The following is a 144179-nucleotide window of genomic DNA, read 5'->3' as shown; positions in this document are numbered from 1 at the left end:
TGGTCCTTGAAAGGATTTTCTCAGCCTTGGAGCAACAAAACCAACAGCATCTGAGAACTATCAAAACTACTCAAGCAACACTCTTGGAACGTTCCCCACATTAGCTGTCTAAGATGGGGTGAAGTAAACATGCCCCTGGGTACAGGGGTAGTTTGGCAGCTGAGAGCAGTCCCTTCCCCTCATCACCACCAACCTCCCTTGTCCCCAACTCCAGCCTAGTTATAGGAAAAAAGGAAAGAAAAGGAAAACTGGAAGCATTTATCCCACCCACTTTCCCCCAGGCCTTGACCCTCCCCACCCTAATCACTGGTCCTCATGGGCGTGCATCCTTGTCCACTATGTAAACATCAAAAATAAAATTATTTTTTTTAAAAAAGAGAACATCCTCAGAATTCAGGAAAATGTGAAAAAGATGAAAATGCTAAACGAATCATTAAAGTAATAACCAGAATATATCAAAGAAATTTCAGGAAAAAAAACTAAGATAAACACAGCAAGAAATAACCCAACTAATGATAGAAAAGCCTCCTAAACTAAAAAGATGATAATGGAATGCAATTCAAACATGCACAGCAGCTCCCTGCAGCCTGGAACTCTACATTCATTACCTTGTCAACCACAAAATAATTCTTTTCAGGAGGTTCTATTACATTCGCACTTTTCAAAGAAAGAAACTGCACTAAGTATCCATTTCCTGTTATGAAGCAATTCTTCTTGACTACAACCCAAGTAAATCTAGGCTTCATAACCCTCAATTAATTCCATGCTCTGCTGCTTCTCTGGAATAAACTCAAATGTGCAGACAGCCTAATTGGATGTCACATAACATTCATGAAAAGGCTAGTAGTAATATCTCTGGGCCAGAAGAGCATTTGATCCCAGGAGTAGGAAGTGAAAACTGTGCTAGTAGATTATTAGGAATAATAATTGACTGATGCCATTCCCATATCCCCTTCTTGATTCCTAAATGCCAACTATAACATAAATAGCTGCATCTATTAGATGCTGACTTACAACATACACAGCCTGCTATACAACACTGCCCCAACTCTGCAAGGTATGACTACCTGACACTGTGATTGAGTCTTCAAAAGCCCAGTCATTCTATCGAGTCAGCTGCTCAGGATTATGAGTGATATGAAAATCCCCATAAATGTCATGAGCCTGAGCCCATTGCCACAAACCGTCAGCCAGAGTAACGAGCTCCTTGATGAGAAGCAAATACCGTGGGGAACAACACCTTGATCGACACAAGGCATTCTCTAGGTCCATGTTTGGTATTTTTGTCAAAAGCATTTCTTGCAGGAAAGGGCAAGTTTAGATAGAGGATAATTGTCAATTCTAGTAGCAAGAAAGTACTATTTCTTCCACGACGAGAGTGATCCACGTAATCAATCTGCCATCAGGGAGTTGGTTGATCACGCCCAGGAAAATCAGCACACCAGGTTCTCATTGTTGCTCTCCCCATGGCTGGTGGACTGCATACTCAGTGGTGACTAGGTTAACCTGAGTGGAAAGTCCTGCTTCTTAGTGCATACATTATCTCCAATGTTAGGACCACAAACACACTGTTCATGAGACCCTTAGTGATAACAGCCACAGCCGGGAAAAAAAACATCTGAATGATATCCACAGAATTGGATGTCCAACCAACTTGATATTAAAGTCCTCTTCTGTTTGGATCATCTTTTGCAGAATGCTCATCAAAGAGCTCTTTGAGTTTTGGCCATTCAGCAAGGTCGAACCATAGACATGCTTGTCACTGGTTTCCAAATCAAGCCTCTTCAAGGCACCTGACCGTCCAGCTAAGGCCCTGGCCACAGTTCTTGAATTGGTATGGATTTGTACCTCTGGGAATCTCTTCAAGAAAAATAAGCAGCAAAGTGACCTGATCAACATTGTTTCCAGTGAGAGTATTTCTTTTCATGCTATTCTTCAGAAATGTCTAAAAAAAGCGGGGGATAGTTATCAAAGTATAGTAACTAGCCTTCCCAGTTCTGCTAGTACCTATATATTGTACCTGCATAGCACGTCCAGGTCTTTTCTTCTTCTGCCAACTGATTTTAGGGAGCTCCTCATAAGACAATAAGGTAAAGGCTAGAAAAGAGAAGGTAATATAGGAGGAATGGGGACCACGGCGTTTGGGCAATTTCTTCATTTAAATTTCTTGTGGCTCTAGGGCCTTCAAAAGGGCCTTATACAGATCCATGTGAAGATGTAAGAGCTGCTGTACATATCCAACTTTCTTGCTCAGTGACCCACAGGTAAGCATGTTTTTTTCTTTTAGTTCTCTACTAAGCAGTCTTTGCTAAGGTTCAGTAGCAGCCTAAAACTGTTTCTGAGAAAGAGAGTCCTCATCTGCAGTGGATGGCAGGGTTTGTTTAAAAATCCTGAGCCTGTGCTCATAGGAGCACACAAGTGTCTTCAACAACATTCCTGTCAACCACTGACACCTAAGGCACCATTGAATGCTGGACCATATGACCCAAATGAATAGAGCTTATACAGAAGCCTTGACTTGCTGGAGAGTCTCCTTCTGTTCTCAGCTCCATTCGAAGCTAGCTACTTTCAATTTTCTCAGTAAATGGGCCAAGAATGACATTAAAATTAGCAATGTATTGCTTTCTTGGCATTGTCTCTTTTTCTGGTTATAGGAGGAGCAAAATAATTAATCCTTCAGATTAGCATGGATTATCCCAACATGCCCATACAACCAAAACACTTGGAAAGTTCAGTGAGATAAAGAGCCAATGACTTCTGGTTATACATATTTCCCAGCACATGATGGACAAATCTCTTATGAATAAGTATAGTATTTATTACTTCTTGTTACTGGATCCAATCCAATGGCATAATATTATCATTGTAAAGATGAGTGTGATCACATATGGAGATGATTAAGATCCACGTCAACCAAGTTGTGGTTGAAAGCTGGAAAGCTGATATACCACTGATGTAAGCCAATGAAGATGTGTTTATGACTTTTACAGCTGAATAGTAAACTGCTCCTGGTGGTCTTTACTAATAAATATGAAGAAGAAGGCATTTGTCAAATCAACAGCTATAGGCCAGAAATGAGGAAATGTTGATTTTTCAAAGCAAAAAGCCACATCTGCTATAAGCAACTGCAACTGGAGTCACCCACCTGAATAAGCTTATTATCCAGGAGACAACTGCTTTCTGTGTAAGCAAAATGGGCAAATTGAACTGGGATATAACAGGAGTTCTTGATGATGGCTCCAATAACTGGAATCCCTAAGGGAACACAGTGTTGCTTTTGGTTTTCAATTTCCCTAGACAGAAGCAGTTTTAACAGTCGTCAAGTGAGCTTTCCCATGATAACAGTCCTCCATCTACAGGTCTAAGAATCAATGTAGGTGGTTGACCAGTTGCTAAGTATGTCTATTCCAGTTGTACATTCCAGAGTTAGGGAATTGACCCCAAGATGAGCTCAGAAATCTGCTGGAACCATTGTAAGATGAACTGGAACTAAAATTCCATTTGACACCTGACCTTCATAAAACCCTACTTTGATGGATAGGTGCCATTTTGGGTCTCCTCCAGTTCAGAGCTAGTGTCCAATAGTTTCTGAAAGATCAAATTATTTCCTTTTTCCCAGTGCATAGCCACCCTGGTAAAAAGCTGTAGACCCTGTTGGAGAAGGCTGGAAGAAAGATTAATAGCACAAATTTCAGCCAGGAATCCAGAGTCTCTGTTCACAGTGGAGGTCTGGCCTCCCAGTCATTCAAAGGTTTCTGGGTCTGGTGCTAGTCTGAGAAATGACTGAGGGACTGTAATTCTTTGTTTCTGATTCAAATTAGACTTGATCTTGAACTTTCCTGCTTACACAGATAAATAAGAATGTAGCAGGTCCCCAATCTAGCTCATTTCTAGCAACAGCATATCCCCAGCACCACAGGACTCACAGGTCCCACTGTCCATTGCTATTTTGACTCTGCTTTCCTTGCTTCTGGCCGTTGAATGCCAACCACAGGGTCCCTGTCTCTGGGATCAAATGACTCCTGTATTTAGGCTTCCATTTCAATGGCAGCAATTTTCACTGTAATTTTTTAAAACATATTGGTAGATGTCCTTGTCCACTTAGGTCTTCCAGCTTTTTTTTTTTAATTTTATTTATTTTTATTGGAAAGGCAGATATACAGAGAGGAAGATCTGTTCGATGATTCACTCCCTAAGTAGCCGTAACGGCTAAAGCTGAGCCAATCTGAAACCAGGAGCCAAGAGCCTCTTCCGGGTCTCCCACACAGGTGCAGGGTCCCATAGCTTTGGGCCATCCTCGACTGCTTTCCCAGGCCACAAACAGGGAACTGGGCCGCAAGTTGGGAAGTGGGCCGCCAGGATCAGAACTGGTGCCCATATGGGATCCTGGTACATTCAAGGTGAGGACTTCAGCCATTACACTATTGCGTCAGGCCCCACTGTAATTTCTAACTTAGCTCTCCAAGTATGCTTGGACTCCTCTCACAAATCTGCTTCCTGAAGTCATGCAAAAGGCTGGTGCTCTGCTCTGGGTCTTCCCAGAGTGGATCACCAGATGCTAAATAATACGATCCTTCTAACACTCCAATCTCCTTAAGCTTTGGGACCTCTTCTGTTATAGTATGTGAAGCTAGTTTTGGAATTTTATCTTCACTTCATAGTTAAGTCAACAAACCAAATAATCTCTTTCTCTTGGAAGATATCCAAAGTTTCTTCTTAGTGGATTCACAGAAATAAATTCAACTTGATCCAACATGTTCTTTCTAAGCAGTATTTGCTAAAGTCCAGCAGTAAGCCAAAAGCTGTTTCTCAAAAGGATAATAGTCACCACAGTGATTGGCAAGGTTCATTCCAGAATCCCACGAGCCTGTGCAGTGACTTTACCTGTAGGAGCACACCAATATCTTCAAAGGGCTTTCCTATCATCATCCCCTACTCTTAATATACATTTCCAAAGTAATCTGCAGATTCTCTATGAATACACTCGAATGACAATGTGGCTTTTTAAGTGTAGCATACCTCCTTTGGGGCTGTAATTTGTACCTTACCTTATGGGTCTGCTTGAACTTGAGGGCAGATAACAGATCTAGAAGCAATGAGGAGCATGGCTGTTGAGTCCTGAGAAGAATCAGCATTTCTTTTGAGAGGTAAGAACCTGAGAGGAGGTCACAAAAGTTTCCTCAGGCAAAGAAGGGTTAACCTCTTCAGAGGAGGTGAAGTGGCTACTTCTGCAGAAGAAGACTCCTGGAAGGCCAGGGGTTCAATGCACCCCGATTCATCAGAGTCTTCCCATTTGTCTACATTCTAATGTTTAGGATCCCATTCCTTCTCTGTCACTCCCTCACCTTAACAGCAGACACCCTGCAAGAGTGGGAATACAAGATGTACTATAATTCAGGAAATTTTTAAGATGAGACTCTTGGTTTGGTTTTCAGCAACCTCAGCACCGCAGTTACAGGATGTAAACATTTGCTTCAAGGCAGAAACTTTCATATTTTGCTTGTGAGATTTGAGATGCAAAATTGAATTCTTGAGTTTATTTTCTTTTCCCATTTTGTTTATTGCAATTAGTTGTAACTAACTAATCGCATGATACTCACCGATCTGACCATAGTATCATAGTTACCCAGAACCTTAATTCTTCTAAGCATTTGAACAGGAGTATGAAATGCTAGCATTCAGGTATCTCCATTGCCACATCACACCATGGACGTGGCAATATTGACTCAGAGAACCAATTCATACAACTGATCCTGAAGATTTTGCTCCTTCAACAACTGCAGTTCGATCTCCGAGTTCCTCAGGACTCTCCAGTGGGGGTTGGGGGAAGGTCCAATAGTCCCCTAAGAATTCATCTTACAGAAAGGGATCTGAGGGCTGGAAAGCCCACTATCTGTCAGGCAGGTCAGAAGGCAGAGACTCAGAGGTCACTTGATGCTGCAGACTCGAATCCAAAGGCAGTCTGGGGGCAGAACTGCTTCTTCTGAAGAAGTCAGGCTTTTCTCCTTAAGACCTTTAATCGTTATCAAGCTTATTCACATGATGGAGGCTAAGCTAACCTGCTTTAATCAAAGGCCACTGATCTAAACGTTAATCACAACTAAATACCCTCAACACAACACCAGTCTGGTATTTGATCAAATCTCTTCGTTCTATAGCCTAGTCAAAACGACACAAAAAATTGACAATGACACAAGCTAACTAGTTCCCGAAAGGTAAGTTAAAGAAAGGAAATTTTTTAAAACTGAAGATACAAATAAAAAAGGCACAAGCAAGCTACAAAGAGGCAGAAGCAATAACAACAACAACAAAAATTTAGGGACAAAATGAAAGCCTTAAAATATAGAACCAAAAGATCAACCGTGAGGTCCTAGGGAGGAGTACTGGAAACTTTCACACGGCTACAGGAAGACTGGCTTCAAGGCTCTACGAACCCTGGGTTAAGACACACGGAGATATGACACATACCTAGAAGCAATTCTTGAATTCCAAGAAAAAAACTGAAAATATCAAAGTAAAAAAAAAAGTATTTCTTAAAAATAAAATCAACCCGGGGCCTGGCAGTTTGGCCTAGTGGCTAAAGTCCTCACCTTGAACGCCCCAGGATCCCATATGGGCGCCGGTTCTAATCCCAGCTGCCCCACTTCCCATCCAGCTCCCTGCTTGTGGCCTGGGAAAGCAGTTGAGGACGGCCCAAAGCTTTGGGACCCTGCACCCGTGTGGGAGACCCGGAAGAAGTTCCTGGATCCTGGCTTCAGATCGGCATAGTATCGGCCATTGCGCTCACTTGGGGAGTGATTCATCAGACGAAAGATCTTCCTCTCTGTCTCTCCTACTCTGTATATCTGACTTTCCAATAAATAAATAAATCTTTTTAAAAACATAAAATAAATTAAAAAAATAAAGTCAACCACGTTTCTTATCTAAAATATAGACAACTAGAACAATTCAATTAACACCCAAGAGAAAATTGACAAAAAAAGACTAAAATCCCAGAATTCTATAATTTGTTTATTAATTTATTTATTTATCCACAGAGAAAAGGATTGAACTTGTAAACAGGCACAATTTGAGATCACATTAACTACCTATACCACCTCTAACAACAAAGAATCCTAATGAATAAGAACAGAGGCGTCAAATTAAGGACAGATGAAATACTAGAAGATGCAGTGCAGAGGAAAACCTACAATTGATCTGGAAAAACAATTGGTGTGGAGAAGCACTACACTGTTAAGTCTCATTCTGGATCCCAGAGCTTTGTCCTATTTGCTATGTGACTACAGGAAAATCACTTTTTTTTTTTAATAACTTTTTTCTTTGGTAAAACAAAGATAACAGCAGTGTCAGCATCATCTGATTTGAGCATTACATGCCTTTGAGGGACTTGCGTCCTCAGCGACAGTGGTAAACGCACTGCCATCTCAGTCACTGGGGTAATGGTATTAACAGATACATACAGTGGCCTCACTAGACACAGGCATTTGTTGAACCTCTGCTTTAAAGGGCTTGTGTTTTTCCATATATCTATATCATACTGGAAAACCGTACAAGTTTTTTAAAATGCAGCACACCTTTAGAACACACTCAGAAACCATCTCTTTAACAACTTATTGACATATATTGTCAAGCACGTACTCACATAAAATCTTCACAATAAGGTAAGCACTTCTGGGCCCGCGCCGTGGCCTAGTGGCTGAAGTCCTCACCTTGAATGCGCCAGGATACCTATGGGCACCGGTTCTAATCCCGGCAGCTCCACTTCCCATCTAGCTCCCTGTCTGTGGCCTGGGAAAGCAGTCGAGGACGGCCCAAAGCCTTGGGAACCTACACCTGTGTGGGAGACCCAGAAGAGCTCCTGGCTCTTGGCTTCAGATCGGCTCACCATTGGCCATTGCGGCCACTTGGGGAGTGAATCATCGGAAGCAAGATATTAAAAAACAAACAAACAAAAAAAAAAAACCACTTCTACACTGCAAACATTCTCATGCCTCCTTGGAATCTGTTCTTCTTGCTCTAATTCTACCTGAAGACAACCACTGCAATACTTTATGCTAATACAGGTTAAGTTTGAAGCAGTGTGTTAGTTTTCTGAGGCTACCAGTAGGTAAAACAATAGAACTTTATTTTCACAGTTTTATAATTGCAGTGGCAGCAAGTCTGGTTTCTCCTGAGGCCACTCTCCTTGGCCTGCAATGGGCTACCTGCCGTCCGGTTGCCTTTTCATATGGCTGGTGTCTCTAGTCCCAGTTCCCTCTTTGTATAAAAACACCAGCTAGACTGAGTTGGGACCTCATTTCTTATTAATATAGCAAAGGCCCTCTCTTCACATATGATCACATTCTGAGGTACTGAGGGTTAAAACATTAACAGAACAAATGTTCAAAGAACACGGTTCAGTCCATAACATGCAGACATGCTTTCTGCCTGGTTCTTTCAATCAGCATAATTGTCTTGAGATTCATCTACGTTGTCAAATGTAGCATTCAGTAGGGTTTTTGTTTGGTTTAGTTTGGTTTTTTTACTGCTGAATCATATTCCTTTGTATAGAGGCAATGTGTTTATCCAGTTTCCTGCTGGCAGGCCTTTGATCAGATTCCAGTGCTGGTTTCCTGCTGATACACCTCTGGGCAGATTCCAATTCTGTTTTTGTATAAATGAAGTGTCTACGAATATTTATATACATCTTCATGCAAGGACAGGCTTCCCTCGCTTTTAGGAACTGCTGGATTCTGCTGCATTACAGTGAGTATGATATGTCTCACTGTGATTTTAATTTGTAATTTTCTTCTGATTAGTAATGTTGGTCACATTTTCATCAATGTCTATATAGCCTATTTTCTTTACATGAAAGAATGATGTTCAAATCTTCTGCTCATTCATGGTTGGGTTGGTTTTTCCCTTGCCAAGTTGTAGGAATTATTATATATGCTCAGTACAAGTTCTTTATCAGGGAAATGCTTTACCACGTCTTTCTTCCACTCTTTTTGTTTTTAGAACAATATGCTTTGAAAAATAATTTTGATGAAATTCAATTTATTCCTTTGCTTTTACAGTGTTCAGATTGTATGTTCGATTTGGAAAAAAAAAAACAAATGCCATACCTAAGGATACTCAAATTTGTATTATGTTTTTCTTCAATAGTTTTATGCCTTTAAAATAACTAACAGAATTTATGTTACTGCAGTTTAGGTTATCAGAATAATCAAGCAGATAGTACATAGCATTCCATATACTCAGTTCCTCTTCTCATACTGAGATATATTTATCTGTTGCAGAATCTTGTGTTATGGTGCATTTGTTACAGTAAATCTAACAATATTCATTGTTTTTACATAGTATGAGTTTTATTTGCATATCTAGGTAGATATTCAATATTTTTATTTTTATCTAGCTGATATAACACAATATTTACTAATGGGATACATTATCCTAAATCAATTCATGTATATAATGTATAATGATAAAATAATAATGGCAAGCATTTCCATATCTTCAAGTATTATTATTATTTTTTGAATATGTTGGGAAATTTTAAAATACTCTCTAGTTATTTTGAAATATATTATAGTTAACTAAGGCAGACAGACTACTATTATTTACCCACTGTGCTATAAAATGCTAGAGCTATTCCTCCCAGCCCCAAACTGTGTTTCTGCATCGTTTATCCACCTTTCCACTCTACCTGCCCTTTCTCCCCTCTATTCAACTCTCAACTTCTACGTGATCAGTTCTTGAGCAACTTTGGACCCATGTTGTGGTATGGCGGGTTATGCTGATGCTTGGGACTCTTGTATCCCCTTTCAGAATGCCAGTTTCAATCGTGGCTACTCCACTTCTCATTCAGCTCCATGCAAATACACCTGGGAGGAAGAAGAGGGGCCTTCAAGTCTTTGAGTTCTATCATCCGAGTGGGAGACTTGCGTGGAATTCCTAACTCCTGGCTTCAGCCCGGCCTAATCTGTAAACCAAACCAGCAGATAAAGGATTTTCTGTTCTTGCTGCTTTGCTTTCCATGTGAATAAATAATATCTTTAAAAACATTATGGTGACCTATATATTGTTTATTCAAGCCCTTATTTCACTTAACATTGCTTCATCCACAATAATACAAATGACAAGATTTCTCCTTTTCTAATGACCGAAGATTCTACTGTTTTTATAAACATATACATATATACATATAATTTCTAAAATCCAATCATCCATCAGTGGACATCTTGCTTGACTCCATACCCTGATTATTTTGAATAGTACTGCAATAAACACAAATATGCATTTCTCTCTAATATAATATTATTTCCTCTGGATATAAATCCGATATGAATTTCCTAGATCATCAGTCCATTTTTATTTTTTTTTTTTAAAGATTTATTTTTATTATTTTTTCATTGGAAAGGCGGATATACAGAGAGAGGAGAGACAGAGAGAAAGATCTTCCGTCCGATGATTCACTCCCCAAGTGAGCGCAACGGGCCGATACTATGCCGATCCGAAGCCAGGAGCCTCTTCTGGGTCTCCCACGCGGGTGCAGGTTCCCAAAGCTTTTGGGCCGTCCTCGACTGCTTTCCCAGGCCACAGGCAGGGAGCTGGAAGGGAAGCGGGGCTGCCGGGATTAGAACCGGCGCCCATATGGGATCCCGGGCGTGCTAGGCGAGGACCTTTAACCACTTGCGCCACCGCTCCGGGCCCCATCAGTCCATTTTTAAAGGTCTGTTTTTTCTTTTACCACTTTGCCAAATACTTCACATACTGCTTGTATACGAGTAAAGGAGGAAAATTTCATTTTGTGCCATAGTTTGGGGACAAAATTTCATCTTTTCCCTATTTACCATGAAGTTCATTAAAGGTTTATAACATGCAGTGTCAGTGTTTACTGTTTGGGGCATATTCTTTCTATATTTAATCTATTGAAAAAATTTTAATCATGAAGGGATGTTGAATTTTATCAAATGGTTTCTTATATCTATTGAGATGGCCATACTGTTTATGTCATTCAATCTGTTGATATGCTGAACTGTCTATTGAATTACATAAGTTGAACCATTCTTATACATCCCTAGGGTATTATCCTGTATTATATAGTTGTCTTGTATAATGTTTTTGTACTCTATGATATTTTTATAGCCTATGAGCTTTGGTTTTCTAGTATTTTATTGAGAATTGTTGCAACTATTTTCATCAATATTATTGGTCTATAATTTTTTTATGGTGATCCTTGTTGTGTTTCATTTTTCTTATCTGTCTTAGGCCTTCATTTTCGGAAGGCCTAAGACAGATAAGTTCTATAACTGGGTGGGCAGGAGCTGGAGACACAAGGAATACCATTACCTCTACCCCACACAAGGAAGCAGTGGGTAAAGTGAGTTATTTTGGAGATCATCAAAGAGCAGCTTCCTATTGGAGGACATACTGATAGACAGCTTTGTTGTCCAGGACAAACGCTACCAATCATTCCATTACATTTGTGTGTCCAAACAAAATAACCAAGCAAGCAGATCAGGCATTGGGATACTGAAAGTGTCAGGTGTATCAGATACTGGACTTTGGGGTGGTTCGTTCCTGAGAAATAGCAATTCCTGAAGGAATGACAATTGCTCCAGAAGCACCAGGAATAGGAAATTTAACCTTCACCGTGTCTTGGCATAGATCCTATAGTATGCCAGGATTGCCACTCACCGCTAGCTATCAGAACTCTGCATCATGGTTACATGTAAAAATACCCATGCATGAAGCCATGCAACCCTTTCTTTACCTTTTCCCAAACAGAAATAAGAAAATAATCAAAACCATTTTTAGCTTACATGGAAGAATATCTCGGTATCTGTTCTTTTCTCTGTTAATTAGTTTACTCCCATAGGTGAACTCATTCAGCCGATTTGCAAATTCTAAATCCTTCAAAAGGCGAAAAACATAAATAGATCATATAATCAACAAAGACAGACAAAAAGTCTGCTTCTGTTTAGTATACCAGGTCCTTAAAAATCTATGTCATGCCCCACTATTTACTGTTTCAGAGAGAAGTCAGAACTTCATTTTAACAGCATTATTTAAAACCAAATACACATTCTACTCATCTCAAGTATGAGATACCAAGCCAAGCTGCTTGACAACAAGATAGCAAACTCTTTGAAGATATTTTTCCTCCTAATACTTTTCCTTTATCATAAAAGAAAATATGCAATATTCACTTCTTAGGGCTTATCTAGAAATCCATCATTCATTAAATAAAAATATTTAATAACAACAACTTAGAAAACTATAAGCAACCATATGATTCCTCTTGAAGAAATTATAGCCAGAACATCAATGAAAGAATTCTTCATTTTAAAAATTCCTTACTAAATGATTCAAATATTTGTTGTGCATGTAGCATGTAGTAAATATCGGAATGCTAATATGATTCAGGAAATGGACTCATCCTTAGGACTACGTGGGGAAACTGAAGGGTAAGTAATCAAATGCCACGTGACCGAAGCACAGAGGCACTTGAAAAACAGTGAAGTAGCATGGTGGGCATAGCCACCACTTGCAATCCTGGCATCCCATATGCACACTGGATCGTGTCCCAGCTGCTCTGCTTCAGATCCAGCTCCTTGCTAACAGCCTATGAAAAACAGCAGAAGGCAGCCCATGTGTTTGGACCTCTACCACCCACATGGGAGACCTAAAAGAAGCTCCTTGCTCCTGAATTTAGCCTGGCTTAGCCCCAGTTGCTATGGACATCTGAGCAGTGAACCACATGGAAGACCTGTCTGTCTCTTCCTCTTTCTCTGTAACTCTTCCAAGTAAATAAATACATCTTTAAAAAAAAAATCAACACTACGTTATGCCTGAAGATGCACGGAAGAAGCTCAGGAGAAGGAAGCAGTCCCTGAACTTGGCCTCAGTAAGCCATCAGAAATCAGAGGCAAAGGGGAGAGGTATCATTCTCAGTGGAAGTCAAGGACGTACACACATCCTCTAGGAGAAAAACTGCGGACTTCGCTCCAGGACTCTGTGCTTACCACATCTGTGGATGCTGACATCCCCTGTATAAGATGGCAGTGTTGTGTATCATCTACCCACATGCTCCTGTATTCCTTGATCAGATCTGGATTAGTTCTAACACCTGATCTGATATAAATGCTGAGTACAGAGCCATTGAATGCTAATGATTAGGGAAAATTAAAACAAAAAATCTTTAGACATGTTCAGTACAGATGTAATTTTACTCATTAATATTCTCAGGCTTCAGTTGCGTGCATCTAAAACAGCTGAAGCACAGGTATGGAGGGGCAACTACACCAAAGATACTGGGATGGATCAAAATCACTCTCTTTGAGTATCTGTGGATAACAGTTGAGAACCTGCCCATTGTAAAAGATTTGGTAACGGTTGGGCAGACAATTTAGTATCACCAGTCTTTAATTATTAGAAAACAAAGACTGTGAAGGTTTTAAGGAGTAGGTAAATCAGATCGGGTCTGTATCTTTTAAATCTTCTAAATTTTTCTAAGAAATAATTTTTAAATTACAGAAATGTTTGAAAACTATCATAAAACACGAGTAACAGAGAGTAACCTTAAAATACATCAGAAGTTTATATAAAATGACACTATTCAAAAGAATTTGGCGTTAGGGGGGTCGGCATCTGCTAGGATGCCTGCATCCTCTGCAGAATCACCTAGGTCAGGTCCCAACTGCCCTCCTGACTGCAGCTTCCCCCTGAGAGGTAGCTCATGACTGGCTTCCTGCCACTCACGGGTGAGACCTGGATTGAGTTCCCAGCTCCTGGCCTTGGCCCAGCCCAGTCCCAGCCACTGCAGGGCTTTGGGAATTTGTGGATAGTCACTCCCGCTTTGTTTCCTACTTTGTTTCTACTCCTCTCTTTGCATCTCTGCTTTTGGAGTAAGCAAATAAAATGTTAAATAACGTAAAGATAGATTTGATTAAAAGTACTAAATAAAATTTTAAAAGAAAAGGATTTGGTACCAGAACATGAGTAAGAAAATGAATGAACAAAGTCCTCAAATAAAATATAAATGGGATTTCAGTATGTAACAAAAGTAGTATTTTACAACACCAAAGAGAAGTTGCAGGAGTCTTGGAACAAGGAAATGTATGTAAAATACTGAGTCCCTGTCAAATACCTTAAATTCTAGCTGCATCAAAGTATTAAATATCGAAAAAAAATCATAAAACTATTGTAAGAAAATAAATTAATTATAATCTAGAATTAAAGAATATGCCCTAAGAACAAAACATTCAGAAGCCCTTAAAGAGGACCAGCATATTCGACCACTAACAGCTAGCCATGGTAAATAGGTAAATGTGTGTATGTAACACAAACTGTGGGGAAAATATACAAAACACGCAATACTATTATTTCTTCGCTCTATAAAGATGTATTAATCAAGAAGGAAAATAGCAAAGTGATAAACAAATCAACCTAAGAGCTCACCGAAAATTAACCTGACAGGCCTTCCCTGTACATGTACCTGGGAAGGCACCAGGAGATGGCCCACGTAGAAAGCCCTGGTGGAATTCAACTGCCCCAGCCATTACGGCCTTTTAGGGAACCAGCAGATGAGAAGATATTTCTTTATTCACAAATAACAGAATGCCAGGTAGATCATCTAGAAATTGTGAATTAAGTAATGAACAAAGATCGAAAAAATCTGATAGCAACAAGTACTGATGGCATTCATAGGAATGTATTCTTAAAAATCCTGACATATATACAGTCATATGCAAAGGGTGACTGTCATTTTTTAATAGCAGAAACCATAGCAATCTACATATACAACACAGATAACTATTTAAATATATTAAGCTTTTTATATTTAATTAAGTACCATGCAACACTTAAAAGAATGAGATAAAATGGAATATATATTTGAAAATTATATCTTATGTGGAAGAATTTTTGAAAAATAGTAAAGTAAATCAAGTAGATGGCAAAACGTTTGTAGAAGTTTTCATGGCATATTTATTAGTAGAAAGGAGTCCTGTAAAGTCCAAAGGGAAAGAAGTGGGAGGAGATTTTCCAATCCAACTTAAACCCTTCCATACTATACGACTTTTGGTTACCATGTAACATACTGCTTTAAAATTTATGCAATACTTGATGAAGAACAAAAGTTAAAAAGGGAACTAAAAAATAGAGAAATAGAAATAAAAACCATAAAGACTTTTGTTAAGAATAAAATATTTACCGTAAACTCCTTGATGGTATCATATTCTGCTACTTTTTTCTCAATCATTTTCAAACAATCCTTGATGGTTGTTTGTTCATTAAAATTGAATATTAATGGTTGGACCTTAGCCAGCTGAGCTAGCTCCCCTTCAGAAACAATTCTGTGTATATCTAATAAAAAGAAAAATTCACACGCATAAACGACTTACATGTATGGGAAGGGAGACTTTTACTGTTCTCTCTTTTGTAAAGGTACAGCCATGGACTAGCCAGTGAAAGTTTGCTTTTCTATCGCTGTGAGACACATTACCTTTGTTTCAGAACAATTACGGATCTGCACCTTTGAAATTACACAAAACCCACTATTCTTGGTGAGCATTGTCTAGCATTATAAACATAATAGATGCAGGAGGTTGGGACATATTATGCTTTAAAATGCAAATTTGGTAGATGAATTAATAATTATGTTAGGGCAAGAATGTACAAGATTGAATTAGGAAAATGAAAAAAAAAAAAATCTGCCCGAGACCAAATGTCTCTAGAAAATCCACCACACGTCCTATTTATTCTAACACTGATCACATACACAAACACACACACACATCCACAACTTAGCACAGAGAGGATCTGTAGTGTAATTAATAAAGCTGAATGATAAATATGCATATATGGGTTGTATTATAGTCAAAAGTAACAGAACATACTCTACTTAATAGTAGATACAGAAGTTTTTAAATGATGATCTCTTAGTCTTGCTGACAATCCAAATTCCAAATGTTTGAAATTTTCACATTATGTCCATTGACCAAAATGCACTAACTCTGGAGAGTCAACAGGAAGGGAATATTTTAAAAGTTTCAAAAATGCTACTATATAAAACTTTTTCTCAAAATTTGTTTCCAAAGCTAAATAATATGTACAAAAATAAAGTTAATAGTACTAAATTATACATACAAAAAGCAATCAAACAATTCAGAAAAGAAACCGATGGAATGTTTTACAAATCTACATATTGCTGGGAAACTTGTCTGGGCCACTCACTCTACTCAGAAACGCTGGGGGCAGGAGTGAGTGCCTGCTGATTGGGAGAGTCACAAATTCTGTAATTTCTCACAAATATGTCTAACCTTAGTGTCAGAAAAGGTCTAAACAGCCAGAAAAGGGGAGATGAAATTCTCCTAAGAGTAAAAGCCATTTTGACCATCTCTGATTCCCAGCAGTAAAAAACAAAAAAACAAAACAAAGCAAAACCCAACCCTTAAAGCTTCCCATTGAGCTCCAGCTTTCCTGGGAGGGGAAAAAACCAAAAAGGAAAGACAAGCTAGAGTGACTGTAGTGGACACTGCTGAGGGTTAGTGAAAGTCACTCAAATCATCTCACCGCAGTAATAGCTTCATCAGAGATCATTCAAATGATCAATGGGGGACAAGTTCATCCATAACATATGGGAAAGACAAGTCAGCTCCCTTCTACCTTACTCCTCTCAAGAAATACACAAGGTGTAAGGCCCCAATTATCACAAGCAGTTCTCTCGTGCCAAGAAAATAAATGAGTGGTGTACAGTAAACATTAAAACAAAGAACCTTTTTAAAAGGTCTGAGATTTGCTCCCATTCATAGGGTCACTCCCCAAGCCCAGCAAGGGCAGGAACTGGGCCAGGCTGAAGAAGGTGGCTAACACAACCCACGTATATAGCAGTAGGAATCCAAGCACTTGAGGCTGTCTCTGCCGCTTCCCAGGGACTTCATTAGTAGGCTGCTGGGGCCAGGCACCAGTACTAGCTATTGGATGTAGCTATTCTGAGGTGGAATACGTGTTCTAACTAGTGTTTTAAATATTAGGCTAGAGAAGGAAGAAAGATGGCCAATTGGGGCAGAAAGATGTGGCTGTGAGTAGGGAGCGAGCAGCAGGACCAAAATGAGTGCTGTGCAGGCCTGGAGAAGGAAGGTCTGTGGAGAGAAATGGGAGCTGTGCGGATGAGAAAATCTGTGGAAAACGCCCAAGGATGGAGCCTCAACCCCTGTCCCAACATCCACGACCCTGGGAGAGCAAGGAACCCCCAGTGTGCCAGTACCCTGCCGGAAGCCACAGAAGCACAGCAGGGTATTATGCCACCAGGTAGCAAAAAATAAAGGGAAATCTACTTGGAAATCCAAGGAATCCCTCTGCCTCCCCCCGCCAACCAAGCCCCAAAAAACAAAGGGGGACATTTCCTTGCTTCTTCTTCCAAGAAGTCTCCCAACTCATCTGAAGAAGACTCAAGGTAAACCAGGAATGACTCGTTTGTACCCCAAAGCAACAGTTACCGAATTACCAAGAAAGGCAGAGAAAGAAGAAACTATAGAGAAACAACACAGTTTAAGGTAGTGGCAATAGCCTCCCTGGCCCCATGCACCACTGAAAACACAAGTGAGAGAGAGAGCCTAGGCAGACGAAAGCCTGGATATAATCTAATCTCATAAACAAATGATATAATGGAAATCAGAGTACCAGGAATCAAAGAACTGTAGTATGCATTTCTATTCTTGAATAAAATAGACCCTCAGGTAAAACTGTTAAATATACTCTACAAATACTACAAAATACTACCATTGCGTATATCAACAATGTTATGATATACATAAAGAGCAGGATGTTGGGGCCTGGCGCGATGGCACAATGGCAAAATCATCACCTTGCAAGCAACAGGATCCCATATGGGTCTGGTTTGTGTCCCAGTTGACCCACTTTCCATAAGCTCCTTGCTTGTGGCCTGGGAAAGCAGTAGAGTAGCACACCTAATGCCTTGGGGACTTCTACCCATGTGGGAGACCCAGAAGAAACTCCTGGTTTCTGGCTTCAAACCAGCTCACCTCCGGTCACTGCGGCCACTTGGGAAGTGAACCAGTGGACAGAAGATCTTTCTTTCTGTCTTTCTTTTTGTAAAACTGCCTTTCCAATGAAAATGAATAACTCTTAAAAAAAAGAAAAAGAAAGAAAGAGAGAGAGAGAGAGAAAGAAAGAAAGAAAGAAAGAAAGAAAGAAAGAAAGAAAGAAAGAAAGAAAGAAAGAAAGAAAGAAAGAATCCCTCTGAGAACCGTTGGTTCCAGTAATACAGCACACGTTAGTCATAAAGTGGACCAGGAATGCCATGCTTGCTATGCCATGTACCACCAAAACTGTTGCCTCTCTATGCACTTATACATTGGCTAAGTGAATTTCAATGAATGCCCAAGGGCACAACAGCCTCAGTTTAAGTCTTGGAAAGGTCACTTTTCCTGCCAACACCAACCAAGAAGGTCCCCTAGGAAAAGGCTGTGGTAGATGTTGGGTAAGGGGATCTACATCGTAAGCCACACAGTATCTGAGCTTTATCCTGCTTTCCCCTATGTCTCCAGCACAGTCATCATTTTCCTAAGGTAAAATGTAGCCCTCAAAATGTAATTTATATAGGAAGGTAAGGTTTGATGAGAAATCAAAAAGAACCCTTTCATGTTCAATCCAAATTGAATACAGACAAAAATGTTTATGACAAAGATGAAAATGAAACATAAGATGCAGAAAAAGCAGTAATGCAATACAGAATGTAAAACACTTTTTAAAATATGTTATGAAATGCAAGATAACCTAAAATCACCTTGTATACAGTATCTGTAACACTAAAGAAATAAGAAAGGAATTGCCATAAATAGGAATATAAAATAGAATGTTGCAACAACATGTCATAGTGAACAGTTACTTTGCAGAAGTAAGAAAAATAAAACCAGGACTCCAAAGTACATGATGATGGATGAGCAGCACACAATTAAATCAGGTGTTTTGCAAAAACAAAGCAAGTAGTTGAAGCTGGATTTATTGACATAGGACAAAAGCATGTTTACATTAATCAGTGAAGAGAAGAAATGAAAAACCAACGAGAAGATAATGTATGCTGGCTAAAGAGTGAAGAACTCGAGAAATCCCCCCTCCTGCTATGTGCTCATAAAGAGCAGGCAAAGGGCAGCACGGCTCCTGTCACCCTCAACGCAGAGGTTAAGGTCCATCAACACTGAGCAAAGAGAACAAAGTACCCTGCACCCAGACCGTAAGGTGTCTCCTGCCTGGACCACATAACTGAAAAGGCACTGCCTGAGATCCAGGGACACCACATCTTCCTAAAACTAAGAATGAGCAAGGACATCCAAAAAATATTATCCTGAGCCTCATTACCAAGCAAGAGAAGTCTAATACAGTTATCATCAGGAAACGAACAACCCCCCACCACCAGCCCCACTGTAAAAAGCTGCACAACTGATTTCTGCACCACTGCTACCAGAGATGGTCAGCGTCAGGGCAACTTTTGGAGCAGAGGACAGATCAGCTGCATCCTGCAACTCCAGGACGGTTGCAGTATTACCCTCGGAGTTACCCTCAGTCACTCCACTTGACCCAGGAGGGCTGTCCTTAGCTTCAAGGTGCAGTAGCTCATAAAAATTCTGCTCTCACCTTGGGAGATCAGGATGCTGACTCCTCTGTACCCCACAAGATCATGACTGTAACAATTCTAATTTCTTCAATCCCGGTGGCACCTAGGAAAGAACCTAACTTATATTTAATAATTAAATTTGTTCATTTGAAGAATGCAGTAAACATTCTGAGTTTGGTTGTTGAGGTAAAAACCTGCCTAGCCCACAGCCTAGTCTGCTCTCATCTCTTCGATAGTAGCCACTAACATGATTCAGTATGTGTACGGTATCTGTGAAATCAGAAGTTGGAATTCTCTGGACCCATAACTGCCAAAGTGAAATCTTTTGAAGACTTTCTGTGGTCATCCTTTTAAACTGGAGCAGGATTGAATTCCCATCCCCCACCCTAGGACTAGGGCTGCTGGTGTTGTAAACTGCAGTAACAAATGCACTCTCCCAGAAAGACCTAACAAGAAACAAAGCAAAAGCAACAAATCAAGTGATAACCTGAAGTATAAACTCTTCTATAACAACCTACTCTACGAAGAAGAAAGAACTATTACACCTAATGTGAAGATGCCAACCTTGAGACACAGGGCAAGTGAAGAAACAGACAGCATGACACCTCCAATAGAACACAGAAATCCTCCAGAATTAGATCCTCATCTGAAGGAAATCTATCAGATGCCAGAAATAGAATTCAAAGAATCATTATAAGGAAACTCAATGCAATGAGATTGAAACTACAGCTCAACGGATTAAACAAATAAGGAAAAAATCAATGAGTGACATGAATGAAAATATCACTAAAGAGATAAAAATCATTCGGAAGAACCAAACTGAAATTTTAGAGTTGAAATCTTGAGTGAAATGAAAACTGAGAACTGTAACAGTAGTGCAAACCAAGTAGAGGAAATAATTTTCTGACCCTGACAAGACTTTTGAATTAAAATGTTGAACAAAAACAAAAGAATCTGAATGAATGAGGAGAGTCTACATAAAATTTAGAGTACCATTAAATCACCAAGTATTCATATTATAGGTATTTCTGAAGGAGGAGAGAAGAAAAGGGGGTCATTGAGGACCTGTTAGATGAAGAAACATGGATTCTTTCCATGTCTTTCCATGGATTCCTACCAGATTTAGCAAGCTTTAAGGACCCTGAGCAGAGTCGGCCAAAAAAGGTCTTCTCCAAGGCATACTCCAGTCAAACTGTCCAAAGTGAAGGACAAGAGAATCCTACACACAGAGAAAAGTGTCACATTACATGTAAAGGAAAACCAACGACCAAAAATAGACTTCTGGGCAGAAGCCCTACAGGCTGGGCCTGGAATATTATAGATTTTTTAAATTATGAATTATAGTTTTATAACCATGACTTAATATATTATATATGATATATTATAATATTGCACATTATAATTTTATAATTAAAAACTATATAATTTTGAATACTAAATGTTCAAAAATTTCAACCAAGAATATAATATCCAGTGAAGATATCCTTTCAAAGTGAATAAGGTATTTTCCAGACAAGCAAAACCATAGAATTCACCACCACCAGATCAGCCTTAGAATAAATTCTGCAGTCCCACAGTTAAAAGCATATGATACCCCCAAATTCACAGACAAATCAGGTAAAAACAGTATCCAACTGAAAAAATGACAAGTGTTAGTTCTTCTTTAACATAATAACCTTGAATGTAAATGCATTAAATCAATTACCACACAGACTTAGGTTGGCTGGATTTAAAAACAACAACAACAATAACAAGATTTTGCTATATATGCTTCACAAATGAAGATCCACATAGACTGAACATGAAAGGCTGGAGAAAGATATAGCAAGCAAGTAGAATCCAAAAAAGAACAAGAGTATCAGATGAAAAGAGTTTAAATTTTAAAAAAAAAAAAAACTGTAAAGAGAGACAAAGAAAAATATTATAGTTTGATAAAAAGGTTCAGTTCACCAAGAAGATAACACAAGATCACCTAGGTACCTACATCAAATACTATTAGACCTTAAAGGAGAGATAGACTCAAATAATAATGGGTGACTTCAGCACCTCATGCTCATCAGTGGACAGCCTGTCCGGACAGAAAATGAGTAAGGGTACAGCAGAGTGGAAGTATATTATCCAGCGAAGGGACCTAGCATTTACAAGACATTTCACTCAATATCTATAGAACAAAAATTCTTCTCAACAGTGCACAGAACATTTTCTGGGATAGCACATGCATTAAATCATCAATCAAGCCTCAATTAGAAAGATTGAAATCACACCATGTATCTTCTCAGCCCACAAAAGAATAAAATTAAAAATCACCAAGAATAATAGAACACTCAAAAATGCATGGAAATTAAATAACATAGGAGGACCCAAAGCCTTGAGACCCTACACCTGCGTGGGAGACCTGGAAGAAGCTCCTGGCTCCTGGCTTCAGATTGGCTCAGCTCCAGCCATTACAGCCACTTGGGGAGTGAATCAATGGGTGGAAGATCTTCCTCTCTGTCTCTCCTCCTCTCCAAATATCTGTCTTTCAACAAAAATAAATGTTTCCAAAGTTTTTTTTTTAATTTTTGATTTTTGAAGTAAAACATGATAATAGTTAAGTAAAATATCTGTAACAGATAAAAGGAGCAAAACACTTCTCAATGAGATATAACATTACCCTTACCTCTGATGCCCTCGTGTGCCCTTCCCTGATTTCATTTTTTGTTCTCCTTCTGGAATAATCACTGCTCTGAATTGCGCTATCATTTCTTTTGCCTTTGTTTATCATATATCACCTTATATATCCTTCAGTTTTGTGAGTGCCAATGAAGTCATAGTTATTTTTTAATCTTGACTTTTCCGTTAAGACTGTGCCTTCGTTACTCTTCTTTATTTTATATAAATGCGCCACAAGCACTCTCACGTATTCCAGTGTTGCAGGGTACCTGAGCTGTTCGTGGTTTAGCACAGAAAAGCCCAATACGCACACTCCTGCCTGGATCTTCCGGTACAAAAAGGAAAGAGCTTCTCTAAACGAAACAATGTGGTCAGTGTAAACTGTCATTTCACTGTGATTTAATTGTCACTTCCTGATTTAAAATTAGGTTGAACAGCTTTTTTCATATTTCCTTGTTATGGAGTGCTTATTCATATACTTTGTCCACTTTTCTATTTGGTTATCTTTTATGTATTCATACGTAGTTTTTTTTTTACATTTCTTGTTAATAACACCAGGAAAATCTAATCTTATTTCTAAACCGAAAAAGAAGAGTACTGAGAAAGAAAGAAGTCACCTTCTGTCTGCTTTTCCTTTACAACTGGCCTTATTAGTGCAGGTGAGTCATTCCCTGTAGAAAGCAAACAAATTTCACTGAACACCAACATTAGCTGTCTCTCAGAGGTTATGAAAAGGCAAAATCAAATTATCATCATGTCTTCACACTGGAAGAACTGAAAAGAACAGCCTCAGACATACTGATTGTGGTTCTTGCCATTCCATGACTTGGAACATCACTCTTTTCCCTTGAAAACCACTAAACACCAGACCTGGTTGGTTAGACACAGGTCTGGAATCTGTGGCTTCTGCTGTTACTCCAGCAGCTGTAGTATGAATGAAGCTTCCTTTTTTTTACCAACTCAAACTGGGAGTATTCCCAAAGATGCGGCTCGGTGGATTTTTACCACAGCACCGCAAACTATAAGAATAAGAACTGAACTAAGTGTCCAACACAAGCAATAAACTGTAAAATTATAGTCAAGTCTCACAATGAAATACTATTTTAAAATTGTAATGTGCATATTTGTTTAAAGGTCATGTTTATACAAGAATGTATTCCCTTTTTATCTTTAAAATATATTTATACTCAAAGTTCTGCTTTTGCCCACAATGTAAAACTGCAATGAATATCCCGCATACCCTAACAATATACACGCACAGGGGAAACCCACTGAGAAATATTCTGCTGAACCCAGAACTGGAGCTGTAGAGTAACCAAGTCACAGGAAACAGAAGGCAAAAGGGACTCCTCTAGGGAATGACAAGACATGAACCCTGGCTCAATCGTGGTGCCTCGTGGGATAAGGAAATGCCAAACACTCTATAAGTGGGAAAGAAGTTTCCAACACAACATTATTAAGTGCTGAAGGTGATTGTTGGTGATGGACAATACAGCAGTCACTGGCACCTGCAGATTCCACTTCACTGTCTTCCCACAGGTGCTCCTCAGAAGGGCAAGGAGCGAGGTGGGAGAGGGAAGAATCGTTCCTGTGAGGAAGGCTTGGAAGGAAAGAGCCACTGCAAGTGAGGAAAGAGGAAAAAGTCCCACCTATTCCAACTGCAGCAGGAACTGCAGCAAACCCCGTGGAAAACATGACATCCACTGCAGCTGAGAAGTGGGGGGAAGGAAAAGCCCCGTATTCCCGGGGGAGAGGTCCTGGCAGGTTCCCAGAATTCTGTACCAATGCTACCGCAAATCTCCAGCCATCAAGCAAGAGGTTGCAAACTCTTTCCCATGATAGGCCTGCCAAAGACAAAAGACTGGGACTGACTTTACAAGGAGAAAAATGAGTTATCACCAGCAAAGCCTGACCACTGAGAAACAGGGACGGAGGGCCTGCCCAAAGCAGAAACTGAACTAAAACAGCAATTCAGCCCACACCTCCAATTAGCACCACCTCATTAACCTAATGGTTACAGCAACACAAAAACAAAATCTAAGTTCACACCCTAAAGACACGAAGAACCTGCATCCTCGGCCAGGCAGAGAATAGGCATAACTTTCTAGGCATAAAATCTGCTTTCTTCAATCTCTAGTTCCCTGTTGCCAACAACAACATTCAGCCAGAAATTATAAGACAGGGTTGGTGTTATGGCACAGCACCTTGAGCTGCCACCTGAGACATCAGTATCCAATATGAGCATGTATCGTGTCCCAGCTATTCCACTTCCAAGCCAGCTCCCTGCTAATACACCTGGGAAGGCAGCAAGAGACGGCCCAAGTGCTTGGGTCCACCAAGTGGGAGATCTGGATGGAGCTCTGGCTCCTAGCTTCCGTCGGACCCAGGACTAGTCACCAACCAGCAAATGGAAGATTTTTTCTCTGCCTCACCCTCTCTGTCACTCTGCCTTTCAAATAAATAAGTAAATTTTAAAAGAAAAATTGTAGGATAAAACATAGAATCAACAACAAAACCACTCTCAAAAAACAAAGCAGTATGAAAAAAGTCGGTAATGACCCTTTCACTAGAATTACCAAAGAGGACATTCTAGGTAACCATCATTAAAATGTTTAAGGTCTTGTAGAAAAGGGGCGGGGAATGCCTCAACAACCAAAGACTCTGAACAGAGAGAATCTAAAAGCTTATATCAAGTGAAAATTTTATAAATAAAACACTGTAACAAGGATAAGAATGTCTTCCATGGGTTCATTAATAGGTTCCAAACAGTGGAGAAGAGAATCAGTAAACCTGAAGATGGACTGACAGAAAGGACCTTAACTGAAACACAGAGAAAAAAGAGCAGGAAGAAAAACAGTAAAAAAACAACCAGTAATACTGGCACAGCTCCCTTGGATTAACATTTGTTGGTGAGCCGTTTATGACCCAGCATCCCCACTCCTAGATATTTACCTTATAGGAATGGAAACTTATGTTTACACAAAATCGGTATGTGAATGTTTGTAGTATTTTCATCCATAAATGCCAAAAATCTGGAAACAACCCAATATCCTTCAACTGGTGAATGGATAAACAAACTGGTGTGGCCAAACAATGGTATACTATTCAACGGAAACAGAGGTCAGGTATCAACGAATGCAACCACACAGATGAATATCAAAAGCTTTATGCTGGGTCAAAGAAGCTGGGCTCACAAGGCTTCATATTTGTGACTCCATTTACGTGACACTTTGAAAAAGACAAAAGTAAAGAAAAAAAATAGATTACTAGCTGCCAGGTGCTAGGGATTCTGGGGTTACGATTTGATTACAACAGATACAAGAGACATCTGGGAGGTGATGGAACAGTTCTATACCCAGATTGTGGTGGGTGACCTTGTCAAAACATCATTGAACAACATGCTAAGAGAATGAATCTAACTCAACGCAAACTATATCTCTAATTAAAACTGTATTTTTCTTATAAACTGTTTTTGTATGAGACCTGCATCTTAATACTTTTATTATCTGGGTCTTAATGGAATTACAGGTTTTTCATTCAACAAACATTATGAGAAAAGCTGATTTCTATACTTGATGCTAGGGCTGAAATGGATGAGCTCCAAGATTCTCTGCAACTCCAAGGTTTTGAGATGTGCTTGACTCCCCAACTTCACAGTTTTATCTGTGTATATCTACATACACTTATAAATACACATTCCTAGCCCAAACCATGTTTGTGTTACAGCTGTGATCCCCTGAATGACTGACCACATATAGAATGGTGATTTCCTACAAGTACATCACCAAACAATGCTGTAGTAGTCTTAGTTTGTAAATTTTCATAATCACAAGATTATCTGACAACACATTTCTCAGGAAATATCCCAGTCATTAAAAAATGCTTGAATATATATATTTATAGATAGATATACATATGGATATATAGATGTAAATACACATACAACAAATTTTAGAATATACTTTGTTCTTACAATTTATATTTTGTACATATTTTGTTTTTTCTCACTATATGTCATTTGGAATCCAAAAATGTTTATTAGTTTATTTACAAAGTACATGCAGTACAATAAATTAAGAGAAATGAGAAAGCAGTTCATATTTTCAGGACTACGCAAATATATAATTCCTGATTTAATAAAATACAAGTCAGTCATTTTATTAAATTGACATTAATTGATTACTTGAAGAGAGGGCAGCAATTCATTGTGATGATTGTGAAATGGGAATTAATTTCCTTTAGCTTTAAAAGAAAATCCTAGAAAACCATTTTTCCCATGTTTAGCACTTCTCCTAGCCCTTTCCTTCATTTGTAGTAAAAGTATCTTTGTGCATATCTTTCCAGAAAGTGCTACTACAAATAGGATGATGTCATACCAGGAAGCACAAAGGAGACAGTCTTTGATGGCCCTGCAGGCTCTACATCATCACTGCTCGACCTGCTTGCGTCACTGAAACGCCATGTGTGATAATCATTCTCACTAGAAAAGAAGTGTATAAGTGGTTTTGGAGAAGACATACATTCAACCAAGAATCTCTAATAATCTCTATTCATTATAAAGTTGCCATTCACCGCCATTGCAGTTCAGCCACCACGTACTTGTCTCATTTTCATCAGCTACAACTCTGCCACTTCTGAGATAATTCCACAGTTGGAATATCTCATCACAAATTCTATCTCCTTTCACCTTTACCAGAATTACATTAGCTATCTTGGGTTGGTTCACCTATTCTCCTCCTTTGCCTAACTCATAAGGAGGTCCCAGTGCTTCAGACCGTCCTTCACTGCCCTCCCAGGCCACAAGCAGGAGACTGGATGGAAAGCAGAGCAGCCAGAGAACACACACCAGCACCCATACGGGATGCCAGTGCTTGCAGGCGGAGGATTAGCCAATCGGACCACTGCACCGGCCCATATCTTCTTTAAATTATATCACTTCCCTTATAGACTTCATTTCATAACATTACTCAATTATCTCAACTTGAAAAGAGAAACACGGTAAGCTCTGTCTTTATCCAGCTAATACATGCCTACGGATGCTATACAAATACTAGCCCACGCTCACTGTTTGCTTTCTGATGTTTCACCACTCAGTACTCAGTTACACTATATGCTTGGCCCTTGATGCACTTCCATTAACAACCCATCCAGCAAACACCTCCTAACTTGACTTCCAGATCTAATTTTCAATATCTAGGAAAAAAATCTTCCAAAATACAAATCTCATTAGATCTGCTACAGAGTAATTCAAGATCAACTTCCAGATAATCTGAGGTCCTACACCCTAGTCATATGACTCCAGTCAACTTTTTCAGCATCATCCCAGTAACTTCTTAATATATTTTATGCTTCACGTTAACAAATGCCTTTTTCTTTTGCTTCTGTGGGGAATTTCAGATTACTTGTTTCCTCATCTTTAATGAGATCACTGCACACATTTCATTCGTTTCCATTTCCTTCTACAGCAGCCTAGTCTTTTAGTTACCAGCAGTCTTCAAGCTAAATACAAATGCATCAAGTGTAGAAAAGCATGGAATGAAGGAAGGAAGAAACCTTGTGCTTCATTTTCAGCTTCTCACACACTGCCTTCCTTCACACTCGAACCCACACTGTATTATCAGCTCTGCCTCTCACCTTTTCCAGCTTCCTGCCATTCTAACTCAACGCACTTCTAACACCAATGAGATATTTTCACCAGTTCTTATCTTTGCTCAGACTTCTTCCCCAAGTATAAAATTTTCTTCCTTTTCTTCCTTCCATTGTCATTTGCTGGCATTCTACTTAACTGAACTTTAAATTCAATCCAAGTACCTCTTCTTCATAGAAGCTTGTGAGAATATCTTTTGTGTGCTCATGTAGCTATATTTGGATTTTGACTCTATAATATTTATTACAGGACCCGGTGTGAGAGTCTAGTGGGTAAATCCTTTCCTTGCATGTGCAGGGATCCCATATGGGTGCCGGTTTGTGTCCCAGCTGCTCCACTTCCCATCCAGTTCCCTGTTTGTGTCCTGGGAAAGCAGTAGAGGATAGCTCAAGGGCTTGGGATCCTGCAGGCATGTGGGAAACCTGGAGGGAGTTCCTGGCTCCAGACTCCTGGCTCTGGATAAACTTAGCTCAGGCCATTGCGGCCAGTTGGAGAATGAACTAATGGATGACAATCTTTCTCTCTGTCTCTCCTTCTCTTTGTAAATCTGCCTTTCCAATAAAAGTAAATAAAATCATTTAAAATATATATTTATTACATTGTACTTAAATTTGTCTTTCACATATCTGCTTCCCTAAATAAACTGTGGATCAAAGAGGCCAAGCTATGTAATATTTTATATTTGCATAAAGTATATTTTACAAAATATATTTTATATTTGTATAAACAATTAAAAATGACTTTTTCATTAGTGTTAGTTTAGTATTCATTCATTTACTGCACTTTTGAAAATTATGCATATAAGTTTTTGCACAAATACATAAACAGACAAGCACATAATTTAAAGAATAGGAACATTATTCTATGGTGTTATGCCGGTGACTGTAGTTAACATGAGTCTCCAAAAAAAATACAGCTCAATACACTATTTCCTTATCTGCTATGTTTGCTCATGTGACACCTAAATTTAAAGATTTTATAAAATACAAAAACTGATGCTTATCTTCTTAATCAAAATTCACTTTTCTTCAGATTCTTTAAATTTTTTGCACATATTACCAAGAACTCACAACACTAATAGTCCTATTATTCTTAGCACATTATTTTCTTTCTGAAAATACTTAATTTCTAGTAAACCAACGCAGCAGTCTTGAGCTACTTCAAGTACACTGCCCTTCCAATTTACAAGGAGACTTTGAGACTGTGTAACTCTGAACATGATAAAGAAATTCAATCCTTCAAAGATATATATATTTGTGTGTGTGTGTGTGTGTGTGTGTGTGTGTGTGTGTGTGTGTTGATGCTGTTTATGGGATCATAAACACAGCCTGTTTCTATGAAAGCTGAATGAGGTTATAAAGAGCTGTGCCATGACAACTATCCAACACTTGAGAACTGCTGCTCACTGTCTCCATTCAGAAGGTTAGCTATGAATATAAATAAGCAGAAAACTTGTTACACAACAATTCTAACTATACCTTTTTGAAGTTTCTTGAAAAAGAGATTCACAATTCTGATGACAGGTGTTTGCCTTTCCTGAAGTAACTTTCTTTTCAAAAGCCTAAAGGCATATGAAAAAAAAATTCAGCCCTGATTTTAGGAACATACAATGCAAACGTATAGTATGGCTGCATCTTCCTTGAGAAGAGCTATAAAAGGTTTCCAAAGAAAGCACTAAAACCCAAACCACAGGCTCCAAGTTCTACCCCTGGGAAATCACCTGAATCCTCTATCTCTCTAGTAACCACTGATCATCTCTATCAAAACAGAATGCACAGGACTATGTATGCTCAAAGTCCAGTTCCCACTGAATATATATTACTTCTGCAACATCTTAAGATGAAAAACCAGTGTGTCAAGTCTCATTACATCAGGGATTATTTGTACACGGCTGTATGAAATTCATGGCCTCAGGCATCCACTGGGTTTATAGGGCTGTGTCCCACGGAATACTGGACTATTGCACTGGTTCATAAACTCTGAAGCTATTATTTGCTGTTCACAAATACAACGTGTTTTACTTTCCCTGTGAACTAAAAGCTTAGCATTATATAGGAGCCTCTTAATGCCTAATTCATTCTGTATTTAGGTCTCTGACATTGCCACAACTAAACAGCTCTTTTCTTAAGAAAAAAAAATATATTTTATTTTGATTAGAAAGTCAGATATACAGAGAGGGGAAGAGACAGAGAGGAAGATCTTTCGTTTGTTGATTCATTCCCCAAGTGGCCACAGTGTCGGAGCTGTGCTGATCCAAAGCCATGAGTCACGACCTCTTCTGGGTCTCACATGCAGGTGCAGGGTCCCAAGGCTTTGGGCCAGCTCCCACTGCTTCCCAAGGCCACAAGCAGGGAGCTGGATGGAAAGCAGAGCCGCTGGGAATAGAACCGACACCCATATGGGATCCCAGCACGTGCAAGTTGAGAACTTCGGCAGCTAAGCTGCCGCGCCAAGCCGAACAGCTCTCTTTTGTTAGTGTGTACTTTATGCACACCTATTTAGTTGTTTTACTTTAAAATATCACTCTATAGCAAGTCTTTCCTAAGATTCCATATCATTACATTACATAGCTGACTAATAAAATTAGATGAAACAAGCTCTGGAGTTGGCCCTAGTTCTGAAAAAAACAATTTACCAACATTAACCAAAAATAAAATTCCCTAAAAATAAATTTCAGAATAATTAGAATTGGAATGGTAAACCTGTTAAAAAACTTGAGATGGAGGAAAAGTGGGGCAGTGTTATCACACCAATATGTCTCCTACATACTTTTTAAAAAGTCATTTGGACCCAGCACGAAAGCCTAGCAGCAAAAGTCCTTGCCTTACAAGCACCAGCATCCGATATGGATGCTGTCTTGTGTACCAGTGGCTCTGCTTCCCATCCAGCTCCCTGCTTGCGGCCTGAGAAAGCAGTCAAGACCTTGGCACCCTGCACCTGTGTGGGAGACCTGGAAGAGGCTCCTGGCTTTGGATTGGCTCAGCTCCAGCCATTGTGATCACTTGGGGAGTGAATTATTGGACAGAAGATCTTCCTCTCTGTCTCTCCTCCTCTCTGTATATCTGACTTTCCAATTTAGAAAAAGTCATTTGATTAAAACTCATTATTTTAAAAAGTGGTATCACCTAAGAAGTTCTAATACAATTTAAACCTAAGACATCTTTCAAGTCATGCTTCAAATCAGCATGATTATAGTTTTCAAAGAAGCAGACTGTTCAAGATGACTGCAATTCAAATGCAAGGCTTGCCTGGGACTCTAACACATCTCTGATTTAATGATATGTGATCTGGCTAACACGAGTCAAGAACTAACAAGCAGAAATATAATAAATCGTCAACATGCCAGGTCTTTCAGAGATGGCTCACTGAATCAAATTAATGTCAAATTTTAAAGTCTTTGGTTATTTTTTTCTGAGAAGCCTACATTGTCTACATCACATCCACCAAGGATTTCAGATGATAAAGTAAAAACAGTAATAAAAAGGTCTCTGGTCTGCTCTGTGACTACAGCGTTGTATGAGCATGAGCAAGCCATTAAGCTTTCTGGTCCTCACTTTCTACACTCTCCTTAAAGAGAGTGCTGAAGTTAAAAAAAAAAAAACATATATTTAACTATCTAATCACCTATAAGCCTGAGTTCAGCAAACACCTACAGGACAGCAATATCTGAAAGGGCATGAAGAATCCACAATATCAAATTGTTCCATGAGAAACAAAAAAGTAAATCTGATAAAAGAAAAAACAGCTAACTTTCACAGCATCCAAAAACCATCCTGGAATATTCTAAGATATGAGGACACTGCGTTTTTTTTTTTTTTTAAATGACAAGCTGCATTCTCAGTTCTAGAATGGAGGTGAATTATGATTAATTAAGGGACATTCTGTGAGGCTGCTTACTTTCAAATCTTTTGTATTCAGGTAGAAAATCATTATGATCACAGAAATATATCAAAAAATGATCAGAGAACCCAACCCAGTACCAACAGCCAGAGCATCCCAGCCAAATACGTGATGCTGACCTTGATGTGTCCTCCTTATGCTTAAGAGAGGAGTAGACAGAACTCAACAGAAGAAAATCACCAAACCACAATACCGTTTTAAAAGCAGCGCCCTTGGGGGTTCGTATTGGGATGCAGCAGGTTAAATAACCACTCGTGACATTCCCATTTCACAACAGAAAGTCACTTCTAGTCCCAGCTATGTGCCTTCAAATCCAGCTCCCTGCTAATGTCGCTAGGGAAAGTGGAAGATGACTCAGGTGCTTGTGTTCTTGACACCCAGGTGGGAAACCCAGGTAGTTTTCCAGGCTCCTAGGTGTTGCAGTCGTTTGGGTAATGAATCAGCGGATGAAAGATCTCTTTCTTGGGCCTGGTGCAGTGGTCCAAATCCTCAAGTTCCAAGTGCCTGGATCCCATATGGGTGCTGGTTTCTGTCTCAGCTGCTCCACTTCCCTTCCTGCTCCCTGTTTGTGGCCTGGGATAGCAGAAGAGGATGGCCCAAAATGCCTTGGGACCCTGCATCTATGTGGGAGACCCAGAAGACGCTTCTGGCTCCCGGATAATGATGGGCTCAACTCTGACCATAGCAACTACTTGGAGAGTGAACCAACAGATGGAAGATCTTTCTCCCTGTCTCTCCTTTCTGTAAATTTTCCTTTCCAATAGAAATTAATTCAAAAAAAGAAAGATCTCTTTCTCTATCATTCCCTTTCTCTTTTATTATAAATAAGATGAAATTAAAATGTTAAAATGAAAATTTAAATAAAATGTGATGTCATAAAAACAGCACTCTTAACCTGCCTTCAGTGAAGGTGACAGTTAAACTGGAAAAATGGAGGCACTTTATTTTTTAATCTCCATTGTTGCCGTAACTCACAGGAGCTATGTGTATTGTCAGCACCACTGGGAAAATCTCAGAGCTCTAGTTCACCAAATGAGAGAAAACACACTTCCTTGTTTTAAACCCTATTTATTTTTATTGGAAAGGGAGATTTACACAGAGAAAGAAATACAAAGAGGAAGATCTCCCATCCACTGGGTCACTCCCCAAATGGCCTCAATGGCCAGAGCTGTGTCTGATGGAAGCAGGAGCTTCCCTGGAGTCTCTCACATGGTACGCTCTTCCCTGTTCTGTGCTGTAACTCGGGCAGCACCTCCACAGAGAGGTCAACGTTAGCAGGTTTTTCGACAGGCTTTTCGGTTCTCTGCTTTTCCAAGGTTTGGAAACACTGCATTATGATTGTCTCTACCAATGAAAACACTTATCATCAACAGATTTAACAGTGCTTTATAGTTTCTGTGAAATCCATTCCCTCTATTAGTAACTCAAGATAAGACAAATGCCAAAGGAGAAAAAAAAAGGAACAGTAAAATTTCTGGAGTTGCAAAGCTCCGCTCTTCCCAATTCTCTGCGTTGGTCATCTCCAACATTCAAGGGATAGAGAAACCATTGTGCTGAGGGAAAATTCAAGATCCTACTCCCTTGAAGGGAGTTCAGGCAGTGCCTAGGAGTTTCCACCTCCATTAACAGGGAATGCTGTTCTTCAAGTTTACCTTTGATTTAGGAGTCTTTTTCTGACTTGATGAAGGTAAATTCAGTTTCTTTGCATCAGCATCATCTTCTTCATTCTCTTTTCAAATAGAAGGGAAAAAACTAATCAAATGAAAAACTTCACACTGGTTGGAGTTATTGGGGATCACCACAACTAGCCCATGGCACCCACTGGTGTGTGTGAGGACCAGACATGTGGTGGGCTGAGCTAGGCTGCTAGGGTGCAGCACACACAAATTTACATGAGATGGGGCTGGGGTAGAACTGATCAGGCAGTTGTATTCACAGATATGTGCATTGGCTGGTGAAGGTGATGGAGCAATCCTGACCCTGCAATGGCTAATGCACACACAGAGAATCAAGGCTGAGGTCACCCCAGGCAAGGTTTCTTGAAGGACTCACCAACTAGATGAACTCAACTGAACTCAAACCCCAGCCACAGGGAAAATCACGACATATGTGGCATGACCGTAGAATGCATGTGTCAGGACTGGGCCTCCTCAATTGTTTATGCCTGTGCAATGGACAGCATGCCCAGATTCATGTCAGCCAGCTCATCTAGGCCAATAGATAACCAGAGTGCCTCGTCAGGGGATGCAAGGCAGAAGTGGTTAGTCAACCTTTGCAACATATTCCTGGATCTGTGGATCATATTCCTTATCTGTGGATAAGGTGGACCTGGTGAGCCAACAGACCTTGGAAAGATTCTCTCAACCCTGCTGCAATGAAGCTAATGATATTGTAGAACTATTAAAGCCACTCAAGAAACATCCTCAGAACACTCAGCCCCGCATCAGGGTCTCTAAGGCATCCCCAAAGGACCGTCCACTATCTCTGGGTGCTGATGTAGTTTGACAGCAAAGAATAGTCCCCTCCTCTTCCCCAATCCTATAGATACAGGAGGAATAAAAATTGAAACATTTGTCCCATCCACCTTCCTCCATACATTGACCCTCTCCACCCTAATTGGAGACCCCCACGGGAGTGTATCCCTCAACTAGGAAAACAATATTAGAAACAAAATGATTTAAAGACACTTGTCACTTCCATGCCTCAATAAAGAAGAGGAAAGAAGCTGTAGAGAAGGGAGAGGGCATTAAGGACAGGACAGATGGGAAGGGGCAAGAGGAGCCGAAGAAAGGAAGACTGAAGCCAAAGATGCTTGTGATGGAGACCAGACAATGCGACTGACAGGGCATCTGGGAGGAGCTGGCGTCTGTGCACGGCATTCGCACTTTCACAGAAGCCTTACAGAGACACACACCCTGAGTTCATATCTAACAAAACTACGGGACTATGTGGCAGATTATAAGGTCATTTTTATAGCATTATTGTCTTCTTTATGCTCTTGTGATTTTTTTTTTCCTTCCCAAACTCTTCACAGTAAACCTGTTATAATTGGGGCAGGGTGCAGAAGAAGAGTTTATTTCAAAGAACTAAAGTCAAACACTACAGTCTGATTCTGATTCTGGGCACTCTAAATGCAGCGGCTTGTTAGAAACTCAGAGTGGACGGCTCCGTGCTCTGGAGCCTGCGCATCAGACTCTGCAGCATAACAAACCCACTGGTGGGTGGTCCCTGTGCGCAGCAAGAGCCGAGAGCACTGCTCCGCCTCCTCCCACTCCCACACCCCAAACTGTGGACTTCAGGAGAACCTACCAGATTCTCTTCTAGCCTCCCCGGGTGAAGACATGCTGTCCCCATATCCCGAATCAGATGAGAAATGGCTTCTGCAGATCCTGGGCCTCAGTGACCTGCTGTCGACAGGCTGGAGGTTTGATCAGTATCCCAGGAGCCAGCGCACAATGCTTCACCTGTCCAAGCACACAGAGATACTCTGTTAGACGTACTATCATGATTACCCACGAACCCAGCCACCACAGGTGTCATTCAGCACCACACCAACGCTGAGCGAGGTGCTACCGATTCAACACTAAATACATAAAAATCAATTACAGAGTCTTTCTTCAAGGAAACGACACGTAATTGTTCATGTTCACTCAATTTACAAAAGGTTATTACATAGGAAAGCATTTTCTCTTTTCTGGCTTCCACAGTCACATTGCATTGCTCCCAGCTTAACCCGAAATATTTTTTTTCTCTGGAGAGCTACCTACAATTCAAACTGAGTTGGCTGTGATTTTAATGTATTGGCATAAAATAGATATTTTAAAACATTTATTTTATGATACAATTCCATAGCCTCGGGTATTTCCCCGCCTCCCCCTTCTGAATTCCTTCTCCGCCACTGATTTCTGCTATATTATTAAATAGTATAGTCTTCAAAAACAGCATCAAGCACATAGTTCTGCTATTTAATCCTGACATTGTAGGTGTGGACAAATGCAGTCTAGCATTATATCGTGAAGCCATCTTTAACAGGGTCGTTGGGAGTCCATCTTTGATTTGGCAGTAGAGTTGCATACTGTAGTGTATCTTCACTTCTCAATATGATAGTCTTTATTATACAGTTCCTCCAGATGACTATATGTACACATATGTTTACCTGTATGTTATTGATGTATTTTGCATGAAAGTTGCCTTCTATCAGAGAAGACACATGATATTTGTCCTTTCAGGATTGGTCTATTTCCCTAAGCACAATGTTCTCTAGTTAGGACCATTTTGTTGTAAATGGTAGAATTTTATTCTTTTTAATGGTTAAGTAGTATTCCACGGAGTAGAAGTACCACGGTTTCTTTTCTTTTTTCAATAATTTATTTCAATTTTATTTTAGATGATGTTTACATAGTTGATCAGGGTGGCAAGAATCCAAGGTTAGGGAAAAGTGGGTGTGATCATTGTTTCCAAATTTTCTTTCTTCTTCCTAATTTTTGGGGGAGGTAGGAGATAAGGAGAGGAGCCATACCCAGCCTTCCAACCACCCCAGTATCTGGGGATGGGGAACAGCCACCCGATATCAACCCAGGGTCTTGATGTGGTACATGCTCTGAGGGTTTTACCCAAGTGGTTATAATAGTTCTGAAATGTCGATCTCGCTGATCCATGGATGAGGAAACCGTTCCAATGTCAATTGGCTGACACCATAGACCCTAGAGTCTCCATTTGCCCAGATGTTTGCTATCATTGTTGGCTGGGATAGTTGTCCAATTTGTTCTGTTCTTCTCCTTCCTCTGCCATGGTGCCAGATGTCCTCTGCAAGCCTCAATGGGCTGCCATATCCTCCATGTGCATCTGGACCAGCCATCCACTTCTCCATCTTTTCCACTGAGGAGGACCAATTCTCACAGGCAGGACCAAGGACCAGGGTCAGGTGACCCAGGCCTCACTGGACCCCCGCCCCCAGGGTTCATGGACCCAGCACCCACTGCCCTAGACTGGCATGGCTCTCCTCACCTTGGTATCCACCAGCTGGTGCTTCAGTTTGGCTCAGTCCAACCTGCTTTTAGTTCTAGCTCATGCTGATACAGCTTAGCCCAGCCCAGCCAGTCCCCAGTCCCAGCCCAAGTGTGAACTGGCTGGTGCTGTGGCCCAACTCGGCCGCTCCTGCACCCCGTCCTGGATTTCAGATTTGTCAGTAGCTGCTATGAGCTGGTCAACATGGCCTGCCCCCAGACCTGACCCACATGTATGCCAGTAGATATTGTAACCTAGCCTGGTTTGGGCTGCTCCTTGCCTTGCTGCTTGCGCTCACATGCAGGGACTACATCCTGACCAAAGAGTTCCACAAGCTCCTTTACCAGGTCTCCTCATAACACCAGATCTTACACACACCAGTGGGTTCTTGGTCCAGTTGACTTTACCTCTTGTTCTGGTTCTTACTGCTGGGTGTTGCAGCCCAGCCATACCTGGTCCAGACATAGCTCTCACATAGACAGCCTAAGTGGAGTCTGAGCCCAGCCTGTACTACACCCACCCTTGCTCTCACTAGTACCAGTGGGTGCTAGAGTACAACCCAGTGAGGTGCTCTCCAGACCCAGTTCACACCCATGCTAAGGGAGACTGCAGCCACGTCCAGCCCAGTCTGCTGCCCCCACTCCAGCTCGCACACTCACCAATGGGAACCCCATCCCAGCCGCAGTGTCCTCTCAGCTCCCCAACCAGGCCTGTTCCCAGCCACAGACATTGCACGTGAAAATGGAGATTGCTGTTCCTGATTCACTCACATGCTGGTTAATGCCACGGAGCAGCCTCATGGTACCTATTCCCTATTCAGACTCTCACTGGCAGGCTCCGTGATCTAGCCTCAAAGTACATGATCTTGTATATGGAAGTCCCTCAGGAGTCACTTCTCATCTAGACATGAACCTTCAGATGCCTCTTCGCCCTCACCTATACCATCCCTCCATAACCCCCTCTAAGCTCACATCCAAAAGTGCCCAGAGCACACCACCGGGTGACATTAGTAGGGCTTCGCTTGGACACCAATCCAGCACCCACCTGCTGCCACCTCAGAGATGGTGAGAGGCCCCCCAGGTGCATGCCTGCCCACCTGCCACCGCACAAGCGTTTCAGAAGTGCCCGAGCCTATGCATCCACACCACAGTTTCTTTATCTACTCCTCTTTCAATGGCCATCTAGGTTGTTTCCGTGACTTCACTATTGTAGATTGTGCTGCAGTAAATACAGGGTTACAAATCCCTTTCTCACAAGCAGATTTCAGTTCCTTTGGATATAGCCCCAGAAGTATAACAGCTGGGTCATGCAGCAGATCAACGTTCAGTTCTCTTAACACTCTCCAAACTGACTTCCATAGGGGTAGTACTAGCCTACACTCCCACCAACAGTGAAGGAGGCCAATGCCATGGCCCAACAAATTAATTATCCCATCTTATGTGCCAATATCCCGTATTGATGCTAGTTCGTGTCCTGGCTCTCCATTTCCCATCCAGCTCCCTGCTTATAGCCTGGGAAAACAGTGAAGTACAGCACAAAGCCTTGGTTCTCTGTACCCACATGAGAGACCCATGAAAAGCTCTTGGCTCCTGGCCTTGGCTCAGCTCAGCTCCAGACACTGCAGCTATTTGGGAAGCAAACCAGTGGACTGAAGATCTCTGCCTCTCCTTCTCTTTGTAAATCTCCCTTTCACATAAAAAAAAAAAATCTTAAAAAAAAAAAAGAAGTTAAAACTTTCAGACATAGGGTCTGGCATGGTAGCCTGGTGGCTAAAGTCCTCACCTTGCATGCACTGGGATCCCATACAGGCACCGGTTCTAAGCATAGCTACCTCCGATCCAGCCCCATGTTTGTGACCTGGAAAAGCAATAGAGGATGGCCCAAAGCCTTGGGACCCTGTGCCAGCATGGAAGACTAAGAAGAAGCTCCTGGCTCCTGGTTTTGGATTAGCTCAACTCTGGCTGTTCCAGCCACTTGGAAAGTAAACCAACAGATGGAAGATCTTTCTCTCTGTCTCTCCTTTTCGCTGTAAAATCTGACTTTCCAATAAAAAATAAATATATCTTTTTTAAAAAAACCTTCAGATGTAGGAGTATAAGAAAAATCATTAAAGAAGTACAATTAAGCTAGAGAAAGAACAGGTGGTCTGTGCCTTCCATGTCATATAATAAAGGCAAACCTCGAAGAGTATGTAGGGAGACTGTACTCAATTCAGCTCATGGTTTACTATTGACCAGAATTCCTTTTAAAAAGTGTAAATACAGGGTCTGTCTAGTGATCACACAAGTAATCCATGTCTGAGAGGAAAGATAATATCGAAGACAGTATTATTCACAACCTTGTCAGGCATTAACTGGATTTTTAAATTGAGTATTAATTCAAAATACCAATAAAAGCCTGGATATTTGAAATGGCCTTTGAATTACCTCTGTTATCTTCCTGGTTCTTTCATTAATAACCTGAATAAAACCTTTAATGTATTTTCATTTCAAATTTGTATGAGGAGCATTTTTCATTTTATGACAGTTCTACTTTAACAAGGAAAATGAAATATTTTTGTTTAAAAACATGTGCCTGCAGGAAGCAGAGCTGGGGCATGCCCTTCAGGGGTTCTAGGGGGTTACTCTGACTGAGCTGCAGCTCCTGCAGGTATATGTGAGGGCTGAGCATGTCGTGGGCAGAATCAGGCTGAGTAAGAGGCAGGGTGGGAGATAGATCTGACCCAGCAATTGCAACTACTGGTGTGTATTTAGGCTGATGTGGGTGACAGAATGAGCCAGACTCCATATTGGCTAGCAAACACAGGAGTCAGGTCAGCGATCACCTCAGAAGAGGTTTCTTTGGGCATCCCACCCCCAACTAAACCTCTGGACTCAGAACTCCATCCATGGGGAAAGTAGCAGGACCTGTGGTCTGATCATGGAGTGCATGTGGCAGAACTGGGCCTCCTCAGTGGCTTACACGGAGCAGTAGATGGCATACCCAGATGCACATGGAAGATCTGGCAGTCCACTGCAGCCTGCAAAAGACATCAGGTACCAAGCAGAGGAAGAAGGGTAGAACAAATTGGTCAACTACCTCAGCAAAGCTTGACAGCAATTTCTGGGCAAATGGAGAATCTAAGGTGGACTAAGTCAGCCAATGGACCTTGGAAGGATTTCCTCAGCCTTGGATCGGTGAGATCAATAGCATGTCAGAATTATCAAAACCACTTGAGTAGAACCCTCGGAACATGTTCCACATCAGGGACCCTGGGATGACACTGGGTGGCCGTTCCCCGTCCCCAGGTACTGAGGTGGTTGGGAGGATATGGGTGCAACTTCTTCCCTTATCTCACCCCTTCCCCTAGATAGATGAAGAAGAAACAATCTGTGGAAACAATAGTCTCACCCACTTTCCCCCGATCCTGGACCCTGCCCACCCTAATCAACTATGGAATCATCAAAAATGAAATCAAAATACAAAAAAAAAAAAACACACATGTGACTGATCGTGAGGGAAAAGACTTCAGAGGTAAACCTTCCCTAGAAGCAGTCTTGCAAAGTCAGAAATCTCAAGGGCCACCGAGAACTTCTACGATCCCCACGCTTCTCCTCCTGACTGCATGACTAGACCACTGTAATTAGAGACTATTGCAATGATTCTGTCAAATCATTTTAAGATCATTTAAAAATACTTCTGCAGAAGAAAAAAAATACAAAATAAATTAAAAAAAAAAAACTTCTTGGTAACTAGATAACTCTCCTACCTCTTTCAATACATACTCTGCTTTCACCAAATGATTATGGCTGGGCCCTTTTCCCTGATGACTTATTCTCTTTATGTAAACACACACACACACACATCTCTGGCACACTGATGAGTAGAGCAAAATTGATTGTCAATCCATACCAACAGTGTCCAGCTTCGAGTCTTCCACAGAATTCAGCAGCGCTTCCAGAGCAGACAGCTTTGATCAGAAACACACACTCCCTGTTGGGCATTTCAACCACCATCAGTGCCAACAGCCACGGATAATCCTACAGAAACACAAGAATCAAGCAGTACCAGTTTCTCTTCCTGTGCGTGGTGTGCAGTATGTCTCAGAACAAACCAACCAACCAGCATGGATTGCTAATTAAGATGATTTACACTTAACTGAGTTTTTGAGCTAGAGTTACTGTAGTAACTGTGTAACTGTATAAGATCATAAAATTTGCCATCGACAGATATGTAATCAACATCTGAAGAGCCAATATAAGATCCACAAAGGTAAATTCCAATAAAAGTGGGAAGGGGAAGGAGACATGGGGGGAGGGGAAAGAGAGGGGACATGGGGGGAGAAGGAATGCATGGAGGGGAGGCAAAGGCAAAGAAAGAAATGAAAAGATTAATCCTGGGCAGAAATAAATAAAACACCTTAATTTGTGCAGCTAAGATTTTGTAAATAATTATGTGTCACCAAGGTGGATTTTCATAGAAGATAATCTACTTTAAAAAAAAAAAACTGAAAGAAACACATAGAAACTACTATATAAAACTTCATGAGTGAAGTGAAAAGTCTATAAACATCCATGACCAACCACAGAATGACGGCACACGGCCCCTTGCTGTGTTGGCAGCAGGCTCACTGAGGATTATGGGAGTCCGTCGGATGAGTGCAATATCAAGGTCGCAGAAGCACTGCAACGCTACGTCAACAACGCTCACTCGCCTGCCACCCAAGCCTGACTCCAAGCAGACACTTTTGCAGTTCATAGAGTTCCATTATTTAAAATGATCATTTCAGACATGTTTTCAGTGTGACCCTGAATCTGTCTGCTGCTTAGGTGCCAAGGCAACAATCTGTGACTGGTTGCCTCATTCATGACAGAAATTTCCTTGGTGTCTCCTCTCCAACTCCCTGGACCTCAGGTCTATCCGGCCAGCTATCTGTCCTTCCCTTCTTCCTTCTCTCACTCTCTTGCTGTCTCTATCTCTCCACAGTTTAAATAAATAAATATTGAGAGAAAAAAAAAAGCACACTCAGCAGGCCCAATGCTACTCTACTCAGAAAACCCTGCTGGCACAGTTGGCCCTTGATTGACGTCTGAGAACTTGACAGGTCAGACAGCGGCATGGGCTGATGCAAAACTTAGTTTCTATGTGAAAAGGGGTGGCTCAGTAACCTAGACTGCACAGTGCATGACCACCCAGTGTCATCCCAGGGTCCCTGATATGGAACATGTTCCGAGGGTTCTGCTCAAGTGGTTTTGATAGTTCTAACATGCTGTTGATCCCCCCGATCCAAGACTCAGGAAACCCTTCCAAAGTCCATCGGCTGACTTAGTCCACCTTAGATTCTCCATTTGCCCAGAAATTGCTGTCAAGCTTTGCTGAGGTAGTTGACCAATTTGCTCCACCCTCCTTCCTTCCTTGCTTTCCTACAGGTGTCCAGCATCTCAGAGACTGCCATCAGTCACACCGACACTGTGGGCCCATGTGCCTGACTCCTCCGGTGAGGACCCAGAAGTCACAATCTGCTACGGTAGGTAGCCGTGGCAGGAATCAAGTGCATTCCGTGTGTGACTGCACGAGAAGATGATTTGGGGAAGCCATTGTGATTGGCCTTTCTTTAGCTGGCTTGTACCCTTTCCCTGTGATAAATCTTAACCATGAAAGCACCAAACACTTACTTAAGTTTCCTAGTCAACACTGAGTCTATGAGCAGCCATAAAAAGCCTTGAAAGATCATGTTTTCACCTCACCTAGAAAGCACTTCGCCGTTCTCAGGGACAGCCTCTGCTTCGTTATAACTCACCTTAAGTTGCTGTCTCACACTTTTCCAGGAGAGAAGAAATCTACACAGCATTCCCTGCTCATCCTCCCTGGACAATCACAGAACAGTGAATTCTGTAAAAGAAGAAAGGAATAAATGCATCATCATTCTTGCTGCAAACAACCCTGCATCAAAGGCCTGCCTGCATCTGACCATTCTTGTTAAAAGGTTTTAAAAAGTAACAATTGGGCCCCGCAGCGTGGCGCAAGTGGTTAAGGTCCTCACCTTGCACGCCCGGGATCCCATATGGGCGCCGGTTCTAATCCCCGCAGCCCCGCTTCCCTTCCAGCTCCCTGCTTGTGGCCTGGGAAAGCAGTCGAGGATGGCCCAAAGCCTTGGGACCCTGGACCCACGTGGGAGACCCGGAAGAGGCTCCTGGCTTCGGATCGGCATAGCATCGGCCGTTGCGCTCACTTGGGGAGTGAATCATCAGACGAAAGATCTTCCTCTCTGTCTCTCCTCTCTATATATCTGCCTTTCCAATGAAAAAATAATAAAAATAAATCTTTAAAAAAGAAAAAGTAACAATTTAGTATTTTCTTAGTGTACAAGTACATTTCTCCAACAAAATTTAACTTGTTCTGCTGTTGCGAAGAGAGGAAGAGCTATAGAAAATTCTGCCCCGTAATGTGCATATATTTTTTGTCTAAAATAACAGACCAAAAAGATCATTTAACCAGGGACGATGTCAACCCAAACTGAAACATCTTTATTTCTTTTAGGTCAATTCATGTTATCCTAACAAGCCTGTCCTGCCTACTCCCTCAGGAGTGAGTCTAATCTAATTCTCTTTATGATATAACCATCTTCATAACAACCTCCTGAAAAAAAAAAAAAAAACGCTAAGTCACCTAAAGGCAACAATGGTATCTGCATTAAGAAAAAACAAGAGGGGGCCCGGCGGCATGGCCTAGCGGCTAAAAGCCCTCGCCTTGAACACGCCGGGATCCCATATGGGCGCCAGTTCTAATCCTGGCAGCTCCACTTCCCTTCCAGCTCCCTGCCTGTGGCCTGGGAAAGCAGTCAAGGATGGCCCAAAGCTTTGGGACCCTGCACCCGTGTGGGATACCCAGAAGAGGTTCCTGGATCGGGGCTTCAGATCGGCATAGCATCGGCCATTGTGCTCACTTGGGGAGTGAATCATCGGACGGAAGATCTTCCTCTCTGTATATCTGACTTTCCAATAAATAAAAAAATTTTTAAAAACAGTGGACAAATGGTCCCAGTGCAGTAACCTAAAGCCCTTGCCTTGCAAGAGCCAGAATCCCATATGGATGCTGGTTCTAATCCTGGCTCTCCATTTCCCATCCAGCTCCCTGCTTGTGTCCTGGAAAAGCAGTCGAGGTGGCCCAAAGCTTTGGGATCTTGCAGATGCATGGGAGACCCAGAAGAAGCTCCTGGCTCTTGGCTTTGGATTAGCTCCAGCCATTTCTGTGACTTGGGGAGTGAGCCAGCAAATGAATGATCTTTCTGTTTTCCCTTCTTGCTGTAAATCTGACTTCCAATAATTAATTAATTAATTAATTAATTAAAAAGAAGAAAGAGAAAGGAGAAACCAGTTACATCCACAAGCCCATATATCCCTAAGGTTAACACTATCCTTAACCTTGAGCTATTCAAAATGTAAAACAGGGACCTGCATTGTGGCACTGTGGCTTGAAGGAGAGAAATACAATTATCTTCTGTACCTATGAAATGTGTTCTTCATATAAATAAAAAAGCTTCAATTTTGCAAATATATCAGCACAAAATTAGAAAAAAAATGTTTCAAAAGACTCAGAATGAGAGTTTAAAAAGTTAACTGCCTAATGCAAAGGTAATAATTACACTGTGGGACTTAATATATGTCAAAGTGAAGTGGCATGACCGCACGATTGGTGAGAGGTGCTGGAAGCACACTGGTAGGTTATTATTGTGTATGTAAAATGGATTGCTGTTATTTGAAGACGGGCCATGCTGAACTACTGTGATGTCCACAGCAGACACTAAGAAAACGAATGCAAAAAAAGCAATGGGAAGGACGAAGGACAGTAGCAACACAAGTCAACAACGAAATACAATGAAATCACATACACACAAAAAAACTTTAAGCCACAAGAAAAGGAATAACAGAGGAAAGAAGATTGAAGAACAGATGAGATGAAGAAGAAACTTCTAAACTTGAAACTCAAAAACTGAGGCCGAGAATTATATTCTCTCAACAGACTTGAAAAATTGTAGATGCAGCTAAAACAGCGCTCAGAGAAAAAGTTACAGTATTATTTACCCTGGAAGGAAAAATACAGGTTTCAAACCAACTTAAGTTCTCACCTGAGGAAGTTAAATCCAAGGCAAGCAAAAAGAGGGAAAAAAAAAACAAAAAACAAAAGAGGCACTCACAAAGTTGGAAAACAGAAAAGCAATGAAGAATCATCAAGGAAGCCAAAAACAAGTCCTTGGAAAAAAAATCAAGAGAAATGATCAGCCTCTAGACTGGCATCGTCCAACAGAAGTTAGCACGAGGACGAATCCAGTGTATCATTGCACTGTCCAATGCGGGAGCACACGCAATAGCCAAGCACTCAAAACGTGGCCCGTGTGACTGCTCAAATATTAGCTTTATTTTATTCAAATTCTTAACATTTAAATAGTCACAGTTGGTTGCGCAGTGGAACCACAGGCAAGAAGTTTGAAGGGAAGAAGCGGGAGAGACAGGGACAGGAAAGTGCGGGGGAAGGTGGGGAGAGGACAGGGAACGAAGGAAGACTCAACCAGAATTAGAAATGACATCAAAAAGACAGCTTCACAACAGATTACTATGCTGGAGGCATGGCAAAGACGAAAGCATTATAAACAAAAATACATTCAAGTTGGGCCCGGCGGTGTGGCCTAGCGGCTAAAGTCCTCGCCTTGAACGCACCAGGGTCCCCTATGGGCGCCGGTTCTAATCCTGGCGGCCCCGCTTCCCATCCAGCTCCCTGCTTGTGGCCTGGGAAAGCAGTTGAGGACGGCCCAAAGCTTTGGGACTCTGCACCCGCGTGGGAGACCCAGAAGAGGTTCCTGGTTCCTGGCTTTGGATGGGTGCAGCACCGGCCATTGCGCTCACTTGGGGAGTGAATCATCGGATGGAAGATCTTCCTCTCTGGCTCTCCTCCTCTCTATATATCTGACTTTGTAATAAAAATGAATAAATCTTTAAAAAAAATACATGCAAGTTGGTAAAGATGAATAAATCTTTAAAAAAAAAAAAAACATGCAAGTTGGTAAAATCCCTTGAAAGATACCATGGGCAGGGAGCCAGATCAGAAGTGGAGCAGCAGGAACTAGAAACAGTGCTCATACAGCATATCTGTAGCCCAAGGGGAAGCTTAGCCTACTATGCCACACTACCAACACCTACATATTTCTTGTAAACCTATGTATCTTTAGATAATTTCTCCCTTTATTTCATCAGCTAGGACCTCCTTTTAATGAACAGAAATGCTAAAATGGAACATCCAGACAATATGGTATTAGAGAACAGACATTTACTTCAGAAAAGAGAGAGAGAGATCAGAAATAATTTACTCAATAGCACAACTAATGGGAAAGATGCCAAGACAATACACTGGAGATTTGGTACTGGGAAAATCCACGGAAAAATTATAAACATGAATCCACTCTCCTAGTATGTACAAAAGCAAAGGGAGGAGGTTTAGACATATAAAAGGGAGGAGACGGCGCACGGAGTGAAACACAAGGAACCCAGACACAACAGTCTATCCCTGGGCACTCTGTGTAAAAGAAAAAGGAAGTAGGCCACCAGGAAGCTATAGAAATCTTTAAAAAAAAAAATTCCAATTCCAGACAAACCAGAAAACCAGAATCTCCTGAAAATGGGACACCAGGCACTCTTTCAATTTCCCGGATGATCCCTAAGTGAGGCCAAATATGAAAACTGCTGGAGAAATGGAACCCGGCCTTTGGAATTTTACACACTTGCTTGTAAAATTTCATGCAAGTTACCTAGCTTCTTCTGGTCTCAGAATTCTCAGACTCCAACATGGGAGCAGTATGCTTTAAGACTGAGGTTATAAATAAATAATCCTTTCATTAAATGTTCTCTTTCCCAGGACAAACTTGTTCAAACCTGTACTGCTTGGTGTGAGGAATGTTAATTCAGCTATCTTTTCACATCTTTCATTGTCATCTACTTAGGAGACTGAACATTTGCACTGGAGGAAGTTCAGAAATGCTAATTTCTTTTCATTTGCCTTATGATATGACAGTGTTTGAAACCGTGTCTATTTTTAATTGAGCAGTAACTAAACTAAGGAGGGAAATCTAGCTGATTACGCATGCCAGGGATTCTCTAGCTACACATTGGAATCATCTGACAAACTTTTCAAACAATGTCCAGGCCTCAGCTAGGTCAATTGTATCAGAGCCCACAGGGTGACTACAGAGTACTAGCGTTATGAAAAGCTGACTCAAAAAAGATTCTAAAACACAAAGCTGAAAAGCACTGATCTGCATTAAGGACAACCCACCTTAAATGCAAATCAGACTCACTGGGGAAGCTCTTTTTTTATTATTATTATTTTTTATTAGAAAGGCGGATATACAGATAGGAGAGACACAGAGGAAGATCTTCCATCCGATGATTCACTCCCCAAGTGAGCGCAACAGCCGATACTATGCCGGTCCAAAGCCAGGAGCCTCGTCCGGGTCTCCCACGCGGGTGCAGGGTCCCAAAGCTTTGGGCTGTCCTCGACTGCTTTCCCGGGCCACAGGCAGGGAGCTGGAAGGGAAGCAGGGCTGCTGGGATTAGAACCGGTGCCCATATGGGATCCCGGGCGTGCAAGATGAGGACCTTAACCACTTGCGCCACCGCGCCGGGCCCTGGGGAAGCTCTTAAAAGGCAGATTGAGGGGCCAGTGTTGTGACATAGCCAGGAACATGGCTGCCTGAAACATGGGCCTTCCACAGGAGTGAAAGGTCACACCCTGGCTGCTCCACTTCCGATCTAGCTCCCTGCTAATGGCCTGAGAACAGCAGAGGAAGATGGTCCAGGTGTATGCTGGCTCTGGCCTGGGCTACTGTGGACATTTGGCAAGTAAACTGTCAGTTCAGAGATCTCTCTACACTAGCAGATGGAAGATATTTCTGCCTCTCTGTTTCTCTCTCTGCCTTTCAAACAAGTAGAAGAGATTTCAGAACTTTACCAAGACTTACTGATCAAGCATCTTGTAGAAATGGGGTCATCCTGCAAACCTCCATAAAATTCCCCTCTGGTGATGATGACGCAAATTCACTAGGAACCACTAACTTTTCAGTATGCATTTAACTCCCAGTGTGTATAGTCACAGATTACTTAGTTTATGTTGTCTCAAATGCAAGCCTGCCAGTTGACTCAATGAGCAACTGACACAACACATCCCAGTAACTTCAAAGATTTCACAGCTCCTTTCAAAACGCTTGTATGTGAAGCCCAGTGGCCCCACATCAGCTATCATGTACTGTGCCCGGCACTGGCTATGCTGTCCATCGGCCTTAGCATTGGTCTTTCTAGCCAATCCCTCTAATGAGCAGGCAACTGGAAAAAAGCAAAATGGTACGTGTTACTTCCAAGCCTCAATTCCCATTGTTAAGTGACAGGCAATGCCAGAGTTCATTAACTGAAATTCATCAGTCACATGACTCCAAATGAAATTTGAATTATTTTTCTGCAACTTGAAGCGAGCTATTACCTATTTTCTTTCCTCAGAAAGATAATAAGGTCAGCAGACATAAGGTGAGCCCTGAGGAAGCAGGGAGAATACAGTGCCTTACGATTTTCTAACGGTACCTAAACACAAAGTAGGAGCCTTAAAAGAATGGTTTTGATGAAACCACTCAATCAACTCAGGAACCGCCAGGAAGGCACGGCCAGCCAGATGACAGCTGCATGAAGCAATCAGATATTCTTTTAGGCATACGTAATACACCGACTCATGTGATCCTCACAATAACTCTATCTGGCAGGTACCACCACTCCCACCATACAAATAAAGACACAAAGGCACATAAAAGTTAAGTGATTTTTCCAAATTCATATAGCTAGTCAGCGTCTGAATCGAGGTACTATGGCCACAAAGTCTAATACTTCAAGTACTTCACTAAGACTAAATAGTTAAAAAACAGAAGTCTGTAACAAAAACAGGAAGCAAGATCAAACGATGTGTATCTTGAGCATTTATTCAAACCCTCGCAGAAAACAGAGGTCATGGTGCCTGCCTCACACAGTTGAGGTGAGGACTAAACAGGATTATACATGTACCCTACTTAGAAAAGTGCCTCGTACTTTTAAGAACTTAACCAATGTCAGCCATTATTATGATTTGTATCATAATACAGCCCACCTAGTCATGAGAAAGTAACAACATTTTCACCTGAAATTTTTCTCAGATTATACTACATCCTTAGATTACCCATATATAGGGTTGAAATTCACAAAAATTTAAGAACTATCACTGTGACAAACTCTAAACCCATCCAGTTCAGAACAATGAAATTACCCAGGGGAAAAGTTAACCAAACAGATAAAAGATTTCTACAGTTAAAATTATATAAGATTGATGAAAGAAATTAAAGAGCATACAAAGAAGTAAAAATAAACCCTGCATTCACTAGAAGGACCCTATTATTAAAATGTGAAACTATCCAAAGCAATTTATAGATTCAATGCAATATCGAATACATGATATTTATATGTGTATGCGTGTGGTACACACACACACACATATGTATATTACACATATGTGTATATGAACCCTTCCCACACCCAACCAAGCTGACACAGCAAAGAAGATGGAAACATCTCCGCCACCCACCTTCCCCACCCCAACCACTCCCTCCCAATCAGTGGCCCACATGGAATCCCCTCACCCTTGTGGTGAACATTCAAAAATTTAAATACAATAAAAAGGGCAGAGCTAAACAGACGCTACTCTGAGGAAGACATACAATGGCCACCAGGAACATGAGAAAAAGCTCAGCACCACCGTCATCACATAACCAGAGGGAGGAACAAGATGGACTACTGTCGAAAACAAAAAAAGATAACAAAATACAAATACGAAGAAGGCAACGGAACCCCTGTACAGTGCTGATAAAAATGGAAATTAGCACAACCATGTGCAAAACAGTCTGCAGGTTCCTCAAGAAACTAAAAACAGAACGACCCTAGGATCCAGCCATCACATTCCTAGATATGAAGCCAAGGAAAATGAAATCCATCTGTGGAAGAAACACAAGCACTTCCGGGCTTGTTGTAGCACTACTCACAAAAGACAGGGAATGCAAACAACTGGCAACTAGATCGACAATGTGGTTCCTAGACACAGCAGAACATGACTCGGCTTAACCAAGGATGAAATCTTAGCATTTGCAATGACATGAGTGGAACTGGATGTTTTACATTTCAGTGAAGTAAACCACGCACAGAGAAACAAATACCACATTATTTCACTCAGATGTGGAAGCTAAAAAAAAATAGCCAATTTCACAGAAGTTAAAAATATACTGGTGGTTACCAGTGCTGCAGAAAGAAGTGGAGCAATATGGGAGAGACTGACGGATGGACACCAGGTGATTGCTAGACAGGAGGAAAAAGTCCTGGGGTTCTATTGCATTGTAGGGGAACTCTAAATAATGCTTATTTATTTTAATAATGTTATTTATAATAATATCCCAATTATCACCAAGAGCCACTTTGGGAGCTACAAACTGGAGAACACACCACCAAGGGAAGGTCCTGTCAGATGGTCAACGTCGGCCCGGCCCGTCACACTTGTATACACAGAGGAGACTGAACGAAGACCCAAGTCAGAAGAGCCCCCACTCAGCACGTGCCTGGCCCTTTAACAAGTGCTTTCCCAACACTGCCTAGTCTAACCCACACAACACCCTTGCCAAGATTCTACATTCCCACAGAAGATTACACCTCTGTGGGGCAGTAGATTAAGGCTCCACTCGGGTGGCCCACGCCCGCTTTCAGCGCCTCTGGGATGGAGGCCCATCTGTCCTTCCAATTCGGCTTCCTGATCCCGCATTCCCTGCAAGGCAGCAGAGGATGGTTCAGATGCTGAGACCCAGACAGAGTTCTTGGATCCCGTCTGGTCCAACGCTGGCTGTTTGGGAGTGAGTCAATGAGTGAGACATCTCCCTCTTCCTGTCCCTTCTCAGCTGGGGACAGCCATCCCCCTGCCATCTCTGTGCATTTCCACCTGTAGGCTCAACGTCCTCTGGTTCCAACAGAATAAGTACCCTTACTCACCTGTTCAGGGTCTTCTCCCTCCTCAGGTATTCAAGGATACTCCCTGGCTGCTCCCCTCTTCCCTATGTATCATCCCTCCTTTTTTAGGTGCTAGATCACTCTGCTATATAAACATATTCTAGTTTGCTCTATCATTAAGAAAAAAAAAATACCTACGCAGCTTTGATGCTGCTAAAACAGTTAAAATCCTGATCGCCCAAACAATCCCACACAGCAGCGTTAAACCTGACTGGTCACCACCGACGTCCTCACCGTTGCGGCTCCCACTCCTCTTTCTTGTGCACATTCTCGAAGCAGTTCCCTCCAGACGCCGAGTCTCGGCACCATGTGTAAGGGGATGATGCCAAAGGGGACCACTCACCCTGACTTCCCCCAGGACTCCAGGTTCAAGGGACTAAGGGCCTATTGGACATCTCGGTTGTAAAAGCGACTAGAGTGTGCACTGTGCATATTTTACCACCACAAGACAAACAGATCACGTGCCTGATAGAGAGAAGGCGGATAAACAGTATGTAAAAGCAAGTGTAGCTTCACGTTTAGGGTAGGTTTGGGGAGGTGGACATACAGACTTCATTATCAAATTCTTTCCAACTATACTGGCTCACTGTTATATATCGGGCGGGGGGGGGGGAATTCACCAGCTAGCTCAAACCTAAGAGACCCCCAAAACAGATACTGACGGGGCCCGGCACGGTAGCCTAGCGGCTAAACTCCTCACCCTGTACGCACTGGGATCCTATATGGGCACCGGTTCTAATTCCGGCGGCCCCGCTTCCCATCCAGCTCCCTGCCTGTGGCCCGGGAAAGCAGTAAAGGACGGCCCAAAGCCTTGGGACCCTGCACCCGCGTGGGAGACCCAAAAGAGGTTCCAGGTTCCTGTCTTCAGATCGACTCAGCTCCAGCCATTGCGGTCACTTGGGGAATGAATCATCGGACAGAAGATCTTCCTCTCTGCCTCCCCTCCTCTATATATATTTGACTTTGCAATAAAAATTAATAAATCTTTAAAAAAAAAAAAGATACTGACACCGCAAGTTAAACTGGAATCAAGGCCCCCTCCTCCTCAGCTGTCCCCCTGCTAAGGAGTCAGACTTGACTGGCCAAACTTCATCTGGAATCCCAGGGCACTTCAATAGGCTTGTGGGAAATTGCATTTTTAAGTAAGTTTATTTCAGTGCAAAAAAAAAAATTATTTAAAAGCCATATGTATGAAAGAGCGTCAAGAGGTTCACAGAGGGAAAAAAACGCATAGGATGAACAAACTATACATGGATTTCAAAAAGGCTTTGCATCAAAATACACTGATCTTGGAATTCATTCCCACCCCCGCCCCTACTCTTCAAGTCCCTCCTAGTAACTGCACGAAGGCGAGGGACTTGGCCCCTTAGCCCCTTCCCAGATGGCGCCAGCTCCTAGAACCATGCCTGGCATATGGCGGGTGTTCCAACTCAGCTGCCACTGAATTCATGAGCTCACACCGCTGCTTCCCCGCCAGAGGCCCTGCAGTCCGTCTGGGGAGCCAGCGCCTGCCCAAGGCTTGGCACCTGGGCAGCTTCTCACAGACCCCGTGGGATCCATGCTCCCCTACGAGGCCCGATCCCACAGGCCTCCTCCACACAGCCTCCACCACACAGCCTCCACCGCACAGCCTCCGCCACACAGCCTCCTCCACACAGCCTCCGCCACACAGCCTCCGCCACACAGCCTCCTCCACACAAGCCTCCACCGCACAGCCTCCGCCACACAGCCTCTGCCACACAGCCTCCATCACACAGCCTCCACCACACAGCCTCTCCGCCACACAGCCTCCATCACACACAGCCTCCACCACACAGCCTCCGCCGCACAGCCTCTGCCACACAGCCTCCATCACACAGCCTCTGCCACACAGCCTCTCCGCCACACAGCCTCTCCGCCACACAGCCTCCATCACACAGGCCTCCACCACACAGCCTCTCCGCCTCACAGTCTCCATCACACAGGCCTCCACCACACAGGCCTGCACCACACAGCCTCCACTACACAGCCTCCACCACACAGCCTCCGCCACACAGGCCTCCACCACACAGCCTCCACCACACAGCCTCCATCACACAGGCCTCCACCACACAGCCTCCGCCACACAGCCTCCACCACGCAGCTCAGGCGCCCGCCGCCCTCCCTGGTCCACAGGTGCCTCGGGGCTGGGCCCTCGGCAGCCCCACGCCTCCCTCTGCTCACCTCCGACTGCCTGAGGAGAAGGCGGCCCCGTGGTCCCCGGCCACCTCACCCGCCTGAGGCGCCGGCCGGCCTCCTGTCCTCACTCCCCTCTCACCTGGGCCTGTGGCGCCCGGCGGCCCCAACCGCCTCTCCTCCTTGGGGTTCGCGCACCACCCGCCGCCATCCAATCCCAAAGGCCGCCGCGCGCCTGCGCACTGCGGCCTCGCCCAGCGCCTCCGCCTGAGGCATGGCGCTGCAGATGGCGCAGCCGGCCCTGGCGCACCAGCAACTGGCCCTTCTCCCAGGCCAACAGCGCCCCAAGACTGCCCTATAATCTGAAGCACTGAGGACTCTGCCTTCCAAGGGGACCCCGAAGCCACCTACTGAGTCCCCCAAGAGGCTGATTTGCCTTTCCAGAACAAGAGAGAGAGGCCCGTGGCAGAACAGAACTCAGTTGGCTACTGGGTCCGATAAAATTCAGCCACCATGGTCAGGGCAGAGGAAATACGATGTGTAAGCTCTGCCTGAAAATTGGAAACCGTGTGATCTAACCCAAATTGTGCACTTGTCTACAGAGACTCCAGCAAGTCAGGAGGACAAGGATTAGGGCCGAGAATGGGGTGTGGATTCTGGCTGAGGGGGTGGCTGGCTAATGCCTTCTCATTCACTCTCCTCCTGTGGAGAAAAGGTGATCAAAGATTAAACAAGAAAATACAGAGTTGGCTGTGGTAAGGATGCACAAGGGTACAACGTCTTCCGGTGAGTCCAGCAGCTGTTGGACTCCTGCTTCTCTCATAGTCGTGTTACTCTGGTGGTGGCTGTTGACCCTCAGCGGTGTCAGAAACCAGTGGAGTTGTTCATCGTGGAAAGGGCAGGCTTGGGCTGTGCTACAGCCAAATCCTTCTGTCCTGGCAAGCATATCCCCTAGAAGATACCATGCTGCTCTTCACCCAGCCGTGCCATGCAGGTCCCTGGAGAGAACAGTGAGGACTCAGCAGCTATGACGAGCCTCCATCCACACACAGGGCCAGCCCCCTGCTGCTGGACCCACTGACAGAGCACGGCTTCCACCCAGCTGACCTCATGTCTGCCTGCAGCAGCCAGGGTGGTGTCTACGTGAGCTATACGGTTGTCAGAGACCCTGTGCACTGCACACGACACAACAGTCCTTCAGAACGGATGTCAGAGCCCTGCTTGGTTAGGCTTCGTCCCCCAGAAGCTCGGCCTTACAACGTCTCCCACTGCCGCCCCGGCTCCTGGTTCCCCAGGGCAAGCACGTCCTCACTCCCCAGCCAGCCACCCAGCCCTGCTCCGAACCCTGCCTCTCCTTGTCCACCCCTCCAGGTCTCCCTTCTAGCCTGGCTGAAGAGTCTCTGACTGGCCCGTGCCTGCTGCCCTCCAAGATACAGCCTCCTTATGTTCCGCTTCATTTTGTGCTGTTATAGCAGAATACGTTAGCTTGGGTCATTTATAAAGAACAGGCATTTGTTTCTTATACTTCTGGAGATTGGAAGTGTCCAGTGAAGATGCCAACATCTTTTCATTGTGTCCTCCAGAAGTGGAGGACATCAGGTCTTCATCTGGCAAAAAAGCCAAAGGGGGTCAAGCCACTCTTCCATGATGGCACTAATCCCAACCAAGGAGGCAGAGACCTCCTAACACTGTCACCATGGCAACCACATCTCCACAGAGAAGAGACACCCCAGCCATCACACTGGAGAAGCTCAGCTAGCAGAGGACCAGCAAGGGGGAGGTAGTTCTGAGGCTGGAGTCCCTGCCCCTGGTCTAGGCATGTCAGGTGCCTCTGTAAAAGACTGAGAGGCAGACAAAGTCTACTGAGGTCCTCTCCAACTAGATTAACTAACTGCCAAGGCAACCCTTCATCTCAGGCTAGGGATTTTAAGAAAAGATCCCAGGGAAATGTGGTCCCAGAATTTCATGACTTGAAAGTCATGTCTTCACAGTCCAGAGGCCAAGTTCAAAATCAGGGTTTGGGGCCTGAGAAAAGCAGGCAACTAAAAACAAAAGATACTGTCAGAAAAACAATAATTGTTTCAGGACTAGGCATCTGGCACAGCAGTTCAAGTGGCCCTTTGGGATGCTGGTGTCACAGACAGCAGTGCCTGGGTTTCAGTTCCACTATCTCTGCTTCCATTCTAGCTTCCTACTAATGAGTGCACATGATGGTCTGAGAACTTGGTCTCTGCCGCCCATATTGGAGACACAGATTGGGTATTGGGCTTCTGATTGTTGTGGGCTTTTGGAAAAGCATCTCTCTTGACAAAAAAACTTTCATAATCATTATTCCAGTGCCATGAGTCCCCTGTAGGACCCTGTTCCAGCCCTGTGCTTTGCAGCCTGGCATACTTGGGAGTGGCTTCTTCATGTCTAGCACTAAGTATGAGTCAGTGAGGACCACGAGCTTGGAAGGGGTTATGCGCTTCTTTCTTTTCCCAAACTCGAGACTTCCCATAAAAGACTATAAAAATAAATCATAGAAAGTCCAATGCCAACAAAAATCTCCATGAAGGGAGAAAACTTTTATTTCAAGAACAAGAAGGGCTTCCACTTACCTTACTGTGAGTTCCTGGCTGTGAGTTCCAGGCTGCCTACTCCCCAAGCTGCCATATGGCAGGTGCCCAATAAATACTAGCAGACTGCCCCACGAGTTGGCTGCCCACTGGTTTGTGTCTCACTCAGCCTGTGGCTCTGTGCACACACACACAGAAGAGAGAGCAGAGAGAGCTGCGGGGTTGGCAGAAGAGCCTGCCCCAAACTCTTCAGCATGAATGTCCTGGCTTTCCGCTCCAGCTCTACTGATTAACTGTAAAGTAATGATGAGGCAGGAAGCAAAGTGCCAACGACCTTGAGATCTGACAAGGGAAGCTGGACTCATGCCTCTTAATCCTTCTGCTCCACTCCTCGGTCCATGGCGAATGTTCTGTTCCACCTGGCCAGAACACAGATGCCTCTATGTGATCGCAAAGACAACCCAGTTCGTTCCAATGTCATTCAAGCTCAGTTCCTTCCCCCGCCTCTCACCTCAACCCGCACCCATACATATAAAATCTCGGGCTGCTCCATAACTTTGCTCCCAGCATAGTTCCATTTCAGTAGAAGATGGTCATCTTCCTCCCCTGTCCAACCAGATCTTCCAAGCGTCTCCTTCCTTAGCTGATCATTAGACTCCCTCTGCTTCCAGGCTCGTGAAAGAAGTGTCACCTGTCTCCTTTTTCACCGGGTTTTCACATCGCACATTCCTGCCGACTCAACATTCTGACACCCCTGCTGAATTCTCCAGCAATGCGCACCCTGGACTCAGCAGATCTTCTGAGCATCCAAGTGCAACTCCACAGCCTGAGAGATGCTACCTCTGGCCAGCCACTTACAGGTCAGTCCTTCAAGGGACCAGACGAATGGGTAAGTGGAGGCCAGATTGAGGGCGTAATTTGGGGCCCAATAAGGAGCTACTGGGAGACAAAAGGGCTACCTTTATGTAATTCATCAACCACCAGAGGGTTTCTTTGTGGTGCTTGTGAATGCATCCTGTGTCTGAGCTGGGGCTCAGCTCCTTCTCTGCTTGCTTTGCAGGTGGTTGCAGGCATAGGTCTACTTAGCTACCGCCCGCCACCCCGCCCAGCATGCTACACCCTTACCCTCACACAGGGACTGCCAGAGCTCTCCCAGGGCAGTCCTCTCACTCCACTCTCCCAGCACGCATGCTGTTCAGCCTCTAACCCTCACCTGGGCATGTGCTCATGACACATGTCAAACCTTAAAAATTGTTCTTCCAAAGTCTTCGACATGGCTGGAGGAGAAAGAAGAGCACCTCAATCTGCCACCCTGCCCCAAAGGGGGAAAACAGACGTGGAAGGGGAAATGCCAGATCATCCCAACCATTCTTTTCATAGTATTGTTTGGCTCCTGGCCTTGCACCTGCTATATGCTTTGGGGCTCTGAGTGTATAACTGTTGTGATTTAGATTTTAACCTAATATTTATCTGCTAGGTTCTTGCCTATTTCTTTTTAAATATTTATTATTTTTTTTTTCAAAGTTAGATATACAGAGAGGAGGAAAGACAGAGGAAGATCTTCTGCCCGACGATACACTCCCCAAGTGGCCGCAACAGCTGGAGCTGAGCCGATCTGAAGCCAGGAGCCCAGAGCTTCTTCCAGGTTTCCCACATGGGTTCAGGGTCCCAAGGCTTTGGGCTGTCCTCAACTGCTTTCCCAGGCCACAAGCAAGAAACAGTACGGCAAGTGGGGCTGCCAGGATTAGAACTGGCATCCACATGGGATTCTGGCTCTTGCAAGGCAAGAACTTTAGCCTCTAGGCTGCCAGGCTCCTTGCTTCTTTCTTAAAAAGCATTTTAAGCACAGACAATGACACAAGCTAAAAATAGTGATAACGTTTATTCAGACGGTGAGGAATACAGACTTAGGTGGGCCATGTTTTGGACGGGAAGAGGTAAAGGAGAGAGACTGATAACTTCTGTCAGTGGGAAGAAAGCAAGGGAGCATGCAAGAGACCAAGGGTGTACCAGGAAGAGAGATGAAGAGAGCAAGCCAAATTGCTCCTCAGCGTGGTCTTTAAGGGACTTTAAAGGAAAGTGGCTGTGCAATACTGCCCCCCTCAGGTGATGATTGGTAAGGTCTCTTGACTCACAGGTGGGCAGAAAGGAGCACACACAGAAGCGGCTGGGCAGGTGTTGCTTTCAGACTCAAGACCCGGAAAAGTCTGCCCAAGACCATATCATAATCAGCTGTGCTGTTGGCTTCCATGGAAGGTGACTCCTACAGCATGAGTACATTATCATTGAATGAAGAAGGGAGGCTGTGCCATGGGGGTGTGTTGTCACAGAGCAGCATGGGAGAGAGTGTGGAACGGTCACAGGAATCCCTAGGCGTTTCCAGCGACTATAATCTAGAGTTTGGATTGAGTTTGGAGAGCTTAGTTGGAGTCCACAGCTGGAGAGTTTCAAATGCCATGATCAGAAATGTGAACACTATCCGGTGTGATTGGCTATCCAATGTTGTGAAGCTGGGAGTTAGATGTGCCTATTAGCTACACATTTGGAGACCCGTGGTGAAAGTGGAGACTTTTTAGCGTGACGTCAGAATGTCAATAAGCAAGGTGTACAGTATCTTCCAATCAGAGGTCGGGAGGACATAGCCACTGTGGTGGAAGCGAATTTGTTAGCATCATGGTGGGTTGTTCTACAAACAAGTATCTTACTTTTCTCTTGTTTCTACCCTTTGTCTTGCACGCCTGCTGGCCCTTCTGTCTTCCACCATGTGTTAACACACAGGCTGTTGGCAGGTGTCAGTGTCACACCCTTGGCTGCTGTCTCAACTTCCAGAGGCAGAAGGAGATATCTGTTCTTTATACAAGGCCCAGCCTCAGGAGTCAAAATAGGCTAAGAGAGAGGAGGGCTTCATTTTTAATCTGTAGAAACACATTTTTTTTTTTTTTTGCCAAGGAAACAAGCAACCAAGAGCCAGCAGAATGGCTGTGGCTCACACACGATTAATTCTGTTATTTGTTCCCTTCGGGGTATCTGTGATTCATTCCCTAACATGAAGCTCACCGCAGGCTAATGCAGCAAGACAGCCAAGTGCTGCCACGAGAGACTCTGAAGCAAGTCTATCCTGACCCTAGAAACTTCCTTTTCATTAATGGTCATATAAACCATGGATCCTATAAAAGATTTGTTTCATAAACAGAACAGGATTTGTTTCATAAAGAGGCAGGGGGAGGGGTGGCATAGCAAGTCAAGCAATGCTGACATCCCATATGAGCCCTAGGGTTTGGTACCTGGATGCTCCACTTCCAATTCAGCTCCCTGCTAATACACCCAGGAAAGCAGTAGAGAATGGCTCAATTCCTTGGGCCCCTAAACTCACATGAGAGGGTCTGGTAGAAGTTTTGAGCTCCTGACTTCATTCTGACATAGATGTGGCTCTTGGGAACATTTGGAGGGGGGGTGAATCAGAAGATATAAGATTCTCTCTCCATTACTCTACCATTTGACAAGAAAATAAATCTTAAGAAACACAGAAAAATCAGAAACAAAAATGCCCAGAGAGAGTTCATCAATGAGTTAGAGTGTAGGATGCAGGCTTGCTTTCTGGAATGTGTGTTGGATTATTGGTGACTCCTTTCTCTGTTTCCTTTTGCTGTTTCAGTCTTTGCTTTCAATAGCAAATTTATCATACAATTCCGAGTCCATGAAAAGAACCCATCAACAATACACAGTACATTCTCCTGATATCCCAGGCTCAGGAGAGCTGCCATCCCGTTGCCCAGCAGCCTTTCCAGGCACCATGCTCCTCTGGGTGCACAAGCCCTCCTCTGCAGTCAGAGCGAGCACACGCTCCTGACCAAGCCGTGACTGCTTGCTTGTTATTCCATTGCTTTTTTAGCTACACCAAACTTCACACGCTATTGCATCATAATAGTCTTTCCTATTGCCAACATTCAAAGCATTTAATCATTTCTAGTTTGTTTGTAGGGAGAGTGCTGCAAACAACATTTTTAAATAATTGAAAATGTTTTTAAATTTTGAGTAATTTCTTTGGGATGAATTCTCAGAATTCTAGCGGCTAAAGTCCTCTCATGAACACGCCGGGATCCCATATGGGCGCCGGTTCTAATCCCGGCAGCTCCACTTCCCATTCAGCTCCCTGTTTGTGGCCTGGGAAAGCAGTCGAGGACAGCCCAAAGCCTTGGGACCCTGCACCCGTGTGGGAGACCCAGAAGAAGTTCCTGGATCCCAGCTTTGGATCGGCATAGCATTGGCCGTTGCGCTCACTTGGGGAGTGAATCATCGAACGGAAGATCTGCCTCTCCTCCTCTCTGTATATCTGACTTTGTAATAAAAATAAATCTTTTAAAAAAATTAAAAAAAAAAAGAAGTGGCATTGTTGGATCACCTGTGTGAATTTTGATAACTCTAAATGCCAGGGGAAAAAGTTAGTATTGAGTAGATTCTAAAGATGTGAATCTAGTGAATGCAGGTCAGCGTGTTTTCCTGTATTTCTATTGAAATCCTTTGTGAACCTACTGTAGGCCTGCCAAGTACCATAGACGTTAATCTAGAGCCACAATCACATCAGTAACATCACATGACGTCTATTTCCTCCTACTGTTGTCCAAAAGTTTATTTTTTTTTTTACATGTGATCAGTGTTGCTCTTTTTGCGATGCTTTCTGCCTGGTGCCCTGGGCCAAAGGAAGTTATCATTCTTCTGTTGATAAAAGTACCGCACAGGCCCAGTGTGGTAGCCTAGTGGCTAAAGTCCTCACCTTGCATGCACTGGGATCCCATGTGGGCGCGGGTTTTCATCTCAGCAGTCCTGCTTCCCATCCAGCTTCCTGTTTATGGCCTGGGAAAGCACTCAAGGACAGCCCAAAGCCTTGGGAACCTGCACCTCTCTGTCTATCCTCCTCTATATATATTTGACTATGCAATAAAAATAAATAAATCTTTAAAAAAAAAAAAAAAAGCACAGCCTGTTTCCACCAGTCCTTTCCTGACAGTTTTTAGCCCAATCAACCTGCATGTAGTTTATGAGTACTGGGTCTGAACCATCTTTATAGCTCTCTCAGTTGTAGCGAACTTTTCCTCCCTCCTGCTCACGTAAGCCTCCCACCCGCTCCAATAGCATCTATGCTCCTCGGCCTGCGCCATCGTCCATCAGCTCCATTCCCCCTGCGCTTCGGCTCATTCCACGTGGTCTTCCCTTACTGTGATGGCATAGACTATGTGTCCTCCCATCTCATACTTTCTTCTACTCTTGTTTAAATAAATACTCCATCTTATTTTTCCTCATATAATTCTTCTTTAAGTAATTCTAATTTGTTTGGTAGGGGAAAAAAAAAAAAGAGACCGGCAGAGATCTTCTACCTGCTGGTTTACTGCACAAATGTTTCCAGCAGCGAGGGCTGGGGCAAGCTGAAGCAAGGAGCTGGGAACTCAATCCGGGTGTCCCATGTGGAGGGACCCAACCACTGCAGCAGGGCCCATAGTCAAACTCGGGCACTCTGATCTCAGCCACTGTGCCATACGCACTTCCCCCTTTCCAGCTTTTAGAAACAGGTGGTAAACACCAAAGGGAAATCCTCTTCAAAGAGCAGATGACCACAAGGAGTTGTTCAGGAAGTCAACGAGAGTTACCCAAATGTCTCACCCGTGCTCTTTGAGTTTTTTTTTTTTAACTCCTTTCAGGTAGGGAAGCCCACTGCACCGCCACCTCACCCACCCCCAAAGCTTTGCTTGATCCGCATCTTAGAACCCACAGAGACCACAGCCGCTATGCAAAATAAGTCTCAGCGGCAGCAGCATGATCTTTTTCGCAGTTAGCTTGTGACAAGTGAGCCAGGATCTGCAATCCAGGGCACCTTCTCAGAGGGAGCTTTGGGCTTCCTTTCCAGTGGCACAGCTGGTGAGTGTGTCCTCAGGGCCACGGTCATGCACAGGCTCCACATAGTGGCCTTGTCAAAGCCGTGAGTCCTACCTCAGGAGTCCGACCCATCCTCATGTTCACTCAACCGCAAGCAGCTCTGGGTGAGTGCCCTGGCCTGTGGCCAGCAGCCCTCCCCAGGTCTATTCCCTTCCTCATGCTGCTGGACAGTGAAAGCTGCTTTCAGCCTCATGAAAGACAAGTTTGGAGTGGGGGCTGTGTGATGGGTAGGAAAAGTAGGGCTCCCGCCACTGGATGGCGCGATGTCCTTGTTCCATAAACATGCGTGGAAAGACGTGTTCTTGGAGAAATGTGAAGACACCCCCATGGTAGAGTCAGGCAGATGTGTGGAGCCACCTCTCCTCACCGTTTGATCACAAATGCATGGAATCAACTTGCAAAGTCTGTTTCTAACAGAGAAAGCAGCACCACCAAGCATCCAGTGCTGAGTAAATTATTTCCCAGCAGGAGACGAACTGTATCCTGTTACTGCTTTAACACCTAAAAGGACAAAATAGCAAAATTAGTTTTAGTTTAAAATATGAATGGCTCCAAGGTCCACATGGGGCAGCAGAGGTCCCTAACCTCTGGGGTGTTATGGACCCCTTAGAGAACTGAAAGAATCACATAGTCCACATAGTCCACATAGTCCACATTCCATGGGCTGCTCTGGAGAGCCCAGGATAGGAACTTACACCTTGGACACTCAGTGCCTGCATGTCACCTCTGTCAGGTGGGGAGGGCGAGACCTGCTGTCCCCTAGGGCAGGATCAGGGCATGCGGTGATTTGGGGGATCTCCCTGTGACAGGCACCCGAGTCCCAGATGATTTTAGTGCTTGGCTGCAGGTCATGCAGCTTCTGAAAAGCAAGAGCCAGGCCACAAGCCAGAGCTTCCCAACCACCCTGCCCTGCCGTGTTCTCCGCTGCTCTCCCAGGTGCGTTAACAGGGTGCTGGATTGGAAGTAGGGCAGCCAGCACTGGAACCTGTGTCGTTGTCATAGATACAGTTTACCCCGCTGTGCCCTGATGCCAGCAGTGGCTGTGAGCTCTGACGCTACACCCACAGGATGCTCCCCACCCCACCACCCCCCAAGCTGGGTAACACCCACCTGAGGTCACTGGCGTTCATGTCCATGGGCTCCTCTAGGTCTTCCCATTCGCTGTCACTCCCATGACCGCCTACTGCAGACGAATGCTCTGGGCAAATGGCCGAGGAACAGAACTGAGGCAAGAGAATGGTATCCGCATCCGCCTCCAGACAGTCACTGCAGGGGAGCTGGCCTTCGGTGGCAGAGTCCATGGTTAGGTAGTCTTCATCCTCCCAGGAGGGAGAAGGGGATTGGGACGGAGGGCTCAGATCCCCTTCTTCATCACTGGAAAACAAAACCCCTGTGCCTCGCAGCTTTGACCAAAGATACCCAGCCCCCTGCTCCCAGCCTTCCAGAGTGTTCACTGCAGTGCGTCAGGGGAGGCCCAGCCAGGATTCTGTCCAAGTCCACCAGGGCACCAGAAGCCAACAGAGGGCAAGACATGGCCCCACACCCTGCAGCAGCCCCCAGCAAAGAGAAAAAACAGGAGGCAAATGTTACTGTCCAGGTGGGAGCACATGCTATGGTGATGGCAACTCTGAGCATTACAGGAGCTGATGGCAGGGGTGGGAGGGCACCTTCCCAAGCCCAGGAGACCAGGAGGGGACAGCATGGAAAAGAGCTGTAACTGCAGTTCTCATTCTAGTTACAGTCTGTCAACCCTGGGAAGGTTACAGACATATTCGGAATGTCAGTTTGTTATTTGAAAAAGCAAGAAGCATAAGAGATGGCTGTGCCACTTCCGTTGGATGCTTCAGATTCCGCCCTTCTGTGGCTCCCAGGTGCAGGAGTGTGAGATGCTGTTATGGACACAGTGGTGAATGTTTCAGCAGAGGAATGAGAAAGTGTCAGAGAAGAGGATTGGAAGCAACTCAAGCAGGCAACTTTTAAAGCAATCCATATAGATACCAGGTCCCCCGGCTGTGTGCTGAATGTGTGCCTGTTCAGAGAGGCCAGTAGCTGGAGTAACATGGACTGCCCATGATGTAGGAAGAACACAGGAAGCAGCAGCACGGTGAAGTTCATTGGCTGGTAGCATGGCTGCAGGTGCAAGCGAGGAGGCCTCAGCCCCCAGCTTCCCACACAGGCCATGGGTTAGAAAAGGCAATCCACACACACACGGTGCCGCAGACAGGCAAAGAAGGTGCTCAGAAGAGGCCTCTGGTGAGTCTGCTTAGAGAGGATGAGAAGGACCATCTAAGAGACAAGCATACACAGATGGAGTGTTACAGCATCCACACACTTTCTAACACCTCACCCTCCATCCCATGCCCTGACCAACGGACTGGCTTCGTTAGGTGCCGGGACCTGCCAGTCTCCTGGCCTACAGTGCCCCTGCTTCTTTAATATTAGCTCTGCATCCTCCTAGGAGCCACAGGCTCCCCAAGCGGTCCAGGGCCCATCCTCCTCCCTCTCTGTCATGGACTCTCCTGAGAGCTTCAGGGACCATGCAGGAGCATGTCTCATGAAAACACACACACACACACACACACACTTGGATATGAAGAAGAAATTCTATGCTGTAAGAGAAAACTTCAACAGTAAAAAATCTAATTGCTGAGCTAAGAGGGAAAACAGGTTTGATAATATAAAGTACATGGCTGAATCGTGTGCGGACCACAATGTGTACGTTTTCATATACACAGAGAGGACATCCACAAAAGAATGGGAAATCCACCTGTTGCTCAGCCCTAGACTTAGGGCAAACCCTTCCCTCTACCTCGATGATGCTAAGCTTGTTTCAGAGCCACAGGTGACAGTGGCCCATCGGCCATTACTGCCATCAGACTGCGCATGCATCATCTTCTGCCACCATATTCCCACTCTCCGCATCCCCACTGACTTAGCTCCTTACTCTCCGGTTTGGCTACTGACGCTGCCTGGGCAGTGACGTAGGGAAGCTTTAGTGTGAGAGGCAAGAGGCAAGGCTGGTGGAATCCCGGCCATCATCCCACGGCAGGTCAGGGACCATGATGGCCTTCCGTTCCGCAGTTCCAGGCTGCCCTGGGAGCTTTGCCTGGGAAGTGGGGAAAGGTGAACAAGCCGAGATACAGTGAGAAGGCCCGTGTGCATTTTAATGCAGAGTCTGTATTAGAGACTCAAGGATTGGGACACAGAAGGTGGCATTTCTTCAGAGCAAGGCAGGTGTTTCAGCAGGTGGCATGCCAGGAAAAGAGGCAACCAGCGCCCCAGAGAGTGTGGGCCCCCTTGCAGGCTCCCTGCTCAGTCCATCTCTCGTACACCGGCTGACAGAGGTACCCAGAACCAGGGTCTTCACCATGTCCTTCAGCTTGTTCTTGTCTGTGTCTATAAAAATCCAGCTCAGGGTCCAGCGTGGTAACCTAGTGGCTAAGGTCCTCGACTGGCGTGCACTAGGATCCTGTATGGGCACCAGTTCTAATCCCAGCTGCTCTACTTCCCATCCAGCTCCCTCCGTGTAGCCTGGGAAAGCAGTCAAGGATGGCCCAAGGCCCTAGGACCCTGCTCCCGCATGGGAGACCCAGAGGAAGCTCCTGACTCCTGGCTTCAGACTTGCTCAGCTCTGGCCATTGTGGGCACTTGAGAGGTGAAACAGCAGACAGAAAATCTCTCTTTCTGTATCTCCTTTGCTCTGTATATGTGACTTTCCAATAAAAATAAATAAATCTTTAGGAAGAAAGAAAGAAAAAAAAGAAACAAACAAACAAACCCAGGTCAGCCCTGAGATTAGCGACATTGTTCTGCAGGCCATGCTTGCCACAAGATGATCTATTGCAGGAAGACACCAGACCCAGTCACCCCGGATAGCTGTCCTGGCCTTGGAAGACATGGGCTCCCAAACCCATCTGCATCTTTCAAGTTAGTAGGAGGTACCATTCCAAGCTTGAGGCAGTAAGGTATTGCACTTGTTCTGTTTCTTCGTGCTTCAACTCCCGAGACATTTGGAGTCTTGTGTCTCAGACTCGGCCTTCTCCAGCATAGGATCCTGCTCTGACGTCCCCGCTAGCCTCTGATGGTGCAGCCTGGAGCCTTGGTCTGTCCCCGCAGGCTCCATTTACGGTCCGGTTGATGAGATTTGCACGTGACCCACACAACAAAATAAAGAGGTTCAAAGGGGTGCTGAATTTAAAGCTCAGTTGATAAACCTGCACTTGTCACCTACATGAGGCCACTTCAACAAGCTCATGGAAAACAAAATCAAAAGACAAGTTTACTTTGGTGTGGGGAAAGCTGAAATCCATGCAAATGAGGAGTGTTCAAACGTTCATGGGAATGTCTGTTCTGAAAAACGTGTTGTGAATCTCAAAAACCTGCGCACCAGGCCTATTGTGGTAGCCTAGTGGCTAAAGTCCTCGCCTTGCACACTCTGGGATCCCAGATGGGTGCCGGTTCTTATTCCAGACACTCCACTTCCCTTACAGCTCCCTGCTTATGGCCTGGGAAGCCAGTGGAGGACAGCCCAAAGCCTTGGGACCCTGCACCCGCATGGCAGACCAGGAAGGGTGTCTTGGCTCCTGGCTTTGGATTAGCTCAGCTCCAGCCACTGCAGGCACTTTAGAGAGTAAATCAACGGGTGGAAGATCTTTCTCTCTATAAATCTACCTTTCTAATAAAAATAACTGAATAAATAAATCCGTGCATCAAAATAAACTTAACATTTCTAAACATTTTCAAAATGCTGTATTTATTATGCTTTAAAATTGTTTTTAAATGTTGACAGACGATAGTGGTGCGTATTTCTGGGGTATGGTGTGACATTTCAGCACATGTGTATTATGTGTACTGATCGCTCTCCTTGTTGTGGAGTTCCTCTCTTCTGTTTGTTCAAAAATGTATAATTTGGGTTATTGTAAACTGCAGTCACCATGCTGTGTAACAGTAGGAACCTACTCCTTCTGTCTACAACCTGTTACCCAACCTTGCTCCGTCCCTCCTCACTCCTTCCAGCTTCCAGCCATCACCACTCTAGGTTCAGATGGGAACTTTTAGCTTTCACCTGTGAGGGAGAACATGCAATATGTATCTTTCTGAGTCTGGTTTATTTCACTTAATATAATGTCCTTCACTCCCAATGAAACTGTTAAATAGATCTTGACAAGAACATGCTGGGTCTCTCTAACATTGTCTATAACCTACAATGTCAGGATACACTTAAGTAGCAGAATGATGCACTTGTAACTGTTGCTGAAGGACTATACTACTGCATAATATAGGGTGGGAAAGTGTGTGGGGGAGGGAATGGGGAAACCTCCCAGCCTGTGGAACTATATCATGAAAAATAAAAAATGTGTGTATGTATGTATGTATATATATATATATGTGTGTGTGTATACATATGTGTGTGATATGTGTTTATATGTAATGTCCTTCACTTTCATGTATTTTGCTGCCAATAACAGCTATGCCTACATAACATTCCGTTTTCTCTCTCGGTACATACCACATCCTCTTGACCCATTCTTCTGACGATGGGCATCTCGGCTGATTCCGCACCTTGGCTGTTGCTAACTGTGCTACAAGGGAGCAGGTGTCCCTTTGGTTTGATTTCCTGTCTTTGGATATACACCCCATTGGGGGACTGCTGGATCCCAGGGCACTTACAGCTCTACTTTTCCCCAGAGTCTGTACATTCCCCCCATGCGGATGGAAGGTTCCCTTTTCTCCATATCTTCATCAGCGCTGACTACTTGTGCACTGGGGGGCGCAGGCATTCTGTGTTTCCCTGAGGAGTGGTGACATGGAGCATTCTTTCTTCTGTATCTGTTTGTCATTTGTGTTTCTTGTATTCAGATCCTTCCGCCCCTTTCTTCACTGGGTTGGTTGGGTTTCTTGCTCCTCTGGATTTTCTTTTTTTTTTTTTTTAAGATTTATTTTTATTATTTTTTTATTGGAAAGGCGGATATACAGAGAGGAGAGACAGAGAGGAAGATCTTTCGTCCATCCGATGATTCACTCCCCAAGTGAGCGCAATGGCCGATGCTATGCCGATCCGAAGCCAGGAGCCTCTTCCGGGTCTCCCACACAGGTACAGGGTCCCAAAGCTTTGGGCCATCCTCAACTGCTTTCCCAGGCCACAGGCAGGGAGCTGGAAGGGAAGTGGGGCCGCCGGGATTAGAACCGTCGCCCATATGGGATCCCGGGCGTGCAAGGCGAGGACCTTAACCACTGCGCCACCGTGCCAGGCCCTCCTCTGGATTTTCAAACATTTAGTTCACAAACATTTCTTCCCATCCCAGCTCTGCTCACGGGTCAGCCTCGTGACTCTGTCTGACTGCTGTTTTGCCTGACCTTTGACCTCTTCAAAATCTTCTGCCATTTCAGGACGAGCACCCTCCCCCCAAAAGGTGTCAGTAACATCGGGGGCATTGCAAGGACTTCTGTCTCATTTTTGCACTGTGAAATGGTGTTGGAGACTTACATCATACATACATCAGTGTGGTACTTTGTAAAATATACACACCATTCACTTATGTGAATTCAACTACTACGTGGGTAACCCAAAGTTACAGAAATATACAGAAGGCAGCTTCAAAGGGTTCATGCAAAACAGAACTAAAATTTGTTTGTTTTGGCACAAAGATTTTTGAAGGTATGCAATTTTTTCATAATATGCATCTTGTATGAACTTTTGAAGCCATGTGTGTGTATGCACGCGTGCTTGTGTACGTGTGGGTTGAAAGACACAGAGAGAGAAAAAGCCGGGACCAGCATGGTGGCATATCAGGTTAACTCTCCGCCTGCAGCACCAGCCTCCCATATGGACACCATTTGCTCCACTTTTGATCCCCTCTCTGTGGCCTAAGAAAGTAGTGGAGGATGGCTTGGTCCTTGGGCACCTGCACCCCTGGGAGAGACCCAAAGGAAGCCCCTGGTTCCTGGCTCCTGGCTTCAGCGTGGTCCAGCCTTTGCCATTTGGCATACTATCCCAACTTCCTCCCATGAAAATGCAGTGCCCTGCTGTACGCATTATCTACACAGCGGGGTCAAGTTTCTGCTACAGAGTGCAGAGATTCAGAGTACGGGGAAGAAGAAATGAAACGTAATCTTCTGTATGAATGCTCAGGGTTCGCTGGGGTGCTGGCACCCATCTGGCAGTAGAAGTAGCCATCTGGCAGATGGTAAGCTGCAATATTGCTGGGATTTTCAGTTAATAAGACCTGTTCTTTAACTGGAAACAACCTAGCAAAGGGAAAGAAATGGAGTTTGTGCTGCATCTGAGGAGCTGTGATAAGGGTCTGCATGTGTATTTTCTTCCTTTGAAGGTTTCCTGGCTCTCATGTGCACTTGGAAAGGTTCAAGCTCAGAAAAGTCCGTCTCCAGGCAGCTAGACACATTGGCACCACGGCCGGACGTCTTACACTTTTGTTCCTGTAGGGGGCGATCACTAACCATGTGTGGATAAACGCAAGCTAATATCTGTTGAAGAAGAACCTGAAACAATTTGTGTCCTTTCAGCCAGTGGTGGGAGAGAAAATAAGGCGGAAATGCTGCCAGGAAGTGAGAAGGGACAGAATGCACTCTTCACGGGGAGGCGAGAGGAAGGGAGAGGTGTTGGCCATGGAGCGCGCCTGTGCTGGCAACAGCAAGGCTGCCAGGGCCGCAAGGTGCTGGGTAATGCCAAAGACCAGTGGCTCCGTGAGAATGCTCTGGACCAAGCTATGGGGAGCCTTGTGTGACTCTAGAGAGGAGCAAGTCCCTCCAAGGCAGACAGACTTGGGACATCTGGTGTACTCTTGCAAGCAGGGGACCCTCAGCCAAATGTAACTGGATTCAGATAAAAAGCAGAGGGTGGTGATGTTCTCCAAATGAGTGCCCAAAAGGTAAGGACTTGCAGATTCAGAGAGGGAAGTGGCCTCTTCATCCAAGGAAATGCTGATCAACAGCTGCGGGAAGATAAGCAGGCTTCCATGGTAGAGCATGAGCAGGGCCCCTTCCTGGAGGATATTACACATGTTGCAGAGCACAGGGTAGGAAAGGAGAGCAGCTCATGCTACAGGGGGCCAGCTAAGGCCCTGGGACTCCATGAAGGATACGTTGAGTGCCTACGCTAGCAATCAGATACATACAGTGTTGACATCTATTGACTATAGCTAGTTAAAAGCAAGTGGCAAGTGAGATTCCCAGCTTGTATCAAAGCTCAGAGCCCCTTTACAGCTCGGCTCTCAGAGTCCCCACCAAACTCCAGCCCTGCTCTCACAGAGTTGAACTCCAGCCCTGTTCTCACATGTAAGTATGGTTTTCTGAGTATGTCCTACAAGATCACCCCGACGATTGTCCTCAGGCAGCACTGCCCTCTGTAATATTCCCTTTATTGTTTTATTGCCTAGAATGCAACAAAGAAAACGCTAACACACCTGTGTGTACCCCTTTCCAAGGCAGATAGGTTTGCCTATCCTATTCTGCCTTGCGGATTGTTTGGCTTCTATTTGGCTGGCACAGTGCTGTTTAGGACACTGTGTACACATGCTTTTAAGGACAGGATGCCTAGCATCAGTCTGTCTCAGCATTCCCTGGGTCTAAGTGTGCCACTCCACTCCTGGGCTGGTCCCTGAGTGTCCACTGGGTATCAGTTCCAGGAACCCCTTCAGATACTAACACACCTGCTGATGCTCAAGTGTTTTACAGTAAATGGTATAGTATTTGCATATTACACATCCTTCTGTATGCTCTAAATGATCTCTAGGTGACCTATAATACATGAAACAACGCAAATGCTGTCCAAATACTTGTTGTGCTGTAATGTTTAGGGAACACAAGCAAGCTGGAAAAGTCTACATGTACAGGGCAGGAGTAACCGTGCATGTGTTGGGGGGGGGTTGAACACACGGGTATGAAAGCTGCAGGTATGGGGTCAATGTTGTGGTACAGTGCATTAAGCCACCGTCTACAATGCCAGCATCTCATGTGGATGCTGGTCTGAATTCCGGCTGTGCTACTTTCAATCCAGCTCCCTGCTCATGTACCTGGGAGGGCAGCAGGGCATGGCTTGGGTGACTGGTTCGCTGCCACGAACATGGAGAGATTTGGATGGAGCTCCAGGCTCCTGGCTTCAGCCCAGCCCAGCCTGGGGTGTTGTGGCTATTTGGGAAGTAAATCAGCAGATCTCTCTCTCTCTCTCTTTCTCTCTCTCTCCTTAAAATAAGTAAGTAAATCTTTTTTTAAGAGAAAGAGGCCAAGATGGATGCAAAGGTTTGTGTCCTGAGAAAAAGCCCAAGGCCTGTCATCCGTAGCTTCCATGACTCATTGGGGATCATTGCAGTCATGGTTGCCTTGTCTCCCACACATATCGCAAGATGTGGCTCCAGAGCCTGTGCCTCCCTTGCTTCTGCCACCCCTGCCAACACCTAGAACAGTGATGGCACAGCAGGTGTCTGAACATCACCACTGGATGGCTTGACTGCGATGCAAGGTGAGTCGTCCACAAAAGGTCTGCACACAAGGTGAGGCTTACCTTCCAAGTCTCCTGAGCTCAGAGGCAGAATAGCAGCGTTGCCTCATGTCCTTTTCCAATGCTGTAGCCAACACCGGGGCGTCCCTCTCTCGGTGAAAGCTGCATAAGTGAGGCTGGGACTCCAGCGGGTGTGTTGAGGGGCTGGGCCAGGGTCTGTCTCTTTCTTGGCGCCCTTGAGTCACTCTCACAGCATTGTGGAAAGGTTCAGGCGTAAGGCCGGGACCTTCCCATGTGTCCAAGGAGGTGCTATCCTGCCAGCTCTCCTTCTGATCCGGGTCGGGACTCAGCTCTGGGTCAGTTTGTGCTGTCCTGGTGAAGTCTTTGTCTGTTGAGGCCACGGGTGTCTATTAAAAGATATCCAAATAAATATGGGCTCCACGGTGCACACAGAGCAAACTCTAGGAGATGCCTTGTGAACAGAAAAGAGCTTTTCTTCATGTGACTGTAGCTTAGAGCAGTCAAGTACTGGCCTGGGGAGTCAGTCTTGCGCTCCTGGGATCCCAGCTCCTGCACATTCTCCCTCTAGGCACTTACTACACACCCAACCCTGTCTCTAAGCACCTTTGCTCAGGCAAAGTGGAAGCTCCTAATGAAAGTGTGATTTATGTGTTGGTGACAGACACAGTAGAGCTCTCCTATTCCTTATTCCCAGGCAACCACCTGAACATACTAAGAACAACATTCCAGAACTAGTTTTAAGTTGCACAACATTCTGGACAGCAATGATGAACTCTACAATGTCCTTTGCCCCACCTAGAAAGTGAGACATGCCTTCATCCAGCACATCTCCACTGAATATGTCACTCTCCTCTCGGTCATCTCTGTTACCAGGGAGTGCCCACCATGCTGCCTGTGCTGAAGCCACCCTATTGTACATCATAGAGACCCCAGAGCACAAGAGAAGTGAGGTGAAGGAGTCACTGGGGCATAAAAGCCTGGAAGGACAGATGAATGTTATCACTATGTGACAGTGTTGCAGGGTACATAGGTTAAAAAAAAAAAACCATTAGATGTTGGGTTTAGTGCCATCTGTGGTCCTGGGCATACATGGGGGCCTTGACATCTCTCCCATGCATAAGTGAGGATGACTGCATTTGTGAAATCTGAATAAATATGAGAACAGGAAACCAATATGGAAAACAGTGATTATCCACCTCCAGTAAAATTTCGCTTTCATTTTCTTTGGGAGACAGATGGCCTTTCTTAGGTCTCCTCCTCACATCTCTAAATGCAATTCTCTTCCATTGCTTCCACCCTTGTTGGTGTCTGAGGTTCTCACTGTGACACCTGCCATGACTTATTGTCATTGCTCAACCTTCTTGTACAAATCAGTCTGCACTGCAGTCGAAAGCCACATGTTATGCACAGCACCGCCTCCTATCCCCCAGGTAAGGATGGCGGAGGTGCCCATCTTACCTGCCATCCCGGCTCCACCTCAGGCAGCGCTCCTGGAGAGGGTCGGCACAGGAGGAGCGTGACTTCCTCTGGGGCCGCTCGCAGCAGGTGGAGCACTTCCTGTGAGAAACCCAGCCCCAATGGTGAGGTCTTGAGGGAGCGCCCCATGGTCTCCCATGCGTGGCTCCTCAGCCCTCCTCTTGATCAGGTTCTCACCTCCAGTAGGGCTTTGGAAAATGCCACCACAGGCCTGACTTTACCAAGTTTAAGGTTTCAGGACTAGTGGCTTGCAGCCCCTACAGAGGCTATGCAGGGCACTGGGGCAGCATCACCAAAACTAAAGCCTCCTCTTCAGCCAGAGAAAGAGTGACTCAAACCAATGGCTGTTCCCTTTGCAATCTCCTTTCTCTCCCCACTCCCCTCCCCATACAGATGCCACCTTCTCAGCCTCTGAAGGCTGCCAAGGCTTGGACACTCTCCTCTGTGATTCCATGGGGACCTTCTCGCTGCTCCTGTCCTGTCCAGTGTCCCTTCACCCACCTTGCTCCACATTGCACAGGGTGGTCTTCCCAAGATGCAGAGATGACCAGGTCCCTTTTTCCCCCTGCCGCTCGTCTGTCTGGTTCACCTTGCTCTAGGTGTGAGTTCCAAAGCCTAGCACAGAGTCTGCTCCTAACTGCTGCTGCCTCTCACCCCAGCTTGCTCTCTCTCCCACCTGCTCCCCATTGCATCCACATGCTAAATTCCCAGCATGCGGCACCACTTGCTCCAAGCCACCTTCCCCATGCCCGGGAGCTCCAGCTTGCCCTGATAGCTCCTATTTCCTCTCAGAGACAAATTCTTCAACCGCTTAGCAGCACTAAGGTGTTAGGACATCTGTCCCGTGCCTTCTAGGATAGTTAGCAGTATCGCTGGTCTCTAGAGGCCAGTAGCATCCCTCGGCATCACTGGATTTGGCCAACTGTCCCCTGCTTTGGCACTGCTGAGGCAGACACCCAGGCCTCCTTCAGGAAGCCCTCCATCCTGGCTCCCGGGGTTAGCATCACACATGCGCTTTCACAGCTGCCGCTGCTGCTTTCTTGTCTGTTCCCACCTCACCGTAATCTCTGAGTCTGCACGGCCTGTCCCCCCACATCTACCTATCCATCTTGTCAGGGCTCCTGGGGCAAGAGGCTACATCCTGCTGGGCTCTGCCAGGAGGAGCCTGGACAGGGATCACCTGCAGGGGCCAGAGGAAGGTCAGTGTTGTTGTCTGACTTCCTCCCTTCGGAGCTGCCACAGGACTGTCAGGTCCCTTGGCTAATGTCACGACCTGTGTCAGCGAGCTGCTTTCGCCAGCTGCTCTCTCAGTTCCAAGGACTAGGTAATTGCTGTTTTCTGACCTGCTATGGGCTCAGGAGACAGTTGCCCCCTATGATGAGGTTCCCCTGAGCTTGCCCATAACCTAATCACACCTTTACTCAGCTCTCCTTGACTTAATCCATTATTACCAGGACTCTGACTCATATCTGCAAAGTTTCCTTGAGATTTGGGGCTGTTACCATTGAAAGGAGTCTTCCTCTCCCCCTCACACACATGCAATTTTCTTAGTAGAACCATGGGTCAAAAATTGTAAATGTGGGTAAAGTACAGTGGTTAGCAAGCCAACCCTCCATCTGCCATGCCGACATTGCATATGGGTACCAGTCCAAGTACCAGCTGCTCCACTTCCAATCCAGTTTCCCTCTTTAAAAAAAATATTTATTTTCATTGGAAAGTCAGATTTACAGAGAGAAGGAGAAACAGAGAAAAATATCTTCTGACTGCTGGTTCACTCCAAGTGGCCACAATAACCAATGCTGAGCCAATCCGAAGCCAGGAGCCTAGAGCCAAGAGCCTTTTGCAGATCTCCCACATGGGTGCAGGGTCTCAAAGTTTTGAGCCATCATTCACTGCTTTCCCAGGCCACAAACAGGAAGCTGGATGGGAAATGGAGCAGCCAGGACATGAACCTGCGCCCACATAAGATCCCAATGCAGGGCCCGGCGCGGTGGCGCAAGTGGTTAAGGTCCTCGCCTTGCACGCCCGGGATCCCATATGGGCGCCAGTTCTATCCCAGCAGCCCCGCTTCCCATCCAGCTCCCCGCCTGTGGCCTGGGAAAGCAGCAGAGGACGGCCCAAGGCTTTGGGACCCTGCACCCGTGTGGGAGATCCGGAAGAGTCTCCTGGCTTCGGATCGGCATAGTATCAGCCGTTGCGCTCACTTGGGGAGTGAATCATCGGATGGAAGATCTTCCTCTCTGTCTCTCCTCTCTGTATATCCGCCTTTCCAATAAAAAAATAATAAAAATAAATCTTTAAAAAAAAAAAAAAGATCCCAATGCACACACAATTGCATGCAAGGCAAGAACTTTAGTGTCTGGGCTACCACGCCAAACCCTCCAGGTCCTTCTTAATGACCTGGGAAAATAGCAAAAGATGGTCCAAGGCCTTAGGCCCCTGCATCCATGTGGGAGTCCTGGAAGAAGCTCCTGACTCCCGGCTTCTAATCTGCCTAGCTCTGGCCATTGTGACCAACTGGGAAATAAACCATCAGATGGAAGATCTCTCCCTCTTTGTCTTTCCCCCTCTCTCTGTAATGCTGAATTTCAAGTAAAATAAATAGATCTTTGGGGGGTAGGAGGGGAAAGTTGCAAGGTTAGCAGAGGAGAGCAGATGGGGCCCCACTCCAGCCTTGTGGGCCGTGTGCCCCGAGACCTTCAGTCAACACAAAAACCACAGGTTCATCACCAGTTTTACCAGTGAGCCAAGAAGCAAGGCTCAATCAAGGTCACAGAGACAGACAACTGAATATGGCAATGTCTCGCCAATCGCTGCCTTTGTGTGATCTAAGTCCTGGCTCCAGGTATGGCGTTCAAGAGCACCGAGAATCCCCTCCAGTGGACAACCCTGAAGGATGCCTGGCCAAGGTCAGCTTGCAGCCACAGCTGTGTCCCGTAAGACCCCCAGTACCTGGAAGACAAGGCCTTCTGTAGACCTTCCATTCACTGCTAGGATGACGTCGCCCACAGCGATGGCCCCATGTTCCTCAGCTGGCTGCCCCGGAAAGAGCCTTTTGATCCTCACGGGATCACTCCCCGGGTGGCTGCAGGTCGCTCGCTCCGTCTGCACAAAACTGAATCCCAAACCGTTGGTGTTCTTCTTCAGCTTGACTTCGAACTTGGGACCTGTACTGTGGGATGCTGAGAAACACAAATCCTTCAGGACACAGCGTGAGAATGCAAACTGCCAAGGAAGCAAAAACATTTCTGCTTTACATAAAGATTCCACTCGCTCTCGTGTATGATCGTGTCCGACAGACCCATTACAGATCAGTGCTACCCCGAGCTGCAGGAGTAAAATGCCTCTAAGTTATCACGTGTTAAATAAATAAACAAAAGGAGGGATCGGCATTGCGGTGCCACTTGCAACACCAGCATCCCTGAGTGCCGGTTCGAGTCCCAGCTACTCCACTTCCAATCCACCTCCTTATTAATGCTTCTTAGGAAATCCATGGAGGATTATCTGAGTGTTTGGGCCCTGCCAGCAATACAGGGGATGCACACGGAGTGCCAGGCCCCTGGCTCGGGCCTTGGCTTGTCCCAGCCATTGTGGTCATTCGAGGAGTAAGCCAGCAAGTGAAAGACATGTCTCTCCCTCCATTTCTATAATTCTACCTTCCAAATAAATAAATATTTGTTTAAAAAAAAATTTAGAATGTAAAGGGAAACAGGAAAAAAAAAAAGCCTTTGGTAATTTCTTTAACCTAACATATCTGGTTGATCGTGTCCCTCCAAACTGCCGCATCAGTGCTCAGATGAATAAATGTCTTCGCTGGAATGCAGAGCCAAGTGTGCAGAAAATGCACATTCTTCCACTAGGCTTTCACCCCTAAATTCTTTTTTTTTTTTTAAAGATTTATTTTTATTATTTTTTCATTGGAAAGGCAGATATACAGAGAGGAGAGACAGAGAGGAAGATCTTCCGTCCGATGATTCACTCCCCAAGTGAGCGCAACGGGCCGATGCTATGCCGATCTGAAGCCAGGAGACTCTTCCGGGTCTCCCACGCGGGTGCAGGGTCCCAAAGCCTTGGGCCATCCTCGACTGCTTTCCCGGGCCACAGGCAGGGAGCTGGAAGGGAAGCAGGGCTGCCGGGATTAGAACCGGCGCCCATATGGGATCCCGGGCGTGCAAGGCGAGGACCTTTAACCACTTGCGCCACCGCGCCGGGCCCTCACCCCTAAATTCTTACACAGAAGGAGTGCCAGCAGTTCAAGACAAGGTGGCGGGGGTGGGAGGCTCGGGGCAGAGCAGCACTAGTCATCTTTTGAGAACAACGCATTTCTGTTCCAGGGGCTACAGCCAATTAGACTGGCTCCCAAGGCAGCTGAGAGCCAGGCACCCCACCTCCAACAGCGGTCACCGCTGTTCATTTTTGGGGAGGCTTGACAATGCAGAAGCGGCATTTGACAACATGACAATGGTAACACTCAATTCTCTCTCCCCTCACCATCTGTCACCGGGACACAGCTCGCGGGCCTGCCAGGCAAGGCTGTTACCACGGAAACTGCCGGGTGTTGGTCTCCGGCTCTGTCTCCAGTTCTGTCTCCAGCAGGACACTGCTGCGCAGTCCCAGGGCTTCTCCTCTCTAAGACCAGTCTCACAACCTGGAAGCAAGGACGGACACTTCAGAGCACAGCCCAAAGGGGCACCCTTCACACCGCAAATGCTTCTCCCTTGTCTGATTCTTTTGGGTAAGCGGTTTCATGTGAATGTCAACTTGAAATCTCCAGATTCTCCCATTTGCTGAGATCTAGACCTAGATTGCCCCCTGCACCTTTAGACAAGTGCATCTGGAGGGAACACGTGCATGGCCAATTCGGCAGATGCAGTGCCAGCACCTTCTCTCTCCACTCCTTGCTCACCATCTCCTCTCCCCCTCTTCCTAAAACAGGCCTCCCTTGCTTTTACTCCCAGGGAACAGGGAACCACTCCCCCATTACCCGCCAGGCACTAGCCCTGAAGGGGTCCAGCTCTTCCCCTTCTGCCCTCCCAATATCCATCTGGTTTCTACAGTTCACAAATTTCCCATAGCCTCTTCCTTGGTTTTCACTCCCACTGCCAGCGCTGAGGGACCCCAGTTAACTCAGTTTGCTGAATCATAGTATTTCCAGCTCTGTTGGCCCACCCATTGTGGCTAATAGATGGATTTAATTGCAAGTGCCACATCCTTAATTAAAAGTCTCCAATGTCAGGGTCAATGTGGTAGCATACAAACTAATCCTCTCCCTGTGATGCTAGCATCCCACATGGGTTCAAGTCCTGGATTTTCCTCTTTCAATCTGGTTCCCTAGTTATGGTCTAGGAAAGCAGCGAAAGATGGTCCAGATCCTTGGACCATTGTACCCATGTGGGAGACCCAGAAGAAGCTCCTAGCTTCTGGCTTCAGATCAGCTCAGCTCGGGCCACTGAGGCTGTTTCAGGCATGAACTAGCAGATCACTTTTCTATATGTAGCTCTGTCTTTCAAATAAAAATAAATAAATATTTTTTAAAAGTTTCTAATGGGGCCCGGCGCGGTGGCGCAAGTGGTTAAAGGTCCTCGCCTTGCACGCCCGGGATCCCATATGGGCGCTGGTTCTAATCCCGGCGGCCCCGCTTCCCTTCCAGCTCCCTGCCTGTGGCCCGGGGGGGCAGTCGAGGACAGCCCAAGGCTTTGGGACCCTGCACCCATGTGGGAGACCCGGAAGAGGCTCCTGGCTTGGGATCGGCATAGTATCGGCCCATTGCGCTCACTTGGGGAGTGAATCATTGGACGGAAGATCTTCCTCTCTCTCTCTCCTCTCTGTATATCCACCTTTCCAATGAAAAAAATAATAAAAATAAATCTTTAAAAAAAAAAAGTTTCTAATGCTTTGTATCCTCTAAAACTCATGCCCATAAAGCGCAGCATCTCAGGTCCATGCCAGTCTGCCTCCTTCCTTTCTGCTGTTATTCCCCACCCTTCTTCCCCACAATGCTGGGTACCTCTGTTGCTCAGTGGTCAGACAGCACCCAGAAGCTTTAGAGAAACCCCAGGCTTCCATGCAGGCACCTGGGTCGTGCTTCCATCCTTCTGCTAACATTGCCATTCAGCACCCACGCCTTGAGTGACAAGCCCTACCTGTCATCATTTCCCATGGGTCATCCAAGCAGCCTCCCTGGCCAAGTTCATTAGCAAGGGTCTGAATAACCTATCTCAAGGCCTGCCAACCAAGGTCACACCTATGAGCAAACTCCATCATAAACTAGCAGACTATGTTTTGGGGAAAGGGAACAAAAGAGACCAGAATTTAATCTTTGCTGGAATTCTTTCTGTCTCTGCTGACCAATGACGCTAGCTCCAAGGCTCAGGGAGCTTAGAGCGATTAAAGGCTTCCACCCTGAGACAGAGGAGCACATGTGGACTGGACATGCCAGGGCAGCACTGCAGGGAACAAAGTACTCAGTTGAGTGGATGGCTCTGGTGTCCTAGATTTCTACATCACTGAGATCAAAAGAATCCCTGGGAAGCCCGCCCAGGCCCTGGAAGGTGTGAACTCAGGGCAGTGGGGCATGCCATGAGCTAGGGGTAGGTGGGCATGAGTTGGAGGGAGGGAGGGAATGAGGGAGGGGAGAGGGCCTGAGAGCAGTTGGAGCTGCTGATCAGCAGGGCGTAGGAGGCACAGCCCTTGATGACGACATCACCGGCTCCTCGGTCTATCAGCTCTGTTCCACTGTCTGATTCCAGGAGCCAGGCAGGCAACAAGCAGGCTTGTCAAGGCTATTTATAGGGGGTGAGGTTTCTGCCTGGAAACATCTGTCTGCTGCCTCCTGCATTTCCCACGGGCAAGCAATAGAGAGGAAGAAGCACAAGAGAATAAAACAGAGAAGAAAGGTGGCCTCCTTCCCAGCTGGGGCAACTGCTGATGCTGATGACATTCTGGAAAGTTCTAGAAGGAAAGGGGGCACTCACCTGGCCAGGGCCCTTGAGGCACTGCACTGCCTGCTTGTGGGTGAGGCCACACAGGCTCACACCATCCACCTGCAGGAGCCGGTCACCTGCAAAGGGGGGATGCCTGTCACATCCTGGGCTTCTGCAGCTGCCAGGAGGGACCCTGGAAGAAGCAACAGGAAGCAGAGTTGCCAAGATACTACCCAGGGGCCTCTTGGAACATACTCACTGCCTTCTTCTGAGATACACATCAGATTAATGCCGTAAAAGCCTTTCTATTACTGGCTCACAGCGGGCTTGAATCAGGTCTGCTCCAAAGATGGCCTCCCTCCTGTTTGTGAAACTATATTTGAAAGTACACTCAGGTTGCTCAGGAGTAACATGTATTATCTCTTGGGTTTTTTGTTTTTGTTTTTGTTTGTTTTTTGAGAAGGTTGGGGATATAGGATTGATGTTTAGGACACCAAAATTTCAAGAGCAGATATGGATCAATAAGGTGTCGTTTTTGAGTCAATTATGACTCAAAATTGAGACAACAATACAAACTTTTTAAACCCTTCTGAGCAGCCACACAGCAGTCAGGACAGAGAGAAGACTGGTCATGTCCCCTCCCAGTGCCAGCTCTGTCTTCCCAGGGAAAAGCCGAGAGGGAGAATGGCCATGCTTGGAGGCTGCAGTGGTGACACCACAACTTCGTCCCATAAAAGTTAAACAAGAATGCACTTCACTTGCATCTCCGGGTTTTCTGCCACCTCGTGCTCCCCCAGTGAGCTATGACAGACATTCCACCTGAGGTTTCAGGGAAGAAGCAGGGCAAGATCTGAGGCTGTCCCCTCTTCTTCCCCCTCTCCCTGCTGCTGTCCAGGGTCTCCAACCCAGGGCTCCCGCTGCGACACCACCCTCACCATGCAGGATCTGCCCTTCCTTGGCGGCGGGACCTCCAGGAACAATGGACTTCACATAGATGCCTCCATCGCGCATACTGGTGTTGATGCCACCCTGGAAAGAAGCACGGAAAAAATTCACCACCTGTGTGCTTCCTCCTGATGGGGGAGTCTCTCCTTGGCTAAAGGACACACTCCCCATCTATTGTCCATCTCATTAAGCCCTCACTGTCTGATACCTCTCTATGCACTTGTTTAGACTATATTCCCCACTGAGCCATGAAGCTGGGTGTTCACGCGGAGCACAGCGATACAAGCTGTCCTCTGGCCTAGCAAGTGTTCCACCTGTAGGCTCAGACAACTGCAGATAAAAAATGTCTTTTAAAATATATCTGTATAGCGACACTCCTTGGTTGCTCAAACCTGTACAGTGGACAGCATGCGCAGATGCACACGGGGGACATGACAGCTCATTGAGGCCTGCAGAGGATGTCTAGTACCATGGAGAGCAGAACAAATTGCACAACTCTCTCAGCCAAGCTTTGACAACAACTATTTGCATGAGCAGAGACTCTAAGCAGGACTATGTCAGCCAATGGACCTTGGAAGGATTTCCTCATTCTTAGAGCAACAAAGTCAACAGTGTCTCACAACTGTCAAAGCCACTTAGGCAGTACCCTTGGAACATGCTCCATATCAGGATGACATTAAGTGGCCATCCTCCAACCCCAGGTACTGATACAGTTGGGCTGCTGGGAATGGCCTTCTCCCCTTCTTTCCCAGCTTCACCCATATACAGGAGGAAAAAGAAAATTGGAGGCAGCTGTCTCACCTACTTTCCTCCATGCCTTGACTGTTCCCTCACTAGTCAGTAATCCACATAGGTATGTATCCTTCTCAACTATGTAAACATCATCAAAAATAACATAGATTAATTTTTTTAAAGTCTGTATTGGGGCCAGCACTGTGGCACATCTGGCTAAGCCTTCATCTGTAACACCAACATCCCATACAGGCCACTGGTTAGACTCCAGCTGCTCCAGTTCCAACCCAGTTCCCTGCTAATCTGCCTGGGAAAACAGCAAAGGATGGCCCAAGTGCTTGGGGGCCCCGCCACCCACGTGGGAGATTCAGAAGAGTCTCTGACTCCTGGCTTTGACCCTGCCCAGCTCTGGCCATTGCAGTCATTTGGAGAAGAAGCATGGATAGGAGATGTGTCTCGCCGTCTCTCCTTCTAACTCTCCCTTTCCAATAAAAATAAATAAACCCTAAAAATGTGTCTATATTGAATATGGACACACTTTTCTTCCTGTCATTATATGCCCCAACAATACAGTACCACAAAAATGTGCATAGCAGTGTATACAGAGCTGTGCAGGTGCTGGGCAAAGCATGCCGTTGAGTTTAACGGACTTGAGCATTGGCAGATTGGGGAATCCATAACTGCCCTAACCCTCTGCAGAGATAGCCATGTCAGTGAACCAAGTGGCAGCCCCAGTCCCAGCAAGGGCACACAGGAGGTGCTCGCTAACTAGAGCTCCACAGAGCACACAGAGTCTGGCTGTAGGCTTCTGCCAAGGTAGGTGGATTTACTCATGAGCCTCGAGGATTCGCCTTGTGCCTGGCACCTCATGGACACCTGTGTGTTGGTCTGTGGATGCACATATAAAATCAAACTGCACAGTATTCTGCAATTCTTTTTTAAACACTGCATGTTCATAGAGCAAGATGTAACTATATTTTCCTTCTGGTTGATTGAATATATTCATACACGCACATACCCAAATTTTCATACCAACAACACTGCATCATTGTTGGACAGTCTTTTTCTTCCTTTGTCAATTTTACTCTTTACTCATTTGTGGCCACTACCTCCCAACTCCAGCACTGGTCACATATTGACAGCTAGTAATACTGGGATGTATATCCTCATATCCTTCTCCATTTTTCTCCATGCTCACATCATCCCATAGAGAAGGCTTAAGAAATACCTTTCTGGGTTTTTTTACTTAGCATGATGATCTCATCACATCCATCTTATAAATATCAGAATTTCATTCTTGCTTATGTCTGACACACACACATATCACATCGTCTTTACCCATTCATCTATCGATGGACATCTAGGCTGAGTCTGTGACTTTCCTATTGTGAATAATGCTTTCATTGGCCTAATTCATTTCCTTCGGGTATAGTCCTAGAATTGAGATCACTGGGTCATATGGTACCTCTGGTTTGGCTTAAGGAGAACTCTCCACTCTTTTCCATAATGGTTGTACTAAATAACGTGCCTACCAGCTGTGTACGGATGGTCCTTTTCTTCACAACCTGAGCAGCATTTGTTGGCTTTTGTGCTTTTGATGATAGCTATGATATTTTTATTCAAATTATTCAAAACTCGATTGAAACTAGGCTTTCCAGCATTGCTGATGTCAGTCTTCAAAGCAGCCCAACTCCAACCAAGGGCCTATAGTACACCTGCCAAGCCAGCTGCAGAGGTAAGCTCCAGCCCTGGCTTGTTTAGTGGACTTCTGCTTTGCCCGCTGTCTAGCTCCTCCACGTCCTGGGCCTGTCACCTTGTTCAGCGTGCTGTACAGTGTGCTGACGCTTTCCCACGCCAGTCCAATAGCATCCAGCTTCATTTTGAACCACCAGTTGATGGCCTTCAACTCTTATCATCACAGATAAACACACAAACTCGAGCTGGTGTATGCCTTGCATGTTTCTATCTTGCTATCTGACTTGCTCAATAGCTACCTCCTAGCAATCTTTGCATGGGGCTGGAGCCAGGTCTGATCCACTTATTTTTATGGCAACAGCTTCTCAGCATAAGTACATGTACTGCAGCACAGGCACCCTCTCTGCCATTGTTCCCTCCTCTTTTCTCTGAGTTTTTGGCCATTTCTAACAGTACTTCATTCATTATCTGCAAGTTGTACAGCCTTACTTATCGAGGCTCTGATTTTGATGTGGGCACTTCAAAAAGTCTGTGGAGGGGCCAGCATTGTGGCACATCTGCTTAAGCCACTAACTGTGGTACTAGCATCCCATCTGTACACTGGTTCGAGTCCCAGCTACTCCATGTCACAACTAGCCCAGAAATGCAGCTGGAGATGATCCAAGTGTTTGGACCCCTGCTACTGTCAGAGAAAACTCAGATGGAGTTGCTGGCACCTGGCTTTGGCCAGGCCAAGTCCAGATCATTGCTGCCATGTGGGAACGAAGCAGTGAATGAAAAACCTCTTTCACTTTCATCTTCCTTTCTTTCTCTGTCACTCCACCTCTCAAACAAATTAAATGAATTTTTTTAAGTTGGTAAAAAAATGGAATTTTAAGATAAGTTTATTTTGGTGCAAAAATGAAAATCTAGCTATAATTCTTCATGTGTTTCCACAAATTTTTTGAAAATACATTATATTCATAAATTCCCATAATTTTGCACCAAAATAAGTTTATCTTTAAATGCCATTCTTCTGTAAACTTCTGAAATCTCCTTGTATTTCTTGGGCCAGGGATACGTACATACTTCATTGTAATTGATGTTACCAGATGGCACTGCCTTATTGAATATGAATACACATTTAATTATTCACACTTCTCCAAGCTCTGTGTGAGAGTATCCTTTCTTTGCACTCTGTCAGTTATATTTGGCTAAGTGCATGGATATAAAGTTAAAAATTGCATTTCATCTTAACTTGTAGCCCTACACTTTTTCATGAATTTTAGCTCTTTCATTTATTTAACAGCCATTTGAATTTTAACAAGCCATCTCAAAAATTATTTTTGAAATTAAATTCCCCCAAAGAAACGCCCACTATTTTGCCAGCTGAAGGAAATCACCAACCTCCCTCCAGTCTATGAATAATCCATATTTGAATAATCCAAAACCCAGCAGGTTTTTCAGATGAGAGATTGCTATGTTTGGTGTCTGATCAGATCGTTACTCCAAGCCAAGAATACATTGACCATACTTGGTATCAAACTGTTCACTCCATGTGGACTCAAAGAGCCCTAGCTCTTGGCTTCTTACTTGCTTCCTTCAAGCCATCTGCTGAAGACAAGTTTATGGCCAGCTGATGGTGCAGGAACCCAGGGACCCTTACTTACACATCAGCATCAGGATGGGAAGCAAGGAATGGCCCCCATCTCCTTCTCCCTTGGGTCTCCTTTGGAAAGTTTTCATTGGTCGCAGTTTTTCCTTCCCTACTGGGAAACCCCATGTGGTTTTCAATCAACAATGATATGTCTAAAATCTAGATCCATTCTAGGGTCTCAAGGTGATTTTCAAAGCTCAGTGAGAAAAAAAAAAAAAAGAAAAGAAAGAAAAGTAGGTTCCAATCTCTGACCTCTAAATTGCCATTTCCTTTATGTTTGTGTTCCACAGGCCTGAGTGTAATCACAGTGACACAGGCAAGCTTCCCCTTTGGGGGTCTAACAGGTTGAGCTCAGAAAGCAAAAGCCAAGTGCTGGTCTCCGTGGAGGTCTGGCCAAATGGACTTTTGGATTACCCCATATCACACAGCCTAGCCTCAGAGATTCCACCCACACTGTCTCTTTTCATTTCTTGGACTTCGTAGTAACACCGTTGCTCAGTCATTTTTCTGATCAGCTCCTACAAACAGGCCCTGCCACTGACTTTTCTGATTCCCCCCTACTTCGAGACCCCTTGTATCCAATGGGCACATTGTCAGAGCAAAATGTCCAGCAACCAAAGCTCCTGAATGCACATGTTCTGACTTCTCCCCAAGCCCTCCTAGCAAATCTCACAGTCACGCTGAATCCAAGTGTCCCGTCTTCTTTCACCAGCTCCACAAAGTAGATTTCACCAACACCAGCTTCTAAAGGTGATGGAGAACTCGAAGAATCACCGGTATCCTGAACCAAACATACACGGAAATGAAGAAGGCGTGAGACTCACCTTGTCCCAGCAGATGGCACCCCCAGTCCCACAGCCTAAAAAGACCTTTCAGACTGCAACACCAGGGACAACTTCAGTTTGATCTGTCCCTCCCCTAGTGACATTGAACAAGTCTCCAAGTCTTTCCAGCGTGTGTCCCCAATCCTGAGAAATGGTATAGGAGATCCCCTCTCCTAATGCATGCCCAGCAGATGCCAAAAGATCAATAAATGTGGGATGCTCCTATTTCCACGCATGATACAAATGTCCATGTTAGAATGAAAGCCATCCCAGGTACTTCCTCCTAGCTTTGCACCTGATGCCTAGTGATAGGACACTGGGTATGGGATGCATGATTTCTTGAAGTAGAAGAAAGTAGAAATAAGACTTTGGTCATGCCTAGCAAAAGTGGCTCTACTGAATTTTCACTAGACAGTGATTTATTGTTTTAGGGTAAAAACAGAGAAAACAATCCCTTCTACACATGCCCATTGGCAATGTGTTCATTCATTCACTCAATCATGCAAAAAGGTTTATTGAGCACCTGCGATGCCACAGGTTCCATTGGTTTGAACTTCACCTCTAAAGCTCATGTGAAAATTTCGTTGCCACTGTGATGCCATCAAGGGGTTCAATGTCTAGAATGTGTTTAGTTGCACCAGACGTAGTCCCTGAATGTTCAACTTTCCAGCCTCCAGAACCACAGGTCAAATAAATTTCCAGTGTTTATCATTTATCTGGGCTGTGCTGCTCTGTTGTAACAGCAGAAAGTGAACTAAGATAGAGGCGTTATGCTGTCTGCTGGGGAGTTGGCAGTGATAAGCTACACCAGTCCACGTCAACCTACAGTCTAACATAACAGAGGTTTTTCACACAGAGATTTCCAACTAACTCACCGGCAACCATTGTGATAATAAGTGTGAGTCTGGTAACATGCACATTATCACCCAGAAGGTCAGAGACCAGCCAGGAAGGAAAAAAACTGGAATGTGAACCTAGGTGTCAGGGAATGATGTCTCTGCCAGGCACGGGCAGGGAAAGAGGAAACAAAGCATGTGCCAGACCGGGCTAGCCATCACTTCCTGACAGAGCATGCCTGGATCACTGCACGCAGCAATGGGCTGTCATATTCCCACTCTTTCATCTTGCCTGCCTCCTTGCCTTGGTGTTTCCTGGTCATCAAGATGGTGAATACTCTGAACACAGAGGAAAATAAGCAGACTGAAGAAAACTGGAAAATGATCACCCCCCCAGCAGAAAGGGTTCCAAAGAGACAGGGAGAGTAGCAAATAGAGCCAACCCCCTTCACACTTCAAGGACTCCACACTCATTGATCTGCCATGGTGTCCAATATGGACACTGAAATTCAAAGAATGAAGCAACTCTTCATGTGTAAGATGACACCCAAGATGAGAGTGTAGATGGATTCAAATAGTTCCATAGAACTTGACCCGGATACAAAGTTGGCCAAAGGACCCACAAGAGGCAGATGATCCAGTTTCCACACAGCCTGTGCTGTGTTCATCTGTGGCCTCAGCACATCACCAACCTCAACCACTTCCCAGAAATCACTGCCACGTTCCTAGCACCAGACTCCCCAGCCTAGACAAGGCCCTCTCTGATCTGTTTCCTGCCCAAGGGGTCAGTCCAAAGAGCAGCCTAGGGTGACGCAGACCAACTCCTTGGCTCTGCTGCCTGCACCCTGAGAGATCTAGCCTTAATTCTCAGTGCCTCTGTTATCCTGCTTATGAAAGGGGTAGATGATAACACTTATCTCACAGGATTGTCATGAAGCAGGTAGACTGCTCAGACCACTGCCTGGCCCCTAAGTAGGTCCTCAATAGATATCAGCTCTCCCCAGAACTCTTGGGCCAGCCCTCCTGAGTGCAGCTCTTCACAGCAGGCACTGAGTGAGCACCGTGGCCAACCGGAAGGAACACATAGCCATGCAGCCCTACTGCACACCTGCTTCTGGGGTTTGGGACATGCTACCGCCAAAGAGCACGGCACCTTGATGCAGCAAGTATTTTCAGGAGAAGGAATCTCAGAAATATCATGTTCAGGGTCCCCCAGTTTAGTCACACTCTCTCTCCCATCACATTTCTCCATGATTTTGCACCATGCCTCGACCTGCTACAAATCACACTCGGAAGTCTTCATCCCCTTACCAAAAAACAAAAATAATTTATAAAAGAGAGTGCTCACAGGACGCATACAAAATAAATGTGTATGTTTTTTTTTCTTGTTCACCTGTCATTTGTTCCAAGCTTTCCCTCCTGCCCTTCACCCACCTAATGAACATAGGGTAAAAAAAAAAAAAGGACATTTTTCCAGTCTTATCAAACCATAATACTTTTATCTCCACAGTTCTGTAGACAAGCATTGTTACTTTCAATCATAAAGAAAAAAGAACAAATGAGTTGAGAGGGAGGGGCTAACTAGCCTGTGTCAATCACAGTTCCTAGCAGGAATAAGAACACACGCTCACCCTAGGCGAGGGAGAGGCTTGTACAAGGCCTCTGTTCAAAGGCTTTCAACAGTGGGAGCCGCTCCAAGCCCCAAGCTGACAGTCAAGAGGAGGGAGTGACCCAGCGAGTGGCTCGGTCCGCCTCGCAGCCCAATCATAGGATCCTACAAGGGCTTCTTTGGACAAAACTAACCAAAGGATGGGGCTGACATCTTCCCAGAAGGTTGGCCATGCAGATCCTCAGCACAGTGCAGAGACTGCAAAAAGGGTTTGGAAGAGCCAAGGGAGACCACCCACCGGATACTCAGACATCTGATGCACAGCCAAGCAGGGGCTACATGAAATCAAGTCAGACTTGATCGGATTCCTCCATGGGGTGCTTGTCAGGAGCAAATCTGCGGAGATGGGACCTGGCACAATGGCTCAGCAGCTAAAACCTCACCTTATGCGCATCGAGATCCCATAGGAGCACTAGTTTGCATCCTGGCTGCTCCGCTTCCAATCCAACCCCCTGTGTGTGACTTGGGAAAGCAACAGAGAATGATCTAAAGCCTTGGGATCTTGCACCTGCGTGGGAGACCCAGAGGAGGCTTCTGGCATCAAATTGGCTCAGCTCCAGCCACTGTAGCCCTTTGGGGAATGAACCAGTGGACGGAAGATCTTTGTCTCTCTTTCTCTCTGTAAATCTGCCTTTCCAATAAATAAATAACTCTTAAAAAAAAAACATAGAGGTGGCAGCTTAAGGACCAACAGAGGTCAAGAATACAAGATGCTTTGTTGCCTAGGCCTCGCCCAGGCTGCTATCGATTTTCCTCGGGTTTACACTGCCAGAAACATCTCCAACTACAGTTGTCTTGCCTTTACTCACTGTTCAGTCATCCACAATGGAGGCCCAAAAACATTAAATGGAAAAAAAATCATAGAAATAAATTATTCCTAGGCTTTTGGAATGTCTTTAGGATATTGTTGTTATCGGTCTGTCTTGTGATTGTTAAATAGTTCATTTATAGATTAGCTTTATCACAAGCCAGTATGTGCAGAAGTATACGCAGCGTTTGGTACCATCTGAGGTTTTTGGCATTCTCTTGGGGGTCTCCCGAGGGTGAGGAAAAGCTACCACCTTGGCTCCTCACGCTCTTCCACCTTACAGATGAGCAAACTGAGGTAGTTCAGCAACTTGCCCCTTGCCCCAGTACGGCTCATCTAGAACAAGGACAGGCCCAGAGGCTAGGCTGTCAGACTCCACACACAACCTGTTCTCCAAGTTCTGGAAAGACAGCCATGGAGGTGATTACCTTTAATGGCAGAGATGGGAGCTGAGACGTCAACCCAGGCATTGAGCTCTGCACTGGAGCTACATTCAGCTCGCCAACATTGCCGTCCTGATCCTGCGTGTGTGACAGCAAACTGTCCTGGTGTCCGCTGCTCAGGAAGTCTGCACAAAAGAAGGCAGAGTCAGCTGTCCTTTCCTTTCCTTCACCCTGAGTACTGCTGCCAACAGCTGTTAAAACACATCAAGGAGAAGTCAACAACGTGAGAAGACTGGCATCTTGTTGGCATCTCTACCTGGGGCACAGTCTTTCTCCAGTGACACAAACACCATTTGCCCCATTGGGAATGACGTGAATACCGCGCCTCATGGAAGGATATTGCACCTACGGTAGAGAAAAATGAAGATTCTGGGTGTGCTTTCAAAACCTAAATAGAGCTGGTATAACTCGGTCACAAAACATTGGGAGTCACAGAGAGCAGATTTTGGCTGCTCTTCCTTAGGAAGCTCTGGTCACATGAAGGACATGAAGACAGAGATAGACAGATTGGTCGAGAGAGAGAGAAGAGAGAGAGACAGAGGATAAATAAATGAGATAGATGATAGCTATAGATACTGATAGATGTGGATAATGAAAGTTAATAGATATGAAGACCGGCTACTCGCAGCAGGGGAAGGCATTACCTTTTGACTGAGAGATGATTAATTCGATGGTGTCAGGAGAATTCTGAATCATCTTAACAGCCGTGTCGAACGTGAAACCCTCCAGATGGATGTGATTCAAGGCTAGGATCCGCCCTCCTGGAAAAATGAACTGTGTCAAGGGCGCAGCAAGGAAGGAAGCGTGGGTAGCGTTACTGGCAGCGGGAGAACACTACCTGGTCTGATGGTTTTCGCCTTCTCTGCCGGTCCCCCGGGTATGATAGAGGATATAAAAATGCCAGGGTGGGTGTGGTGCGCGTCTTCTCCCTCCTTGTTGACGAAACCTGCAACTCAAGACAGTCACGTGACTGATGTCACAGAGTAATCAGCTTGCTAGCTTGAGCTCACAAATACCGCAGTGCCGGTTCAAGTCCCAGTGCCGCCACTTCTGAGCCAGCCCCTTGCTGATGCAGCTGGGAAAGCAGCTGGGCCCGAGTGCTTGGGCCCGAGTGTTCGGGCCCCGTGTCGGCCATGTGGGAAACCTGGATGGAGTTCCAGCCTCCCGGCTTCGGAGTGGCCCAGCCTGGACCTTTGGGGAGTAGAATCGGTAAATAGAAGATCTGATTCTCTCTCTGTTCCCCACCACCACCACCACCCTCTTCTCCCAAGCCCTGTCACTCTGCTTTTCAACAGCAACAACAAAATCTCCTGAGGATGGTCTTCTGGTATATCAAGTTAAACTTCTGCCTACAAGACCAGCTTCCCATGTGGGCTCTGAGACAAGTCCTGGCTGCTCCACTTCTGATCCAGCTGCCTGCTTAGGGACTGAGAAAACAGGGGAGGACACCCCAAGTATTTACCCCCTGCACCGACATGAGAAACCCAGAAGAAGCTTCTGACTTCTAGCTTTGGCCTGGTCCAGCCCTTCCAACAGATAAAAGATATTCTTTCTCTCTCTCTAAAGGCAGATTTACAGAGAGAAGGGAGACAGAGAAATAGATCTTCCATGGATTGGTTCACTCCCCAAGAGGCCACAACAACCAGTGCTGAGCTAATCCAAAGCCAGGAGCCTCCTCTGGGTCTCCCACTCAGGTGCAGTGTCCCAAAGTCCTTGGGCCATCCTCTGCTGCTTTCCCAGGCCACAAACAGGGAGCTGGAAGGAAAGTGGAGCAGCTGGGATACAAACCGGTGGCCATATGGGATCCCAGCACGTGCAAGGAGAGGACTTTAGCCACTAGGCTACCATGCTGGGCCCAAAAATAAATAAATCTTAAAAAAAAAAAAAAAACTATGCAAGGATTCCAGAATTTTCTGCACCAAAGTATACTTCTTTTTTCATTTTAATTTATTTTTTTCCCATCAATTTTCCAAAGTGGCCTTATATAGTCTAGTAAGTACGGGACCAGCATTGGAGGACAGCGAGTTAAGCCACTATCAGGCTATGATACTGGCATCCCATATTGCAGTGCTGGGTATAGTTTCAGCCACTCTGCTTCCGATCCAGCTCCTGCTGATGAAGCAGGGGAGGCACTGGGAGGCCACCCAAGCACTTAGAACCCTGCCACCCTCGTGGGAAACCTGCTTGGAGCTGTAGGTTCCTCACTTCAGACTGACCCAGCTTCAACCATTATCGCCATTTGGGGAGTAAACCATGGATGGAATGTCTCTCTCTCTGTGTGTGTGTCATGTTGCCTTTCAAATAAATAAAGCTAATCCTCAAAGAAACAAAGTTTGTTATGTGATATTATTAAAAAAAAAATCTTTCTATTTTGAGCTTACATGCACCCCAAATATCCATCAGGCCTACAAGAAAACTTGCCCTGGGTCTCCCTGCGGTTTTCTCCCTCTCTCATTTTTTTAGATTTACTTATTTCTATTAGAAAGTCAGATATACAGAGAGAAGGACAGACAGAGAAGATCTTCCGTCTGATGATTCACTCCCCAAGTGACCACAATGGCTGGAGCCTAGCCAATCAGGAGCCAGGAGCTCTTTCGGGTTTCCCACACAGGTGCAGGGTCCCAAGGCTTTGGGCCGTCCTCTACCGCTTTCCTAAACCACAAGCAGAGAGCTGGATGGGAAGCGAGGCTGCTGGGATTAGAACTGGTGCCCATTTGGGTCCCGGTGTGTCCAAGGTGAGGACCTTATTCTCCCTCTCCTAAAGGGGGAAAAATGCGTGTGAGCGCTGAAAAGGGCAAATTGGGACAACAGGATAGGAAAGAGAGTGAAACTGGAACAGTGGCCCCACATCCTAAGCCCAGTGGGAGAGGCCTCACCTGCGGGGAAGCTCCTTACCAAAACCACGGAGGGGATCGCGCCTCAGCATCACGTGTACCACTTCTTGACCTGGTTCCAGTGCAAAGCCTTTCCTGCTTTTACCTTGTGATGCTGTAAGTGGAATCATAGCACCATATTGTGCTCAAATTACGGGGCACATACTAAGGGAGCAGAGTATCACACACACACACACGCACACATATACACCTGCACATACATGCATACCATCCATATGCCATATGCACACACACATGCACACACAGTGCACACATGAACACCCAGGCCACTCACAACACACACATTTACACACACACTTCCATAGAGTCAATCACGTTAATATTCCAATCCACAGAAGCAGAACACCAAACGCAGATGAGGGCATTCAAAAAGCTGGTGAAAAAAATGGAAGTAGAGTTTGAGTTTATTCTGGTGCAGAAAAAGAAATGAAATCCCTGCAATTTTTTTTTCATAATATTCACTTTCCAGAAACTTTTTGAAGCTCCTTCATCTGTGTGGATTGCAAAAATTCCTTACGCCACTAAGAAATATAACTTTTAATGCTATTTGCCACAGGTCCCCTGGGTCGGCATCATAGATGGCTGGGCTGCAGGAGCAGGGCCAGGATAGGCTGGGCTGCGGGACCCATGTTTATCTGTCTTGGTCTGGAGACACAGCACAAGATAAGCAGAGATGCAGAGGCTAGAAATGACAACCAAAACACCGTCGGACAGCGATGGGGTGGCAGCCTGGGCCTGGGTGTCCTGAAGCCCTGCCCTCAGCATGGAGCTTGGGGGACATTCAAAGCAGAATCCCAAGACCATTTCCTGCAAGTGGGACTCCTGGGAGGGCTTGTCACCATGCATAAGGAAAGACTCTCAAGTGGCCACTGCCCACTCATCCCTTGTCTCTCCTTCCCCTGGGACCAGGGTGGCACTGGCCAGAGCAGGAAGGAAAGAATGACCTGGTGGAATCCAGATGTAGTCCCCAGGCATTGTGCTCATTGGGGATCAAAAAATGTCCCTTGCTATGGGCTGTCTCTGTCTTTCCATCCAACTGGGAACTTGTCAGAAGGAAGAATGTCTGCCCAGAGTATGTCTTCTGCTGAGCCCTGCAGGTAGAAATTTGGGGCCTGTGTGAAGGAGCAGAGCTGAATGGGTGGTACTGTTTCCCATGTATGCCTCTCTGTGACAGGTGCTCCTCCTCCTGGCCCAGAGCTCTGGAAATGCCTACACTGGACTCACTCAGTTCAGCTCCAGGCACCCAGCCAATTCCTGGCATGGACCATCTTCCCAAGCACTGGCACTTTCAAAAATAGTCATAAAAGAGCAAGAAGATGGGGCAGCATAGTAATGTATCAGGCTAATCCTCTGCCTGCAGAACCAGCACACCATATAGGCACCAGTTCAAATCCTGGCTGCTCCACTTCAGACCCAGCTCCCTATTTATGGCCTGAGAAGGTAATAAAGGATGGCCTAAAACCTTGAGACCCTGCTCCCACATTGGAGTCCCAGAAGTAACTCCTAGCTCCCAGTTTTGGATCAGTCCAGCTCTGACTATTGTAGCCATTAGGGGAGTAAACCAGCAGATGGAAGATCTCTCCATATCTTTCTCTCTCTTTCAAGAAATATAAATATTTTAAAAAAACATAAAGATAGATAACATGATTGGGAAAGCAAAACAAAGTGGTCGCAGAAGAAGAAAAGCAAGATAACCCCCTGACCCTGGCTGTGTCGTGGTCCCTACCCAGGCTCATGCTGGGAACAGGCAGCCCTGGGAGACGGTCAACACACGTCGCTGGCCTCTGAATCAAGCGGACCTCCGGCAGTTGTTCCCAGCCAGGGCGGGGGCTGTGGGGAAAAGCCACAAGGTCAGATCAGGTACCCTTAGGAGGGAACTTCCAGGCATTTCAGAGTGTGTACGGTGGCCTGGAAGAGCCACACTCATTCCCTGTCACCCAGCACATCCACAGCTGGACCCTGTCAGGGGCTGACTTGGTGAGCGGAAGGCACAGGCGAGCTTGAAGGTCTCAGAGGACACACTGCTCTCACTTCGTGGAGCCTTCTGCTGTCCACACCCCTGCACAGAACTTCATGTCCTCAAATGTAAACCAGAAGCCAACCCTGGATGTCCAGGTGTGTGAGGACACCAAAGGCAGATCCTCGGCATCCAGCCCCAGTGCTTGTGGGGTCCCTGCCTTTTGGCATCTGTCCTTGAGAAGGTATCTGGCACACTCCTGCACCTCTCCTATATAAGCACCTGCCAGTCTCCAGGACCTGTCTGGGAAGAGAGCCCCACTAATCCTCCATGCCAAGATCAAAAACTTTTCTAGTAGGCCTTCAGTTGGCCTCGGCTGAGTGAGCAGTGGTTGGTACATCAGGAGTGTTCCAGGCATTGAGAGAAGCCAGATAACATCATGAACAGAAGAAAGCGAGTGACAGAAAGGGGACAATAGCAAAGCGAGGGATGCTGCTTGGAGCCACAGCAGAAGCTGGGTCCAGGCTTCCAGGCCAGCCAATACTGAGTGATCTCCCTTGGTTGCCATATTATTGTCCTCACCATGGAACCTGCCTCATCTCCTAGCTTTGTGCAGCTGGGCCATGGCAGAGGATGCTGGCATGGGTGGCTGCCCTGGGATACTCTCACTGAGCTCTCAGAGCAGTGATCCAGGGCTCTGGGCGCAGAGCCTGGCACTGTTGGAGTGGGGAGGGGGTTGGAGGTGGAGCTAGCAATGAAGAACAGGAGTACGGGGAAGAGACGTTAGGCAGAGAGGAGGCTGAGGGCAAGGCCTGCGTCCACAGTTTCTTCTGCCTCGGCGGTCTGAGGCAACAGGTTCAACTCAAGCTGGCTGGGAACCTAACTCAGAGTGAGGACCTGGACCCCAAGGCTTTGAGGGTGGAAGGGTGAATGAGGCTTGGAGCACCCAGCCAAGCATGGTTGGAGGGTAGATACCTTCTGCACCGGGCAGCGCCTGCCAAAGTGTCCTTGGCAAGGCACTCAAGCAGGAGAGGAGTCCCAGGAAGCTCAGAGGCTGCAAGAAGCAGGTGGCCTCTGCAGTAAAAGAAGGCCTTCACTGTGCCTCTGAACCAATCCCACTTGCGTCCACTTACATGATGTGCTGAGACAGTAATCAGGTTCATAGACAGAAAAGAGAATGGAGGGAGAGTCTCAGAGACTGAGGCCAGCATAGAAGGAGGAGAAATTTCCATGCAAGCAAATGGCAAGAGTCATGATGACGGCTGGCGGCAAGAGGACACAGTTATGTCGATAGACTAAAAATCACTGACCGGGAAACTCAAAGGCAACTGTAATGTTAAAATGTAGGAGCCATGTATCTTAGTATCTTACCACGATACCCTACAGGGCTGGCATTGTGGCTCAATGAGCTAAGCCACCATCTGCAGCATCAGCATACCATAGGGGCACTGTCTCGGAGAAGATAAGGGTCTTCTTTCTCAGGCGAGTGTCCTTCTTTCCAGCTGCTTTCCCCACCTACAGGGACACCCCACAGCCCCACAGCAGCGACTTTCCCTCCTCGCTCACCCACTCATTTCTTTCTGACTGCACCTACACAAGAGCTGCCTACACTCAAGTCACTGGCTCAGCCTGTGCCGGGGTTGGGGGGGAGCCATCTTCCAAGGGCCAGGGACTCAAACAGGGGTATCCTGTCATGCATTTGTACGTCAGTATTTCCAGAGACCTCTGCAGTGAAGTATTCAGGGCTGTGTAACTCTGGCATTCCTAGAGTGACAGTCATGCCAGATTTCTGAGATTTATTCTCCTTCTGCTGTCCACAAAGAAAAGTACCTGCTCTGCAAGAGCTCTACCGGGCCGGACCCCTGGCAGGCTTCAGCAAGCACCACCGTCCTCGCGTTCTCAAGACCTTGAGTCAAGGTGGGCTCGGCAGGGAGTTTGTGAGGGGCGAGGAGCTCAGGAGCTTCCCTGTGCCTGTGCTGCTGAAAATGCCATCCCTTCTGTGCCAACTTGACACACCCACTTCCCTGGATGCACCTGCCCCTCCTCCATCATGTGAGAAGGAGCTTGGATGAACTCATGTGTGCTGAGTTCCACAAGGAGATCATGAAACATTCCAGGATCAACACACACACACACACACACACACACACACACACACACACACACACACCACCCAAGCCGCACCCCACTTGCACATTCAGTGAGGACACCACCCCCTACAGGGTAAAAGGGGAGGTCAAGCCAGGGTAAAGGCAAGTCTCTCTCTTGAGGTTGCCCATACTGGTGTCTAAGTGTCTTTCAATAAATCCTGCTTTCAGCTCATCTATGTCTCTATCTCCTAGTAGACACACTGGGAGATAAAAACTTGGACCAAGGGTAGTTGGGGGTCTCCGAGGCTGGCCAGAGCTCTCCACCCCCACCACATAATCCAGGGGTCCCTGCCTCCACAGCCGCACCAGTCACAGCTTCTTTTCCCTCCGCTGAGCAAGGAAGGGCTCCAGAGCATCATCTGTTCCGATGGTGACACCCCTGGCACAAGGGGCAAAGTCTCTCTCCACATCTGTGGAATCTGCTGAAATGGCATATTTGCATCCTGAGAATCTGGTGCCATGCTTTCCTAAGCAGCACCTTGTGGGGTGGGGGGGTGGGTGTGGATCTGTGGGTGTGTGTGTGGAGGGGAGGTGTTTCAGTTCAAATGGACACGTGCTGAAGCCCATGTAAAACTCACTACCCAAGCAGCCTTTGTTGGCTGTGTGCTGCCTGGGGGAGCAACCTGTGCTATTGATAGAACTTGCAGTGTAAGTGTAATCCAAGTTCCAGGCTATTTTTATAAGTCTGTCTGCATCATAATGTGAAGTTGCACTTCCAAGCTCATTGCCTCCACACACCAATTAAAATTGCAAGCAGTCTTATGACAGGGAAAGTAACATAGTAAGAAGGTTAGGAGGAAGTGCAGTCTCTAGGTCAGCTGTGCGTTCCCCCCTCAGTTTCCTGTACCATTCAAGGGAAGGAATCATACAAACATTCCACAGGGCTGTGGGGGGTTGATGACACGGATGAGTGCTGAACAGAACTTGACCTAGCCATAAGCTCACCATACCTTGTTTATTTTGTCCGCTTCAATTTTCTATCACCCCCTGGTGCATTCATTCCCTACTGACAGCCAAAAGTGGGTGGTGGAGATGAGACACCTGCCCTAGAGCGTACAGTGCAGACTTAGCCCAGACCTGGCATTCGGCAACTCTCTGCAATCCGCTGACCAGGAGCCATGAATGGCTTTTCTTTAGACACTTGACATCCTTAAACAATGTGTCCAGATTGGGACCACGCCACAGCATGAAGCACAAGATCCCAGGATCAGGTGCATGAGTCTCTCACCTGTCTCTGATTCCCTCGGATCCAGCACCCTTGCCGGCTTCCACGTGGCAGTTGTCCAGTGAGGCACTCAGCAGGCCCCCCGTAGGATCCCGCAGCCTGGGTGTGAACAGCTCCTGTTCTGAGCACGCCCATCTCTGAGTCCATGGGAGGAGCGTGGGCTGGGCCTCAGGCTGGCATGCAAGACTCCAGTGGGCCTTCTGCACAGACTTGCTCGGCTCTAAAGACGGGGAGGAAAGAAGATAAACAGATGCAAGAACAGCATGACACTTCTTCTGTTACTCATGAAGCAGCAACGCGTGGGGACTTCAAGTTCATGGAAAAAGGACAGAAGAGATAAGTTTAGCTGTAGCCAAACCATATAGGAATCTATAGATACAAAGTATCTTCAAGGAATTCATGAAAGGTTCATTTTATATATGTGTGTGTATATCCATACAGTTAAATATATATAATATATATTAGATTATATGTATGTGTGTATGTATGTATAATTTTTAACTGCATGGGAGCTGGCATTGTGGCACAGTAGGCTAAGCCATCACCTGCAACACTAACATTTCTTATTGGTACAGTTCGAGTCCCACCTGCTCCATTTCTAATCCAGCTCCCTGCTTAGAAAGCAGTACAAAGGGCCTGGCGGCGTGGCCTAGCAGTTAAAGTCCTCACCTTGAACACGCCGGGATCTCATGAGGGCGCTGGTTCTAATCCCGGCAGCTCCATTTCCCATCCAGCTCCCTGCCTGTGGCCCGGGAAAGCAGTCAAGGACAGCCCAAAGCCTTGGGACCCTATACCCGCGTGGGAGACCCGGAAGAGCTTCCTGGCTTCGGATTAGCATAGCATCGCCGTTGCGCTCACTTGGGGAGTGAATCATCGGACGGAAGATCTTCCTCTCTGTGTCTCCTCTCTGTATATCGAACTTTCCAATAAATAAATAAATCTTTAAAAGGAAAAAAAAAAGCAAGCAGTACAAGATGATCTAAATACTCAAGCCTTTGCACCTGCATGGGAAACTGGATGGAGTTCCAGGCTCCCAGCTTCGACCTGGCCTGGCCCCAGCTGCTGCTGCCTCTTGGAGGGCAAACCAGCACATGGAAGATCTCCCTCACACTCTAGCTTAGCCTTTGAAATAAATATAAATCTTTTTTTCTTTTAATCTCTGCATGGATTTCAAACATCTTTGTACCAAAACAAGCTTCCTCCTTTCAAGTCTGTCTTCCCCAAAGAGTTTTCAGAGTGCCACAGCACTGATCTCTCCTGCTTCCTACACCCGGAGACCCGCTCTTCCCTCCACGCTCACTCCTGGCTTCCTGTGGTCAGCACTAGGATTGCAAGTCCTTCCTCATCAGCGCTTGCTGCTGAAGGAACGGACGGGAAGGCCCTCAGGAACAGACGAAGGAAGAAACGAGTGCTCCTGTCCCCTGCAGCTCCCGGCACCAGCAGCCAAGGACCCTGCTGGAAGAGCGACAGCAAGAGCATTCGGGAACATTCGGGAGCTTTCCAGGAAGGTCAGACTCCATCAAGGCCTGAGGTGGAATCCTGTGCTCTTGGCCTTTTGGCAAATTCACGCTCACCAATGCTGAAGGGGCAAATGGCCTGGGTGTCCCATGGACTCTGCCTTGCGGAATGGGGTCCTCAGCATCAACATCGGTTCAGCCGCCAGCAAAATCCTATTTCCTGAGCTGTGGGGTGTGTGTGTGTGTGTGTGTGTGTGGTGCAGGGCCCCTCCCTGACTCCCCTCATGCTGAGGTGATACCCTGAACTTGCACCTCTGCCTGTAAAGACCCCCACTTCCTTGCTCATCCTGTTCATGGAAGATTGGGACCATGTGACTGCATCACTGAGGTTAACAAGACTTTGTACCAACTTGGGCTTGCATTCAGAGAAAGGCAAGATGGAGGCTGGATTCTGCCCATCTGCCTCTGCTGAAGCCAGCAGAAAAGAGCTGTGCACATCTGCTCACCCATTTCCAGATTCCCAGTGCTGCGCACATGTGTGCATGCATGTAAATGTGGGCTATGTGTGGTGTGTGTATGCATGTATGTGGTGTACGTAGTTTGTACATGTGTACTTGATGTGTACATGCATGTACGGTGTGTTGAATATGTGCACATCTACAGCATGTATTGGAGCATGTATTATATGCGGCATGTATGTATGTGTGTATGTGGTGTGTGTGCGGTGTATATGGACTTGTGATGTGAATTTATGTGTGCATGGTATGCGTGGTATGTATAGATGCATGGTGTGTTTTTTGTCTGTGTGACATGTTGATTGCATGGTGTACATAGACATGTGTGGTGTGTGGAAATGTGTGGTGTATACAGACACATGTGATGTGTATGGTGTGTGTGTGTACATAAGCAAGCATGGTAGGGCATGGTTTGTGGGTGTGTGTGGTGCTTGCATCTGTACGCCCAGTGATACACCAAAAATGGAGATGGTATGGCTATGCAGACCCAAATTGCAGCACAGGAAATCCATCTAGGGCAGGCATGGGCTTCTGGTCACCAGGCCCAAGAGCAAGTGACCTTCGACTTGATCATGGTGGGTACTCTCCCCTATGGAGGACAGTCTGGGCAGGGACAGTGGTGACCACAGGGACTCAGCTCAGAGAGTGTTAGCAGGTTTGAGTCCTACAAGGATTGAGGTTGCAGGACTCAGCAGAGAAGGGACAGCCCAGAGGGAGGACCTGGGATGCTGAAAGAGCTGGGATCCCAGAGAGAAGCTGCAGAGCACTTGGGCTGGAGGAGGAAGCCCCTGTAAGCAAGACAGCAGCAGCTTACACACTGAGGTCAGGAAATGAGACCACAGATGCTGGGCGCTCAGCCCACCGAGGCAGCAAGTGCTGGCATCACCACCGGACCTCAGCCACCTGGGCTTCAGTGAGGGTGGACAGCTGTGCTTGGAGGCAGGAGAGCTGAGAGCTGGCAATCTTCTAGGGATGGGGAGGGATGCCAAGGATACCCCAAAGCCACCAGCCCATCCTGGAGAGGGAATGCTTCCGGTGTGCTGGCCATGGATGGTTCCTGGCATTGTGATGGCATCAGGGAAAATACACCTATCTGGATGTTCAGGGTTGAAGTTCAAGTTCATGACATGAGACACCCAGAGAGCCAAGGGCCATGAGGGAGAAAGAACCAGGGTAAGAGCCTGAGTAGACCCCACAAATACACAGTCCTATAGTCCAGGTTTGCTCATGGAAGTGCCAAGGGCACCCATGGGACCTCAAGGGCCCGGTCTGCAGGGCTCACAGATTCTGCCAGCTTTGGCCCCTCAACAATACACTTGCCAAAGCTCAGGCATCTTTTTTTCTCCCCAAGGAACCCAATGTAACAGTGGAGTATCCACTGTTGGATTGGGTATCCAACAAAGGATAGAGAGGCCCAGGAGTACATGGGGAACTTTCCCTCTGCCACATACACTAAGTGCATGGTGCTCCCTGAGTAGTTGGGACTGTGCGGGCCAAGTTCCAGGTTGATGCTTCTCAGTTTTTCCTGTGCATTTACCCCACCTGGGCTCCTTCTCAGAGGCAGACGTGCATTTAGGAGGCTGCAGTGGGACCCGAGGCTCTGCAGCCTTAGCAAGCTCCCAAGTGAAGCGCACACTGCAGGTCCAGAGCCCACACTGTGCCCATGAAGGCTATAAGCTGCATAGTGTACTATTCCTGTCTATAACAAGTCAGACGTTATAGAGGCCAGAGGCTGAGCACAGCTATAACAAAGCCAACACTTACAGCCAAGCCTCTCAGCCTTCTATGCTCTGGCACCCATGAAAGGCCTAAGACAGGAGGAAGTGGACAGGTGCTGGGCCTCCAGAGCCAGAAGTTCAAATCCCAGCCCCACCAGCAAGTAGCCAGTGTATAATTGGACTTCTCCAAACACAGTAACTCAGGAACCTACTGCATGGAGTTCTTGGCAATTGTGGTTTAAGCAAATAGCATTATGTAAAACACCCATGGGATTATTTATGTAGGTACTTAGCATAACACTGGGAGAAAGTCCTAGTAACAATAGTAAACACATCTTAGCACGTCCTGAGTGCTTAATCAATATTAACCAGCCAGATGTGATGTGTGGCAATGTCTTCTCTTATTAGACATTCCTAATTGTTCCTATGATACACGTGCATTGCTGGAGGTTCCATGGAAGGACCACACACCAGCAGTGTGTGGCTGCACACGGCACTGTTCTCTGTGAGCTGGGTTTACCATCTAAGAGATAACATACGTTGTGATTTTTGTGACTAGCCTTCTTCATTGGGAACCTCAGATTGTTTCCAGAATGTGGGGTCAGAAATGGCATTCTAGGAACGTCTCCGGCTGGGCACTGACTTGTCTGTGTTTTTGCGTTAAGTAATGTAGGATAAATGTTCATTCACAAGTAAGCATAGGGGGGCAACGGATATGACTTTGATATATAGTCCCAACTGTTCTCTGGAAAGATCGTGTTGATTCATTCTCCCAGCTTTATTTGCTTCAGTGCTTGCCCATCTAAGGGAAAGATAATGACTTTCCTTTTATCAGATGTCTTTTTTTAAAAAAAAGATATAATTGTTTATTGGAAAGGTAGAGCATCAGACAGAGGGGAGAAAAGGAGAGAGAGAGGGGGGGAGAGAGAAAGATCTTCCACCTGTTAATTCATTCCCCCAAAAAGCCCCAACAGGCAAGCTTGATCCAAGGCCAAAGCCAAGAGCCAGGAGTTCTGTCTGGGGCCTCCCACACTTGTCCCATCACCCACTACCTTCTAAGGTGCATTGGCAGGATGCCGGACAGGAAGCAGAACAGCCAGGATCCAAACTGGCACTCCGTTATGAGATGTCTACACCACACACGATGCCTTAACCCACTTGCCACAACACCGGCACCCATTTGTGTTATATTTTTGTCATTACTGGGGGGATACCTAAGACTTTGTGGAAGCTTTGAGACCAACTATATCTACTTGTACCAATGATTTTATTTAAAGTGTCACATGTATAACTGAGAATCCAGCATACACTTACCAGTGACGTCTTGGGGGAATGGTCCGGAGCCCATCAGTGCGCTGAAGGCATGCTGGGCAGAGCAGAGGCCCAGCAGATACCTACAGGTCTTAGCTGAATCGGCAACAAACACGTGCTTCTTCCCAGTGACGCTGCTGGTGATGCTGAACTTCTTTCGCTGAAAGAAAGAAACCCAGACTTTCCTGAATACAGCTATGCAGAGAGCATCAGTACACTCAGTCCCTGGGGTCAGGATCGCCATACCAGGACCATGGATGTCGCCTGACTAAGACCTCACGTGATCTTCTAAAGAAAATCTGTATGTGTTCTTTCATTCACAAATCCTATTTCTGTTTGTCAGGTGAGTGCTATTTGCCAAGAGGTTGCACAGTTGAAAACAACACGGGGTGAGCCGAGGACACACGTGGCTGTCCAGAAGGCGTGCATGTGATCCGCAGTGCACATTAGGAAAGGACTATCACATTATACAAACACCAAGGAATCGCAGGCAAGCATCTCAGGGAGCAGGATTAGGACCATGATACAGCACGCGTGTAGGTGTTTGTGGGACAGTGACTGGTGGTTAGGCCATCGAATGCATTAGGACAGCAGTCCTGTCCTTCCTCTCTGTCTTCTCCTGCTCAGATCATGGCCAGCCTGGCTGGGGTCCCTGTAACAGGGCAGTGCTACCCTGAGTCCTTCTGACAAGGTTGGGCAAGCCAGCAGGATATCTGAGGGGCCGTCCCCTAACATAGACCTAAAGGAATATCGCTGTACAAGCTTGAACCCAGACTGTTCATTTGTGAATGTAGAAAGCCTCCTCGCACCTTCCTTCCCCCAGTACAGAAGAAGCCATGATCACCGTTTCTGACCACACAGCCTGCCCGCTGTGGTCTGGAATCCCACGGGTGAACGGTCTCGATAAGCTATCATTCCTATACATTCATTCACCTCAGGCTTCCCTCTTAATGTGGGGTGCACATTCAGACCCTGTGTCTCGTGTGTCTTGCTATTGTGTGCCAGGCTGCACTCCAGGTGTTTCACGAGGATTAACTCAGTCCATCTTTGTGGCTACAGAATGTTCAGGTGGGAGGGGAAGAGTGTTCTGCTGGTACGCCAAATCTGCTGATGAGGAAACGGTTTGAGGGCCTGACGCAATGGCTCAGTGGCTAAATCATTGCCTTGTACACACCAGGATCCCATAAAGGTGCTGGTTCTTGTCCCAGCTGCTCCACTTCCCATCCAGCTCCCTGCTTGTGGCCTGGGAAAGCAGTGGAGGATGGTCCAAAGCTTTGAGTCCCTACACCCATGTGGAAGACCCGGAAGATGCTCCTGGCTCCTGGCTTCAGATTGGCTCAGCTCTGGCTGTTGCAGCCACTTGGGGAGTGAACCAGCAGTGGAAGATTTTTCTCTCTGTCTCTCCTTCTCTGTAAATCTGACTTCCAATAAAAATAAATAATCCGGGCCCGGTGCAGTGGCGCAAGTGGTTAAGGTCCTCGCCTTGCACGCCCGGGATCCCATATGGGCGCCAGTTCTATCCCGGCAGCCCCGCTTCCCTTCCAGCTCCCTGCCTGTGGCCCGGGAAAGCAGTCGAGGACGGCCCAAAGCTTTGGGACCCTGCACCCGCATGGGAGACCCGGAAGAGGCTCCTGGCTTCAGATTGGCTCAGCTCCAGCCGCTGCGCTCACTTGGGGAGTGAATCATTGGATGGAAGATCTTCCTCTCTGTCTCTCCTCTCTGTATATCCGCCTTTCCAATAAAAAACAATAAAAATAAATATTTTTTTAAATAAATAAATAATCCTTTTTTAAAAAGAAACAAATCAAGAGTCCCCATAATGCAACAGAAATTGAGATAATACCCACAAGGAATATTTCTCTGTGTTGCACTGGTTGCTTTCAAAAAACAGAGCAGGAAAGAGAGAAGCACAGAGGGAGAGAGTTGCCGCCCACTGGTTCACTCCCCAAACGCCCACGATGCCCCATCCCTGGGACCAAAGCAGGAAACCTAGAACTGCAGTGGCAGGGACGCAACCATCACCATTGCCTCCCAGGGTACCTTTCTTGCCTGCACAGGAAGCTGGAGTCAGGAGCCGGAGCCAGGTGGTGGAGCCAGACACTCCCAAATGGGACATGAACATCATAGCCATCACTCCAAATCCTGGCACCCGCTCCCCCTTCCACTTTCAATGCTCATGCACAAAACAACAGCATTTATATTAGCTTCTTGGGCTGAACTAACAAGGCTGTCTCTCCAAAGCTTCATGGGGAAAAAAAATATATACACATTTTTGGAAAACATAATTTTAAGAAGAGTAATAAAATAAGTTAAGGGCCCGGCACAGTAGCCTAATGGCTAAAGTCCTCGCCTTACACATACCAGGATCTCATATGAATGCCGGTTCTAATACCAGCCACCCCACTTCCCATCCAGCTCCCTGCTTGTGACCTGGGAAAGCAGTCAAGGATGGCCCAAAGCCTTGGGACACTGCACCTGTGTGGGAGACCCAAAAGAGGCCTGGAAGAGCTCCTGGTTTCGGATTGGCTCAGCTCCAACTGTTGCGGTCACTTGGGGAGTGAATCATCGGACAGAAGATCTTCCTGTCTGTCTCTCCTCCTCTTTGTATATCTAACTTTCCAATAAAAAAAAAAAATCCTTAGAAAAATATGAAGTCAAGAGACAATATGCAAGATGAATTTATACGGGACTTGCAAATGACATCTCTCTTGTAGACACTATCTATTTCAGTGAGAACTGAGCTTGAGCCTGTAAAAATAACCTGATCACAACAAGGCTCACGCTGGGAAGGCTCCCTGGAATCCCTGATCCTCTTTAAGACTGATCTCATGTGAGTCCCAATCGCAGTCGCCCTAGGGCACTCCGTTCACACGAGCCAGAGATTCACATATGGGAGATCATTACCCACTGCTTTCCCGCTGAGAAACTTGGCCAGCTAGTCAATTTGGGATGACTTAGTCTTTCTTGAAGTGTGCTTCACTTTGATGGACAAGGCAGTGCTCATGTGAACGGATTCTGAGTCTCGCTGAGCTTTTCTATACTGCACTGTTTTTACATAGTAGATTTTCTTTTTTTTTCTTTTAAGATTTACTTTTATTATTTTTTTTTTTATTGGAAAGGCAGATATACAGAGAGGAGAGACAGAGAGGAAGATCTTCTGTCCGATGATTCACTCCCCAAGTGAGCACAATGGCGATGCTGTGCCGATCCCAAGCCAGGAGTCTCCCGCGCCGGTGCAGGGTCCCATGGCTTTGGGCCGTCCTCGACTGCTTCCCCCGGCCACAGGCAGGGAGCTGGAAGGGAAGCGGGGCTGCCGGGATTAGAACCGGCGCCCATATGGGATCCCGGGCGTGCAAGGCGAGGACCTTAACCACTGCGCCACTGCTCCAGGTCCAACATAGATAGTATATTTTCTGGAATATGGATAGATGTTTCTCTATCTGTCTTAGTACTTCATTCTCTGTCGCTAAAAGTTCAGTCCTTGTCAAGGGTGCCGAACCAAAATAGGGTTCACTGGGTTCGATTAAACAGAGTTTAATCTGTCGATAGATGAGGAGGTGGCCGCTTCACAGCTCCAGTGCTACCTGCCAATGAGGATGTTTTGTTTCAGGGGGTCGGGATTATTTACTTATTTGGAAGGTGCAATTACAGAAAGAGAAAGAGATACAGAGCTAGCTTGCATCCACTGGTTTACTTCCCAAATGGCTACAACAACCAGAGCTGGGCCAGGTTGAAGCCAGGAGCCAGGAGCTTCTTTAGGGTCTCCCAGAGCCCTGTCGGGTGAATGTAGAAAGCTCTTGAGCCATGCTTCCACTGCTTTCCCAGGAGTAATAGCAGGAAGGTGGATTAGAAGTGAAGCAGCCAGGGTTCGAACCATCCCTGATGGGATGTTGGCACTGCAGGTGGTAGTTTAACCACTACAAAGAAGGCAGAACTAAGAATAAGATGAACAAAAGATAGAGCCGGATGTATGATGTCCTCTGGCCAGGAGTTAAAGGGATGATTGGAGTCACAGTGGTTGTCTGGTGACGACCCAGGCTGAGCTGGTATTCAAGTCCCCGGTTATCCAGCAATGCTGAATCCTCAAGGAGTGGCTTCAGTCAGGGTGGCAGCTATGTGCAGGTGGTCAAGGCTTTCTGTCCCGGACCTGGAATTTCTCTAAACAAGATTAGCCATCAGAATGTTGTAAAACCTCGTAGGGCCAGCTGCACCAAACCCTTAATTAGGGCATTAAGCGAAGAAGGGCAGGCTGGGAGACTGAGCCACCCAGCATTCACATTCCACGCACTGCCATGTCTTGCCTCGGTGCTCAATCCATCATCTTTGGCGCACTCTTTCAATGCCGGACATCGGATTAGTAACAACGCCCTCGATCGGCACCCAGGGATATGTTTTCCAGCAATCTGCAACCGTACACCAAGTTCATTCAGACATTTAAATACTGTAGATGAGTGAGCCCCTTTTAAAGACCTAATAACAATTGCTTAACAAATCTAAACAGGGAGAGTCATCAACACTACACACACACATTTCTTTCAGCTTGCGAACTCTCTCAACCAACGCATGGGGAACATTAAGGAGAACAGATCAGTTCCCTTTCTTTGCATAGAGTTGAAAACGCTTTGGTTTGCAGTGATGGGCTTCGGCTTCCATTCAACAGCATTCTGACAACATCCTTGAATGGCAAAGTGCATGTGCAGGCCAACCTTCCCGGAAGCAGGCTGCCCCGTGAGGCAGGTGAAGTACAATCCAGGCCTTGTGGGATGTTGGGGCATGATGGTGAGGACATTTCTCTGCAGACTGCCCCTGCAAGCACCCGAGGGGCTCCGGTACCACTAGGTTTCTCCGTTGTTGGAGATAGTTCATCACCGCTGGCTGCATTGTCATGACACACTGCATTCGCCCGTGTGCTTCGTCGCACGTTTGTGTGTTTTCAGGCATCATTGCAGTCCAACAAGATTCCTCCAGGCAGATGCGGACGAAGCTGAGCCCCAGGGCCCTCCCATGGATGGGGTCCCAGCAATGCATGCCCACGGTCTTGCAAAAATGTGATGCTTACTCTTCATCCCACGCCGACTTCCTCTTCTTCCACAGTCCCTAACACCAAATGGCACTGGGTGCTGTGGGAACAGACTCCCCCCCAGAAGTTACAAACTGCACAGTTTTAGTTTAGATTTTGTGGGATTTATTTAAGTCACCTGTAATCTCTTGTGTGATGGTGACTTTACTGTGAACCATGCCGAGGAAGTCCTTCCAGGGGTTCTGTGACAAAAACACCTGTGACATTGACCATGAGCTACTATATCAAATACTCTAGGAGGTTTGATAGCTACAGAGCCTAGTCTGTGGAAGATTTTTACAAAGATCAAAGCACCAAATCAAGTGAATTTCTGTCCTCTTGAAGGCATACTCCATAACTGTGCATATCACATTATCAATGCACTATGCTGGAGTTTCCTTTTTTTGGATAGGAACCAAAAAAAAAAAAAAGGAATTTGTGATATTTCTTGTGTTTGTAACAAGATCTATAGCCGCACTACAATGAGAAAGTGTGTCCTTATGTTTTATGTAAGCTATCAATTATGAAAATAAATTTCTATCAGATAGGCTATGAGAAAGACTCAAATCATATTTCTACTCTCTCTAGAGAAAATAATTACTCCAAAATGTCATCCCAGAGAAGAAATAAGCAGAGGATGTTAGCCAAAAGTGTTATAGAGCTGTCAGAGGATTCATTAGTAAAAATAAAATTTTTCAGATGTTTTCAATGTTCGTTCCGCTCTTTTAAAAGTTACCATGTTGTTGTGATTACCAGTCTGGAAAGAAATACTCCCTTGGAAAAATAAATAAATAAAAGAAATACCCCCTTGCCACAGTGTACTATAATTGTGATTCTGTGAGTCTGAGAAGGATGATACGCAGCCTGCATCGGCTCTGCTTTCCTGCGTTTCTCTTCTGAGATTTTGACCTCGGTCCATTCTTTCAGAAGGAGCGTTTGCTGATTGATAATCAAAGCATGCACAGATGCCAACACATCTACCAATCACACCCTTTGAAAACAGCTCCCCACGCCCTGGGCGACTTCCGCACAGGCAGGCGAGACAAACGAGCCGGGAGTGAGGCATTTGGCCTTCAGCTATTAATATGCAAGATTGAATCCAGCTTCCGGAGCTAATTCTCAGATTGATCCTAGCGTTCCCAATTTTGTGCCTGCAAAAACACAAATTCAGTCATTTTCTGGAAAAGACGCTTGGCTTATGGCCCACAGCTGGTGGCATGACTTCAGTGTGACGACTTTGCCCAGAGAACAAGTCATTCATAGTGAGTCAGAGATGACCGTCAGGATAGGCAAACTCCAGCCAAGTGGTGTGTTCAAGGCCGACTTTGTCTTGTGAACTTGAATCAAAAAACTGCGGGTAAAGCAATCATATTTGCAAGCATCAAACCAATCCATATAGAAAGGACTCGCCAACAGGGACTCACCGATGACCCTTCTGACTTCAAAAACTCCAGTGTGGGAGGACAGCACTGCAGTGTAAGTGGGTAACGCCACCTCCAGCAACACTGGCATCCCATTAGGGTGCCAGTTCATGTCCCTCCTGCTTTACCTGCCATCCAGCTCCCTGCTAACGTACCTAGCAGGAAAGGAGAAGATGGCCCTGGAGCTTGGAGCCCTGCACCCATGTGGAACACCGTGACGGAGTTTCAGGGCCCTGGCTTCAGCCTGGACCAACCTGGATATTAAGATCTTGTAGAGAATGAACCAGAAAACAAAAAACAAACTAACAAAAAAATTGCTCTTCCTTTCTTTTCACTCTATCTGCCCCTTTCTCCCACCCCCCGTGTAACTCAAACAAGTAAATCTTTTAAATAACACACTTTTCAAAATTACTTTTCAGGTGAACTGCATTTTTTAAGAATGTTTTAAAGCAAACTGCATTGAAATAATCAGGAATGTATTAATATTGAATTGATTCTTTTTCACAAATATGTATTTTTATTGGAAAGGCAGATTTGCAGAAAGAGAGAGAATGAGAAAGACCTTCCATTCACTGGTTCATTCTCCAAGTGGCCACAATGACCAGAACTGAGTTGACCTGAAGCCAGGAGCCAAATCTGCCACACAGGTGCAGGGACCCAAGGCTTTGGGCCATGCTCGACTGCTTTCCCAGGCCACAAGCAGGGAGCTGGATGGGAAGTGGAGCAGCTGGGACACAAACTCCCACTCACATGAGATCCCAGCACTTGAAAGAGGAGGATTAGCCAATTGAGCCATTTGTAAGGCCCTGAACTGATTCTATAATTTAAATTCTTCAAATAAATGAAAGCAATGCAAGCAGTTAAACTCTTGAAATCTTCAAATAGAAATTTGGTTTATATTCAAGTTTGTTCAACAATATTGGGGAAAGGTTTTTCTGATCCTTTGAATGGTCTTTAATGAACTCAAAAGATGCTCAAGTATTATATATTTGTGGATATACTTATTTCTATCATAGTGAAAAGTGATAATTATTAAATCCTAGCAAGAATTATACTTTGGCAGTGCATTAACCTCAAAATCCAAGATGTAATTCACAAAAAAACTTTCAGAAAATAATTACCAGCTATAGAGTGTTGTATTTAAGAAACTCTTACATCAGATAATGATAACAACAATAGACTAAGCAGAAGACTTTTTTTTTTAATCACTTGAGGAAACATAATCCTTTAAAGCACAATGGGATTGTTTTCATGGCGCAAAAGCAGAAGGACCTCATGTTTTCCGCTGAAGTATCTGTGAACTCCAGCAAACGAATCCTACAAACACTGAGCAAGGTGACTCACTGTGCGGTCCACATCCAGGATACCAGCTCCACATCTACTGGAACTAAATTCAAGAAGGACGAAAACTCCCTCAAGGAGTGTCCCCATTTGACTGTAAATGTTCTGTGTTGAATGGGGGCTTCCGGTGTTAAAATGGCTTTTAAACACACAATGGTTATTACAGGTGTGCAAACACCAGTGTCCATGGCACACCTGTGTCCACACATCAGGGCAAACTTCAGAGCTTCCGTTCCATTAGCACCACCTCCCACCCCTCACCTCCCACCTTGCTCTGCGCTAAGGATGGTTCTTGGGTGCTGCCCCTGAAACCCCTGGAGGTCTTCTCCCAATTGTCCCAAGAGTGCACAGAAAGGGTTAACCCCATCCCTCCCACAGTGCTGAGTGCAGGTTAACCCCAAGATCCTTTAGAGGGCTCTGAGCACTCCAGTCAGGAACACAAAGACCACTGACCCCTTGCCCAGGTCAACAGTACAAAGGGAAAGACAGCATGGTCATTTGACACTCAAGTCGTACTCACACGGGTGGAAATCTTCCCCATCTCTCTCCATGGAACCCACAAGGTGGCGACCCTGCTGTTGTGTTTCACGACATAGACTGCGATGCCCTTGGCACAGACCCCCAGAGCCACCTCCCCTCCTGGCCTCTTCTGGTCTGGGTAGACCCGGTGGATGAGCATGCCGTATTCCGGAAGCTGCTGAGCAACCTGCAGTGTGGGAGAGGACACTTTGGACAACACAGCACATTACTCTGGAGTCAACAGCCCCCAGCTGGGCCATCCAACACACTGAGAAGATGTTTCCTTTGCCAACACTCAGTTGAACGACTTTCCCTCCTACAGAACGTGTCCACATTTCTGATAGGTAGCATGTTTCTATTGCCTTAACCCAAGGAGTTCTTTCCTTGTGGAGGTCCTGAAACAGCACTTAGAGTACAGTTATTACGAATAAGCTACCATAGAACAATAGTCCTTTAAAATTCATCTGTTTGTTTTATTGGAGAAGCAGATACAGAGATGGACAGATAGAAATCTACTATTGCTAGTTCTCTCCCCAGATACCTGCAACAGCTGGATGCGGGCCAAGTCAAAGACAAGAACCGGGAGTTCAACCTGGATCTCCCACGATGAAATGGCAGGGGCTCAATCCTTTAGGCCATCACTTCCACCTCCCAGTGTGTGGACGTGTTAGCAGGCAGCTGGCATAAGGAGCCAGAGGCAAGACTTCAACCTGGGCACCCCAGTGCAAAGGGCAAGCATCTTAGCTGCCCAGCTAGTGCTGCTCCAATTCCTCCCCTTGTGTTGATAGATCTGCAGGTAGGCAATGCTACCTCCAGACTTCACAGTGGTAAACAGACCCTTGAACTTCTGGTCTCTGATCCTCTTTGTTTTCAACTGGAGAGATCCTGTCACAATGCTACCATCATCATCACCACTGCATATAATCACATGGTTTGGGGCCAGAATCGTGGTACAGTAGGTTAAGTGGCTGCCTGTGATGCAAACATCCTATATGAGCACCAGCTGGAGTCCTGACTGCTCCACTTCAATTGTAGCTCCCTGCTAATGTTCATGTGACAGCAGTGTGGGATGGCCCGGGTGCTTGGTCCCTGCATCCATGCGGGAGACCCGAGTGGAGCTCCTGGCTTCCGGCTTCAGCATAGTTCTGGCCATTGCAGCCATTTAAGGAATAAACAGCGAAGGGAAGAGTGCACTCTCTCTCCCTCTTTCTTTCTCTCTCTCTCTATATATATATTTCCTCTGTTTCAGAACTGTCTTAATAGATCATGAAAGGAAAACATATTTATTGAACACTGGTGCGAGAGCAGATGTGAGCAAGCAGACCAGCCCAGCACCATAGGCCATTTATCTTAAAGCATCTGATAGACTGTGACCCTGAGAGACTTGCTTACCCTTTGCTGATGGGGGATTATCCTTTTGCTATTTTATGTTTCCATTAATCAAAGAAGGATGGGACACTTTGTGGCTCCCACATTCCCAAGGGAGGCAGGAGCCATGCTGAGCATTTTACATATGTGAGTCCATCATTATTTCATCAATGTAACTCTTTGCAAAGGGGACAGGGAGGTCCAGGAAGCACCAACCATCTGCTCCCACTCCCTCTTTGGAGCCAGGAGTGGGAAGGCAGAAATTAGAAGCAGTCGGCTCGAGTCATCACTCCCAATAACTAACCACACGATGTCAACAGGGACGTCGCCAGTCTGGACCCAAACAAAATCCTATTTGGTCTGTCTCACGGCGCCTGTCATCCACCCCACGCGAACATGCTGGCCTTCCCCCACCCCCCAGGATCACTTCCTCTCCACGCACGCCTGCTGCGACCCCACTAGGCCTCCAGCCCTTGCTGCATCAGGCAGCCAAGTGAGCCTTTAGCCAGCCACAGAAGACTGTGCTGACCCTAGAACCAGTGCAGTGGAAGCAAGTCGGGTCTTTTGACCCCACAGTTCCACTCTTGGGGATGCTGCTCTGTGTTCTGGCAGGGAGCGGGGCAGGACAGAGGGACTGGCTGCCTGGACAAGACCACCTTAAAGGAGCCAAGGATATTCTATTAACAAAGAATTGGCAGTCTTCTGAGAAATGCATTTGTGATCATGCTAAGCAAGGAAAGCTCCCAGATGCAACCAGTATGAACTCAATAACGATTTAAAAAAAAAAAAACAAAAGTAGCTTAGCATTTCACAAACCCTAATTATGTGGACAATGACTCCATGATAGGAAAAAAAAAAAAAACAGCTTAACCTAGAACAGGCTAGTCTGGGTTTGATGCACTAATGTGGTTGTGCATCTTCCAGACAGACATGCAATGGTCCCCTAACTGAATTGCAGCCAAGTCGGCTTCTAGCCCGAGACAAGCAAACGGCAGTAATCATGAACTGGGGGATGCCCAGCTGCCACGTTCATTTTTAAATGAAACTAGAGAGCCACAGGAGCTATAATTCATGGAACATAAAGCCTGTGTTTGGAGCTACTGTGCTTTGTGACAGCTTCTAACGATCACAACTCCCTGGGCACTTACAAGCTCAGGGAGGGGACAGGAAACGCCCAGAAATGCTTGCCAAGCCCTGCGTCTCACCAATACATGGACAACAGCACTGACAATATTCAGCACAGGCATGGCCTGGAACCCACATCAGAGTGTCCACCATCAGTCCTCCGGACCCAGCTCCTACCTCCCCCCCCGCCAGGGCAGACCCTGGAAGGCAGTGGTGATGGCTCAGGTCACTGGGTTCCTGTGACCCACCAGCTCCTCACTGCAGCCCAGGCCAGCCCTAATCATTGTGGGCATCTGGGGAGTAAATCCCCTGTGGGAACTCCGTGTCTCTGTCTTGCAAGTACCTTCATTACCTTCAATCCACAATTTCACTCCTGAGACCATATCCTTAAGAGATTTCGCAAAAGGACAGTTAACACTCTATGCACAAAACTGCCAATCCCAGTGCTCCTGAAAAGAGCACCATACTGGGCCTGGCGCCATGGCTCAGTGGCTAAATCATTGCCTTGCAAGCGCCAGGATCCCATATGGATGATGCTTTGTGTCCTGGTTGCTCCATTTCCCATCCAGCTCCCTGCTTGTGGCCTGGGAAAGCAGTAGGGGATGGCCCAAAGCCTTGGGTCCCTGCACCTGAGTGGGAGACTGGCTCCTGGCTTCAGATTGGCTCAGTTCTGGCCATTACAGTCACTTGGGACGTGAATCAGCAGACAGAAGATCTTCCTCTCTGTGTTTCCTCCTCTCTGTAAATCTGACTTTCCAATAAAAATAATAATAATAATAAAAATCAGGACATCATATGTTAATCCATAATTTTAGTTCTGCAAGTTTATATGAATACACAAACATACATATAGAATATCAACCCAATATATAGAGAGATAAATGCACGTAATAAAAGATGCAAGATGAAAATGTGAAAATATAATTGTGCTGTCTCCAGGGTGGAGAATGCTGTGGAAATGTTTACACTGTGCCAAACCCCTGACCATTGTCATCATTCAAGTACTTGGAAGGGACACGACCAGACCAGCACCCCAGGCTGGGGCTTGGAGAGACAACAGCAGTAACGTCCAATTCGCAGGAGCTTCAGTGGCCGCTTATCACCGTCCAGTGCCTTTGGAATCCCCACCTGCCCCCATCGAAAGACTGCTGCAGAAACACACTGGGAGGCTGAACTGAGGAAAGCAGTGAGCACCTTCCTGCTGGCCCCCGCATGAGAAGCAGGGGTCCGTTCTGCTGCACGATTGGCCAGGAAGAGGGGCAGGACAGAGCACGCCTCTGCAGCTCCGTTTTCTAGTGTCCACAATTACTAACAACAAGAAAACTATCAACAGAGACTTGCGTGCAGAGAAATGTACAAACACCTGATTTGCCTTTGTGTTTGCTTATTTCAAAATTTTATTTGTGGGCCCGGTGTGGTGGCGCAATGGTTAAGGTCCTCACCTTGCACGCCCGGGATCCCATATGGGTGCTGGTTCTAATCCCGACAGCCCCGCTTCCAACTCCCTGCCTGTGGCCCGGGAAAGCAGTCGAGGACGGCCCAAAGCTTTGGGACCCTGCACCCGCGTGGGAGACCCGGAAGAGGCTCCTGGCTTTGGATCGGCGTAGCATCGGCCATTGCGCTCACTTGGGGAGTGAATCATCGGACAGAAGATCTTCCTCTCTGTCTCTCCTCCTCTCTGTATATCCTCCTTTCCAATAAAAATAAAATAAATCTTTAAAAAAAATTATTTGTGTATCTATTTGTTGGAATGGCAAACACAGAGAAAGAGAATGAGAGACAGACAATAAGCAAGAGTTCCCATTAGCTGGTTTGCTCTAAAAACATCCACAATAACCTCAACTGGGCTAAAGAAGGGAAGCTGAGAGCCAGGAACTCAACCCAAGTGTACCATGTGGATAGCAGGAAGCCAATTACTTGAGCCGTCACCACGGCCTCCCAGGGTCTACCTACATAAGCATGAAACCAGAGCCAGCAGCCGGAGCTGAGAAGAGAACCCAGGTGCTCCCGGAGGAGACAGCAGCGTCTGGACTGCAGGCTCAGACACCTGCTCCCGTGAGCTTCCTTTAGAAGCTGTTCCTCAAATCTAAAGGCCCAGCCACCTCACCCATCCTGGAGGTCCCAAGAGCTTCCCTCCCACTGGTCCCTCACCGCACCTGCAGAAGGGCCGCCTCTGTCCAGGTCCCACCACCTTGACCTAGAGTCACTGAGATGCCTCTTGCTCTGTCTTTGGTGCTGTCTGCTGCTCCACAGCCATCTGCCCCGTGAGTCTTGGATCGTGCCAGGAATAGGAGCCAGGTTTGGGGTCTCCATTCTGCACTTTAAGCAGAGGTTGTGGAATATGCAAAGCACAACAGGGTTAAGTGCTGCTGCATTGGCCAGGATGCTGAGTGGCCCAGAGCTGCACCCCTGTGGATGGACTATGCTGGCTGTGTTGTGCAGAGGACAACAGCCAGAAAACTGCAGATGTGGGATCTTCTGGTAAGTTCACTTTGGCTCACGAGACCCTGGCTTTGTACTTGAGTTACCCTGCAAGTCAACTACAAGAAATGAGGTCTCCCTGCTCACAAAAGAGTGACTAAGATACTGCTCTAAGGTTGAAGAAAGGACCCACTACCCATCCCTCAACCCAGTCTGCTTGTTCCATCTTTGGGGCCATTTCCAACACTGCCTGCTCCTCCAAGCCTCCCCCTGACCGTCACGAAGCCCCTTTCCTGGAGAAACCAAAACCTTTCCCTGGGCCTCCTCATATGGCCACTAGGGGAAGACTCCCACAGGGACTGTGCTGACTGCCTGTCCCTTGAACCCTGAACCTTCTTAAAGCACTGAGACCTCACCTTCAAAAACTGCAGCTCGGCTTCCTCTCCCGGGGATGCAGAACTGAGCCGGTGTATCCGGGAGACCTCGGCTTGGGCCCGCAGAGCCGTCATCCTCCCGATCAGACTGGCTGGGATGTAATCTTCAACTCGAAAATACACCGTGCTCTCCACCTGCAGGACACAAGGACCAGGGAAGGCACTGAGGACACACCAGGACAATTGAATGAGACTCTCGGGTCCACGCAAGGCCTAGGGCCAGGAGCAGCTCTGTTGGGACAGCAATTACCCACTCTAATGGAAGTGGAACCTACACTACAACGTGAGTAGGAGGGAAAGAAGAAAGGAGTGCCCACTCTTGAGCCCCTTCTGTATGCCAGCTGGTCCTGAGTCACCAGGTACTCACCGTAATACCATAAGGAGGGCATTAATGAGCAAGAAGGGGACATCACCCAATGGGGCCAGCAAAACTGGCTCACCCAAACCCCTACACATTCCTTGATGCCCTTCCACTTTTAAAACTACACCAGCATGGACCAATACTGTGGCAAAGTAGGCTAAGCCTCCAGCTGTGGTGCCAGCATCCTGTATGAGCACCACTTGATGTCTCAGCTGTTTCATTTCTTTCCAACCCAGCTCCCTGCTGGTTACCTGGGAACAAAACGAAGGATGGTTCAAGCCCCTACATTCAAATGGGGGATCGGGGGAACTCATGGCTCCCGGCTTCAGATCAGCTCATCTCTGGCTATTACAGCCATTTAGGGAGTAAACCAGCAGATGAAAAGATCCTTTCTCTCTCTCTCTCCCCTCTCCCATGCTCTTCCATTTCTCCTTATCTCTGTAACTCCTTCAAATTAAAAACAGATAAAATCTAGAGAGAGTTTAACAAATAAAAACACAACAACAACCTGGCCCTTAGACTTCATTTGCTATTATTCACCAGCATTCCTGTCCATCCATGCTCCTAGTATGTCTACCTTCCAAGGGAGGTGTTAGCCGGGGCACCGGCTCTGCACACAAGAATGAACAGAAGGAGCCCCTTAAACAAGAGAACATCTGAGACCCAACTCCAGCACAGGCCTGAGGCGTCTTCAGATGCTTCCCCCTAGGATAGGTCGGCAGACCTGCATTAATCACTGCCTGATGGGCTGGTTCTCTGTAGACAGAGGCCAGGACAGGCAGAAGTGTGTTGAAGCCCATGAAGAGAGATCTCGGGGACTTCTATGAAGAATGAGGAAGGAAGGCTGGGCAGAGGTTGAAGCTAAATCTGCGTGTGCTGGTTTCAGGCTGCCCTGCCATTCTAGTCCTGATCAAGCGTCTCCCCACATCAAAGGCAGCTGGGAACTGGAGAAGTCACACCCACAGCTGGCTTTGGGTAACTTGGCTTGAGATGGGGAATCCATGCTCCTAGGGTGACACAGGCTTGTCCTCAGGTGGTTATAGACCAAGCGTCATCAAGTTAGATGCTGGCCCATGCTGGTTCTGAGCTCAGTCAGAGGCAGGGAGGCAAAGAAGTGGTTCAGCTGATACGTAGGGAAGCACAGGGAATGCTAGTGGATTATCAAAATCCAGGACACGGACAACAGCAAGTGCTGGCAAGGATGTGGAGCCACCAGAACCCTCATTCACTGATGGTGAGAATGAGAAACAGCATGGCCACTATAGAGGACAGTTTGCTGGATTCTTTGGCAGAACTAAAAGTAATCTCACCAGCTGATCTAGTACTAGTCTGCCCTGATGTCTACCTAGAGGAGAAATCTGACATCCACACAGATGCTGATGACAGCTTTATGCACAGTCGCCAAAACTTGAAAGTGAAATGTCTCCAGCAGGTGACTGAATAAACAACATTCAGCACTAAGAACCCACGACCCATCAGGCCAGAAATGCAATGCATGTTACTAAGTCAAGACACTCCAGCATAGGAAGTTTCCAAAACCTTCAAGGAAGTGTGTGTGAAGACAAAGTATGCCGAAGTTTAACTTTTTTTGCACCAAAATAAATTGATCTTTCAATTGCATTTTTCCAAAAAAAAAATCTTGAAAGCACTCTCTTCTGTCCTAGAGAAGTTCGTTTGGAATGCAAAAAGCTGCCAGCACAAGTACATGTACATCTATATCATTTGTTAAAGGAAAGATGACAAACAACTCTAATAATAACAGCAAACCACAAGTACAAGGTGGCACTTGGGTGATGACTAGAAGATGCAGCCCTGGGAATGCATCCCACACGGCCACTCAGGAGGGCCACCAGAGGACAGATGTGAACTGAGACTACAGTGCCAAGCCAGCAGGGCAGTACTCACAACTGCCCCAAATCCCAATGTGTTCAAATCACACCAGACCCAACTGTAGGATGTCAGGAGAAGTCTCTATTGCCCAAGCTGGGAGACAACAGCCCCTACTACCCTGAGCTGCCAAAGTCCGGGGTTTTTAAGCTCTCATCCTCCAATCAGATTGAGAGCCATACAGACCAAAGTTTCCATACACTCACGTAACTAAGCAGTGGGAAGTAGGAAGATAACTGCCAGAGCCCAAAGTTTTCCTATAGTTAATTAACCTCACCTAAAACAATAGCAGGTAGGAGGAGCCAGTGCAAGGAGCCTCTGGAGCCATTTCCACACTGCCAGTTAACTTGAATGGGGCAGGAGGCAGGAGGGGAGTGGTGTACATGCAGTGCCTTCAGACCCATTTTCACGCATCCAATTAACTAATGAGAAGAGTTAGAAAAGGCAGTTTTCACGAGGTTGTCACTTAACCTGTCAAATGGGTGCTAGCCATCAACTGGCTGCACCCCATCACAACAGCAAAGTGGTTCTGCCATTGTTTTTATGCTAAGATTACCTTTGTCTCCCTTTTTAAAATACAAATATGGTCAAATTACTTCTCCACATACAATTTTTCAGAAGCTCCCAGTCCTATCCAACAGTGACTTACGATCTTTTTCCAACATCAGAATCACTTTAGGAGGTCACCCTAAGTCCCTCTATGGCTGACAGGTGGTTCATAGCTCAAGCAATGATGAAACACCTGCAATACCCCCTCAACTGGATGGGCCAACCTCACCTTTCTGCCCATCAAATGACACAGAGCAGAGCTCTGGCCTGAGAGGTACCCCTTAATGCCCTTTGAAGTGCCATCATAGCACCTAGCATATAGCCAAGCAGGCCCTTAGAAGTCCTGTTTTTTTTACCAGCTTGTAATTGGCTCAACTACAAATAGAAAGAGAATGAGCTTCTCAAGGCTGAGCCGGTATTCAACACAGAACAGGCTCTCCAGCAACAAGGTCTGACCGGGCAGCCGCACACAGGAAGGGCTCATGTATCCTGTCGGTTTTACACACGGAAGGAGGGGCGCCTGCCTTGGTGGGCGGCAGAGGGCATTGCGGCAACTCTCTGGACCCCAACTCTGGGGGAAGGTGAGGCTTGGCAGATCTCTTCAGTGAATGATGAATAGAAGTCCTGAACGTGTGTGCGTGTGTGCGTGTGTGCGTGTGTGTGTGTGTGTGTGCATATACATATACTTCTATGCACACATATACATGTGCATGTGTGAGTATGCGTAAGAATAAAACAATAACCCTCATCATACATGAAAATAAACTAAAAATGAATTGAGGACCTAAATATAAGACCCCAAATTATTAAACTTCTAGAAGAAAACAGGGAGACACTGGGAGATTTGATTGTTAGACACTGGAAGAGACAGTTTTGGTTTACTTTTTTTTTTAGAAGACCCCAAAATCATATGCAACGGAAGCAAGCCAGAGAACCGGATGAGCTTCTGCAGGCAAAGGAAACCATCAGGAGTGAAGCAGCAACCTACAGCATGTGAAATATATATATATATATCGGGAAACTACTTATATGACAAAGGATTCATTTCCAGAAAGTACAAAGAATCCAAACAACCAGGCTGGAAAAAAAATCAAAGCATCCAAATTTCTTTTTTAAAACAAAGAAAGAAATTACCTAAATAAACAATTCTAAAAAGAGTTCATACAAATAGCCAGCAAGTATTTTGGGAAATGCTCCAACACCACTAATCATCATGAAATACACAAATCAAAGTTATATTTAAATATCATTTCACCCCAGTTAGAATGTGTATTACTAAAACAACCAAACATTTTACAATTGCTCACAAGAGGTGAAGGACAACGTGGAAAGTGTAAATGATACCAAGAGCCTTGTGCATGTTTCTGTGAAGACTGAGTTAATGCTCTGGAAAGACACCTACCTAAAGAACTGAGATACCAACAGTACCATTATTCACAACAGCCAAGATGCGAAATCAACCAAGATGTCCACTGGCAAATCAATGGACACGGAAAATGTGGCATACATACAGGACACAGAACTAGTCAGCCTTCAAAAAGGATGAAATTCTGCCATTTGCAGCAACAAAGTTGGAACCATGGGACATTAGGCTAAGTGAAATAAGTCAAGCATAGAAAGGCAATTGCCACAAGGTCGCACACGGGTTCCTGTATAGAAGCTGAGAGTTTGATCTCAGAGAAATGGAGAGTGTAAGAGTACTTACCCAGACCCTGGTGAGGAAGAGGGGGATGGCAGAATGAAGAGACAGTGATTGGATAGTTACAGAGAAACACCTGGATAAAAGGTGTAACTTCTACTGTTCCACAGCTGGGTAGGGTAATCATGATTGGCAGCAATGCACTGTATATTTTGAAATTGCTAGTAGAACAGATTTTGAGTGTAACCCACACAAAGAACAAAATGCATTTGTGAGGTTATAGATAGGGCGACTATCATGAGCAGGTCATTACACATTGTATGCAGGTATTGAAATGTTCCATTGCACCTGAAAAAAGATACAATCACAATGTGTCTATTAGAAATAAAGTTTTATAAGAAAAGATATAAGTGATTATGCTGCAGCAAGGGCTTGGTCAACAAGACCGGAACTATCACTTGAGAGGCGATGCATCCAGAATCCACACCATCCCTGAAGGCACAACCAGAGGGTCTCCAGTTGAGACTTGGTCATTTACCAGCATGATTGTTCTTATAGCAAACATGAAAGAGAATGTGAACTTTACGATGTTTCTCTGAGGGTTGAGGGAGTGAATGCTATGGATTAAAAAATCAGGGTGAATGGCAGGCACAGAAGGATCTCACAATAAGGGTTCACTATTACTATTGAAGAAAAAGAGAATTCAAATAAGCTATTGCTTTTAGGAGAAATCTATTAGACTAGAATTGTGTTAACAGGTATCAACTTGATTGGTTCATCTTAGTAGCCCCTAGACCTAGCAAAGAATACCCAATGAGTGTTTCTTGGATGGATGGATGGATGGATGGATGGATGGATGGATGGATGGATTAGTTGGATGTGTGGATGGGGGTAGATATGTGGATGGACAAGTATGTACAAGTATATGGAAGAAAGGAAGGAATGGTAGGAGGGAGGGAAGGAGAAAAAAGTAGATACACAGTTTGATTGTCAGATAGGTAGATATACTTATGGATGGACACATACTTAATTACACAGTTGGCATCACTGATGCTCCCCTATCCCATAGCAGCTTTTCCAATGCTCCCCGCCCCCTGCCCCCAGCGGCTCTGTGCTCACCCCTACCTCCTTGGGATAACTGCCAAACTCGGCCTGCAAGGCAAGGCCACCCAGCCGTAGCAGCATCTCATCGTCACAGCTCAGCCTCTCCTCCAGGATATCTCTCCTAAGCTGCAGGTAATACTGATGCCTGGTCAAGCTGTGCCTAGAAATGCAGGGCAGGTGTTAGGACAGCGGCCATGCTGAGGGAAAGGACTCTCCCAGTCTAAGACTTAGGGAGGGGAGGAAAACGGGACACAGCCCAAGAGAAGCCAGAGGGCAATGCCAGGTCTGACAGGGTCTCCTTCACTGGCACCTGCCTCCTGCCATTAGCAGGGCCCCTCTATGCCAGGCACAACACACGACCCCCACAGAGACATGTGTTTCTGTGATCCGAGGCAAGAAGTTGATCTCCATTCAGTGCAGTGAGGTTTGTAGGGAAGTTACAAGTGAAGAGAGATTGACCCAACCCCAGATCCATGATCTTCTCTTTAACTTGCCACCGTGGGCTGCTGGGTTGTACATAGGGGCAGGAGAGGTGGGTATGTTGGAGTTAGGAAGAGATAACTTTGACCTTAAGTGAAGCACTTTTTTTAAGATTTATTTTTATTAGAAAGTCAGCTACACAGAGAGGAGGAGAGACAGAGTGGAAGCTCTTCCATTGTTGATTCATTCCCCAAGCGGCTGCAATGACTAGAGCTGAGCCAATCCGAAGCCAGAAGCCCGGAGCCTCTTCCAGGTCTTCCACGTGGGTGCAGGGTCCCAAGGTTTTGGGCTTTCCTCGACTGCTTTCCCAGGCCACAAGCAGGGAGCTGGATGGGAAGCGGTGCCACTGGGATTAGAACTGGCACCCATATGGGATCCTGGTGCATGCAAGGAAGGACTTTAGCCGCTAGGCCACCACACAGGGCCCAGAGTGAAGCCCGTTTGAAATGAAACAGTGGAGCCACCTGCAGTGCTGGCATCCCATACTGGCACTGGCTTGAGTTCTGGCTGCTCCACTTCCAATCGAGCTCTACTGATGGCAGCTAGGGAAGCAGCAGGGGATGGCCCAGCTGCCTGGGCACCTACAGCCACGTGGGAAACTCAGAGGAAGATCCAGTCTCCTGTTTCAGCCTGGCCCAGCCCTGGCTACTGCCGCCATTTGGAGGGTGAACCAACAGACAGAAGACTTTCTCTCTCTCTCTCTCTCTCTCTCTCCAACTCTGCCTTTCAAAATCATTTTTAAAATTTTTCAAAAATAAACATAAAATTTAAATTTTGGAAAAAAAATTAAAAGGCAAGTTCTGATTTTCACCAGGGCCTGCCTCAAAAACCTAGTTTTCCTTCTTGCTCCCATTAGCAAACAACAAGACACTGCAAGAGCTGCTGCACATTAGCAGTTCCCAGGAGCTGCTTGCCCACACCAGGACAGACACAAATCCCTCAGGGAGCAGCTTTGCGGCACTCACTGGAGCAACGCATAGTGGCTGACAAAGAACTTGATCCTCAGGAAGAGCGTGAAGGTGCCCGTGGCAGTCTGCAGCCGCTCTCTCCAGCCCTCGGGAGCTGTTTCACATAATCTGGTTTCATTATCCAGAAAAAAGAACTCTTGGCCTGAGACAGAGGAAAGGTTTGGAAAGAGTATCGTTAGGGATGCACCCTCCGTCAGGTTCACGGCCCTGAGTCCTGCTCTGAGGCAGCAGGTGCAAGCCAGGTGTGCAGGAAGGAATAGGAAGCCAGGCCTCCAGGGACCTGGCACCAGGGACCTGTAACAGCAGCAGGCAAAGAGGAGGAGAACCTGAGCGTGGAGCAGAGAAGCTGTGATGGTGTTTGACTCACCCAACCCACAGGTTTAGCACCAGCAGGTGCAGCCAACCATGCACCAAATCGCTATGGAAAAATATGGGACTAGATTCATACAGACTTTTTAATTATTACCTCTAAGCAATATAGCGTGACGGCTGTTAACACAGCATCCACTCTGCGGTAGGTGTTACTGACCTAGGGGTAATCATCTAGGGATGATTTCAATTACACAGGAGGATCGTGTTGCTTCGGTGTGAAAATCCTTCACCTCCCTTGTCACAGGTGTGTGTGGGCTACAGGCCTCTGTCCTCCTAAAATCCATATGTTGAAGCCTTAAGCCCCTATGGGATGGTGTTCGGAGGCAGAGGGCTCTTCCGGGAGCGATGAGGGTTCGATGGGATGCCCTGGGTGGGAGGGATGTCATGAAATGAAGACGGAAAAGCCAGAGCTTCCTCTCGCCCCACGATGCAAGGACACAGGGAGAAGGTCGCCACGTGCAAGTCAGGAAGAGAGAAGAGTGAGTCAGCTGGCACCTGTACTTGAACTCAGCCTCCAGGACTGTGGGAAACGGTGCTTCACCATTGCAGCACCAGCTAAGACAGGGTGTGAATAAAGTCCCATTTGCCCAAGCTGAAAAACTCCACCAGCCCAAGCTCAGGGCTTCTGCTCCTGGCTCATGCCCTTCTGGAAGGAAAGCTGAGTCAGCCACACCCACCGGAGGCCCCTTTTCCTCTCCTGTTCATCTTCAAGGTGCTAATTCTACCTCCCCACCCCCCGCCACACCCTCCATCCTGTTCCACCCCTCCCCTCCGCTGCACACCCAAGGCAACTCTGCCCTTCTCTCCACCATCCAGCATGGGTGCACAATGCCACGTGCCTGGGCATCGAGTCCTGCCCAGCATTGGAAGGCAAAACATTTAAATGAACAATCCCAAGGCACATGCACACCAGGGGGAAGCAAGTGGACATCCAGGGGTTCTAACGGCCCTCAACACAGTGTCCTCCCAGGCCGTGGCTGCTAAATCTGACTTCCCACCAGGCCTTAACTTCAGTCAGTTCTCCCCACTAAGGGACAAGGATATCCACACAAGAGTCTGGATGACAAACTCTGCCCAGGCTGATCTTCACCCAAACCCCAGAGGTTCTATTTTGAGCGATTTTCCCAGGAAGGCCCTCACTAAGCAGCTGTAGAATTATGTACCTGCCTGCGAGCAGACAAGATAGGCAGGAGCTCCACCATGAGGTTAGACCAGCTGTGCAAACACACTGGGATTTATTATAATTTATTATTATTATTATTATTATTATTAATTATTATTTCCCCCTGAAAATGCTTGCATGCATACTTCACAAAAGACCCAGCAGACAGACATCTATGGACCATGATCGCCTAGCAGCATGCACTAATTCTTTTTGTTATTTGACAGAAGGCTCCTTTGGGAGGTCTAATGAGAGCCCCACTCATTTCCCATCATATCCCCTGGTTCTTCCATTGCACATTGGCTGACACACACAAGCTGGTGGGGGTGGGGAAGGAGAGGAACCCTGATACCCCACACCTAGGCACCTCAAGTGAAGCCAGGACTGACAGGCCTGCTGCCTCTGGCTCAACCTCCTTTCCTTCGTTCCCCTTGGAACATAAGCTGATTAAGGCGCTAAAGACAGCAGATGCAGAGGATAAAGAGGACAGAGAGAGAGGAGGGGGTAGGAAACATTCCACTGGATCTGGAAACCTGTGTTATCTCCCTGATGTCTAGGGGTGCAGAGGCAGACACCCCAAGCCCCTGCAATTTTGCCAGTAGGAACTCAGGGACCCAGACACGTGGATTCACCTAGGAGCCCAGATACCATCTCCTGGGGCATGGGAGGAGGAGGGCAAGGCCGCTCGGGGAGACACTCACCTCTCAGGTAGGCCAAGCCAAAATAAGTGATCTCTCGCAGGTTGACAAAGGACACCACGGCCTGGAAGACGTCCCCTGCCGTGGACTCGACATCACATTTCACCTCCAGGCACTGCCCACTGAGCAGGACCACACACACATCCCTGAGAGCCAAGTAGGACTTCCCTTTTCTGGTCTGCAAACAACAATAACAAGTGCCCCTTGTCCAGGAGCTAGGAGACATTGTCCAGCCCCCTGTGCAAGTTACTGTGGGCTCAGCACATTGCATGTATTGTCTCACTGAAGTGGCTAGCAATTTGATACCATGAGTGTTTACAGTTCCCATTCAGGTGAGAGAAACTGCAGCTCAGAGACCACAGAGGACTTGCCTGGGGGGCTGCAGACTGAGATCAGATGGAGATCCATGCCCTCCACCAGGCTCTGCGGGGCCTCAGCCATGCGTCACGGGCCCTTGGAGGCATCTGTCACCCTGTCTGGCCCAGAGGAGGTAGGAGGGCACAGATCCCGTAAGCAGACAGACAGGGCTGCAGTAAGAGGATTCTAGAAACTGGGACAGCAGAATCAGGGTTTCTGCCTGCCTCAGCCTCCTTGGAATCCTGCTGGGTTCCAGGGGGCCACTCATCCTGCCGCCTATAGCTGGCCTGCCCCGTGTGCACTCTACCCTAGCTGTCCATCCCTGTGGCCAGGTTGCCCCCCATACACTTTGCCCTGGACTGTCATCACCCAGCGCACTCTGCCCTGGGTGCTCTCCCTGCCCCCCACCCCACGCGCCCTGCCCTGGGTGCTCACCCCTCCCCCACGCGCTCTGCCCTGGGTGCTCACCCCGCCCCCCACCCCACGCGCCCTGCCCTGGGTGCTCACCCCTCCACACACCCTGCCCTGGGTGCTCTCCAAGGTAGCCGGCCTGCCCTGCATGTGCCCTGCCCAGGACGCTCATCCCCGCGCAGGCTCTGCCCTGGATTCTCTTGGCTGCGCGCGTTCTGCCCTGAACATTCATCCCCCAGGCAGGCTTGCTTTAGCCTGGATACTCATCCCTTTCTCCCCGACACAGCAGATTCCTAGGAGTCCTCCAGGTCAGGTTCAAGACCCTGCCTGGGGTCTGGAAAGTAAAGCCACCCCTCCTCCCTTTCCTGCTGAGGGTCCAGGCTCACCCCAAGAATAAGGGCTGAGTGCCACCCCTACCCTACTCCCAACCTGGGACCTAAAGCCGAACCTTCCTAGGAGGCCTCTCCTGTTTGAGAACAGCCCTGGACTGGCCTTCACTACTGGAGACCTTGCCTGCAGCCGCTCCTGCTCCCTCAGCAGGCAGACTTGAAGACCCTGTGGGAAGGGACTTTCTGTAGGATCCCGGGTGGGCTGAGCACAGGGGCATGCCCTTGGCCACGCCATTAATCCATGTTGCACCCCAGAGCAGCCTAAGAAGTTGTTGAACTCATTTTGGGGTATGAAGGCTTCCCATCAGCCTGGGCCCTCTGATTCTGCCAGAATTGTTCTGTCCCCAACCCCCTCTCCCTATGGGCCCAGTCCCTCTCTCTGTGCCTGGCTCCGCTCACATGGCACCCCCTGGGAGATGCCACTTCCCCCATCTGAAGGAGCAAACTTCCCCTTCCTCCCTTCTCCATTGGTCTTTGTGGAATTGTTATTTGTTTTACTTCTTCGGAAGGCAGAGATACAGAGACACAGAGATCTGCCATCTGCTGGCTCACTCCTAGTGTCTGCCATGGCCAGGACTCGGCAGGCAGAAGCTCTCGCACGGGGCTCTCGCCCGTGAGTGGCAGCGACCCAAGCACTTGAGTCATCACCTGCCTCCTCTCAGGATGCACATTAGCCAGAGCCTGTAAATCAGGAGCCAGACCAGACCTCGAACCTATCTGGACTCCCTCAGAATGGGATGCGTAACCCCAATCAGCATTTTAACTACTACGCCAAACGGTTGCTCCGTGTGCCGTTTGTTTTCTCCGCACAAATCCACACCTGGCCTCTTTTTGTGGACACACATGTGTCTATCTTTGCCCCTCTCTGCTATTGTGTGAGTTCCTTGTGCTATGCTTTCCAGAGCTGAGATCATGGTCAACAGTAGCACCTGGCACCTTCTAGATGCTTCTGACTGATATTCCGACCAAATGAGGAGCAGGGGAAGGAGGCAGGCTCGGCAGGGCTCCCTTGGGGCAGAGGGGCCGAGGGCCACCACAGCAGCCCTGTGGGAGCCCCCTTGCTGGGCAGCCCTTTCCCCACCTAACCCAGGAGTTACCACGACTGATGCAGGCAGGTGCAGCATCACTGGGGCCTCTGCAGCCAGCAGGACAAACTCCGGCCTAGACACCTAGGGGAGACAGCAGTCACTTACACTAGAAAAAACAGGACAGGGTCTGGGCTTTGGGGCGGAGTTCCTCCGCGCTTTGAGCTCACACCTGCTCCTGCAGCAAAAAGGCAGCATGAAGCTGAAATGAGACTTCAGCAAGGGCAGCATTTCAAGGCAGAAGCAACATGCATGGAGATTGGCTATGGCCAACAGTCAAGTTCTTTAACTGGATACAGAGAAATCCACTGTGTTCGAAGTTTCACTTGCACACACTGTCATACAGCCTTTTTGCATGCATCAAAAAGAGTAAGGGCCCGGCACGGTAGCCTAGTGGCTAAAGTCCTTGACTTGCACATGACAGGATCCCATTTGGGTGCCAGTTTTACCTGGTGGCGACAATTCCTATCCAGCTACCTGCTTGTGGCCTGGGAAAGCAATTGAAGATGGTCCAAAGCCTTGGGACCCTGCACCTGCATGGGAGACCTAGAAGAAGCTCCTGGCTTCGGATTGGCGCTCCAGCCATTGTGGCCACTTGGGGAGTGAACCATTGGACGGAAGATCTTCCTCTCTGTCTCTCCTCCTCTCTGTATATCTGGCTTTCCAATCAAAATAATTTTTTAAAAATCTTAAAAAAAAAAAAGAATAACGCATGTAATACAGCAAGCAGATATTTCAACCTAAATGACCTCTAGAATTCAGTAAAGTGGCATATTCTTCCAGCTCTGAATTTTGAACCAGCTAGTGCCTGCCCTCACACCCTGCTAACACTCAGAAAACTACTTCGGTCCTCATTATCACTGAGATCCAGGCATCATTCTGTGGGGTGCGAGTTCTCAACCCATTTTATAGGTGAGAAAATTAAGACCTTGAGAGGTTAGTTGACAGTGATGGGGCTGGGTGGGTTTTGAATGACTCTTCAAGGTACTCAGCCAAACCCACCATCCCAAAAGGCCAAAAATTCCAGCTGGGAAATGACCTGTGTCTGCAGAGAGTCCCAGAAGAAGCAGGAAGAGGATCTAACACAAGTGAACAATGCCTTCTAGGACCTTCTTCCTCCGCCCTCCAGCCAAGCTCAGGAAGACCCACAAGTGGGCAGGGCGTCTAGGGATCAGGCTCCACGTGGGAGCGGTCAGGTTTTCAGCCAGTCTGTGTGGGGATGGGGTGCAGCTCCTGGCTCCCTTGCTGGGGAGCTTAAAGCAAAGGGCTCTGCAACAGACAGACACCATGCGGGGACTCTGGATGTGATGTTGCCACAGGGTCCCTAGGCTACGGCAGAAGGCCTGGGGGAGGATGTCTGTTTGTGAGCAGTCTGTCAGGAGGAGCTCTTCACAGTCACTGAGGGCCAGGCGAGACTAAGGCACATTTCCAGCTGACAATGTTGCATTCTTAGGCTGTGGTGCCACATGCTCTGCATTGCCAGGGGTTAGGACCACTGGTTCCACGGCCTCACCTTCCAGCTCAGGTGCAACCAGATGACCATCCTGCCTGTGAGGAGCCAAGGTCCAAGGAGGCCTGGGCATGCTCCAGTGGTTACTGACACCTGCCCCCCAGGGCAAGTGGCCTGACTGTTCTCTGCTCCCATCCCGCCTTTTCATATTCCCCAACCCTTAGACCCTCTTCATGAGTCAAGAGGGAGATACTCTTTTCCCCTGGCCCTGCAGCCCCTGGGTCTGTGCCCTGCATTCCCCCAGGAAGTCCCTTCTGCCTTGGCAGCTCTGTCACCATGGGCTTGGCTACTGCCCTGAACTGTGGGGTGGACCCCACATCTCCAATCTTTTGTCCAACACAGCACACCCCACGACACCTGCCCGGTGGCCATGCCCCACCAACACCTACGTTCTGAAAGCCACAGTTTAGGTTTATGAGAGTCCCATTGCCCTAAACTTCAGTTCAGGATGTCTGGCCACCTGAGGACCCTATACACTGGCAGAGCTGTGGCGGCCACCCACAGCTGCCCCCTCCTTGACTCACCTTGCCCTTTCTTGGCAGGAGATCCTGGTGAGTAGGAGTTGCTGGCAGTGAGCTTTCTGCTGCCACCGAGAGTGCAGAGCCAGAGCTGAGCCGCCGGCACTCCTGGGCATCAGGGGGCATTGCACCTGCCAACGCGCTGGCCGGGTTGGAGAAGAAAAGAGACACTTAGCAGTGGCAATGGCTTCCGTGCAGCCAAAGGCCACCCCGCCCCACCACCACCTGCAGGGGCTCAGCTGAGCAGGGCACAGCAGCCACCTCTATGTGAAGTCTTTACCGTGTGCCCACAGCAAAGTTATCACACTCGCTTTCCAAAGGAGAAGCAGAGGACTTGGGATAAAAAGAATGCACCGGGCCCGGCGCGGTGGCGCAAGTGGTTAAAGGTCCTCGCCTTGCACGCCCGGGATCCCATATGGGCGCCGGTTCTAGTTCCCGCAGCCCCGCTTCCCTTCCAGCTCCCTGCCTGTGGCCCGGGAAAGCAGTTGAGGATGGCCCAAAGCTTTGGGACCCTGCACCCGTGTGGGAGACCCGGAAGAGGCTCCTGGCTTCAGATCGGCATAGTATCGGCCCGTTGCGCTCACTTGGGGAGTGAATCATCGGACGGAAGATCTTCCTCTCTGTCTCTCCTCTCTGTATATCCGCCTTTCCAATGAAAAAACAATAAAAAATAAATCTTTAAAAAAAAAAAAAGAATGCACCACACACTTGGGGTATGTGAAGATGCATGTGACTCTAAACAAATGGGTATTTTAATTGGGATTCATCTTTTAAAAAAAGATTTATTCATTTTTTTTAAAGATTTATTTTATTTTTATTGGAAAGGCGGATATACAGAGAGGAGAGACAGAGAGGAAGATCTTCCGTCCGATGACTCACTCCCCAAGTGAGCGCAACGGCCGATACTATGCCAATCCGAAGCCAGGAGCCTCTTCCGGGTCTCCCACGCGGGTGCAGGGTCCCAAAGCTTTGGGCCGTCCTCGACTGCTTTCTCAGGCCACAGGCAGGGAGCTGGAAGGGAAGCGGGGCTGCTGGGATTAGAACCAGCGCCCATATGGGATCCCGGGCGTGCAAGGCGAGGACCTTAACCACTGCGCCACCGCGCCGGGCCCAATTTATTCATATTTAATTGGAAAGGCATATCAGATTTATGGAGAGAAGAGATAGAGGGAAAGATCTTCCATCCTCTGGTTTACTCCCCATATGACAGCACAGCTAGAGCTGAGATGAACTGATCCAAAGCTGGGAACCAGGAAATTCCTCCAAGTCTCCCATGTGGGTGCAGGGTCCCAAGGCTTCAGACCATCCTCTACTGCTTTTGCGGGCCACAAGCAGGGGAGCTGCATGGGAAGTGGAGCAGCAACGACATGAACTGGAGCCCATTTATGATCCTAGCACATGCAAGGGAGGAATTTAACCATTGAGCCATCACGCTGGGCCCTAACTGGGATTAATGTAATGATGCATTGATAGCATTGACCCCACCTTGAACTGTTTCCTGTAAACACAAGCTGTGGCTGAGCCCTGTGCAGGTTCACAGCAAGGAATCCCATGTCTCCCCTCTGGCTGCCTGACATTATGCAAGAGAGCACTTGAGTCCAGGACTTTTCCCTCCATGACTGACATCTGGGAGCTGAGGTAAGATGCATTCTGGAACAATGAACACTTGTGTCTGCAGAGTGCCATTTGAGACACCTATCACCGTCACTCCACTCCACTGGAGAACTCAGAGAGGGCATTGGCTGTGGGAGTGGCAGCACCTTTGTTCACTGCTGAGTGGGCAAATTCAGAGTCACCGAGTCCACAGGAAGGGGCACATTTGCTGGGACACTTGGAAATGTCCCCCTGGATACACATCACTCACCGTCTGTGTTCAAGGGATTTTTTTTCTACCTATGTCTAACCTATCAGTTTACATTCTTCTCTTGTGAGTTTTTGTGCATGTGGCTGTTGTGTGCATTGCAATAAACCGATTAACGTGGGAGTGCTTTCTGCACACTTGTCATTGAAGAATCGTAGGACCTTCTATTCTTGGGGAAAGTTGTAATCCTTGAAGTTGAAACCGACCAGGAAGGAAGGAACTGGCCACAGTAACTAGGCCAGTGTGACAAGGGTGCTTCTCCCCCATCTCCCATGTACATCCATCTTTCTGCTGTGGATTGCAGGACCCCAGATCCCAAACAGGCCCTGAGTAGACCCTGGGATGACGGAAGACCCAACTCCCTTCCATGGCACATCATCTACTTTATGAACTCAAGAGTTTTTGGACAGCTATTTTAATTGGGAGATTTGGGTTCTAAAAGATGAGAGCTCTGGGCCAGATCCCAGCTGTGAACCTGGCATCAAGTGCTAATGAAGCCAGATATCAGACAGGGTCCCAGCCTTTGACAAAACAGTATGTAAACAAAAGTGATCCCCCAAACTCCAGAGCGGCCAAGGGAAAGCACAGCCCCTGATGCAGCTTCAGATCTGATGTTAGACCATCACAATGTTTGCGGTTGCCCTAATTCTTCTCCCTGATCCTTGTCCTTCATGACATGACAATGCATCTCCTTCTTATCAAGAGAGGGGAGTCCATTTCCCCATCCTGCACACCCAGGATCTGGGCTGCATTGGAGACTTGCTCTGTCCAATGGAATAAGGTGGGAGTGGTAGGGGCCGATTCTGGACTCTGCTAACAACAGTTCCATAGCCTGTCCTGCTGAAGAACAGTCAGAGTCCCCTAGATAACATAGAACCACCCCAGCCCGCCAGGAGCAAGGCTGCCCAAAGTCAAGGTGCTTGCTGCTGTTCACAGATGCACCAAGCCACCCCAGCACCTGAGCACAGTCCAGCCCACCAGCCCCACAGGGTCCTGAGCTACCCGAGTTGATCGGGACTTTTGGCCACTGCACTGTGGTGTGGAGAGGGGTTGTCATTCCCTCTCTGAGCCTGACCTGGGCCTCCAAAGAAACATGACGCCCCAATGGCACTTCATCACCTTAACTGTGGCTTCTTCCACTGCTAATGGAATGCAGCCAACATTCGCTGAAGAAACAAGTGGTTTCTAAATGTCACCCATGAACATGGCAGGCTATGCTCCCCCCAACTTCCCGACACCTGCCACCAACATCCCACCCCATGTTCACGGTGTTCCTGGATACATGTCACATGATGCTCACCTGTTAGCGGAGAGACTGCAGTGGCTGTGGGCGGAGCTGCCTGACCGAGGCTCTACAGAGCTCTGGGTCTCTGTGCTTCTCTCTGAAACTAATCAGATGGCAGGGGGAGGGGCAAAGACGAGGCAAAAGCACAGCTTTCTTTAGTCAGGCAGCCTGGAGTGGGGAGAGCATCACCGTCAGCCAGCTGTGCGATCATGGCCAAACTTCTGGCCCCTCTCTGTGTCTGCAGCACGTTAAGTCCACAGCTGTGATGCTGGTACCCCACATGAGCACCAATTTAAATCCCAGCTATGCTGCTGCCAATCCAGCTTCTCAGGGCAGGCAGTGGAAGATGGCCCAAGTGCCTGGGTCCCTGAAATCCACGTGGGAGACCCGGATGGAGCTCTAGGCTCCTGAATTGAGCCTGGCCCGGCCGAGGCTATCTAGGGAATGAACCAGCAAATGGAAGATGGCTCTCTCTCTCTCTGAAACTTGTCTTTAAAATAAATTAAATAAATCTTTTTTTAAAAAGTGGGGCAGGGGGTGGTAATGACAGTGACAAGGTGGGAGAAGATAAGGGGATATAAAAATCTTAAAAACTTAGTGACAGAGAGCTCTTTGTTTTCAGGACAAGAACCAATATTAATTTTTTATAAGGTTCATAGAGCTCAAATTCAGTTGAGAAGTAGAGGACAGAAAATCCTGGGTTTTTTTTAAGACTTTATTTATTTGAAAGTAGAGTTTATTTATTTGAAAGTAGAGTTATAGAGAGCAGGAAAAGAGAGAGGGAAAGAGAGCTTCTATTTATCTGCTGGTTCACTCTCCAAATGACTGAAACACCTTGGCTAAACCCAGGAGCCAGGAGTTTCTTCTAGGTCTCCCACAATGGTGCAGGGACCCAAGCACTTGAACTATCCACTGCTGTTTTCCCAGGTGCTTTAGCAGGAAGCTGAGTTGGAAGTGGAGCAGCCAGGACCGGCATGCTGCCAGCCTCTGCAAGTTCATTGAAAAGCCACTCTTTGAACAAACTCAGAACTTACAATGATAATCACCTTGTACAAACCCCTTTTTCCTTCACTCAACTAGAAAGCCATAAAGGCAAAATTGTGCTTTTCTGCTACTTGCTTTGAATTGTTCTTATCAACATGGACAAATTAGAAATCAATAAAAACGAGGTGATGTTTATAATCAGTGATTCTGTTTAAATTATAACCCAGTTCCTGGAAACACAGGCAGGTCCTCAGCTCAGCACTCCCTCCCTAGGGCTTCCTCTGCCATCAGGCAGATCCAGGCCCACGCAGATTAGGACCCAGAGCCGCACTCACCTCTGCAGGCACGCAGACCCTCGGGCGTCCTGTTCGCTGGGCTCTCACCGCTCACCTGACACAGCCTCTTCCTGAGCAGGTAGCTTCTGCTCTGTTGCACAGAGGAGCTCTCTTCCACAACACGGCTCTCCACCTGAAGGCCAAGAACATGGCACATCGGCGTCCCAAGGTCACCCGGGCATGTGCACACTCATGCACACCCGTACAAGACGCGGTCAGACTGAGCACAGCTGTCCCACGCTGTGGGAACCCAACAGTGCTTCCTCGGGGAACCAGGCTCACTGCGGGAACAGCTGCACCCCTGTGTGGACAGCTAAGCTCACCAGCCCAGGTCTTCAGGACACCTGTGCCTTCCGTGCCTTCCTTCTGTGCTGGCTCCCTGGTAGCTCTCTTTGTCCTTTCCTCCCCTTCCTTCTGATCACTCGCCCTTGTCTTTGAATTCACACTTATCTTTATCGCACATGACACTGATTCATCCATCCGTCTCTTTCTACACCACCAAGAGCTTCATGCACCATGGCAATGTCCCAGGGAAGGCTGCGTTCAACAAGGGACGGGGACCTGCTTTGTGGATCTCTGATGGAGATGCTCTATGTCAACACAGTGTCTCTCCAAAGACAAAGAGACACCAACGTGTGGTAGACTCAAACAATGGTTGTTAAACCATGCAAAGAGTCTTTTAAAAACACATGGTGGTTGGGATGGGAAACGGTACAATATAGCATAGTGGCTAAAAATTCTTGCCTTGCATACACCGGGATCCCATATGGGTGCTGGTGCTTTCCTTCCAGCTCCCTGCACCATGGCATAATGGGGGCCAACACCATGGCATAGTAGGCTAAGCCTTGGCCTGCACACTGGCATCCTATATAAGTGCCAGTTTGAGTCGCGGCTGCTCCACTTCCAATCCAGCTCTTCACTTGAATGCCTGGGAAAGTAGCAGATGGCCCAAGTGGTTGATCTCCTAAACCCATGCGAGAGACCCAGAAGACGCTCCTGGTTTTGGATAGACCCAGCTCTAGCTGTTGCAGCCATTTGGGGAAATCAACCAGCAGATAGATTTCTCTGTGTGTGTCTGTAACCCTATCTTTCAAATAAAAATAAAGTAAAAAAAAAAAAACTCTCCCCCAAAAGAATACTCACAGAAAATGTATACTGGAGGGAAGAGACAAATATGCTGAATTTAAAACCTTTTGCACCAAAGTAGACTTCTACTTTAATTCCATTGCCCACAAACTTTCTTATCTTTCAAACATATGCACACCTCTTCTTTCATTGACTTCTCTGGCTCAAGTAAGAAAAGCCATATGTTCACCTGCCAGGAAATAAGGGGTCCCAGAGGGAGGCCAGGCCACAAGAAGCATCAAGAAGCATTACCTGAGTGACACCTGCCAACATGCCATTCTGCCATCCCTTCAGCCCTGTCCCCTCAGCTGGACCCTGTGTTCATCTTGGGCTCAGTTCTCCCAATGGGACAAGTGAAGCTGCCCAGCCCAGCCACCTCTGGTTCGTCTCAGACACAAGCCTCCTTATACCTTGTGCAATGGGCCCCTTGCTGGCCTCACTCTGCCCCACCTTCACAGCTCAGACCATCTCTCCATTCAGCTTGACTCCTCCCCATCCTTCCCCCTTCTGTCAATCCGTTCTTGCACAAGAATCCCTGTCTCTGGAGTAACCTTGAGGGAACCCAACCCACATCAAATGCCCATCATGTGCCAGGCTCCTGAGTGGGCATGAGAAATGTGCAGGGCAGCAAGCAGCAAAGTGTGACAAGTACAAGGTACAAAACAGCAGGGGAAAGGCTATTTTGCAATAGCTATTGTGGTCATGTGAGCCAGGTCAGAAAGGTTTCTAGTGGCAGGGCTAGAGTTGCCTTCTGATAAGAACACTGAGTCATGGGTGATAAGCGGAAGGTTTTAGGTAAGCAGTCTTTGAAACGATCATGGGACCTTAGTAATGTAGGTAGTTGGTCTCTCCAAAAGTCTCCACCAACGCTACCCAATACAAATGCCTTGAAGAGAAGTAGGTGTCTGATCCAGCAGCTAAGATTAAGCACCAACCATGATATAGTGGGTTAACCTTCCATCTGTGTACCAGTATCCCATATGGTCATCAGTAAGAGTTCTGGCTGCTCCACTTCCTCTCCAGCTCCTTGCTTACAGCCTTAAACAGCAGTGGAGGATGGCTCAAGTCCTTGGGAACCTACACCCGAAAGGGAGACCCAGAAGAAGCTTTTGGCTTCCGATTGGCCCAGCTCCAGCTGTTGCAGCCTCTGCAGAGCTAACCAGCAGATGGAAATTTCTCCCTCTCCCTCTATCTATCTATCTTTGCCTTTCAAATAACAAACAAATACATCTTTTTAAGAAATGTGGCATCTGTGAATAAGGAATTGAATTTTTAATTGTATTTCATTCCAATAAATTAGAATGTGCTGACTCGTGTCAATCCAGCATCAGTTACAGCATGTTGCACTAACTAGCAGGCTGAAATACACAACTGTGTGCTGACCTCAGAGATGGTGCCGAGAACCAAGCCGACCAGCCGCTGGACATGGAGACTGGCAGGGGCTGGGTACACGGCCACTGCTTCCTGACGGACCTGACAGGCTTCCAGGACTGACTGCAGGGGCCGTCGGCGGGAGGGCTGGTCTTCGCACATGCTCAGCAGGATGGAGTGCAAGGACTCACTCAGCTGCAGGGGCTGGAAGACAGGCAAAGCGGTGAGAAGAGGCAGCAGCACAGCCTGCAGAACCAGCTAAGGCTGACCCCAAGCTAGGCGTGCCCAGACACTCATGGAAAGGGATGTCTCCATTACCACAAGGCAGGTGCAAGCTCCTTCTAGAGATTTCTGAGACAGTTGCGAGTCTTCATCAAACCACTGAATGTTGAGTGCATGCATTGGGTGTGGCACATTGCTTAGTGACATGGAATACCCTTTAACCCTAACATATGCTTTAGATGCAAATGACAGTAAGTGCTAGGCTGGATGGATTTCCACATGTGCCAAGCACCCGGCTTATCCAAAGGGTCAGCTGCCGCTCACAGTGCCTTGGCAGCCTCTCACTGCTCCTGCTATTGTGGCTCGTTCCACGCACCACAGAATATGGTCGTATGACCTATGACCTTCCCCACTCATCAATCTTCAACCACGAGCACATTGTGCTCAGTCATGGCTGGTTAAATTGTAGGTACATATCAAGCCAAAGGAAACAAACACACATCACAAAAGCACTTTGCTCATACATTCCATCAGCCACGGGGAAGGTCTCAGTTGTGCTCAACCCATGATCCAGATCCAGTGTGCACAGTCATTTCTTGCCAGGAGCATCAGCTGTGAATACCTCCATTACACAGCTCCTGTACACGTACCTGTACATACCTCCTGTACACAGCTCCTGAGTTCTGTACTCACACAGGAAATCAGAGGCATCTGAGGGACTGGGACACCCAGCTCCTCGGGATACAGTCCCTGCCTTGGGGATCTCAACAGTCAGTTAGAAAGACAAAGACCTTAAAGGAAGACAAGGGCTTGGGCCTGGGCCAGCACTGGGCAAGGCAGCGACACAGAAGAAGTAAACAGCCACGGACTAATTTCCAGGAGCCAATCAGCAGGAGAGTGGAGGTGAGCCGTGTGTGGAAGGAGCAGTGTATGCAAAAGCACAGAAATGTGAATGAGCCATCAGCAGCAAGAAAGCAGGCTCTGGAGAGGATCATGGTGATGTGCTCACAGTTACTGGGAATTGCAGGATGGTGGGAACAGAGCAGTGGGGAAGGGGTAAGATGCTGACTGGGATGCCCCTGCATTCCACATCACAGTGCCTGGCCTTGAATCTGCACGCTGCTCCCAGCACTAACCAAGAACACCCCGGGAAAAGAAGGCGGTCTGTGATATGTGGCAATGCCTAGCTCCACAGATGCGGTCTCTGCCCCAAAGAAAGCCGCTAACTTAGGCAGAGCCAGAGCCTGGCAAGGCTTGGAGGACTTGGTTTACAGACCTGGCTTGGCGGAACTTGGAATCCCGCTGACCAATAGAGAGTCATTCCTAAGGAATACACGTGCACCTGTCCAAGAGGAAACGCCATGATTAGATGCCAATTGTCTCTGCTGCTCTGTGGTCCTGCATACAAAATACAGCTCAACTTCCACTGGCAAAGGCACTGCTGCCTGGCTAGCCAGACAACACCTGCAACCCTTGAGCCAATGCACTTCCCAGCAGGAGCCATGACGTTTGCTTTCAGAAAAGAGATGTACAACTTTGGTCAAAAACAAAAACAACTTGCATCACTGACCTATGTGATTTGTCCCATGTCATCCTGTCCCCACATCCCTGCCTTGTACACAAACGTGATAGATGGGATCATAGCAATAATAGGGTGACCATGAGAAGAATAACAAGCCAGCAGCTAAAGAGAGTAAAATGGAAAACACACAGCCCAGATGAGAGGCCTTGATGAACCTGCTGAGCAATCCCCATGCTTCTTGCTGAATCACTAGGAGCTAAATCTGTGGCTCTGGTGTTTGTATCTTGATAAAACAACAAGATTAAATGTCATTCTGCTGTTACTCTGGGGCCCTGTTACTACTGACAAGATATATTCCCTGCCCCCAGGAAATGGCCTTTGGGAAAACGAAGTGATGAAACATCAACTTGCAAAAAAACACAGGACTAGGCCCGGCACAGTGGCCTAGCGGCTAAAGTCTTTGCCTTGCACACACAGAGATCCCATATGGGCGCCGGTTCTAATCCCAGCGGCTCACTTCCCATCCAGCTCCCTGCTTGTGGCCTGGGAAAGCAGTCAAGGACGGCCCAAAGCCTTTGAACCCTGCATCTGCGTAGAAGACCTGGAAGAAGCTCCTGGCTTCAGATCGGCTCAGCACTGGCTATTGTAGCCACTTGGGGAGCAAATCAGTAGACAGAAGATCTTCCTCTCTGTCTCCATATATCTGCCTTTCCAATAAAAAATGAATAAATCTTAAAACACACACACACACACACATCTACCTGAGCAGCCCAGTGGATTTAGTACAAATGGAGTTTGTTCTTCACATCGGAAGGTCAAGGTCATCTGTGTCACTTGGCTTTCATCGTCATCTGAAGTCACACCCGATGCCAGTCCCTGTCCTTCTGGTGCATGTGGCTAAGCACCTCACAAGAAAATGCATGAGCTGCACTCCCATTTGCAAAGGGACAACCCTGACAGCAGGTGCAACAACAGCCCCCGAGCACCAGCAGAGTGCCAGCCACCCCTGGGAACTGAAGGCTTTGTCTACACATGTCCTAGGGCGATACCTATCCCACAGTGACAACAGGCTCCACTCCAGATCCTAAATACAGCCCACCAGTAGATTCAACCTGGGGAAAGATAGTGAGAAGGTTTTGGAAAGCAGCATCTTCAGAAGGAAAGAATCTGTGCTAGATTGGTGATGTCTGCCATGAGCATGGGAGGGGGTGACTTGTAGCTAGGACCCTGCCCTCACCTGCTACCTCCACCTGAGTGTGAGATCCCAAGGGTAGGAGGAGATGCCTCTATGTCCCGGGTTGCCAAGCATTTACCCTTTGTAGGAACTGGGCTAAGCTGGATGCAGTGGACAGCCTTGTGATGAATGGAAGAGAATGGAGAGGAATAGAACCGAGTGTCAGGGAGGCTAAGAGATGCAATAACATGGCACCCTGCCTGCTGGCCTACTGAACAGCTGGTGTGGCTGGTTTCCTCTCGCTTGGGCACTTGCCTCATGTCAAGCTCACAGCCTGAACACCAAGGTACTGGCAAGAAGAGTTGCTTTGTAGACTCAAAACTTAGCCATTCCCCCCTGGTTGGCCCTCTCCTGGCCAAGTTTGCCCTGGGCTTCCTGGCTCAGCCTTTGTAACAACGCTTGATTCGGCCTCAGTTCTTAACTCAGTCTGGTCCTGCCCCTTGGAACCCTCCCTCTCCCCTCTGTATGGAGGAAAACATGCAAGAGGGAGGAGCGTGTCTTTCTGCAGCTCGAAGATGCCCCAGGCTCATGCCAGGCACTCAAGGGAAGGCCGGGCAGCAGGGTCACACCTGCTCCTGATCAGTGAGTGCTGGAACAATGAGGGAGGGAGCCAGGAACACTCAAGCAGTTGCCTGAGTTCCAGTCCTGGGAAGCACAGCCTGAGGCAGACACTTCAGCAGCAGCACAGTTTGGAAAACAGGACAGGTGGGATGGGCAAGGCCAAGGTGCACAGCAAGAAGTGGGGCAGACTTGGCTTCCTGGCACTCAGGACCAGGCGGAAGCTTCCAGCTCCAGTACACCTTAAACCCGTCCAGCAGCAGAAGGGGAGACAGGAGGTATTCTCTTGGTCTTCTCCCAGCTCTTCTTGACCACAGGGAACATGCCACCCTGGGGTGCCACATGGTGTTGATAGGCTCCTTGATACCCACTTAAAAACGCCAGACCCCAGGGCTCAGTGAGCAGCATCTTAACTGAGACCAAAATGGAAGCGGCAACCCAGTGAGATGCAGACTCAAACCCAGAGACCCAAACCGAGGGAGATGTAAAGGGACCTCATCTGCAGATGTCCAATGAGGCCCAAGCAGGATTCTGGCCACTTAGATGAGGACATGAGGACCTGCAGTGTGAAGATGCTGGCAGATGGGGGGACAGGGCAGGGGCTCCCATGGACCCTGCCAAAGCCAGCCTGGAAGCCTCCATGGCCTCATTCTCAGCTTCTGTTCTGAGAGGCGGGAACAGGCCGAGTTAAGACTGAGGCTGAGTCCAGGCGGACTCCCACGGGGAGCAGTATTGGCGGAGCTGCATGTATCCCATGAAATGACAGGAAGAAGGCGTGCAAGTCATGCCCTGGACAGCAGTACGTCCCTCCCCATGGACCACGCCTGCAGCATGACACTCCCACCTCTGAACTGTGGTGAATGGAGAGTTGTGCTGATTGAAACTGCTTTGCTATTTAGAAGCAAAACATATTCTCTCTAGGAAAACCAAGAGTCTCCACTGATGCTGCCAGCCGGAAGCACTCCGCACACACCTTACTACACGCTGCCAGCGATCCCAAGGCGCCACACCATTTCCCATGCTTTTTCCAACTTTTTTTTTTCTGAACATGGGTAACAGCCCAAAGGGCTAAATTACATCTACATCGGCCGGTGGAGGAATGAAGGCTCAGAGAAAGTGACCCACGCTTGTCGCAGAACTGAAGCCCAAGAACAAAAGTCCTCAAATCTGCTCTGCATCGGTAGAGCAGCAGGTTGAGACGGTGGGTACGAGGGGCAGGGCACAGAGACGCGTGGTGGCCTTACCTGTGACATGTCGAGCGGCTCGTCACGCCTCGGCTCCCGCAGCAGCTCGGGGGCCTTGAAAGCAGCTGCCTCGATGTGAGACACGCGGTTCTGAAAAGCAATACTTCCGGCCGCCGAGAGCAGGGCCGACCAGGGGCACACGACATAGTCGGAGGTGTCTGAAACCAAGGCAGTGACAGCGGGCATTGACCAGGGGCTGCCCCCTGCAGGACCAGCCAGCAGCTTAGCCCTGGGTTCATGGGTGAACAAGAACCCAAGCGATGTACAGAAAAAAAGAAGCAGTCTAGTCCCTGTGCATGGCAGCGTGGGCTACAACACAGTGGCTGAGGTCTTTGGGGCCAGCACCTAAGGCAACGGGCCTTTGGGTACTGAGCAGCAGGTGGTGAGGAGAGCAGAAGTCTTGAGGTACCGGTACATACTCACCCCACCCTGCCCCACCCACACTCGCTGGAACACCCTGGAACGTGTGTGACCTCCTGTTTGTGTACCATACACTGCAGCTCCTAAATAGGTGCGCCCTCTGAGTTGACCCCAGAGTGTTTGTCGCCACTTCCCATCGTGGTTCTGGCAGCTCCAAATTCAGCATCCTTCAGTCCCCATCTCCTGAACCGAGTGCAATGTACAGCTTTCCCAAGAGAGGGCGCTGGAGCCAGGGGTTCTCTTTGCTATTCCCCAGGGAAGGGGCGGTGCAACTCTTAAGGACCCTCAGCCATGTCAAGGCTTGGCCTGACCACCTGTTCACTTCTTCATGACCCACTTTATTTATGACCCTGCCTGAAGGAGACTGCAGGATTCAGGCTTCCTCCACACACCAGCCTCACTCCTGGCCGCCACTGGTAATGGCTTGTTGAGTGCCTGGGCCACCTGCAGGCCCCTGCGGCCAGGAAAGCCAGAGAGCATCACCAGAATCATGAGCTGCAAGCCCAACTCTCCCAGAAGACGCAACCTCCAACCTGGAGGCAGGACCTCCCTGCCAAGTTTGTCCTTCACAGGGTACCTGCCCCTAATCCTGGGACACAAGGCAGAAATTTTTTTTACTATCTTAAAGTTACTTTTCTATGGCAGTTTAATGATTCTTGATGTTAACATCCCCTATCCAGACCACCACGTGGGATCGTGTCTCCTGACAGGGTACTAGGGCAGCAAGTGGCAGATGAGGGCAGCATCTGGACATTAGGCTCCCCAGGTGACTGTGCCCCTATGCCCCATGCCTGCATATGCCCAGATGACACAGATGTTGGCAAAGGCCCAGCAGGCTGCGCCTGGTGTCTCTCTTAAGCACCATGCCTGCCTGGAAACACTGCCACACCAAAGGAGGGGCATGGCTATTCTTTCAACCCTGCCACCTGGCATGGATCCAAGAGACAAGCCTGGCTTCCAGCACGACACCATGGCAGGATGCCATTTGCCTGATGTTCTAATATCTCAAATAAATCGCAAAGGGAAAAACAGCACCCAGAAGTGCATTCATTGCACAAGCTTCATAGTAACTCCCCCACCGAGCATAACCACCTTCTACCTTGGCAAAGGTCTTCCAGGAGCTGCTCAGCACCCAAGGACAGGAGGGACCAGATGTCATCCTCAGACAGTGCTTCACCCCTGACCTGTAGGACACTGGCCAGTGTCACAGAGGCCGGGTTCATCCCTGCAAAGAGACAGCATGGTAGGGCCCTTGCAAAGTGCAGCGTACCCCACTCTGGCCCTGGCACAGCTCAGCTACTCTGCCCTGTGTGTGGGCCTCCTGTTGGCAGCAAGCGCCGGATGTAAGGAACAGGTACACGGAAGCTAAAGCCAAGTCAGAGTGACCAAGTTGCTGACCAGTGAGTGAACAGGTCCATCAGTCAACCAGCTGCCAAATGAAACGTTAAGTGCATTAGTAAACAAGTGAACAGGTGAACCAAGGAACAAGGCTGCCACCTGGGAGCTGGGCACAAGCTGGGCAGTCAGCCACTTCCACCTGACGAGTGGCTGCTGCCTGCCTTTTCCCACTGCCTGCAAAATTGGGTTAGCAGCCGTTTTTATCTATACCACGCAAGTCGTGTCTTTCCTCTCTGGCTGCCCCCCACCCCACCCTCCGACACACACACACACAGACCTGGATCTGGAGCCGCTTTCAACAGCACCTGCCGGAGTACCAGTGGGAACCCTAGAATCACCTCTCTCTCTCTCTCTCTCTCTCTCTCTCTCTCTGCTGAGAAGCTCCTTTAAAACCAAACTGACATTTCCATGTCTGTCCCTCCCCCCTCCCCCCAAAGCCTCCACCCACTAATCTCCAGAGCAGGAAGGGACCAGGCAGGCTTCTCCTAATCCATTTACATCACTGCCTCCAGCAGTGCTAATCCAAGCTCTCTCCCCAGCCACCAGACTCCCTGCAGACACTTCCAGCCCTGCCTCCTCCAGCCTTAGGGCAAGAGGCTGCCTAAGCAAAAAGAGGCTGGCTCTCCCTCCCATTTCCACTGGGGCCACCCAGTACCACCTCCAGAACCTGGATCACTGAGCAGGATGAGGAGGGGACTGTGTTCCTTCTCCAGGCAGGAAAACGTTAGGTCAAGGCAGTAGGAAGTAGTGCCCAGCAAATTTTGTTTTGGGGCCCAGCACATTGGCTCAGTGGCTAAATTCTCACTTGGCACATTCCAGAATCTCATAGGGGCACTGGTTTGTGTCCCAGCTACTCCACTTCCCATTCAGCTCCCTGTTTGTGGTCTGGAAAAACAGTAGAGGATAGCCCAAAGCCTTGGGACCCTGTACCCACATGAGAGAACTAGAGGGGACTCCTGGCTTCAGATCAACTCAGCTTCGGCTATTGCAGCCATTTGGGGAGTGAACCAGCAGACAGAAGATCTTTCTGTCTCTCCTTTTCTCTTTAAATCTGCATTTCCAATAAAAATAAATAAATATTTTTAAAATAAGAAGACTTAGTTGTATAAGGTTTTTGTTTTTGTTTTTTTAAAGGGAGAGTTACAGAGAGACAGAGCAATCTTTCATCTCTTGGTTTACTCCTCAAATGG

General features: G+C 46.8%; 2 protein-coding genes across 2 annotated transcripts in view; both read right to left on the bottom strand.

The window, feature by feature from the left end:
• PTPN20 (protein tyrosine phosphatase non-receptor type 20) overlaps positions 1–53347 on the bottom strand; it is a 74008-nt gene extending 20661 nt beyond the window's left edge. The window contains exons 1-3 of the mRNA XM_040970387.1: positions 53214–53347; positions 15197–15338; positions 11805–11895 (exon numbers count right to left, since the gene is read on the bottom strand). Of these exons, the coding sequence (XP_040826321.1) occupies positions 11805–11895; positions 15197–15338; positions 53214–53347 (367 nt within the window). The remainder of the gene's footprint in view (positions 1–11804; positions 11896–15196; positions 15339–53213) is intronic.
• A 10450-nt stretch (positions 53348–63797) lies between these two features.
• Positions 63798–142814, bottom strand: FRMPD2 (FERM and PDZ domain containing 2). Its single transcript, XM_040970386.1, has 28 exons — positions 142691–142814; positions 141172–141329; positions 137890–137955; positions 136404–136595; positions 133896–134028; positions 132592–132679; positions 129437–129572; positions 127415–127486; positions 125164–125338; positions 122926–123070; positions 121502–121640; positions 115923–116075; positions 110594–110779; positions 102234–102412; positions 97255–97464; positions 93646–93749; positions 91921–92013; positions 89864–89971; positions 89670–89786; positions 89011–89216; positions 85119–85226; positions 80373–80466; positions 79489–79574; positions 77006–77162; positions 75467–75681; positions 72497–72595; positions 71081–71424; positions 63798–63846 (listed from the first exon to the last, which is right to left on the bottom strand). Exons 1-28 carry the CDS (start codon positions 142812–142814, stop codon positions 63798–63800), a joined length of 3936 nt encoding a protein of 1311 aa, XP_040826320.1.
• Positions 142815–144179: the final 1365 nt, after the last annotated feature.

The sequence above is a fragment of the Ochotona curzoniae genome, unplaced genomic scaffold (genome assembly GCF_017591425.1).
Source record: "Ochotona curzoniae isolate NIBS_2020 unplaced genomic scaffold, NIBS_Ocur_1.0 scaffold_4763, whole genome shotgun sequence".
Classification (NCBI taxonomy): Eukaryota; Metazoa; Chordata; class Mammalia; order Lagomorpha; family Ochotonidae; genus Ochotona; species Ochotona curzoniae.
The sequence above is the reverse complement of the archived record's forward strand: the minus strand, read 5'-3'. Positions and strand labels throughout refer to the sequence as shown.

Bases quoted from the DNA above. Each gene is read 5' to 3' on its own strand.
- FRMPD2 (XM_040970386.1), bottom strand. From the start codon at position 142,814: ATGAACCCGGCCTCTGTGACACTGGCCAGTGTCCTACAGGTCAGGGGT. The intron at 132,680-133,895 runs GTGAGTGCGGCT...CCATCTGATTAG, and splicing joins GGGTCTGCGTGCCTGCAGAG to TTTCAGAGAGAAGCACAGAG. The intron at 77,163-79,488 runs GTGAGTGCCCCC...CCTTGCTTCCAG, and splicing joins GCCTCAAGGGCCCTGGCCAG to GTTGTGAGACTGGTCTTAGA.